Here is a 144,179-nt window from a genome sequence, read left to right on the forward strand (position 1 = left end):
TGGTACAATTCAACACCCCAAAAGCAAATAATCCAATTAAATATGGGCAGAAGACATGAAGAAGAGATATTTCTTCAAAGAAGACATGCAGATGGCCAACAGCCACATGAAAAGATGCTCAATATCATTCATCATCAAGGAAATACCAATAAAACTCAAAAAACTCAAAAAACCAATGAGATATCACCTCACACCTGTCAGAATGGCTAAAACAAAAAACACAAGAATCAGCAAATGTTGGTGATGATGTGGACAAAAAGGGACCCTTTTCCACTGGTTGGAATGCAAACTGGTGCAGCTACTGTGGAAACAGTATGAGGTTTCTCAAAAAGTTAAAAATAGAACTACCCTATAATGTAGTAATTGCACTACGGGGTATTTACCCCAAAAAATACAAAAATACTAATCCTAAGGGATACATGTACCGTTTTTATTTATTATTTATTGCAGCATTATTTACAAAATCTAAATTATGAAAGCAGCCCAAGTGTCCATTGATAGATGAATGTATAAAGAAAAAGTATGTACAATGTATATACAATGGAATATTTTTTGTCCATAAAAAAAGAATGAAATCTTGCTATTTCCAATGACATGGATGGGGCTAGAGAGTATAATGCTAAGTAAAATAAGTCAGTTGGAGAAAGACAAATGCCATATTACTTCACTCATTGTAGAATTTAAGAAACAAGACAGATGAGCAAAGGAAAGGAGAGAGAGAGAGAAGCCCAGAGAAACTATAGAGACCAAACTGTTACCAGAAAGAAGGGAGTGGATGGATGAAACTGGTGATGGGGATTAAGGAGTATACTTGTGATGAGCACTAGAAGATTATGGAAATGTTGAATCACTACCTTGCCACTTGAAATCAATATAACACTGTATGTTAACCATACTGGGATTAAAATAAAATAAAATAAAATAAAATAAAATAAAATTAAAAAATTAAAATAAAATAAAATAAAGTAAAAGGATCTTGTTTTTGTTTTTTTTTTTTAAATCCATTCAGCCACTGTTTGGAGAATTTAGTTCATTTACATTAAAAGGAATTATCAGTAAGTATGGACTTGTTACTTTGTTAATAGTTTTCTGGATGTTTTATGATTCTTTTGTTTCTTTCTGATTTGATAATTTTCTGTATTGTTACGCCTAGATTCCTTTATATTTATCTTTTGTGTTTCTACCCTAGGATTTTGCTTTGTAGTTACCATAAAGATTATATAAAACAGCATATGTAATAAAAGCTTATTTTAGGTTGATAACGATTTCAGTTTGAATACATTCTAAAGCTCTACATTTTTACTACAAACACATACTATGTTTTTGATGTCATAATTTACATCGTTTTATCTGTATATCCCTTCACAAGTTATTGTAATTATAGTTATTTTTACTACTTTTTATTTTAACCTTCATACTGGTTTATAAGTAATTAACCCACCATCTTTACAACATGAGATTATTCTGAATTTTGCTACATATTTACCTTTACCAGTAAAATATATACTTTTATATGTTTTCTTCTTTATTCATTAGTACCTTTTGTTTCAGCTTCAAGAAGCCCTTTCTTTAATCCTTATCTTGTAGGGTCCATCTAAAGGGGTGATGAACTCCTTTAGCTTTTACTTATCTGGAAAACTCTTCATCTCTCTTTCAATGTGAAGGACAACTTTGCTGAAATATTCTTACTTTTTGTATTTGTGTTTATCTTTCTTTCAGCATTGTGAATATATCATGCTACTCCCTTCCGGCCTGCAAAGATTTTGCAGAAAATCTTCTGATAGTCTTATGGAGGTTCTCTTGTATACAACAAGTTTTCTCTTGCTGCTTTTTTATTCTCTTTTTTCATTTTAGCTTCTGAAACTTTAATTATAATGTTTCTTGGTGGAGATCTATTTTGGTTTCATCTTCTTTGGGACTCTCTGGGATTCCTGGATCTAGATGTCTGTTTCTTTCCCCAAGATAGGAAGGGTTTCTTCCATAAAAATTTGGCCCCTTTCTCTCTATTTTCTCTTTCTGAGACACCTACAATGCAAGTGTTGGTCAGATTGATATTGTCATATAAGACCCTTTAGATATCTTTGCTCTTTTTCACAAGGTAGGGAGATTTTCAGCCATTATCTCTTCAAATAAATTTTCTGCCCCCTTCTCTCTTTCTTCTCTTTCTGGGACCCCTATAATGCCAATGTTGGTTTACTTGATATTGTCATATAAGTTCCTTTAAAGTATCTTCACTCTTTTGCATTCTTTTTTCTTTTTGCTGCTCCTATTAGGTGTGTTCTACTACACTGTCTTCAAGTTCACTGATGGTTTCTTTTGCTTTATCTATTCTGTTATTGAACTACTCAATTGCATTTTTTTTCAGTTTAGTTATTGTGTTTTTCAGCTCTGTGACTTCTATTTGGTATTTCCTTTTATTTTCCTTTTTAAAAAATGTTTATTTACTTTGAGAGAGAGAGAGAGAGAGAGAAGCAAAAAGAGAAGGAGACAGAGGATCCTAAGCAGGCCCTTTGCTGTCAGTACAGAGCCTGACATGGGGCTCAATCTTACAAACCATGAGATCATGACCTGAGCCAAAATCGAGTCAGACGCTTAACCAACTGAGCCACTCAGGCACCCCCTTCCTTTTATTTATATCTCTGTTGAAATTTTTACTTTGTTCACTCATTCTTCTCCTGAGCTTGGTGAGCATCTTTATAAATTTTATTTGAACTCTCTGTCAGGTAAATTATTTTATCTCTATTTCATTAAGATATGTTTCTGGAGTTTTATCTTTTTATTTGGGGGACATATTTCTCTGTTTCTTAATTTTCCTGGACTATGTTGTTTTTTGTCTATTATATGAAACAGCCCCTTCTCCTGGTATTGAAGGAGTGGTCTTGTGTAGGAGACTGATGTGACCATTAAACCTTGCCATAGCTTTGGTTATCACTCCAATTCTTGTTATTGTCCAAGAAGCCTACTTTATTTTTAGTAGCTCCCAGTAGTGAAGGTGTATCAAGACCTGTCATTGCCCCAAATGGGAAGATCTCAGCACCAGATGCAGGCTGACTAGGAGCAAGACACTCAGGCATCAGCTTTTAAAGTATGCAAATATACCTCTTTCAGGGGAAGACTGGTGATTGGAGTTTCTGATTGCTCACTCTGCACTGAGTCTTCTGGTGATAGCCTATTAGAAACTGTTTCTTTCTTTGCTACCATGCTATTAAACCTGTGAACACAAGCCCTGGCATTCACCAGAGTCAGGCTATCAAAGGATGTATCTTCTAGGTGGCCACCACAAAGGCCAGGGTGCCAGATGTGTACACAGGCTCCTTTTTTGGAGACACGAATAATCTCACATGAGACAGATGGAGAGTGCGAAGTTGGCACCTCCAGCCTCCTCACTCTCTGGAGATGATGGTAGTCAGCCCCTAGATATTGCTTAATTAGAAGCCTGTACTTCAGGCCACAGCTATGAAAAGAAGCTAATAGGCCTCTTTGACAGATTCTAGTGACCTAGAATAAGGCAGAGGAAGAACTCAAAGATAGTACACACCAGCTATGTCCCCAAAGAGCACCTTAGTAGGCTCCTAGTTGTGTACCAAACCAGAAGCCTGCCCCTCATTCTAAAGCTCCAGGGTAAGAAAATAGGCCACTTTCATAAAAACACTGGGGGCACGTTTCAGTCTGCCTTCTGCATTGTGCCCTGAGAGTGGTAGGATACTCAGAAATCTCTCTGCATTTGTTATAGTCTTAAGAGTCTCATGAATGCAAGCCCGACTAACCATCAGAGGTAGGTGATCAAAGGACATTGCCTGGGCAGCAACCATGAAAGCTTAAGTAGCACATGTATAAACTTGGGCACCAGATGTTTGTACATCTCCCTCCTGGGAGATATAAGATCTCTGGAGCATGGCAGAAAGAGAGTGACGATAGCAACCACCCTCTGAGAACTCTGGGGAAGATTAAAGTCAGCCCTTTGATGTGTGTTTAATTAGAAGCTTACCCCTCAGGCCACAGCTAAGGAGATAAGCTAATGTGGCTCTTTTAAATAATGGATGGGTGTCTTAGTCTGCTACCTCACTGTTCTGCCCTTAGGGATATTAAGACTCTTTCTCCATTTGTTACAGCCCTGTGGGACCCAGAGCATAGCTCTACTAGTTGCCAGAACCAGATAATCTAGAGGTGTCCCCAGGCTAGCAGCCACAAAAATTGTAAATGCAGACAAGAGTACAAGCTGCTTCCCAGGAGCTTCCAGTGAGCTGGAATGAGGCAGAGTGAGAGCACTAAAATGGCACCTGTCAGTCTCCATCTTTGGAGAATATTTCAGTAGGCCACTAGATAATGTGTTACATTAGATGCCTGTCTGCTCCTCAGGCATTCAATGCTCTAAGATAAGCAAGTAAACATTTTCCACAAAAGGTCTGGGAACTTTTCGGTCATCTAGCAGCCTCTGTGCTAACCCTAACCCTGGGGTGACGAGCCCATATGTTCGAGCCCATGAAGAACTGTTTCACAGTTCGCTATAGACTTGAGGGTCTCATGGACATAAGCCCCTTTGGCTTTCAAAGAGATGGTAAGGGGGCTCATCTCGCCAGTGCAGGTCTTAAATGTTGAAGCGCCAGAAGTGGGGTTTAAACACTTTGCTCCTCATGGCGAAGCTTAGGGTATTGATTTCACTTCTGATTGTGGATTACCACAGTGGGGACAGGGTTTATGGCGAGATTGTGTCTTAGCTTCTCCGGCTGACTTTGATGTGTTTTTTTTTTTTTTCCTCATTTGCTCAATTTGTAAGAGTTGCTCAGCTACTTTTGTTCCGTTTTTTTTTTTGTTTGTTTGTTTATGATTTTTTTTCTTAGAGGAAATTGTTCCAAATGTATATATAGATTTTATACGGCCATGGGAGGATATGAGGCCAAAATCTTTCTATGTTGTGACTTTGAACCAACCTCCATTCCTCACTTTTTCAAAAGGTTCACTCACATATTACTTTCATTTTTAAATTTTATTTTATTATTTTTTTAATATGAAATTTATTGTCAAATTGGTTTCCATACAACACCTAGTGCTCATCCCAACAGGTGCCCTCCTCAATGCCCATCACCCATTTTCCCCTCCCACCACCACCCCCCCATCAACCCTCAGTTTGTTCTCAGTTTTTAAGAGTCTCTTGTGGTTTGACTCCTTCCGTCTCTGCACTTGTTTTTTCCCCTTCTACTCCCCCATGGTCTTCTGTTAAGTTTCTCAGGATCCACAGAAGAGTGAAAACATATGGTATCCGTCTTTCTCTGTATGACTTATTTCACTTAGCATAACACTCTCCAGTGCCATCCACGTTGCTACGAAAGGCCATATTTCATTTTTTCTCATTGCCACGTAGTATTCCATTGGGTATATAAACCTCAACTTCTTTATCTATTCATCAGTTGATGGACATTTAGGCTCTTTCCATAATTTGGCTATTGTTGAAAGTGCTGCTATAAACATTGGGGTACAAGTGCCCCTATGCATCAGCACTCCTGTATCCCTTGGGTAAATTCCTAGCAGTGCTATTGCAGGGTCATAGTGTAGATCTAGTTTTAATTTTTTGAGAAACCTCCACATTGTTTTCCAGAGTGGCTGCACCAGTTTGCATTCCCACCAACAGTGCAAGAGGGTTCCCATTTCTCCACATCCTCGCCAGCATCTATAGTCTCCTGATTTGTTCATTTCAGCCATTCTGACTAGCGTGAGGTGGTATCTGAGTGTGGTTTTGATTTGTATTTCCCTGATGAGGAGTGACATTGAGCATCTTTTCATGTGCCTGTTGGCCATCCGGATGTCTTCTTTAGAGAAGTGTCTATTAATGTTTTCTGCCCATTTCTTCACTGAATTATTTGTTTTTCAGGTGTGGAGTTTGGTGAGCACTCTATAGATTTTGGATACTAGCCCTTTGTCTGATATGCCATTTGCAAATATCTCTTCCCATTCCGTTGGTTGCCTTTTAGTTTTGTTGTTTCTTTTGCAGTGAGGAAGCTTTTTGTCTTCGTGAGGTCCCAATAATTCATTTTTGCTTTAAATTCCCTTGCCTTTGGGGATGTGTCAAGTAAGAAATTGCTGGGGCTGAGATCAAACAGGATTTTTCCTGCTTTCTCCTCTATGGTTTTGATGGTTTCCTGTCTCACATTCAGGTCCTTTATCCATTTTGAGTTTAATTTTGTGAATAGTGTAAGAAAGTGGTCTAGTTTCATGCTTCTGCATGTTGCTGTCCAGTTATGTCCAATGCTATCCTGCTGATCCCTTAGATTCGACCCACATAGTCTAAATAACCCAAAAAGCTGCCAGAAGACTAGCAGAACAGACTCTCCAGAGCCAAGCATAGACAAGAGGCCCAAGGAAGAGGGTAGGAAGGGCGGAGAGGCAGTGTGTGCTACACAGACTATCAGGAGGAAGCTGGGGCAGAGGAGGGGCAGCCCACCAGGCAAGGCAGAGCCCCCAAAGTCTGGCTGGCAAAAGTGGAGGGGCCGGACTCCATGAGTTCTGAACAGCCAGCAGGACTTAACATCTGGAATTTTAAAGGTCAACAGCTCTGCTCTCAGAAAGCAGGGAGGGCAAGTGGATGCCAGGAGGGAGAGTTGTTGAGTCCCAGAAAGACAGAGATCAGTGGGGGAACAAAGGCACTGGCAAGCACCATTTCCCTCTACAATCCCCCAGCTGAAATTCCAAAAGGAACCAGTTCCAGTCACAGAACTTGCTTGCACCAACTTGCAAATGCCCAACGCTGTGCTTCTGTGGCTCCAATCCTCTGATAGGCCTGCCTCCCTCCTGGTGCTGCAGGGCCCCTCCTAGAGGGGACCATCAAGGGAAAGTGAGCTAAGCCTGCCCCTCCCACCCCTGTGCATCTTACGGATCCACCCAGCTAATATGCCAGATCCCATCAAAGCAGCACCACAAGCCTGGCAGTGTGCAAGTAGCCCAGACAGAGGCCACACCATACCATATTGAGTCCTGCCCCCAGGGGACAGGAAGATAAGATACACAACAGTCTGACTGTGGCCCCAGCTGTGGGCTGGGGGCAACATCAGGTCTGACTGCCGCCCTACCCACCAACACAAGTTACTCCAGACATCACAGGAGAAGTGCCCTGCAGTTCCACGCCACCCCAGAGACTACCCAAAATGATGAAACAGAAAAACTCTCCTCAAAAGAAACTCCAGGAAGTAGCGACAGCTAACGAATTGATCAAAACTAATTTAAGCAATATATGGAATGAGAATTTAGAATAATAGTCATAAAATTAATCGCTTGGCCTGAAAAAAGCATAGAGGACAGCAGAGAATCTACAGAGATCAAGGGACTAAGAAATAGTCATGAGGAGCTAAAAATGCTATAAATGAGGTGCAAAATAAAATGGAAGTGACCACAGCTTGGATTGAAGAGGCAGAGGAAAGAATAGGTGAATTAGAAGATAAAATTATGGAAAAAGATGAAGCTGAGAAAAAGAGAGATAAAAAAAAAATCCAGGAGTATGAGGGGAGAATTAGAGAACTAAGTGATGCAATTAAACGGAACAATATCTGTATCATAGGAATTCCAGAAGAGAAAGAGAGAGAGAAAGGGCCTGAAGGTGCACTTGCACAAATCATACTTGAGAACTTCCCTGATCTGGGGAAAGAAAAAAGCATTGTAATCCAAGAGGCACAGAGAACTCCCTTCAGATGTAACTTGAATCAATCTTCTGCATGACATATCATAGTGAAACTGGCAAAATACAAGGATAAAGAGAGAATTCTGAAAGCAGCTAGGGATAAACATGCTCTAACATATAAAGGGAGACCCATAAGACTAGTGGCAGACCTATCTATTGACTTGGCAGGCCAGAAAGTATGGCAGGAAATCATCAATGTGATGAACAGAAAAAATATGCAGCCGAGAATCCTTTATCCAGCAAGTCTGTCATTCAGAATAGAAGGAGAGATAAAGGTCTTCCCAAGTAAACAAAAACTGAAGAATTCATTACCACTAAACCAGCCCTACAAGAGATCCTAAGGGGGATTCTGTGAGTAAAATGTTGCAAGGACCACAAAGTACAAGAGACATCACTACAAGCATGAACCTATAGACATCACAATGAGTCTAAACCCATATCTTTCCATAATAATACTGAATGTAAATGGACTAAATGCTCGAACCAAAAGACATAGGGTACCAGAATGGATTAAAAAAAAAAAAACAAGACCCATCTAAATGAGTCTATAAGATACTCATTTTAGACCTGAGGACACCATCAGATTAAAAGTGAGAGGATGGAGAACTATCTATCATGTTACTGGAAGTCAAAAGAAAGCTGGAGTAGCCATACTTATATCAGACAAACTAGACTTTAAATTAAGGCTTTAACAAGAGATGAAGAAGGGCATTATATAATAATTACAGGGTCTATACATCAGGAAGAGCCAACAATTATAAATGTCTATGCGCCAAATACGGAAGCCCCAAAATATATAAGACAATCAATCACAAACAAGCAACCTTATTGATAATAATGTGGAAATTGCAGGCTTTAATACTCCACTTACAAGAATGGATAGATCATCTAGACACAGAGTCAATAACAAAAAAAGGGCCCAGAATGATACATTGGATCAGATGGACTTGACAGATATATTTAGAACTCTGCATCCCAACGCAACAGAATATACTTTCTTCTCAAGTGCACATGGAACATTCTCCAAGATAGATCACATGCTGGGTCACAAAACAGCCCTTCATAAGTATAAAAGAATTGAAATCATACCATGCACACTTTCAGACCACAATGCTATGAACCACAGGAAAAAGTCTGCAAAACCTCCAAAAGAATGGGGGTAAAAGAACACCCTACTAAGGAAAGAATTGGTCAACCAGGCAATTAGAGGAGAAACTAAAAAATATATGGAAACAAATCAAAATGAAAATACAACAATACCAACACTTTGGGATGCAGCGAAGGCAGTCCCGAGAGGAAAATACATTGCAATCCAGGCCTATCTCAAGAAACAAGAAAAATCCCAAATACAAAATCTAACAGCACACCTAAAGGAAGTAGAAGCAGAACAGCAAAGACACCCCAAACCCAGCAGAAGAAGAGAAATAATAAAGATCAGAGCAGAAATAAATAATATAGAATCTAAACAAACCATAGAGCAGATCAATGAAAACAAGAGTTGGTTTTTTGAAAAAATAAACAAAATTGATAAACCTCTAGCTAGGCTTCTCAAAAAGAAAAGGGAGATGACCCAAATAGATAAAATCATGAATGAAAATGGAATTATTACAACCAATCCCTCAGAAATACAAGCAATTATCAGCGAATACTATGAAAAATTATATGCCAAGAAACTGGACTACCTGGAAGAAATGGACAAATTCTCAAGCACCCACAACTTCCAAAACTCAAACAGGAAGAAACAGAAAACTTGAACAGACCCATAACCAGCGAAGAAATTGAATCAGTTATCCAAAACCTCCCAACAAATAAGAGTCCCGGACCAGATGGTTTCCCTGGGGAATTCTACCAGACATGTAAAGCAGAGATAATACCTATCCTTCTCAAGCTGTTCCAAAAAATATAAAGGGAAAGAAAACTTCCAGACTCATTCTCTGAAGCCAGCATTACTTTGATTCCTAAACCAGAAAGAGACCCAGCAAAAAGAGAGAACTACAGGCCAATATCCCTGATGAATATGGATGCAAAAATTCTCAATCAGATACTAGCAAATCAAATTCAACAGCATATAAAAAGAATTATTCACCATGACCAAGTGGGATTCATTCCTGGGATGCAGGTCTGGTTCAACATTCGCAAATCTATCAATGTGATACATCACATTAAGAAAAGAAAAGAACCATATGATCCTGTCAATCGAAGCAGAAAAAGCATTTGACAAAATTCAGCATCCTTTCTTAATGAAGACCCTCGAAAACTCAGGATAGAAGGAACATACTTAAACATCATAAAAGCCATTTATGTAAAACCCTCAGCTAATATCATCCTCAAGGGGAAAAACTGAGAGCTTTCCCCCCTGAGATCAGGAACATGACAGGGATGCCCACTCTCACTGCTGTTGGAAGTGCTAGCATCAGCAATCAGACAACAAAAGGAAATAAAGGCATCAAAATTGGCAAAGATGAAGTCAAATTTTCACTTTTTGTAGATGACATGATATTATACATGGAAAACCCGAAAGACTCCACCAAAAGTCTGCTAGAACTGATACATGAATTCAGCAAAGTTGCAGGATACAAAATCAATGTACAGAAATCAGTTGCATTCTTAAACACTAACAATGAAGCAACAGAAAGACAACTAAAGAAACTGATCCCATTCACAATTGCACCAAGAAGCATAAAATACCTAGGAATAAACCTAACCAAAGATGTAAAAGATCTGTATGTTGAAAACTATAGAAAGATTATGAAGGAAATTGAAGGAGACATAAAGAAATGAAAAAACATTCTGTGCTCATGGATTGGAAGAATAAATATTGTTAAAATGTCAATACTACCCAAAGCTATGTACACATTCAATGCAAACCCAATCAAAATTTTACCAGCATTCTCCTCGAAGGTAAAACAAGCAATCCTATACTTTGTGTGGAACCACAAAAGGCCCCGAATAGCCAAAGTAATATTGAAGAAGAAGACCAAAGCAGGAGGCATCACAATCCCAGATTTTAGCCTCTACTACAAAGCTGTCATCATCAAGAGCATGGTATTGGCACAAAAACAGACACATAGACCAGTGGAATAGAATAGAAACCCCAGAATTCGACCCACGAAAGTATGGCCAACTAATCTTTGACAAAGCAGGAAAGAATACCCAATGGATAAAAAGACAGTCTCTCTAACAAATGGTGCTGGGAGAACTGGACAGCAACATGCAGAAGAATGAAACTAGACCACTTTCTTACACCATTCACAAAAATAAACTCAGAATAGATAAAGGACCTGAATGTGAGACAGGAAACCATCAAAACTGTAGAGGAGAAAACAGGAAAAAACCTCTCTAACCTCAGCTGCAGCAATTTCTTACTTGACACATCCCCAAAGGCAAGGGAATTTAAAGCAAAAATGAATTATTGGGACCTCACGAAGACAAAAAGCTTCCTCACTGCAAAAGAAACAACAAAACTAAAAGGCAACCAACGGAATGGGAAGAGATATTTGCAAATGGCATATCAGACAAAGGGCTAGTATCCAAAATCTATAGAGTGCTCACCAAACTCCACACCTGAAAAACAAATAATTCAGTGAAGAAATGGGCAGAAAACATTAATAGACACTTCTCTAAAGAAGACATCCGGATGGCCAACAGGCACATGAAAAGATGCTCAATGTCACTCCTCATCAGGGAAATACAAATCAAAACCACACTCAGATACCACCTCACGCTAGTCAGAATGGCTGAAATGAACAAATCAGGAGACTATAGATGCTGGCGAGGATGTGGAGAAATGGGAACCCTCTTGCACTGTTGGTGGGAATGCAAACTGGTGCAGCCACTCTGGAAAACAATGTGGAGGTTTCTCAAAAAATTAAAACTAGATCTACACTATGACCCTGCAATAGCACTGCTAGGAATTTACCCAAGGGATACAGGAGTGCTGATGCATAGGGGCACTTGTACCCCAATGTTTATAGCAGCACTTTCAACAATAGCCAAATTATGGAAAGAGCCTAAATGTCCATCAACTGATGAATAGATAAAGAAGTTGAGGTTTATATACCCAATGGAATACTACGTGGCAATGAGAAAAAATGAAATATGGCCTTTCGTAGCAACGTGGATGGCACTGGAGAGTGTTATGCTAAGTGAAATAAGTCATACAGAGAAAGACGGATACCATATGTTTTCACTCTTCTGTGGATCCTGAGAAACTTAACAGAAGACCATGGGGGAGTAGAAGGGGAAAAAACAAGTGCAGAGACGGAAGGAGTCAAACCACAAGAGACTCTTAAAAACTGAGAACAAACTGAGGGTTGATGGGGGGGTGGTGGTGGGAGGGGAAAATGGGTGATGGGCATTGAGGAGGGCACCTGTTGGGATGAGCACTAGGTGTTGTATGGAAACCAATTTGACAATAAATTTCATATTTAAAAAAAGGCAATAAATGGATGCTCAGCATTACCTGAATAATTTCATTATGTAAGCGTCTTGTGCAGTTATTACACTTGGGTGGAAGGATTGAACAAGTTAACTTGTCTTCTGCTTTTACCTAAGCACTTCTACCATGCACATTCATTATCTGTTTACAATCTTGGAAACTGCCCGCTTGAACCCTTTCAGGATATTCAGATACAACCATCTTTTATTTGAAGACAAATAGCAAAGATGTGGATAAGTTTTCTATGGAGACTGAAAGGTATTAGCTGAGAGTGTGGATGTTTTGAGTTTAGGGTTTATGGGTTATGTTTACCAACAATGAACACTAGTATATCCGTGTGTGTATATGTGTGTGTGTGTGCGTGTGTGTGTATAGTGTCAGGTTTACATACATTTTATGTATATGTTTATGTATGTATATATACCATGTAGGATTATATATATATATATATATGCCCATGAAATTGATCCCTACTGCCTGGTGCTAAGTAAGTTTGGTTTTATGATCTTACCTATTTCACCTCATCAGCTCAGGGCAAAGGAAAGAGAAAGATTGGTTTGTTACCAAAATGTGAGGTTTAGCAAAGTAGGAATGTGAGGTTAAGGAAATAACAACTTCTTACAAGGAAGAAAGCATCTATTTGAGATAGCAGAACACAGTGTGAGGCCAGAAGTAGTGTGATAAACTGAAGAAAAAGAGAGACTAGGATGTCAGCAGGGAACCTTACTTCCTGTCTTTAGTTCTTTTTTTTTTTAAAAAGAACTTTTTTTAATGTTTATTTTTGAGAGAGGGAGACAGAGTGAAGTGGGGGAGTGGCAGAGAGAGAAGGAGAAGGGATCTGAAGCAGACTCCAGGCTCAGAACTCTGAGCCATCAGCACAGAGCCCCAAGAGTGCTAGAACTCACAAACCGGGAGATCATGACCTGAAGTGGTGGTCCCTTAGTCTGAGCCACTCACGTGTGTCCTCAGTTCTTGAATTTGGCTCAGAAAGAATTCACAGCCCAACTCTTCAGTAAGCAAGCATTTATTAGCAGCCATAGTGAAAGTGCACTGGAAAGGAAAGGAAGGTGGAGCAGTCTCTGAGAGGGGGAGGGGAAGAGGAGAGGGACAAAAAGAGGAAGAGGGACAAGAGAAAAGGGAGAGAGAGAAACCCATTGTGTAGGGTACTTCCACCTTTTTAGCTACAGTTTCTTCCTGGATCTTTGGTCCCACCCTTCCCTCCCCTCCCCCCCCCCCCCAACCCAGGTTTCAGCATTTAGTCTCTGAACATTTACGGTGTTTCCCATCAAACCTCCTGAAAATCCATGGGGTGGGGGCATGAAACCCCAATGTAATCGTTTTATAATGAAATTAAGGGTCCTTTGAGGACTCAAAGTCCGCAGTCCTCCTGAGGGTATAGGGAGTGTGCACGTGCTTTTCTTTCAGGAATTTCCCCAGCTATTTGTGCTCTGGAGATGGGTGGTGGACTCCAGCTTTTTTCAATATTTGGAAAAACCCCTTCCCTGCTCATGTCTGTCTGCCTACCCTATCAAGAAGACTGGAAATTCTTCCCTGAGGAGGGATCTAGGTGATGCAAAAACAAACACAAACAAACAAACAACCCCCCCCCCAAAAAAAAAAACCAAGAATTTTAAAGACTGAGGAAGAGCAAGCAAGTTTGGGAGATATGGTGAAAAAAATTACTGTGGCCAGAAAGCAGAATTTTAGAATCTTACACCTTAGAAATGAAATATATTTTATTGCAAATGAGGATATACAATTTGATAGATGAAACAGTAGGGGTATGATGCCTGGCATTAAAAGGGTCATTGTCTTGGATGGAGATGTCATCAAGGGTAAAGTCTGGGAAGCAAAAGAGAAGGCTGAATTTCCTGCTGAAATAAATTAAGTAGGCAAAAAGGAAGTTAGCAGTGAAAAAGAAAGAATAGTCTCTGCAAATTATGGATAATAACAAGTAGGAAAGACGTTGTTGGGAAACAGCTGGAAGCAACAGGCTAGTTGTAAATTAAGAAAACTACGTAAAAGTTCAGATGAACATTAGTGGAGTGGATTTTAAAAGGATTTTTTTTTTCTTCTGATGTATTTGGGTGGCAGTAGCGAGAGTAGAAAGGCGTTTTAAAAGCAAGGAGTAAAGACAGGGGAAAAACAAGTGCAATTATGCAATTAAGAAAGTAATATGAAAGGGAAAGAATCAGTTGCAAAGCTCCTGGACGTCAATCGAAGTTCCGGTTGGTTACTGGTAGAGGCAGAGCCATGAAAGATCCACCAATATAGTCAAGAGTAGATTGCAGTAAAATACAGCCTTATTCAAAAATGTAGACACCGCAGGGGGCACCTGGGTGGCTCAGTCGGTTAAGAGTCCGACTTCAACTCAGGTCACGATCTCCCGTTCCGTGAGTTCGAGCCCCGCGTCGGGCTCTGGGCTGATGGCTCGGAGCCTGGAGCCTGCTTCGGATTCTGTGTCTCCCTCTCTCTCTGCCCCTCCCCCGTTCATGCTCTGTCTCTCTCTGTCTCAAAAATAAATAAACGTTAAAAAAAAAAATGTAGACACCGCAGGCACCGCCACCTCTGGAGAAGTTAACCCACCGGGGAATGCAGCTTGCAGGACATCTGTGGTGTTCTCTTTTCAGTTCCAGATAAATTTGCTATAAAAGGGAGAGTTTAACGACTCTTGTAGCCTGGATCTGGATTGTGGATAGATCCAGCTGTGAGAACTAAAAAAAAAAATGTTTTAATGTTTATTAATATTTGAGAGAGAGAGAGAGCGCACGCAGGGGAGGGGCAGAGAGAGGGAGACACAGAATCCGAAGCAGGCTCCAGGCTCTGGGCCGTCAGTATAGAGCCCGATGCGGGGCTGGAACCCATGAACCACCAGATCATGACCTAAGCTGAAGCCCCAGGCTTAACCTACTGAGCCACCCAGGAGGTCCTGAGCCGTGAGAATTTTAAATACAGCTATGTCTCCCATCCAAGAGGGAGCCTGGTTGCCCACCCCAAAAGCTGAAAGAAGGGCCATGGCAACCACACAGGTGTGTCTGCGTTGGTGAAATTAATTTAGACGCTCCGCTACCTGTACTTCTAACCCCCTACCTACTCTGCCTCCTGGGGGTCTTCTCCAGGCTCTGCTGTGGAGAAAAGGGCAGGGGCGGAGAGGGGAGCTCCACGTTAGCGTGCTTTGGAATTGGCGGCTCAAACACGGAATGCGGAGCCTCAGAGTTTCAGATTCTGTAGGGCTGAAATGGTACAGAACATCTGCATGTAGACCAGTTTTACCTAGGCCACGTGGGCCAGTGCCGCGGGCCGAGTTAAGTTACCAGCTTGAGGGTGGGTACGGTAAAGGAAAACGGTCCACCTCCCCCAAGATGTAGGTTGGCCTTGCTAAGAAGCTTTCCTTACTGGGGTAAGAGGATATTCCTTATCCGTGTCCTCAGCACCCAGGAACAGGGCAACTGCGGTTTGTGAACACGTGCTGAAGCAGCACAGAGAGAGGAGTGGTGGTCGGCTTGCAGAGGAGGGAAGCTCCTCCCCCAGCCCGGACACTCGGGGACGGTAGGAGGCGGGTGGGGAATGAATCCCCGCTGCTGCCGAGAGTTCGCCACTCGCTGGGTTGCTCGGGCTCCCAGACCCCGGAGGTAGCTCAGCGTGGGGCTGCGGAAAGGGAGAGTCTGTGCGCCTGTGCGGATCTCACACTCAGTAGAGAGGCGGAGAGGCAGGTCTCGGGAGAGATCCCTGGAAGTTAGCCCCACAAGTCTGCGGAGGTGGGGTGGATGGAAAGCTCCCTGCACTCCGCAGAGGGGGTGCCCAGAAACTGTTAGCTGTCACAACTGATGGAGTCCCAGGGGCGTCTGGGTGCCTCAGCTGGTTAAGCTGAGACTCTTCATTTAGGCTCAGGTCATGATCTCCTGGTTTTGTGAGTTCGTGCCACGCATGGAGCTCCCAGCTGACACTGCGCAGCCTGCTTGGGATTCTCTCTCCCCCTCTTTCACGGCCTCTCCCCTGCTCACGCTGTCTCTGTCTCTCTCAAAAATAAATAAACTTAAAACAAACAAACAAAACTGTTGGAGTCTCTGAAAGCCAGAGCCAGCCTCCGGGACTCCGAGGACCAGAGGGACGGAGAGGGCCAGCTGAACTCACAGCAGCTTCAGAGTTCCGCCCCGCGGTTCCTGCGCTTCGGACCCACAGGCGCCAGGCGCGTGGACGTGGAGGGGTCTGCTAGCCAGCGGGTCGGCTCAGGGGTCTGGGGTGGGGGCGGATCAGCGGAAGGGAGAGAGGATAAGCTACCCGGGGAGGGAAAGGGGCTACAAGGGGAGTGGCGCGCTTGGAGGCTTGGGGGCAGTTCTGCCGCTGGGAGCGGGTTGTGTGGAAAGGTCTGTCAGGGGCTGGGTTGAGAACAGGTCGGCGATGGGGAGACCTGCAGGGGCGGGGTGGTCCCCAGGGTTGGGGGAGGGCTCGTGTGCGGTGGGGGCGGGGCACCGGAAGGTGGGAGGTAGTCCAAGGTCCTGGCTGCCCGGGGGACGGAGCGCGGTGCCGGCTAGTTCCCGCTGTCCCCCGCCTGGCGGCTGCTGCCCAGCCACCTCTGCGAAGTTGGCGTTGGAACCCCTCGGCGCCGGGTAAGGTGGGTTCCGGCCCGGGTGACTGCCGAAGCACTCACGCCCGCAACAGCCCCGGGACCTCTCCGCACCTCCAGCGCTGTGGCCTCTTGACCAGCACTGGGTCCGCCGGGCAGCCCTGGCCCCTCGGGTATTCTCATTTTCTTGAATTTTTCTCTAGGACCTTTATTCAGGTTCCCTCGAAGTTCTCCGTCCTTTCTGTCTTCCCCCCGGAAATCTCTGAGCGTCCTTTGATCTCTTTCGGTCTCCCGGGACTCTTCACGCCCACAGTGAGGAGACGAGTGGTGTCCAGAGGGTCGTGCGCGCATTTCTTCCCCGGTCTGTCTTCTCTAATCCCTGAGCCCCATTCTACTTTCCATCCGATTTCCCTACAGAGAACAGTTGCGTTCTACCTTCTCGACTCTGCCTAACGGAACACTCATGAAGCCCCATGGCAAAGCTTATGAAGTTTATGGAGGCAACGAAGATGTTTTACTGATTCTGGCAACTGCTGCATTTGTTCAGAAAACATTTGTTGAGCACTTGTAATTCAGGCGCTGCTCTGAGGAGTGAGGACACAGCCATGCCCCATGCAGAGTGCTTCCAGGCTTAGAAGCTGTGCGCCCCCCACCTCCACCCTGGCTTTGCTAGGCCGCCCTGGTTCTGCCTACCTCGGACTCATAGAACTTTTAATATCTGAAGGAAAGAGTAATTGTCCCAGGGTGAGCAGTGTAAAGAAGACCAAGGGCCACACAAAGATGAGTGTGTTCTGGGAGCTAATACGATGGTGTCCTGCAGTAGCAGAGAAGTAGAAAATTGGGTTGGGGATAGAAATTGGGACCCCGCTACAGAGGAAGTCCTACATTCCAGACTAGTTCTCTGCTAAGCAGCACATTATTAGGGTTCATCCCTTAACAATAGAAGGTCTCTGGAAAATTTCCCAGAGATTATCCTCTATTTTGTGAAACTTACTCGACTGAGGCTTGCTCTTCTTTAAAATGTAACTGGTGTCAGAAAACCCAGTTATTATCAAGATGCTCTTGGTGCTGCTGCCCTCCCTCCAGTCAGTAGACATGGCCTTAAGGTGCTGTCTGTTGTTAGTCCAAGTGGTGCAGAAGCCAAGATACAGCTATGCAGAATTCTGCCTTCCAGTCAGGCCACTTCTATCTTCCTCACCATCCTCCTTGGCCAAGACCTCACTCAGCTCTGCCTCCTTCTCTGCCTCCAGGGTGTCTGACTTCTGTTCTGTCTTCTCTGTTTAGCATGCTGACCTTCTTGTTGAGACCTGTGGGCATTCTGTGCCTGTCTTCAGGGTTATTGGTAATGGCTCAATTTGGAGGAGACCTCTCACCCAGGTATGTTTGAGAGGGAAGGGGTGGGAAGTTTCTCTTTGCACTGGAAGTGTGCTTAGGCCCCTGAAGGAAAGACCTTCTGATTTGCCCAAAATGTGTGCCACATGGGGAACATCTTTAGGACTTCATGCACCTCCTTTGTCCTTGCAGGATGAATCAAGCTTACCTGACTCCCTTCCACATAAAGAATCGCAATGTGGGTCTGAAAGTTGAAGGTTCAAGCTTCACACTAGATGGCTCTCCTTTCCTGATCATAGCAGGCACTATTCACTATTTCCGGGTGCCCAGGGAGTACTGGAGGGACCGCTTGCTGAAGCTGAAGGCCTGTGGCTTCAACACTCTTACCACGTGAGTGCTAGCTCCTAAGTAATTATTTCATGAATTTATAGTTTGAATTTCTAGCTCTGAGACTTTATTAGACCAGTCTAAGGGTTGACCCTTTTAGTACCTTCTTCATTGTTCTTAGGATGTCTGAGTCTCCACTTGATAACCTCTAGAATATCCTATTGATAGAGCCTGCTCTGATTGCTCTGAAAGAGTTCCTTCTAAACAGGGTCCTTGTGGCCTGCATGCAAGAGTCTAACTTTCAGAGGCAGTGGTCAGTACAGGTGGCTGTGGGTCAGTGGTCCCTAACTACTGAATAAGTTCAGTACAGCAGGCCTCTCTCCTCCTTGGATATCCTCACTTGCCATACGAGTCATAGCCCCAGTGATGATTCCTAGGATAGAATACTGTTCCAGAAAATGTGTTTCAAGTTGGGTTTCATTGAGAACCAGGCTTGGCAAGTAATGTAATTATCCTCATCCTAAAAGCTGAAATTAACAAAAATTAGTAATTTCTTTCTAGGCTTCTAAGCTTGGAAAGTGCTTATCCATTACTGTTTGGATATCAGTTTTAGTTTTGTTCTCTTTTTCAATGGTTTGGTGTTTAAAATATAGGTTTAGAAGAAAAAATATTTAATTGGAATTTGACGTGGTGAGTGACATGAGTAATGCTTTAAAGTATTTACCCTCTAAACTGTCATAATGTTGGGGCACCTGGGTGGCGCAGTCGGTTAAGCATCCGACTTCAGCCAGGTCACGATCTCGCGGTCCGTGAGTTCGAGCCCCGCGTCAGGCTCTGGGCTGATGGCTCGGAGCCTGGAGCCTGTTTCCGATTCTGTGTCTCTCTCTCTCTCTGCCCCTCCCCTGTTCATACTCTGTCTCTCTCTGTCCCAAAAATAAATAAAAAACGTTGAAAAAAAAATTTTAAACTGTCATAATGCCTTTTACACACCACATTATTTTCCCTCTTTCTTCCTAATTAATTTGTTCCTTTGAATAGCAGTGAACTTACAAAAATAAGTAAGTAAGCAGTTGCTTACAAAAGTAAAAAGTGCCACTATTATTTCATAAGCTATAAGATATTCTAAGTCTCTCAAAGAGGAAGAGAACATTATCTCAGAATCAAAGCAGGCTTATACATTGGATGCATTAGAATATAAAGACTGAATTGTCTTAAGGTTTTTTTTTTTGTTTTTGTTTTTGTTTTTGTTTTCTAGAAAGAGAGAGAGAGAGAAATTAAGCAGGCTCCATGCCCATCCCAGAACTGTGAGATCATGACCTCAGTTGAAATCGAGAGTCGGACATTTAACTGACTGAGTCACCTAGGCTCAATCTTTTTAAAAAAGTTATTAAAAACGAATCAGCCAGTCTTGCAGGAACAAACCTAGAGTCTGACAAAATCAGATTTGCTGACGTTCAAGGAGGGAGTGTGTTCCAGAAGAATGGTGGAATGCCAGTCTCAACAAAGGGGAAGAGAGAAGAGACTTTGCAAGGTTAGGCTCCAGGTGAAGGACTCTGAAGGGAGTCTGAGAAAAGCAGGGACAACTTCTGGATTTGTTATTGTGTCTGATGCAAGATTAGAGGAAGTGGGTTAGTCAAGGTTGGGTGCTGGCATGAGGTGAGGGTAGTTTAATATTTTTTTTCATGTTTATTTATTTTTGAAAGAGAGAGAAAGAGAGAGCATGAGCAGGGGAGGGGCAGAGAAAGAGGGAAGCACAGAATCTGAAGCAAGCTCCAGGCTCTGAGCTGTCAGCACAGAGCCTGACGTGGGGCTCAATCCCATGAACCATGAAATCATGACCTTGGCTGAAATCAGGTGCTTAATTGACCCAGCCACCTAGGCACTGTGGTGAGGGGAGTTTAGCAATTAGGCCTCCCTAGAAGTAGATGGGTAGAGCAGAGAAGCTCTGGGGGTGTGTTTGGTGAGAAAGCAATAATCATTCAAAGAGGTGACATTTTACAACTGCTACACTGTTTTGGGAGCAACACTGTTTCTTATTAACTTTTCAGGGGGCTTTAATCTGTGTCTGCCTTCCAGTCTGAAAATTGCAGGGCTGGTTTTTCTTTTTCAATTAAGCTGATTTCCATTCTTAAAATCTTAAACACGTTTTCAGTCTTTAAACATTTTTACTATGGATTCACAAAAACTTCGGTATCAGATCTTGACCAATGTTTGAGAATGCAATGATGGGTTTTAGTTCCTGGCTACCACTGGTCACATTGTATTATCTATTCATTCTTGCACTATCACAACACTTAATAATTTTATCTTTCTGTTTTAGTTGTGTTTGTTCCCCCTTTTTCCAAATATGATAGTGGGTTTCTATCTGTTTTAGTATCTGATAAAACAGTATATTCTGTTCTAGTATTTGCTAGGCTAGGTTGCTTTCTCAGCCTTTTATTGCCTGCCTTAAGGAATTATTTACTTTGCTATTTCTAAAAAATATTGTCTTCTTTTGGGATGCTGGAGTATCTATTTCCTTTCTTCTGTTAGCTTGAGAGGTATTTACTCTTTTACTGGATGCTCAAGAATTTATAACATTCATCCTTGATTTATCAACTAATACTCTCATGCTTTTACCCACTCTATAATACGAAGACATTAGAATGCTTAATGTGTATGTTATTGTTATGTATTTTAATTCTAAATAACTGAAGACTATTATTGCTGTTCTGGAATCTTCCTGCACGAAGAACACATTTTTGAATTTTCTGTAGTGTAAATTTGCTGGTGACAAAGTTCTCAGTTTTTGTTTATCTGAAAATTTCTTCATTTTCTTTTCGTTTGTGAGGAGTATTTTCACTACTATAAAATTCTAGGTTGGCAGATGTTTTAGCATTTTGAAGGTAATGCTGCTGCCTCTGGCCTTCATTATCCCTGTTGTAAAGTCAGTTGTCCATTTAACTGAAACTCTTTAGAGGGCCATGTGTCCTTTTCTGTAGTTACTTTGAGGACTTGAAAAATTTCCTTTTTCTCCCCAAATTTTGTCTATTGTCTTTTGTGTATTTTCCAAATAGACATTATTTTTTAGAGGAGTTTTAGGTTCACAGCAAAATTGAGCAGAGAGTATAGAGAGTTTTACCTCAGGGGAGGGGAGAGGTAACTACCAATGGGAAGGTTGAGTTAATTACCAATGGCCATAATTTAATCAATTATACCTATATAATGAGGCCTCCATAAAATGCTAACTGAAGGGATTTGGCGAGCTTCCAAGTTGATGAACACATTCAAGTGCTGGGAGAGTGGTGTGCTCAGGGAAGCCATGGAAGCTCCCTGTATTTTCCCTATACTTGTCCTATGCATCTTTTCTATCTAGCTGTTCCTGAGTTTTATCCTTTATAATAAACTGGTAAAGCTAAGTGTTTCCCAGAGTTTTGTGAGCAGTTTTAACAAATTATCAAACATGAAGAGGGGGTCATGGGAACCCCTGAATTGTAGCTGGTTGATCAGAAATAAAGATGACAACATGGAACTGGTATCTGAAATGGAGGAGTGAGGGAGCCATCATGTAGGAATGAGCCCTTAACCTGTGGGGCCTGTGCTAACTCTGGGCAATTAGTGTCAGAATTGAGTTAAATTGTAGGACACTCGGTTGGTATCTGCTGGAAATTGGAGAATTGCCTGGAGTGGAAAAACCTACATATCTGGTTTGTATGAATAAAGGGAGATAAGTTTTTCTTGAAGCTGGCAATTCTTTTCTTGCAGCACTTGAAAAATATTGTGCTACTTCCTGCTGGTCTCTATAGAGTAGGGTGTACTCCATGCCTCATAATTGACTGTAATTCCCAGTGGGGTTCCTCTATAAATAATACATCATTTCTCTCTGGCTGCTCTCAAGATTTTTCCTTTTTTTTTTTTTTTTTTTTAGTGTTTCAATGAAAAAAGACTTTAATTTTTAGAGTACATAGTTTTAGGTTTATAACAAAATTGAGAGGAAGGCATGGAGCCCCCACCCCTGCCAGAGCCTCCCTCACTATCAACATCCTCCATCAGAGTGGTATATATAGATCTACACTAACACACCATTAATCACCCCAAGTCCATAGTTTATGTTACAGTTCACTCTTGGTGTTATATATTGCATGCATTTGGACAAATGTATAATGACACATATCCACCATTAATAGTATCACAGAAAATAGTTTCAATGTCCTAAAAATCCTCTGTGTTCCTTCCTTCTCCGCTAACTCCTGGCCACCAATGATTCTTTTACTATCTCCATGGTTTTGCCTTTTCCAGAATGTCACATAATTGGCATCATGCGCTATGTGGCCTTTTCAGATTGGCTTCTTTCATTTAGTAATATGCATTTAACTTTCCTCTATGTATTTTCATGGTTTAATAGTTTACTTTTCAAAAAAAATGTTTATTTTTGAGAGAGTGAGACAGAGCGTGAGCAGGGAAGGGGCAGAGAGAGGGAGACACAGAATCTGAAGCAGGCTCCAGGCTCTGAGCTGTCAGTACAGAGCCCAACACGAGGCTCGAACTGATGAATCATGAGATCATGACCTGACATTTAATGGACTGAGCCACCCAGGTGCCCCGATAGTTTACTTTTTTTCTGTGCTAAATGATTTTCTGTTGTATGGATGCACCATGCTCACTTACCCATTTACCTACTGAAGGACATCTTGGTTGCTTCTAAGTTTGGGCAATTATAGCTGATATACACATCTGTGTGCAGGTTTTAGTGTGACCATGTGTTCAACTCATTTGGGTAAATACTGAAGATCACATGGTAAGGATATGCTTAGTTTTGTAGGAAATTGCCAAACTCTTCCAAAGTGGCTGTATCATTTTGCATTCCTACTAGCAATGAATGACATTCCTGTTGCCTCATAGCCTTGTTAGCATTTGCTATTGTCAGTATTCTAGGATTTGGGCATTCTAATAGGTGTGTGGTGGTATCTCATTCTTGTTTTAATTTGCAATACCCTAATGACATATCATGTTGAGCATCTTTTCATATGGTTATTTGCCATTTGTATAGGCTTTTGAAATGTCTGTTCAGATCTTTTGCCCATTTTAAATTACATTGTTTTTCTCTTATTGTTGAGTTTTAAAAATTTTTGTATATTTTGGATCATGGTCCTTTATGAGATATACCTTTTGTAAGGATTTCTCCCAGTTTGTGGCTTGTCTTTTCATTCTCTTGATAGTGTCTTTTGCAGGGCATATCTTTTTAATTTTAATGAAGTTCAACTTAATTATGACATGCAATGTGCCTTTAGTGTTGTATCTAAAAAGTCATTGCCAAACCCTAGCTTATCTAGATTTTCTATGTTATCTTCTAGGAAGTTTGTAGTTTTATACTTTACATTTATAAATCTATGATCCATTTGCGTTCATTTTTGTGAAGGGTATACAATGTCTGCATCATCTTTTTTGTGCATGTTTCTCCAGCACCATTTTTTAAAAAGACTATTTTTTTTCTTTACTGTAGAGTTTTTGCTCCTTTGTCAAAAATAAGTGGACTGTATTTGTGTGGGTCTATTTCTACTCTCACTATTCTGTTTCCTTGATCTATTTGTTTTTTCTTTCAACAGTGCCACAGTGTCTTGATTACTGTAGCTTCATGATGAGTTTTGAAGTTGGATAGTGTTATTCATCAATTGTTCATTGCTGTTAAATAAGAAAAAGATTGACTTTTGTATATTAACCTTGCTTTCCGCAACCCTGCTATTGATTGTTTGGTAGTTCCAGGAGGTTTTTTGTTTGTTTGTTTGTTTGTTGTTGTTTTTCTGTCAATTCTTTTGAATTTTCTAATAGACAAATTATATCATCAGTGAGCAAAGAAAATTTTATGTCTTTGTTCCCAATCTTTATACCTTTTATTTCATTTCTTGTCATATTGCATCAACTAGGCTTTTTAGTACAATGTTGAAAAGAGTGGCAAGAAGGGACAACTTGCTTTGTCCCTAATCTTAGCAGGGAAGCTTCTGGCATTAGCTGCAAGTTTTTTATAGATGTTCTTTATTAAGTTGAGGCAGTTCTCTCTTCCTAGTTTACTGAGAGTTTTTGTCATGATTGGGTGCTAGATTTTCTCAAATGCTTTTTATGCATCTATTGATAAAATTATGAACTTATTTTTCCTCTTTAGCCTGTTGATGTGATGTATTATATTAATAATTATTCAGGTCTGACTGAATAGACAAAATTGACTGGATGAGTCCTATCCCATTAGGGAGGGCAATTTGTGTTACTCAGTCTGTCAGTTCAAATGTTAATCTCATCCAGAAACACTCTCAACTGCTGTTTGACCAAGTGCCAGAGCACCTGATTGCCCAGTCAAGTTGATGTATAGAATTAACCATTACATCAGTTGTCTCTCACTCTACCTTTTGGGGCAGCAGTTTTTCCTGTGACTTCACTTCTTTGATGGATAAGAAGAGTTGTTGCTTTTTAACAACTTTCAGCTTTTCAGCTTTATTCTTGTGAAGATAGGAGTGACAACTTCCATGCTTTTTACTTCTTGGATCAGAGAGTGGAAGTCCTAATGATGCCTTCTGTTAATGAAAAACTTGCTCACTTTTTCTTGTTTTCCTCATTAGGAGGTTTGGCCCAAATTGCCTACTACTCTGCTGGTAGTAAATATTCTCAATTATTTTTTCCCCCTTTTGATTTTAGTCTTATTTTAAAGTAATATTTTATTAAAATTTAACATGTATATAGTATATAAGGGTTTAGCTCAATGAATTTTGATAAAGTGAACATACTCCTATAACCAACCCCCAAAACTCTGTAGTACACCAACATCTCAGAAGCTCTCCTGTCCCTTGTACAGTCATTACTTCCCTCCAAAAGATAACTACTACTCATGATTTTAACACGTAGATTACCTTGGCCTGTTTTTGAATTTTGCATAAATGGAATCATACAATATGTACTCTGTTGTGTCTGATATTTTTTGTTCAAGATTTTCTTTATGATATTCATCCTTATTACCAGATATTTTAGCTTGTTCATTCTCATAACTATATGGAATTCTATTGGTAATCATACCAAAATATATTTGTCTTATGGGTAGACATTTAGGATATTTTTGGCTTTAGCCATTAGAAATAGTGGGGCTATGAACAATCTTGCACTTGCCTTTTGTTGAGAATATGTAAACATTTCTGTTGAGTATACATCTAGGAATGAAGATGATGGACAATGAGGTAGGTGTATGTTTAGTTTTAGTGAATAATGTCAGCTTGCTTTCACAGATTCCAAAGACTTTACAAAGTCAGTGGTATTCTATAAATACACATTGTTTTGCTACCATCTGCACTATCAATACTCAAAACTTTTTCATCATTCCATACTATTCTGTTAAAAAACAACTCCCCATTCTTTTCTCCTTTCATTCTCTGATAACCACTGTTCTTTCTTTCTCTGTGAATTTGACATTTTTAGGTACCTCATATACATAGAATCATATATTTGTTATTTTATATCTAGCTTATTTCACTTAGCATAATGTGCAGAATTCATTTATGTTGCAGCATGTATCAGATTTCATTTCTTTCTAAGGTTGAATAGTATTCCATTTTATGTATATGCTATATTTTGTTTATCCATTCATCCATTAGGCACTTGGGTTGTTTCTGCCTTTGGGCTATTGTGAACAATGCTGCTATGAACATTGGTGTATAAATATCTATTTGTGTTCTTCACTTCAGTTCTTTTGTATATGTACCCAGAAGTGAAATTGCTGGTTCAAATTGTAATGCTTTTGTTTTTTACAGGAGCGGCACTGTTTTACATTCCTACCAGCAAAGCATAAGCATTCCATCCTAATGATGGTATCTCATTGTGACTTGGATTGCATTTCCCTAATGGTTAGCAGTGCTAAGCATCTCTTCATGTATTTACTGACCATTTATATATCTTTTTTGAAGAAATATCTATTAAACTACTTATCCTTTGCACATTTTTCAATTGGGTAGTTTCTTTTTTTATTGTTGATTTGTAGGAATTCTTCATGTATTCTGAATATTAATACATCATTGGATATGTGATTGCAAATATTTTCTTTTATTCTGTGAATTATGCTTTGTTGAAAGTGTCCTTTGATGAACAAAAGTTTTAAAATTTCATGAAATTCACTTTGTCTATTTTTCCTTTTCTTGCTGTACCTTTGTTGTCCTATCCAAGAAATTATTGCTATATCCAATGTCATGAAGCTTTCCCCCAACATTTTTTTCTAAGAGTTTTATAGTTTTAGTTCCTAGAATGTGAGCTTTGTGACAGCAGGAATTTTCTTATCTGTTTTGATGATCTTTGGTGCTTATAATAGTACCTGGAACATAGTAAGTGCTCAAAAATTTATGAATGACTTCTATTTTTTTCAGTTTTTTTATATTAAGTTCATAAAATGAATTTACTTTGATTTGACATGGATTACACAGCATGGTATCTTGGAATTTGACTTTTATAATTGAGAAAATAATTTACTAAAAACGTCATTTTTGATGACGGTGTTGGTACAAGGGTTTGTATCTTTAGAGTTATTGTGGTTTTCTTCCATATTTTCTAATTTATTCAAATTTTCTACTTTTATTCAAATAGGTAATTTCTATTTCTCAACAAAGTTTTGCACCAACTAGAGAGTTCTACATTTATTTGTATACAATTTTGGCATTATATTGTATAAGCTTTTTAACATCCTTTACCATATTATTTCTATTTCTTTTTAATTTCCAATTTCCCATGCAGTATTTTCCTGCTTTTTAAAGTTCTATTTATTTAATTATTTGTGTGTGTGTGTGTGTGTGTGTGTGTGTGAGAGAGAGAGAGAGAGAGCAAGTGAATGAGCAGGGAAGGAGCAGAGAGAAAGGGAGAGAGAGAATTCCAAGCATGTTCCCCACTGTCAGCCCCAATGTGGGACTCAAACCCATGAATAGTGATATCATGACCTGAGGTGAAATCAAGAGTTGGATGTTCACCAACTGAACCACCCAGGTGCCCCTCCTGTTTTTTAAATCTTTTTCTTTTCTTTTTTTTTTTTTGGCTTGCTGAGGTATAATTGACTAATTAAATTATAATTGATTTATTTTTTTATTATTTTTTTTTTTTTGCAGAGCATAGTGAACTTTAATGTCTTCCATTTGGTGTGGGGACGTTACATTCCCCACTTTTGGAGATGGCCCTTAGGTTGTCTGGCCCTTTGGTACAGAAAGGATTAGGTCCAATATCTTGTTGCCTTAAGACATTGATAGGCACATAAAATTGGTGGCTCAGACTCCTGTGGCCTGGGGTGGAGCAGGAGGTGGACAAGGAAGTGATTTGTAACAAATGAGTAGAACTTGGATGTGGGCTCAAGTTCTTGTTTACAGAGGTAGTTGGTCCTGGGAAGATGCTGGAGCAGCTGAAGTCACCTTTAGTGCTCAGGATGGTTGAATGCTGCTGTGGTGGCTCTCATCTGCCCAATTCACCAACTCATTGCTTTGGAACCTCAGCTGGATCTTTCTCAGGGTCCCTTCTACAGAGTGTCTGGTGTGGATGACACTCTTGCTGATGTGGACAATAAAGTCTCCACAGTGGTGCCAGGGGTGACCTCAGCTGAGTTGGTGTGGACCATATTGGGGTCTTCCCAGACCATGGCCTTGCAGGCCATGACCACTGTGGGGCCAGAGCTCCTGTAGCTGTTGAACAGTAGGTAGGAAGTTTTTCTCTGCAGGTTGTAGGCCATGGTAGTGCTCAGCAAAGATGCTGTCTGGCACCTGCAGCATCTTCATTTCCAGCCTGAAACCCTTCCTCTCAAAGTACTATATCCTTTCCCTGATAAGTTATCTCTGCACCTCATCTGGCTTCACTGTGACCAGTGTCCACTCTCAGATCCAAGAGGACCCTCCTGAACTGGGGTGCACAAGTAGGCTCAGGTGGGCAGGTAGGCCACACAGTTGCCCCACAGCAGGATGCCCCTGAAGAGTCCACCTAAGCCTCTTGGCCATTAACTGAGCACTGATAGCAGCACTCCTTCCCCTCCCCCAGAGGGAGTCACTGTAATGTATTTAAAATATATCATGTGATGATTTGATATATGTATACATTGTGAAAGGATTCCAACCTATAATCCAGTTAATTAACACATCCATCACCTCACATATTTATCTTTGTTTGTTTTGGTGAGAACAACTAAGTCCTACTCCCTTAACAAATTTTAGTTCTACAATACAGTATTATCAACTATGGTTACATTACATATAAGATCCACAGATTTTATTCATCTTATAATTGAAAATTTGTACCCTTTTACCAATCTCTTCCCCTTTCCCCCACCCCTCAGTCCCTGGAAGTCTCTATTGTGTTCTGTTTCTATGAGATCATTTTTTTAAATTTTATTTTAAGATCCCACATATAAGTGATACCATATGGTATTTCTCTTTTGCTGTCTGGTTTACTTCACCTAGCATAATGCCCTGCAAGTTCATTTATGTTGTCATAAATAACAGGATTTCCTTCTTTTTTAAAAAACTAAAAATTATTACTCTGTGTGTGTGTGTGTGTGTGTGTGTGTGTGTGTGTATCACATTTTCTCAATCCACTTATTTGTCATTGGACACTTAGGTTGTTCCCATACTTTGGTTATTGTGAATAATGCTGCTATAAGCATGAGAGTACAAGTATTTCTTTGAGATAATGATTTCATTTCCTTTGGATGTATACCCAGAAATAGGATTGCTGCATCATATGATAATTCTATTTTTAATTTCTTGAGGAAAGTCCATATTGTATTCCATAGTGGCTGAACCAATTTATATTTCCACTAACAGTGCAACAAGTATACCTTTTTATCCATATCCTTACCAACCTTTGTGATATATTGTCTTTTTGATATTAGACACCCTAACGGCTGTGAGGTGATACCTCATTGTGGTTTTGATTTGCATTTTTCTGATGATTAGGAATGTTGAGTACCCTTTCATGTACCTGTTTATACAGGTTCTTTGCCTGTTTTTAAATTGGGTTGTCTTTTGCTATTTAGTTGTATGGTTTCCTTGTATACTTTGGATGTTAACCCCTAATCAAATTTTCAAATTTTATTAGATTTTCAGGTTTGCAAATATTTTCTGCCATTCAATCAAGGTTGCCTTCTCATTTTGCTGCTGGTTTCCCTGGCTATGCAGAAGTCTTTTAGTCTGAAGTAGTCCCACTTGTTTATTTTTGCTTTTGTAGCCTTTGTTTTTGGTGTCAAATTCAAAAAATCATTGCCAAGGCTGATGTCAAGGACTTTACCCTTGTTTTTTCCTAGGACTTCTGTTGTTTCACATCTTAACATTTATGTCTTTAATCCATTTTGAGTGATTTTTGTGTGGTGTAAGAGAGCTAGTTCTTTCATTTGTATATGGCTGTCTTGCTTTCCCAACACCATTTATTGCAGAGACTACCCTATCTCCATTGTATATTCTTAACTGTTTTGTCTTAAGTTAATTGACCATATGGGCATGGGCTTATTTCTGGTCTTTCTATACTGTTCCATTGACCTATATGTCTATTTTTGTGCTAATTCTACACTATTGTGATACTGTGTAATATAGTTTGACATCAGGAATTGTGATACCTCCAGCTTTGTTCTTTTTCAAGATTAATTTGGCTATTCAGTCTTTTGTAGTTTCATACAAATTTTAGGATTTTTTTATTTTTGTGAAAAATGCCATTTTAATGTTTGTAGAGATTGAATTGAATCTGTAGATTGCTTTGGGTGGTATGGCATTTTAACGATATTAATTCTTCCAATCCTAGAGTATGGAATATCTTTCCATTTATTTATGTTGTTTAACTTCTACATGTTTGTGAATTTTACAGTTTTTTCTTATAATTGATTTCTAGTTTCATACCATTGTGGTCAGAAAAGATGATTGATAGGATTTCATTCTTAAAATTTTTTTAAATTTGTTTCATGGCTTTGCATATGATCTATTTTGGAGAATGTTCCATGTGCACCTGACAAGAATGTGTGTTCTGTTGCTGTTGGATGGAATGTTCTCCATATGTCTAATAGGCTCATCTGGTTTAATATATAGTTAAATTACAGTGTTTCCATATTGGTTTTATATATGGATGATCCATCCATTGTTGAAAGTGTGGTATGGAATTAAGTTAGTTTTTAAAGATCCTGGATTTTTTCCCAAAGTTTTTATGTAAAGTTCTGTATTTAAATTCTTAAATTAAATTCATGATTTGCTTCCTTTCTTTTCTGCAAATATAAAGCTATTAGTATAGAATCTTACAGTGGTATGCTTCCATTTCACTTTCCTCAACTTTTGTGCTGTATTGTGTCATGTACTTTGTGTTTTATAAGATATAAAATTCATAATACATTGCTATTTTCTGCTTTGAACATCTACTTATATTTGAAAGAAATTTATAGTGATAAAATACCTTTTTCATTTATGCACATATTTACCATTTTTGGTGCTCTTCATTCCTTTGTATAGATTACAATTTCCACATTGTATTATTTCCTTCTGCAGAAGAACTTCCTTTGGAATTTCTTATAGTACAAGTCTGTTGGTAGTGAATTCTCTTAGCTTTTGTTTTTTGAAAAGTTGGTTTTTTCCATCTTCTATTTTGAGGGATAAATTCACTGAGTATAGAATTCTAGGTTGACAAGATTTATTTTTGTTTTTGTTTTTAATTTAAGTACTTCAAAAAAATGCTTCTTCATTGTCTCCTGACTTGCACATTATCTGATGACAAATCTGTTGTATTTCTCATCTTTTTCCCCCTCCTTTGGCTGATTTTAAGATTTCCTCTCTTCCACTGGTTTTCAGCAATTTGATTCTGATGTGCTATTGGTGTAGATCTACTTAAAAATTCTGCTGTGGTTCACTGAAATTCTTAGAACTGTAGGTTTATAGTTTTCATCAAATTTTGTAAAATTGTGGCTCTATTCCTGCTAATATTTTTGCCTGCCCCCCCTTTTTTCCCCAGGACTCTAATTCCATATATGTTAGACTTCTTGGTAAGAAACCACATATCCCTGATGCTGTGTTCATTTTTATTTTTAGTCTTCTTTTTTTCTATTTTCCATTTTGGATAGTTTCTTTGATCTGACCATTTATTCTATTGTATCTACTCTGCTGTTTGTCTCAGCCAGTACTTTTCATTTCCTGCTGTTGATAGTATCCAGAATATTTTTTTATTCCAGATACTGTATTTTTAAATTTTTAGAAGTTCCATTTGGGTCTTTTTTATATCTTCCATTTTTTTCCTCATCATGGTTATGCATTCCTTTTACCTATTAAAGATATGGTAAATATTTGTTATACCTTATAAGTATTTTTTTCTGCTAGTTTTATCCTATATGCCATTTCTGTGTTTGTTTCTATTTCTAGATATTTTTTTCTGGTTTCTGTCACATTCTCCTGTTTTGTTTTGTTTGTTTGTTTGTTTTTGCATGCCTAATAATTTTCTTAATGGATCCTGGGTATTATGAATCTTGTATTGTTGCTTGCTGGCTTTTATTTTATTCATTTAAAGAAAACTATACTCCAGTTCTATAAACTTTTCAGCTCTTTCTGGTTTCTGTTTTATGGCTAGTGATTTTCTTTTTTTGCCATTATAGATATGGATTTAAATTTTTATATGTTTTCATTAGTATTTTTTAAAATTTGTGGTTGCACCCCAGATGACATTACATACAAATCTGTCTTACCTGAAGTTCAGAATCAAGGAGCAATATTGGCTGCTTAGATCTGCAGTGGTATTTAAAGGAGGAAATTTTGAAGTTAATACAAAGTGCATTCACACAGAGGATTGGCTGTTGAAATCTTCAATTTCCTTCACAGTAGAGATAGCTCAGCTGCTATATTAAAACTGGAGGAATCAGTATGGAATAAGGGCAAATAAGGTAAAAGATTTTTATATTTCTTTTTTTTTTCCATTGCAGGCATATTCCCTGGAACCTTCATGAGCCAAGAAAGGGCTGGTTTTATTTTACTGCAAACCTGGATTTCATGTATGTCTTAATGTGGAGGCCCTATCTATGGCCTAAAGATAGGGGTTTGACTCTACGGGATCAGATGAACAAAACCACCTTATTTTCTGTTTGGAGAATCATCAGGAAGCTCTGATAATTTTGTTCCCTGGTTTGAAACCCTCTAGAGCAGTGAATCTATTAACTTGCAGTAGAGCTTAGACCTTAATATCTGTGGTGCATTTTACTTACAGTGTGATTTAGAAGGTCCACATCTTGAGTGCTGTAGTTTTAATCTATCATGAAGAACCTGCTTTCTCAGTTATTAGAGGATATTTCTGGGCTATAGTTTACAGTGTTTCTAAGATATGACACAGCAGAGTACAGTCTCCAGCTTAAAATGGTGTTTTCACTTTATGATGGTGTGAAAGTGACATGCATTTAGTAGAAACTGTACTTCAGATTTTGAATTTTGATCTTTTCCCAGGCTAGCATTATGTTGTACTATACACTCTTATGATGCTGGATAGCAGTATCCATCTCACCCTCCCAGTCAGCCTTGCAGTCATGAGGGCAAACAGCTGATATGCAACCATTCTGTACCCATACAACCATTCTGTTTTTCATTTTCAATATAGCATTCAATAAATTACATGAGATATTCAATATTTTATTATAAAATAGGCTCTATGTTAGGTGATTTTGCCCATCTGTAGGCTAATGTAAGTGTTCTGAGCACATTTTAGAGTATGTTAAGCTAAACTGCCATGTTCAGTACATCATATGTATTAAATGCATTTTTGACATAATATTTTTAACTTATGATGGATTTATTGGGATGTAACTCTATCTTAAGTTGAGAAGGTCTATAATTGTTTGTTAAAACATACGTGTTTACTATCTGCTATAGTTAAGACATTGTCTTTGGTGCAGGAGATATACAGATAATACACTTTGTGCTGTCAAGACTAAGGATTGTCTATAAGGAAAGAGACAAATAATATACTAAGAACACACAACCCAAACTAGGGGAACAGATCAGGGAAGACAACAGTGAAGTTATAGCTGAAATAAATTAAAATGTTGAGCAGAAGTTTGCTAGAGAGGGCTGAATGGTATTTCAGGTAGAGGGTCCCATGAAGGCAAAGTTAGAAATGTGAGAACATTTTACATTAACTAAGGTGATGTTAGCTTCTGTAGCAAGTCTCAACATCTTTATCAATAAAGGTTTATTTTCATTTAAGTAAAATCTAAAGTCACTATTCCTGGTAAGCATTATGTCTCTTTCAAGAAATAATTGAGAGATTCAGGGTCTTTCTGTCTTGTGACTTCACCATCTTCATCACATAGCTTCCAGACTGCTACTCTTGTCTGCATCAAGCCAGCAAGTGGAAGAAAGAGCATGGAGAATCTTTTTAGGAAATTAGAATGCATCCCTCCTGTTCATCCTGTTGGCTTGAAGTTAGTCACATACGAATACTTCAGTGCATGGGAGGCTAGGAGATGTAGTCGATCTGTGAGCCCAGGAAGAAAAGGGAATGGCTTTGGTGATTAACTGATTATATTTTCTGGAAATTGCAAACAATATGTCTGGTTGTCCTACTAATTTAAGTAGAAAAAGTGCCAAAAAACAAAGCTGGAGATATAGTAGACCACATCTTGCCTTTATATTTACCATGTTGCAGAATTTGGAATCTTTTCTGAAGGCATTGGGAGTCATTTGAAGAATTTTAATTTAGGAAATTTGTGTGTTTAGAACGATTGTGCCAGAAGCATTTTAAAGAGGCAGAATAATATTGTAGTTGATATTTCATTTCTGGAAGCTCTCTGCCTGATTGTACTTTTAGCTCAAAATGTCACATGTAGGAAGCTTTGACTCATTTGAGCTTTTATTTTCCTATCTGTAAAATGGAGATGATATTGATACCTAGTTCACAGAATCGTCAAATAAAATAATAGTCCTAAAGAATTGATGGGGCGCCTGGGTGGCGCAGTCGGTTAAGCGTCCGACTTCAGCCAGGTCACGATCTCGCGGTCTGTGAGTTCGAGCCCCGCGTCGGGCTCTGGGCTGATGGCTCAGAGCCTGGAGCCTGTTTCCGATTCTGTGTCTCCCTCTCTCTCTGACCCTCCCCCGTTCATGCTCTGTCTCTCTCTGTCCCCCAAAAAATAAATAAACATTGAAAAAAAAATTAAAAAGAATTGAGCTGTATGCGGGATGGTGATATGAGGTAAAAATTAACTCCTACTTTTGTTGTTGATGATTATGGACATAACTGAAAAAGCCTGGAAGAAGGTAAGAAAAAGGAAGGAAAGCAGTCAGAAAACCATTGTAATAATGCACATGTGAAATGATGAGTTATTTAACAAATGTGGTAGCACTAGAAATTAAGAAGAGTTTCATGTTTGAAAACATTAAGTAGGAGGAATAAACAGGATTTGGTGACTAAAAGTAGGATACGAGGAAGAAGGCAGAGCAAGATTTGTAGGAGTCTGCCTTAGATGGCTTTCTTTTCTGGTGGTGAGAGATACATGGGGAGGAGTGGGTTCAGGAGGGAAGGTGGGTGTCTGGTTTAGGATTTTTGGACTTTCACTTCCTGTCCTGCTTTCTAGCACCTTGAATGAGCCCCTTTCCTGTCAAGTGTAGGGCTCCATGTCCCTTTGGTTCATGTCACCTACAAAGACTTTTGTAGACCAGGCTGGGAGTTCCTCCCATTCTGACCTCAAGCAGAGACCTCAGAGAGCAAAATAGCAGTGATTCCAGGCCTCAGCCTAAATAATAAATTATCTTTATTGCTTCACTTCCCAGGGCTTTTATATCCATTGCTTCAGAGGTGGGGCTGTGGGTCATTCTGTGTCCAGGCCCCTATATTGGTAGCGACTTAGACCTTGGAGGCTTGCCTAGGTAAGTAGTAGTCTGAGGCCCCTGGCCATGACTCCATGTGGGGCCCTACCACATGCAAATGGAAGTTAGAGCAAAGGGTTTGGCTGTTTTTCAGTGTACATTTTTAAACTACACTATTCTTTTCCATTTAGTAACATAGAAAATGAACTTCAATATACTGGGATTTACATAGTATGTATTTGTTTTATATAAATCTCCATCTCATTTCTGCAGTGTAAATAAGATAGAGCATGTTTTTTTATTTTAGTAAAAAGTAATGGCTACCACTTAAGTAATACCTTTTTAAGTTCTAGTTTTTGTGATGGCTGTACAAATGGTAATAAATTGAGTTGATTATCTCTTTTTAAAGAGAGGTTTTCCCTTTTGCTAGCTTCCAATTGTTTTCTAACTGTGGTAAAATACACATAGCATAAAATTTACCATTTGAAAGTACACAGTTTTGTGGCAATTAAGTACATGAAAAATGTTGAACAATCATCACCACTTTCTAGTTCTAGACTTTTTTGTCACCCAAAGGGTGTATATTTCATATAAGTGGAATTATACAATATGTGACCTTTTGTAACTGACTTCTTTGCTTAGCATAATGTTTCCAAAGTTCATCCATGTTGTAGCATGTACAGGTCTTCATTCCTTTTTTATGGCCAAATAATGTTCCACCAAAGAGCATTTTTTAAAAACTTTGAAACTGCTTTATAAAAATCTCACTCCTGACTAGGAGTTGGCAAACCTTTTCTGTAAAAGGCAAGATAATAAATAGTTTCAGCTTTAAGGGCCACATACACTGTTGTGACTATTCAGTCCTGGTGTTGTAGCAGGAGCACAGCTGTGACAATAAATAAACAAATGGGTGTGGTGTGTTCCAATAAAACTTTATTTACAGAAGCAGACAATGGGTCTAATTTATCCTGTGGGCTGCAGCTTGATGACTCTGGTCTGGATCATTTCATCATTACACAGCTCTTATGTGTATTTTTGAGAAAAGAGGTGGCTAAAGTGCTGAGCTATTTATAACTGGAACATAGATTGCTTTTTCTTAAATATGGATTAAGATCTCAAAATATACTGTTCCAGTGTGACTGTCCATGTTTTCCAGCCAAATGCTTGAACACTTCTTACTGCTATTTGCTACCTCAAGAATTATTCCCATGTTTTTAATTCTAGCTGGTTACTCCAGGATCCAAAAATGAAGCTGAGAACAACTTACAAGGGCTTCACTAAAGCAATGAACCACTATTTTGATGAGCTTATTCCCAAGATAGTACCACTCCAGGTAAAACCCAATTCTCCATTCCTATGACCAAGGGAAGTAATTACCTGAATTGATTTCCTAGATAGGGCTAGCCTATTTTCTATCACGCAGAAACAGGGGTGTATATAGCAGCTCCTTCTAATTCCTTATTTAAGAAATATTAGATTTTTATTAACCTGATTTTATGCATATTTCCTATCTACTGCCCCGCCGGAAGCCTTGTCCCTGGCAGTGCACTTGATATTGCACTCTGTATACTTTTGTTTTCTCTTCTCCTTTATATCTTTGCCCTTAGTCACCATAAATAGGAAATTAATGATAATCCTCAAAATGTCTTAATTTAGCTGCTAAAATAGCTACTTATCAGTACTTCACACATAATAATAGATTAGATGGGTGATCTTAGGTCAGTGATTTTGTAGAAGTTGTAATTTATTTGTTTTTTAATATCCCTCCACCAAAATAAAACGATGGTTCCAAACATACTCATTGGTTAGTGCTACTATTTTTCTAAAATGGTTGGAAAATATAAAAAGGACTGTATACTAGGTAGAAGATGAATAGGGGGAAGGAACAAAAGTATAACATTTACTAAGTATCAAGCTTTCTGTGAGGTAATCAACATTTACCTAGCATGTTTCATTCTCATGGTAATCATTTGAAGGAGATAGTATTGTAGATTGAATTGAGGCAATGGCAAACATGTTCATGTCTAGGAGAGGGCTTCACAGAGTGTGAATTTGAATTTACTATGGACAGAATTGGTTCCTAACATTGTCAGTATCTCAGAGCTAATCATACTCAGAGAAGCCAACCACTACATGACTGAAGAGTGTGAATCAGTGTGTCATTTGGGGAGAGTAGAGATAATTTTCTACAATGATTAGAGTCATGCTGTACAGTATGGTAGCCATAGCCATATGTAGCTATTTAAACTTAATTAAAATAAAATAAAATAAAATAAAAATTTATTTCCTCATTTACACACATTTTTAGTGCTCAGGAGCCATGTCTGGATGGTTGCTACCATATTAGACAGTGCAGATACAGAGCATTTTCATGGGCATGCTGGGCAGCATTGAATTAGAGTACTCAGCCCACCCCAAATCAGACTTCTCAGTCTTGAACCTCTTGGAAAACTAACTTAGTAATCAGAACCTTGCTTAATGAGCACAAAATGAGGGCCTGAGGAGGTTGGGAGGTCTTTGAAAACATTTTATCATGGCCTTATCACTTGTACCTGAATAGCCTTCTTTTAGAACTGTCAATCCAGTTCAGGGTCTCTTACGGATCCCAGGTACTGTCAACTTCTGGATCTTCCCTCTTCCTTATCTATTCTCTAATCTGTGAGATTCATAATTGGATGGATGGGAAAGGGGAAGACAGAATCATATTTTGAAAATATTTTTCAACGTTTGTCAGCAGAGGATAAGATTTAAAGGTTTGGGAAACATTCTTTTGGGCCTTGTGTCCTCTTTTTTCCCAATATCAGTATACAATGCAGTTATTTCTTGATTGCTAAAAAAATCTTCCATTTCAACTCTACACCCAGCTGCTCCTGGGCCATGATGATCACAGGTTTTAATGAGCAAACACTTCAGTGGCCCTTATACATAGTCCTGGGTGTTGCCCAGATTCCTATTTGCATGGTTTGTATGACTTCTTAGAAGTCAACACTATTTGTTTCTGCATGCTGGGAGAAGTACTTCATGGTTGCCCATGTATTTACAAGAGTAGGTTGAGGAGATGCAGATGTCAGCACTATGAAGCTTGACTAGGGTGTGGCAAGTGGAAGATATGGAGAGGAAATACATTGGCTGGACTGGAGAGGACTATAAAGATAAAGGATGACTGAGCATGTTACCATCAACAAACAGGAGTCAGTAGGGATGGGAAATGTGAAGACGTTTGTAAGAGAGCATAATTAGGGGAGAAGAAGGGGATGTGATCCAGCACAAGAGTTGGGATTAATAGAGAACCATGAGAAACAACATTTAAAAGGTGAGTAGGGCAAGAGGATCTCACAAAACAGACTGAAGAGTAGTGACCAGAAGGCAGGCCAACAACTAGGAGAGAGCAACAAAAGACCACAGAAGAGAGGGTTTCAAGAAGGAGAAGGTAGCCAAGATGTCAAATATTGCTGAGAATGATAGTAAATTAGGATTAAAATTTATTGTTTGAACTTAGCAAAGAGAAGATAATGTTAATGGAAAGGTGGAATATAAAGAGTGGAAGTGAGTAAAAGAGTAAATGAAAGGATAAAAAGTCAAGAGTGAGTGCAGAAATATTTCAGGCTTTGTCCATGAAGGGGAAGAGGACAAGATAGTGGGAACTGAAGGGGGAGGTGGTCCAGGAAAGTTATTTTAAATGAGGAATTTGAGTCAAGTTAATGATGACGTGCAGGGTTTAGTAAAGAAGGAGGTGAAGATACAGAAGACAGAAAAGTACTCCAGAAAAAGCGAAGTTCCTGAGAAGTGGGAAGGAGGTAAGACAACCTTTATATGGGATGAGAGACCCTTGACTCATTAATTGTTGCTAAGGTAGAAAGGATGGAAGTAGAGGTGTGAAGCATCACACTTAATGCATTGAATTAGGAGAGAAATGGGGTAGGAGTCTGTTAACAGGGCATACTAGAAAAGGTAGGATTTTAAGAGCAGCTGACCTCCTAGAGGGGACTACTGACTTTGGAGTGAGAGAAATTGCCTGAACTATAGTGTAACTTCGAATTGAGTTTAGGAATAGGTTATTTTTATGACACTCTAAATATGTGTGTGCAACAGCAAATTGAGAAAATCCAGCCTTTCCCCACCAATAGCTTCACTTGCAAACTCTTGTCTCCTTGACCCTCAGTACGGAAAGGGAGGCCCCATCATTGCTGTGCAGGTTGAGAATGAATATGGTTCATATCATCGGGATAAAAGATACATGTCCTATATTAAAAAGGTAGGTGCTGTTTTAATTTTCCTCCATATTTACATACTTCTTTTCTCACTTTGTTAGTTTGTGGAGCAAACATATCCTGAGTAGCTATAGTTTGCATGATATGAAGATGAATAAGGTCCAGTTTGATTTTTCCATGCATTTATATCCTAGAGAGGGGACAAGAAACTACCTACACAACTCTTTTGTAAAGTAAAGAGTGATGTTAAAATATTTTTCTTTTCTGTGAACATCACAGCTGTCTTTTGGTTAGTGTTTGTATAATACATACTTTTCTATCCTTTTACTTTCAGTTATTCTGGATATGTTTAAGATACAGCATGATATAATTATAATTTATTTTTGTTAGCCCATTTTGAAAATTATTTCTCTTAAATGAGGTATTTGGCCTGTTTACATTTAATACAATTAATGACAGTTGCATTTAAATCTATCATCCTGTTACTTTCTATTTGTCCTACCTGTTCTATGGTCTTTTTTCTCTTCTTTTTTTTTTCTTCTTTTGTATTGACTAAGTATTTTTTATTTTTCCATTTTCTTCTGTATTAACTGGTTAAAATTTTCTCACTTTTCTTTTCATATTGACCATAGCGACTATAGTATTCATACTGAATTTTTTTTTATTTTTTTAACGTTTATTTATTTTTGAGACAGAAAGAGACAGAGCACGAACGGGGTAGGGTCAGAGAGAGGGAGACACAGAATCTGAAACAGGCTCCAGGCTCTGAGCTGTCAGCATAGAGCCCGATGCGGGGCTCAAACTCACCGACCGCGAAATCATGACCTGAGCCGAAGTCGGCCACTTAACTGACTGAGCCACCCAGGGGCCCCTCATACTGAATTATTAATGTCTAATATAAATTAGTATGCTTGCCAATTCCAAGGCAAAGAAAGCACCCGAGAACAGTTTAATTGCATTTCTTTCCTCAGTACTATTATTATTTCTCTTAATTCTCTATATATTTTATACCCTCAAGATATTATTATTTTTATTATTGTATGGAGTCAATTAGATTTACTCACATAATTTACTTTTTGTGTCCTTTCTCTCCTCTCTGCATCTCTGAGCTTTGTCTCTGTTACATTTCCTCTGCCTAAAGAATATCTATTTGTATTTTCTTTACTGCAGGTATGCTGTTAACAAATTCTTTCACTTTTTGCTTCTTTGAAAATGTGCTTAGCTCACCCTCATTTTGAAGGATATTTTTACTGTATGTAGAATTCTAGATTGACAATTTATTTTCTTTGGTGATTCCCTGGTGTACATTGTTTCTATTAAAAAGTCAATTATTTTTTTTTTATTTTTTTTCAACGTTTTTTATTTATTTTTGGGACAGAGAGAGACAGAGCATGAACGGGGGAGGGGCAGAGAGAGAGGGAGACACAGAATCGGAAACAGGCTCCAGGCTCTGAGCCATCAGCCCAGAGCCTGACGTGGGGCTCGAACTCACGGACCGCGAGATCGTGAAAAAGTCAATTATTGATAAAGTTATTGTTCCTTTGAAGGTAAAATGTCTTTTTCTTCTGGCTTCTTTGAAGATTTACTTTTTGGTTTTCATCAACTTTACTGAGATTTGGCTAAGTGTGGTTTTCTTTCTACTTTTATTCTGCTTATATGTGTTTGCAATCTTCAATATGTGGCTTGAAGTCTTTAATCAGTTTCGGAAAATCTTCAGCAACTGTCAACTCCATTTTCTCTCTCCTCTCCTCTAGGACTTCTGTTGTACAAAATTATATATTTTCACAATATTCCACATAGCTGTTTTGTTCTTTTTTGAATAGTTTTTTTTTCTAAGATGTCTTGTAATTTATAAATTTTCTCTTCAGCTTTGTCTACTTTGATGTTAAACCTAGTTTTTCATTTCAAAAATAGTGATTTTTTTAGTTCTAGAATTTTCATTTGATTTTTTTCTATAGTTGGCTTCATTTGGCCCAAATTATCCATTTTTAAAAAATTCCTTGAACATATTAATTATAGTTATTTCAAAGTATATGTTTAAGGGACCTAATATCTAGTTCCCTATGTATTTATTCTGTTGTCTTTTTGGCTCATGGTTTTAAGTAAAATAATATCCTGTGGTACACCTAATTATTTTTCAATCAAATTTATTTATGAAAACATGACTGAAATCATTTGAAGCTATTGGTAATCTTTCAGATGGAATTACTTTTGCTTCCAGAAGGTAACTGAAATGATTTGGAGCTGAGCTTCAATTCTTATGAGAGCAAGTCTAATTCTTGTTGAGCTTCTCTTCTAGGGTATAGCCCTTTGGGTCCCAGCTGAAAACCTAGAATTGTCATGGACCCTCTTCCACCTTGGCAGTCTATGAACTACAATTTATTTCCCCACATCTCATAAATTGCTGGGAAATCTCAATTTTTTAAACTCTCAATTGATGTTTTGGAAATTAGACAATGTCTCAAGGAAAAATACAGAAGACATGCTAGCTTCACCTCTCTAAGCTCCCTGACTTTCTGGAAACTTGACTCCCCAAGTCTTGCTTTGGTATATACCTAGTATCTTCAAATAAGTTAAAAAAATTTCGTTCCAGTTTATCTAGTTGTTATTAGCAGGATGGTTAGTCTGAAACAAAGTTGCTCACCATCCCTAGAAGTGGAATCTGTTGCTGTCTCTATGAGCAGTGGTCCATGAGTCTTGGTTAACACCTTTTTTCATTATCAAGAGTTCTAGTTTAAATGAGAAGCTATGTGGTTACCTACCAATAAGCTATATTGCTCACTGGAGCTAGAGCTTTGAAATGTTGCATCTAATAAGACCTATGGTAGTGGAAGTTTTACTGTAATTCGTATATGACATGGTGTTTCTTCTCACTCATTATATTCACCTCTCAGCCTTTCCAGTTTTTCAGAAGAGTTTGGTAGAAACAAACATCTTCTGATAGCCAACAAGTAGCCTTAGAATAATTGCAGGAATAGTTCCACCTTCAGGATATTGTGATCCACAGGCCCAAGAAGGCATACTTTTGGCTTTTCTTGGAACTTATGGCCATAGTCTCAGTATTTTACCTTTCAGGTAGATAAGTTTATTAGCCTCTTCTCTCTCTCTTTGATTTAGAATCTCCTAGATTTATTTCTAGTTGAAGTAGAGATATTAAAGTCTCACAAGGCAAAAAGTGTGACCACAGATTGACTAAACCAGAATTTACCTGAGTTTGCCATTGCCCAAAGGAAAACCAGCATTTGTGTGTGTGTTCCCTAATCTGTACTGTGAGTTGGGTACACAGTGTGTGGTTAATTTGAGCACATGTGTGGAGGAGGTGCTCTCTGATGCACTAGACAAAATGCAGGATTCATGTCCTTAAGGGAAGACACTGTATTAAGGTGAATGCAAACAGTCCCACTGCGTCTTCCTTTAGGTCTGACATTTTTTCTTTTTTTAGGTCTAACATTTTAATTGTCAGTTTGGCCTTCCTGAGTGTGGCTGAGGCAGGAATGATGTTTTTTTTCTAATCTAATAACTTACAAGTAGTTGGATGAGGGAATTAGACTTTTCCTCCATTCCTCAGCTTCATTCTAGTATTTTTATTGCCATCATTTTTTTTTCTAGAGAGAAGTGATCCCATGGGACCAGGGACAGTTCATTTACCTTACCAAATTTCTCCATAGGCCCTGGTCACAAGAGGGATCAAGGTGCTGCTTATGACTGCTGATGATGGAAAAGAACTGAAAAGAGGCCACTTAAAACATGGTACTTTTTCTCTTTACCCTTTTTGTAGTAGTGAAGTCTGAAACAGAACAAGAGTCCTTCTGGTGCTTTATTTCTCCCATTTCCCATGGATGAGGCCCCATAGATTTTAGGGAAAAGTGGTGGGGCTGAGTTAGGGAACCAGTCCTCACCTTGTTACTGTACCAGCCATTACCCCCAGAACACAACAATGCAGGACACTTCCTCCATCCTCTTCAGTCCCTGGTGACAAGATGGGGCTTGGCTGGGACCAGAGTAAAGACTATCTTCATTGTTGTGAAATGGCTATGACTGAACAACATGAAGGAGAGGCAGTGTCAGAGAAATGGTATTGTCATGGACTGAGCCCCAGGAGCACAGGGGGTAGAAAAGTTTGGAGAATAGACACAGTAGGGAAACATGGAATAGAATTATAAGGAGGAAGTACGGATTAATACTTAAGAAAATGGAAAAAGGCTATGTGCAGACAAGTAGAGCCAGAGAACAGTGCTATTTGGAGTTCTTTCACCCAGCAGCCTCTCAGGCCTATTCTCCTCTGCCAGCCTCCCCACTGTCTTTTGGCATCCTGCATCTTGTAGGAGAGGCAGGATAGTGTTCTGAATTAGAAGTCAGGAGATCTATAGTCAAGTTTAGGTCTTAGGTTATTCACCTCTCTGGGCTCAGTTTCATTTATTCACCAGCATAATGTAGTTTATTTTAACTGCCCTTATTGTCTGGGTAATTTATTGTAAATGCTAAATGAAGGGATGTATGTGAAAGCACTTTGTATGGAGCAGGTATAGACCCACATGCAGGATCATATCTTTGTTATTAACCACAATCCATAAAGTGTTCATGAGAACTACTTGTGAGGTGTATGTGCAAGAGTGTCGAGTCTCAGCTCTTCATTGTGTATCTGAGAGCCCATTCTCCCCTCTGTCCTACAGTGCTTGTAGCAGGACTTATGCATAGTGTCTCCTTTTCCTCCACAGTACTTTCCACTCTCCACATGAAAAATATAAAGAAAGAAACTTATGATACATTCTTTTCAATTCAGGTAAGGATATTTCAGAGATGGAGATATTTTGATCTTGTTCATGCTAGGACCTGATAGACCACTTCTCAATAGTAATTAGTTCAGTTAAAACTTGGATCCTTTATGCCCTTGAAATGCCTTCTCCAGGTAGTTTGGGGTATAAATAAATTAAATTCAAATGCTTACAATGCCTGGCCCTTAGCCCCTTAGAAGGATACAGGATGAGAAACATAACATACTAGCAGGGCAGCATCAGTGGGAATCTCCACAGAAGTCCAAGGGCTGTACCCCCACCCCAAGCAACAGCTCTGGTTTCAAGGAATGGGAGCCATTCTGGCAAAGAATCCTCAGTCTCAGGAGAAGAACCAACCACTATCCCTTTTCATAGCTCTATAGGCATAAATTTTGGGTTGCAAGCACACAAGAATCTATGGCTTCATTAGGAATTTATACATCATTCATAGTTTTCCAATTCAGATACTATTTGCTAATCAGAGGGCATTTTAACCATACCAATCTACCTGATAACATAGATAACATCCTGCCTTTATGAGGTTTCCAGGTAGACCTAAAGTCACCTTGCATGAGCAAAGAGAAAAATTTTATTAACCCTTTACTCATGCCCCATTAATCTTTACTTATGATCCAGTGAGAAAGATAAGATATGTAAATAACACAAGATAGGAAGTGCTAGTTGCAATAAAACTATTATTGAGTAACTGGAGATCAGAGGGTGGCATAGATATCTGCCACCGGCTAGATCCATGGTTACATGTTTCCTTTTGCATTGGATTGAGATATGTAGTATTAGGAGCACAAGAAGCATCTATTAATTACCATCACTATAAAACAATGCCTGAAATTCCTGTTTCTGCTCTCATACACTCCTAGAGTCTGAGATAGCACTAAGATTTAGGGAAGAGTACAAAGGAATGTGTATCCAGCATAATGACTGGGCCAACATCAGGAAATGGTGCAAGTAGCTCAGAGATGTTGGGGTGAGTGCATTCCAAAAGAATATGAAGAGGGAGTATAATTCCCAGGACAAAGTAAACACTCAAATAGATGCTAACATCATGATATGATGAGGAAGAATTGGCAGGGGGAAATCAATAAAACCGACGAAATCAGGAGTCAATGTGATATGCTATCTATTATTAGCAAAGTCCTGAAAATGAATGACCTCATTTTGTTTATTCATGGAGTAGTCAGTGAATGTTTTTAGCACCTACTGTGTGCCAGTTAAGTACTTTTCAAGGCATTGTATATAAAGCAGTGAATGAAGTCTATAAAAGCAGAATTTTTGGAGTTTATATTTTAGTGGTAAGATACGTAGACAACAAACAAAGGCAGATATAGAGTATGAAGTACTAACAAGAGCTAGAAAGACATTAGATGATATTTATATACACAGCTTTTAGTTTGTATAATCTTCCCCTTTTTTCATGTTTATTTCTTAAATCACCATGTACAAAACTATTAGTCTTATTCCCACTTCGGAGATGAGGAAACCATGACTTAGAAAGGGGAAATTACTAATTTGAGATAACACGTGGACGATCAGATCATGCAATTGAATAATCCAGGCTTAATTAAACTCAAACCTTCTGCCTCCAAGTACCATGCTCTTTTTACTGTCTTATATCATCCACCATCTAAACTCCTTCTCTGGTGAGAAAATGCTTTGATATAGTAGTGGAGCAATCACAGGAATTAAATAGTGAAAATGAGTACCAGTAGCTTTAGAAAGCTCATTGTAATTTGTCTCTACTGCATTTCTTATGTGAGAAAGTGAACATGCGAGAAACACAATTCTTAGGGACAGATGTTGTAACTGAATATGGGAAGAAAGCAGAGATTTTGAGCCTCTATTTTGTTTTTGTGTTCTCTATCAAACATATTTCTTTCCAAACTGGACAAGATAGAGCCTACATAGATTGGGGGAGGGGGGGAGCTAACACTTGAACTGGAAGAGAAGTTAAATGTTTCAAATTTAGATCAGAACGAGCACATTATTTTGAGTGGGTACCTTGTGCCAGGTCCAGTGCTAGGCTGTAGGTATATACTAGTGATCTATATATAGTATAGGCTCTAGGTATATACAGTGATCTAACAGATACCGTCTTTGCCTTTGTGGAGGCTATATCCAGGTTTGTTCACTGAATATGGGGGCTCCGTTGTTGGTTTTGTTCTGTCTGATCCTCTCCTGAGGGAAAATACAGAAGCTGTGCTTGTCAAGATTCCAAATAAGATAGCTAGAAAGGAGTGCTCACCCACCAAATGAGGGAATCTGCTGTGTCACAATAGGCTGAAGTCAATACACAGTAATTACAAAGTCTCTGCATTAAAATTAAAAACAAAACAGGAACAAAACTGAAATACCAAAATGCAGATAGGAAGAAATCCATCCTGATAGCAGTCTATATGAAAGAGATTTAGGATGCTATTGATGGCAGCCTTCACTTAAGTCATATCAGTAACATATACTGCCAATAGTTTTGAAAACTTGGGTTTTATTACTCTGACAGACATTACCACACTTCTCCTTACTGGTAGGAGCACATTTGAAGTATTTGCTTTTGTTTTTCTGCTCAGGCCATTGTGTCTTCCACTTAACAAAGTGGAATGCTTCCAGGAAATATAATTTAGAATTTTTCTAAAAATAAATGAGGGGCACCTGGGAGGCTCAGTCAGTTGATTTTAGCTCAGGTCATGGTCCCAAGGTTGTGGGATCAGGCCTTGCTTCAGTCCATGCTGAATGTGGAACCTGTCTAAGATTCTGTCTCTCTCCCTATTTGCCCCTCTCCCAGGCTCATGTGCTCTCTCTCTCTCTCAAATAAAAAATAAAATAAAGACAAAAACAAATGAAAGGAACTGGGAATTTAGTTTGGAGTTGACCAAGATGGTGATACAGGAGACTCCTGAGCTTCCTTGCTCCCACAGATGCCCCAAATATACAGACACATGTGAACACTTCCCTCTGAAAGAGGTCCAGAGACTAGCTGAGTGGCTCTAGAGATTGTGAGAATGAGCAAATAACCACATCAAAATGGGTAGGAAAGTCTGAGACACATTGTCACCATAAACCCCACCCCCTGGTACAATGTCACAATCAAGATAGAACCTTCAACTCCTAGCTACTCCCTGAAGAGTGAAGAGTTTGGATTCCACATCTAGTGCTCCAACTTTTAAGACTTTCACTGGAGGTATGGGCCTCCAAACACCTAGCTCTGAAAGCTATGTCCATGAGACCTACAAGACTATGAAAAAAAGAAACAACTGCAGTAGCACAGAAGGACAGACAAAATCCCAGTCTGTCCCTGAAAAGATTTATCTACATACTTTAAAAGTTGCTGCCTGTGGGCCAGGCTTCTAATTTATCAGGCAACTAGAGGCTGGCTGCAGTCTTCCCGGTTCTGGGAAACTGATGGTCACTTCTCATACTTTCTTTCAGTTCACTCCAATAATAAAACCAAGTCCCCAGTATCTCCCTAGAAGGAACTTATGCATACATTTAGTGCCTAGCTTTTGCAGTAGCCAGCCAAGGAACAGGCTACTGGATCATCTGGTTCTAATAGCCAAAAGGGCCTGCATTTACAAGTACCACAGGACCATAGCAAACAAAGAGTCCTTAACAAGCACAGAAGCACCTCCTTCCCCAACTATAAATCTGGACCCAGTACAGGGGAAGCAAGCTAAAATTCCCATCTCCCAGTTTCTCCCCGGATGGGGCTTAACAACATATTTTCCTTGCTGGTGGCTGAGAGTCCAACCTCTAATCAGCTTGCATTTGATTGCTGACTGTGACTCTTTCCTCTGGGACACTGTCAGTTCTTGGCACACACTCGACTACTGTGAGCCACTAAAAACAAAGAAGATAGCTTAGGCAATCACAAAAGTTTGAGAGACAGGTACATGGGCCAGGCTGATCAACAAGGTTCATCTCTTATATGAGATCATTCTATCAAGATGGGGAGAAATGGCTGTTTTATCTAATGCACAGAAATTAGCAGAGAATCAAAGACAATGAAACAAACAAACAAACAAACAAAAAAAACAGGAATAAGTTCCAAACAAAAGAAGAAGAAATTCCAGAAGCAAATCTTAATGAAATGTAAATAAGTGATTTGCCTTATAGAGAGTTCAAAAATAATCATCATAGAGATAGTTATTGAGGTCAGGAGTGTAATACATATGCAAAGTGAGAATTTCAAAAAAGAGATAGAAAATATTTAAAAAAGGCCAAACAAATCATAGAGCTGAAGGATAAAATAATTGAACTGAAAAATCCAATAGAGGGGCTCAACAACAGACTTGATGTAGTGGAAAAAATGGATCTGCAGATTCAAAGACAGGGCAGTGGAATTCATCCAGTCTTAAGAGAAAAAGAGAAAAGAATGAAAAACGTGTGAGGATAGCTTAAGGGATTTATGGGACAACATATGGGACACATTAAACAGAACAATACACACATTATAGAGATCCTGGAAGGAGAAGAGAGAGAGAAGGGATTAGAAGGCTTAATCAAAGAAATAATGGCTAAAAACTTACCAAGGGAATGAAACAGACATTCAGATCCAGGAAGCCCAGAGAGTGCCATATAAAATGAATCCAAAGAGACTCATACTGGGACACATATAACTAATTTGTTAAAAGTTAAAGACAAGGAGAAAATCTTAGAAGAGCAAGAGAAAAGCAACTTGTTACATAGAAGGAAAGCCCCATAAGGCTATCACAGATTTTCAGCAGAAATCTTGCATGCCAGAGGGAGTGGGATGATATAGTCAAAGTGCTAAAAGAAAAGAACTGCCAACCTAGGATAACCTACCCTGTGAAGGTGTCCTTCAGAATTGAAGGAGAGGTGGAGTTTGCCAGACAGACAAAGCTACATGAATTCATCACAACAAACTAGCATCACAAAAAATGTTAAAAGAAATTCTTAAGCTGAAAAGAAATAGAAACTAATTAGTAACAGGAAAAGCTAGTTTGTAACAGGAAGACATGAAAATATAAAGTTCCCTGGTAAAGGTAAATGTATGGTTAAATTTAGAATAATATTGTGACAGGTAAATCACTTTTAACTCTAGTATGAAGGTTAAAAGACAAAAGGATTAAAAATAATTCTAACTACAATAATTTTTTAATGACACACAAGGTAAAAAGATGTAAATTGTGATATCAAAAATATGTACGGAGAGAATTAAAAATGTAGAGCTTTAATACATGCTTGAAGTTAACCTGTGTTAGTAGAATAGACTGCTATCAATATGAGATGTTTTATATAAATCTCATAATAGCCACAAAACAAAATCCTGCAGTAGATATACAAAAGATAAAGAGACAGGAATTAAAGCATACCAGTACAGAAAAATCATCAAACCACAAAAGAACAGATCAAAAGAGGAAGAAAAGAACAAAGGAATTACAAAACCATAAAAGAATTAACATAATACCTATCAATAATTATTATAATGTAAATGGACTAAATCCTCTAATAAAAAGAGATAGAGTGGCTGAATGGATTAAAAAAATAAGACTCAAGTATCTGTTGGCTACAAGAGACACACAGCTTTGAGGACACAGACTGAAATTGAAGGGATGGAAAAAAGATATTCCATGCAAATAGAAGCCAAAACAAAGTAGAGAGTAGCTGTATTTATATCAGACAAAACAGACTGAGACAAACTCTGTATCAACAGTCAAAGAAAGTCTTTAAATGATGATAAAGGGGTCAATTCATAAAGAATTGAGCAATGTATATCAAATGTGTATATAATAATTGTAAATATTATGCACCCAATGTAGAAGCACCTAAACACATAAAGGAAATGTTAATAGATCTGAATGGAGACATAGTGATACAATAAATGCAGGGGACTTAATACCTCAATTCCATCTAGACAGATAATATCACCCAGGCAGATAATAAAGAAGGAAACATAGGACTTAAATTATACATTAGTCCAGATGGACCTAAAGAATATTTACAAAAATTCTAACCAGCAGCAACAGAATGTACATTCTTCTCAAGTACACATGGAACATTCTCTAGAATAGACCATATGTTAGGCCACACAACATGTCTTAAAAAATTTAAGAAGATTGAAATCGTATTTTCTGACCACAGTGGTATGAAACTAGAAATCAATTACAAGGAAAAAACTGGAAAATTCATAAATTTTTGGAGATTAAACAGCATGATCCTGAACAATCAATTGGTCAAATAAATAAAAAAAGAAATTTAAAAAATCATGAGGCAAATGAAAATGGAAACGCATCTCAAACTTATGAGACACAGCAAAAGCAGGTGTAAGAGGGAAGTTTATAGTTATAAATGCATACATTGATAAAGAAAAGATCTCAAACCAACAACCTAACTTTACACCTCAAGGAACTAGAAAAAGAACAAACTAAGCTCCAAGTATTAGAAATAAGGAAATAACAAAGATCAGAGCAGAAATAAATGAAATCAAAACTAGAAAGATAATAGAAAAGATTGATGAAACCAAGTTTTTTTAAGAAGATGAAACTGATAAATATTTAACTATACTAAGAAAAAAGGAGAGATAAGACTCAGTAAATAAAATTTTAAGTGGAAGAGTAGAATTACAACTGATACCACAGAAATATAAAGGATCATAGTTTCTACTAGTATGAACAATTATATACCAACAAATTAGACCACCTGGAAGAAATAGATAAATTCCTGGAAGCATACAGACTACAGATAATGAATCATGAAGAAGTAGAAAATTTGAACAGACCAACCAAATATGAGTAAGAAGATTGAATCAGTAATCAAAGACCTCCCAACAAAGGAAAGTCCAAGACCAGATAGCTTCACTGGTTATTTCTATCAAACATTTAAAGTAAAACTAGCACCAATCCTTCTCAAATTCTTCTAAAACAAAGAAGGGAGGAAACACTTCCAAACTAATTTTATGAGGCCAGCATTACTCTGATACCAAAGCTAGACAAGGACATTATAAGAAAAGAAAATTATAGCCCCAGTATAGATTCATGAACCCTTAATAAAATATTAGCAAACCAAATTCAGCAATACATTAAAAGGATGATACACCATGATCAAGTGAAATTTACTCTGGGGATACTAGGTGTTGGGAAAACTGGATATACACATGCAAAAGAATGAAACCAAATTCTATCTTATGTCATAGACAAATATCAACCCCAAATGGATTAAAGACTTGGACATAAGATTTGAAACCTTAAAACTCCTAGAAGAAAGTATACATGTAAACTCCTTGATATTGATCTTGGTGATAGGGTTGTGCATTTGACATTAAAAGCAGAAATAAACACCTGGGACTATATCAGACTAAAAGGTTTCTGCACAGCAAAGGAAACCATTAATAAAAGTAAAAGGCAACCTATGGAATGGACGACAATATTTATAAACCACATATCTGATAATTGCTTAATATCCAAAATGTACAAAATCTTGTACAATGCAATAGTAAAACAAACAACAACAACAAAACCCCCAAATAACCCAATTGAAAAATGGCCAAAGGACTTGCATAGGTATTTTTCCAAAGAAGACGTACAGATGTCCAACAGATACATTAAAAGCTGGTCAATATACCTAATCATCAGGGAAAGGCAAATCAAAATACAATAAGATATCACCTCACTCCTGTATAGCTGTCAATTATCAAAAAGATGGAAGATAACAAATACTGGAGAAGAGGTGGAGAAAAAGGAACCCTTGTATACTGTTGGTAGAGATGTAAACTGGTCCAGCCACTATAGAAAATAGTATAGAGGTTCATAAAAAAATTAAAAATAGAACTGCCATATGATCTAGAAGTCTTATTTCTGGGTATATACTCAAAGGAAATGAAATAGTTATCCTGAAGAGATATCTGTATTCCTATGTTCATAGCAGCATTATTTACATAGCCAATATGGAAACAGCCTGTGTGTGATAATAGATGAATAAAGAAAGTGTGATTGTTTTATATGTACATAAATACTGTATATGTACTTAAATAATGTATATGTATATAAATGTGATTTTTTAAATATGTATATGTAATATTCCATGGTGCGGGTGTGGAATATTACATGGGCATAAAAAATAATGAAATCTTGCCATTTGCAACAACATGGATAGATCTAGAGTGTATAATGCTAAGTGAAATAAGTCAGAGAAAGACAAATACCATATGATGTCACCCATGTGGAATTTAATAAATAAAACAAATGAGCAAACAAAGAAAAAAAGAGAGACAAAACAAAACAGACTCTTAAATACAGAGAACAAACTGGTAGTTCCTAGAGGGGAGGTTGGTGGGGGGATGGGTGAAATAGGTGAAAGGAATCAGGCTTACATGATGAGCACTGAGTAATGTATAGGATTGATGATCCTGAAATGTACACCTGAAACTAATATAACACTGTATGTTAATGATACCTGAATAAAAACAAAACACAATTCTGGGATTTGGAAATTCTTACTTAATTGGATTCAACATTTTTAGCAGTCATTTGTTGAACGTTTTTAGTGCTTCCCCTGGGTCAGGTGCTTCTTTACTAGACCTCTAATCTGGTCACTTAAGGGAATGAAGAGATTCCATTGTTCCAGAAAAGGAAATGTGGCAATGGCAGTTGATTTTACCAAAGCTCGAAGAAGTCCATTGAAACCCCAAGCGGAGTAACAAGACCAGGGAAATTATCTGAGAGTGGAGAGTAGAACTCAGTTTGTGGGCAGTTAGAGGATGCTCTGGATTGTAAAGGGGGGTTGTGAGAACTGAAAATTACAGTTCCCTTCTAAGCAATACACGGATTTTAAATTGCAACAAAATTTACTAAATTGACACTTCAGTTTTCTCAGGGTCGTACCCCCATACTGATGATGGTGTATACAGCAAGCTCTTTGGATGGATGGGGAGCTGTCCACAATACTTTGGACTCACATAGTGAGTATTCCTTAGGTCCTTTCTCAGGAGAATAGATGATACAGATGACACTGGCCTGTTTTTTTTTTTTTTTCCTTCTGGTTAGAGTACTTGAGATTTAGGGGACAAGGCTGCTAGGTCTTATAGCTTTAAAAGTATCAATGTGATTAAGTAATCACCTTAACAGATATCTCTGCAGGTCATTGTAACTGAAATTCAAATTAGCAGGATCAGATTTTATTTTATCGAAGCTATTAAAGTAATCATAGTTCTGAGTTGTTCTGAGAGGGCAATTCAATTAGAGTGTATTGGGTGAATGTAGAATTTTCTCTGGTCCCACAGTATCTGCCATGTGCTTTCAGGAGAGTTGGCAAAGATCATTAAAATGTAGTTTATGGATAACAAGTTATGGAGAACAGGTAAATGTTCCCGTTACCATGATTTTAGATTATGCACTGTGAGAAGTCACTAAGTGCTTCAGCAACACTGAGCTGGACATATATTTACTTAAGACTATGATGAATAAACAAATGTTTAAAACATGCAGTTTGAACATCCCTCAAAGGGCTATTAATTCTTTCAAACTTTAATTTTCTCCCCCATTTCTCCTTTTCTTCCTACCTATGTGGCAGTGTTAATGAAAGAGATACGTGATATGTTCAACTACAGTTTCTCCCTCAACTTCTATATGTTCCATGGTGGCACCAACTTCGGCCTCATGGGTGGATCTGCAGTTTTGGACAATTACCTCCCTATGATCACAAGCTATGGCAAGTACTTGTCCCCCACAACTGTCTCCAACCTAGCCATCCCACCATTTGAGACTGGAGTTCCTAAGGTGGGTCTCTGGAAATAGTCACTGGGACTGTTCATCTGTTTTGCCTTTAACAAATGCTGGAGATTGAGGGTTTAATATTTATTCTTCTTGATGGTATTAGAATTTACCAACCCCTAGAATGTAGGCTGTCTGGGACTTTGCAGGCAGAGGCATTGGTTGTTTAATCTTGTCTATCCACTGTGCACCCTAATTTTTAGAAGTTCACTGCAAAACCAGTTACTTTGGATCTCTTGATAATACCAGGGAATTGATTAGTAGGTATTCCCCAGTCTATAACTCTACTGAGAGACCAAGTGAAAAGTCAAGAGTGAAAGAAAGGAAGAAGTTTAATTAGAAATTGAATAGAAGAAGCCAGTGGATTGGAGTAGTCTGGGCTCTTATCCAGGACTTACTAGATATCCAGGGAATGCCTTCAGTTGAAAGCCTTAGAGAGTATGGCAAATGTCTCCTGGTTTGGACTAATTGGGACATGATATTTTCTTGTCTAATGCCAAAAGTTTTTTCTTCCTTTTTTTAAAAAGTTTGTTTATTTATTTTGAGAGAGAGAGAGAGAGAGCGAGAGCGAGCTCACTGCCCCTCTGGGGAGGAACAGAAAAAGAGGGAGAAAGGGAGAGAGAGAGTATGTGTGTGAGTAGGGGAGGGCCTGAGAGAAAGGGAGAGGGAGAGAGAGAGAAAGAAGAAAGAGAGAGAATGAGAAGGGGAGGGAGGGAGAATCCTAAGCTGGCTCTGCACTGTCAGCACACAGCCTGACTCAGGGTTCGATCTCATAAACTGTGAGATCATGACCTGAGCCAAAACCAAAATTGGACACTTACTTGACTGAGCCACCCAAGCACCCCAAAAGTTTTTCCTGCCAAAACTTCTATATTAAGGATCCTTTTGCTCAGTGCTAATTTCTTATATCTTCCTTTGCTGAAGCTGGAGCTTTCCTGGGGAAAGTGACAAATTTCTTTATATTTTTCAGGGTATGGGGCACTGCTAACAGAGAATGGAGAATATACATCTGAGTACCTCGTATTTCAAGAGTTTTTTACCTCTTCTTTTGGTATCTAGCAACAACCTCAATCTGAAGGATAACTCAGCTTCTCAATTCGTCTCTGTCTTGTGAAGAGGAGATTGAGGGAATGGATAAAAATGTGTTTTTTGGGAGATGTCCACTTTATTTTATCATTAGGCACTGGGGATTCAAATATACACAAAATACAGGGCCCACCCTCTAGGTGCTCAACATCTAGGCCTATGTTTCTTAGTCTTGATTGTACATTGGAGTCCTCTGTGGAACTTGTAAATGCCAGAGGTGCCAGGCCCTTCTCAGAGCTGTTAGATAAGTATGTCTTTGTTGAAAAGAGGGGGGGGGAGGGGCAGAATCTGAGCATATTTATTTTCCCATTGGACTTTAGCAGATTCTGATGAGCATCCAAGGGTTTAGAGCTACTGGTCCAGCAGTGGGCTTGATGTACCACCTCCTTTTCCAGGACAGCAGGGCATCCTGCCTTAGAGCTGAAATAGATATGAAAGGAATCTCACTCAATTACTGCCTACCTCATGGTTCTTTCTGGAATTGGGAAGAACTGGGCCCTTCATTCTTGGTGGTTTGGGGATAGCAGGGTAAATGGTGCCCTTGAATGGGTTGGAGGAGGATCTCAGAATGGCCCAATCTCCTATTTTTCATTGCAGGGGTTCTCATGCCTCAGCGACCAGATTTAATACCTAAGGCAATATATAAGTCACTGCTAACACCATACTACATTTCACTGTGGGATGTCATACCCTACCTAAAGGAGGTAAGCTTTTTCTGGGTGTAAAAGCATGGGATAGCCTTTGGACAGAAGAGAGAGGAGGGAAAGGCTTAGCTCAAAGAATAGGAAGTAAATTACTAGGGAACCCAAAACAATCCTTAGCCATTTTAATTCCTTCTCCTAATTTTACAGTTCAGAATAATAAACCTAGAATAATAATTCGGGAACATACAGAAAATTTAAATTTGAAGAAACAGTATAAACATTACAGGATATTAGGAAATGTCCTTTCAATAGTGTAGCCAAGAAGAGATCCCTGCCTTCTGAAGATGGTTGCAATAAAGGCACACTGATTGAATCTAAGGCAATGATTTTTAAACTTTTGGTTTAGTAGGGGGACTCCTTCAAACTCACTGCAATATTCAGTACATAAGGCATGTACTGGTTAAATCAAGGATGGTAATTCTAAGGCTCTGTACTTACATCCTATGAGTCAGCCATCCTTTCCCTAGGATGGCACATATTAGGATGGCCCATGTGCCACTTCTGACTTACCTGTAGGGTTTGAAGGAGCACAGTTTGAAAACTGTTGGTCTAGAGGAAAACCTGCAGAGTTATTCGCATAATACTTAGTAAACATTGGTGTTTGGAGAATTGTATTGTCAAGGTGTTGTTTTGGGGAACTTCCAGTCTAATAGGGAGGAAAGGTGAGTACAGTAGCAATTAGGGAGTCATGGGTCCTACAGTAGAGGAATGAAGGCAGCACAGCATTGTCAAGGGAACACAGTGTTGTGTTAAAGAGTCTAAGCTCTGGAGTCAGACTAGGTTTGAATCTTTGCTCCAATATTTACCTTGGCGTGCTCATTTAACCTCATTCTAAGTTTCCTTATCTGGAAAATGAGACTAATAATTGCACTGACCTCACAGGAGTGTGGTGTGGATTAAGCCACTAATATCTGAACCTGGCACACAGTAAGTGCTGTGTGTGCGCTAGCTGCTGTATTATTATTTAGAGATATGGCCAGCATGCTGGACAATCACAGGACCCAAGATTATATCCCAGTTGAGGTGATTTTGAGATCCAAAGGATGATTAGGGGCTTAATGTGAGGAACAATAGAGTAGAATAGAGGAAGGAAAGGAATTTGAGGCATAGTGGACACCATTTGCAAAGACATGGAAGGAACTGCATGCTTGGGGAACTGCAAATAGGACTGGAATGAAAAGTATTTGTGGGACAGCACCAAGTAAGGAACCAGGTAGCATATGTTGGAGGGCCTTTGTGTTTTGTTTTAACCATTTTCTTATGGAATTTTGAAGATATGAACAAATGGCAGAAAAAAAAGTAATGAACTTCTATGTGCTCAACACCCAGCCTCAACTTTATTAATATATGTTTCATGTAATATTGTTAAATGAAATTAATATTGTTTCATTTATACACTTGTCCCCTTCTACTCTTTTTAACATTTTTGAGAGAGAGAGAGAGAGTATGTGTGTGAAAGGGGGAGAGGGGCAGAGAGAGAGAGAGAGAAAAAGAGAGAGAGAGAGAGAGAGAGAGAGAGAGAGAGAATCCCAAGCAGGCTCCACATTGAGCTCAGAGCCCGATGTAGGACTTGATCCCACGAAACTGGGATCATGGACCAGAGCTGAAATCAAGAGGCAGATGCTCAACTGACTGAGCCACCAGGCCCCCCAAGATTATATAATTTCAGCTACAAATAATTCAATATGTATCTGAAAAGATAAGAACTCTTTCAGTGATTTACTAGGAAATATTTTTTAATAGTTTTTTTTTAATTTTGTTTATTTATTTATTTTGAGAGAGAGAGAGGAGGGGCAGAGAGAGAGAGAGGGAGAGAGAGAATGACAAGCAGGCTCTGTGGTGTCAGCACAGAGCCCTACTCCGGGCTTGATATCACCAACTGTGAGATCATGACCTGAGCTGAAATCAAGAGTTGGAAGCTTAACCTACTGAGCCACCCCTGTGCGTCTCCTGGAAAATATCTAGTAATAGGCTCTCTAGAAGAAAAAACTCTGATTAGTAGTGTTTGCCAATTCCTGTTGTCTAAGTACTCCCACTATAGCTAATTTTAAGCCTCTAGCATGACAACACTGAATACAGAGGTAAAATACAGGGTTGGGAAGAGATGTGCACAATTGGCCCTCATGAGCTGGTCCAGACTGGCTTATAGCAGAGCACTGCTGAAAATCATAAAATATCCAGGGTTCAGATTTCCTCAATTATCTCAAAATTTTTTTAGCATTTAGTTGTTAATATCAGGTCCAATTGAGGTCAGTTACACATTGCATTTAGTTGATAGTCTCTTAAATCTCTTTTAATCTAAAGTTGTTTTTTCCATCTGTTTATTGCATTTATTTGTTGAAGAAGCTGTAGAATTCCCCACTTTCTGGATTTTGTTGATTAGGTCCCCATGTATCTGAGAACATATCTTTATATTCTCTACATTTTCTGTAAACTGATTTAGATGCTTGATGAGATTTAAGTTAGGTGCTTTTTAAAAAATGTTTATTTTTGAGAGGGGGTGGAGGGGCAGAGAGAGAGGGAGATACAGAATCCAAAGCAGGTTCCAGGCTCTGAGCTGTCAGCACAGAGCCCGACATGGAGCTCAAACCCACAAACTGAGAGATCATGACCTGAGCTGAAATCGGATGCTTAACTGATGAGCCACCCAGGTGCCCCTAGCTTAGGTGCTTTTTAAAATATTGTTTGCAAGTATACTTCATAGGTGGTGCTGTTATATTTTTTATGCATCATATTCCAGGCACATAATGGCTGGTCATTTCTGTGTTCATAATTGATCAGTGGGGTTCAGGAGTAGTTAGCCCAGTCTATCCATTGTCAATGTTCCCATCAGCCTTTTTACCTAATGGTTTTAGCAGTCATTAACAATTATTACCTACATCCAATATTTCATTAAGGCTTTTAAAATAGTATAATTCTGGGGCGCCTGGGTGGCTCAGTCGGTTAAGCGTCCGACTTCAGCTCAGGTCACGATCTCGCAGTCCGTGAGTTCGAGCCCCGTGTCGGGCTCTGTGCTGACAGCTCAGAGCCTGGAGCCTGTTTCGGATTCTGTGTCTCCCTCTCTCTCTGCCCCTCCCCCGTTCATGCTCTCTCTCTGTCTCAAAAATAAATAAACGTTTAAAAAAAATAATATAATTCTAATTCTATCATTCCTTCTGCATGTATACACATGAAGTCTTCTACGTAGAAGAACTTCCCTTCACTAATTTTCCTGTCACCTTGATGTACAGTTTGTAAAGAAAAGTTAGGACAGAAATTCAAATATTTTCTTTTATCAGAAACTGAATTTATTCCTGGATATCCTCCAAAGGTGACCAATGGCGTGTTTTGCTGTTATTGTCTTTGATTATAACTCACAATTAAAAATATTATTTTTAATTGAAGTATAGTTGACATGTAATATTATGTTAGTTTCAGGTGTACAAGATAGTGATTTGAAAATTATGTACATTACAAAATGCTCGGCACAATGAATACAGTTACTGTCACCGTACAAAGTTATTATAGTATTACTGACTATATTCCCTATGCTGTACTTTTTAACCCCCGTGATTTATTTATTTTATACTTGGAATTTTTACCTCTTAATGTCCTTCATCTATTTTCTTCAGTCTTGCCACACCCTCCCATCTGGCAATCATCAGTTTGTTCTCTGTATTTATGAGTCTCTCTGTTTGTTTGCCTTGTTTTTCAGATTCCAGATATAAATGAAATCACATGGTATTTGTCTTTGTCTGACTTATTTCAGTTAATATAATACTCTCTAGGTCCATCCATGTTGCTGTGAATGGCAAGACTTTATTTTTTATGGCTTTATTTAAAAGTAAATATTTATTACTTCTTTGGCCATTCATCTATCAGTGAACATTTAGGTTGCTTCCATATCTTAACTACTGTAAATAATGTTGCAATAAACATAAGGGTACATATATCTTTTCAAAATAGTGTTTTTTATGGCTTTATTTAAAAGTAAATATTTGTTACTTCTTTGGCCATTCATCTATCAGTGAACATTTAGGTTGCTTCCATATCTTAACTATTGTAAATAATGTTGCAATAAACATAAGGGTACATATATCTTTTCAAATAGTGTTTTTGTTTCCTTCAGGTAAATGTCCAGTGGTGGAATTATTGAGTCATATGGTGTTTCTATTTTCAAATTTTGAGGAATCTCCATAACTGTTTTCCACAGTGGCTACACCAAATTCCCACCAACAGTGCATGAAAGTTACTTTTTCTCCACATCTTTGACAACACTTGCTATTTTTTATCTTTTTGATATTAGCCATTCTGACTGGTGTGAGGTGACATTTCATTGTGGTTTTGATTTGCATTTCCCTGGTGATTAGTGACATTTAGAACTTTTTAATGTGTGTATTGACCATTGGTATTTCTTTTTTGGAAAAAATGTCTATTTAGGTCCTCCGCCTATTTTTTTTTTTTTGATTATTTGTTTTTTATGGTATGAGTTCTTTATGTGTTTTGGATACTAACCCTTTATTGGATATATAATTTGCAAATACTTTCTCCAAATCAGTAGGTTGCCTTCTCATTTTGTTGATGGTTTCCTTTGCTGTGCAGAAGCTTTTAGTTTGATGTAGTCCCAATTGTTTATTTTTGCTTTTGTTTCCCTTGCCTGGGGAAACAGATCCAAAGAAAGATTGCTAAGGGTTATGTCCAAGGGTTTATGGCCTGTGTTTTCTTTTAGGAGTGTTACAGTTTGAGGTCTCACATTGAGGTCTTTTTTTTAAATTTTTTTTTCAACATTTATTTATTTTTGGGACAGAGAGAGACAGAGCATGAACGGGGGAGGGGCAGAGAGAGAGGGAGACACAGAATCGGAAACAGGCTCCAGGCTCTGAGCCATCAGCCCAGAGCCTGACGCGGGGCTCGAACTCACGGACTGTGAGATCGTGACCTGGCTGAAGTCGGACGCTTAACCGACTGCGCCACCCAGGCGCCCCTTGAGGTCTTTAATCAATCAATTTTAAGTTTATTTTTGTGTTAAACATGGTCCAGTTTCATTCTTTTTGTGTGTAGCTATCCTCCCCAACACCATTTATTTTTTTTAATGTAATTAATTAATTAATTAACATTCAAGTTAGCATATACTGCAATAATGATTTCAGGAGTAGATTCCAGTGATTCATCCCGTATGTGTAACACCCAGTACTCATCCAAACAAGTGTCTTCCTTAATGCCCCTTACCCATTTAGTCCCCCCCCCCCAATACCTCCAGCAACCCTCAGTTTGCTCTCTGTATTTAAAAGTCTCTTATGTTTTGTCCCCTTCCTTGTTTTTATATTATTTTTGCTTCCCTTCCCTTATGTTCATCTGTTTTGGATCTTAAATTCCACATATGAGTCAATTTATATGATATTTGTCTTTCTCTGACTGACTAATTTCACTTAGCATAATACCCTCTAGTTCCAGCCACAATGAGAAATACTCCATTGTGTATATATACACCACATTTTCTTTATCTTTCCATACTTTGGCTATTGTTGATAGCACTGCTATAAGCATTGAGGTGCATGTGCCCCTTTGAAACAGCACACCTGTACCCTTGGATAAATACCTAGTAACCTCATCACCATTTATTGAAGAGACTCTTCCCCATTGTATTATTGCCTCCTTTGTAATAGATTAATTGTCTTATTGTGGGCAAGGTTGGCTCTCTTCTCCTCAGGCCAGAAGTTGCTTTGGAGGGACACTGGTGTAGGCCAGAGCTGCCCAGAAAGTATGTAGTGGGGCAGTTGTCACTCTGAGGGGACTCTGGTCCCAACTGAGGCTGTGCTTTGGGACCTGCTTTGGAAGGGTGCCTGCCAAAGCTGGTCTGTAGGAGAAATCCAGGGTGGATCAAAAGGTGCTAGTAAGGTAGATGGATAATGTCAGAACTGGCTTGCTTAGAAGGACCAGGAAAATGGCTCCTATCAGTGCTTCTGTTCTGGGAGAAATCACCTACAGATCTCTGACCCTCCTGAGGCACATGCCCTAAAATCAAACAATAAATCTCCTTTTGCATAACCCAGCTGCTTTTCAAACTGCTGCCTCTGTGCTGAGTCTTGGACCAAGTGATACATCATTCTAGCTCTTTAATGGCAGACACTTTGTTTCCTATAGCCCTGTGATTCTCCTGCAGTTAGGCCCTGTGTGACTTTCAAAGCAGATGTCTTCCTGGTATAGGTCTCCAGGACTAAAGGTGCCTGATGTAGGGCTTGATCCCCTCATCCCTCAGGGATGAGGAGTAATACTGTAATACTCCTGTAATTGCCTGTAATACTCCCCCTGCTTATGAGATGGTGTGCCAGGGGTTTGGTTCCGTTGCATCTTGGCCTCCTCTTTATGTTTCTAGCTATGGAACATCAGTTTTGCCAGTCTTTTGTTTTCAGAATGAGCTGTACAATGTTCACCTGTAGCCTTGATGTATCTGTGGGAGGAGATGAGGTCAGAATCTTTCTCTGCCATCACGTTTCCAAGATCCTCCTGAAAACTTGCCCTTCTCTCTTTTTTTTTTAATGCATTTAACATATTTCTACCTCATTGCAGTCATTCCTTTTTTCCCCCCAATGGAAAGATCATTTAATGTTTTGACCCCAATCCATGGATAGATATAAGCAAGTTACAATATTCCCTAAGGCTTAAGATAACAATGTTACCCTTGAATTACATAATTTTTATAGCTAGTTTTTGACTATGGGTAATTTATGGATTCTGAATATTATAACCAGAGCCTAGCCTAAAAATCATATGGTATTGCAAAAAAAGATGCATATTGGGTTGATCTGCAATCATTAGAAAGTTAAGGGGTGTTTTCTTTCATTAGCATTGTTGCGAGTAGTTTCTTCTTCCACTGGTATTGCTAAAAATTGCTGTTTAAAATTTTCTATGCACCACTAATTTAAGACAACTATGCTAGATTAAGTTGTTTCATACTAGTTCATTTAGGGTTTCCATTTGCACTCCTCAAAGGTTTTATGTATTTCTCAAATGCTTCATGACTCATTAATTTATCCAGTTCTGAAGGATTATTGAGTGTTACCTTGATCACTACATAACCATCTTTGAAATAAGATTTGTTGACAAATCCTGGATTTTCTGCAAGACTTCATCAATTTCAGTTACTTCTCCTGTTAGAGGAGAATAGAGTTCACTAGCAGTTTTCACACTTTCCAAAGCACCAAACTTCTCTTGTTTGTTCAATTTTGTCCCAACTCAGACACACTACAGTAAACAACATCTCCTAAAGCTTCCTGTACAAAATTGCTGATTCTCACTGTTCCAATACCATTTTCTGTTGTTATCCATTCACATTTCTGTGAATTTACTCTTAGAGAGCAGAGCGGGTGCCTGCACTCAGCCCCTGGCCCATGGCAGGCAGGGTATGGCAGGTACAGAGAGGGTTTCCAGGCTGCAGGCCGCATGCTCTGTACCGCTCCTAGTGCCCTGTGCCTGCAGTCATTCCTTTTGATACTCAAATTGTCCCATCTCCTTTAGGCTGGCTCCTTTGCCCTCTTGACAGGAGTCCAATAGCTTTTGATATCTTCTTTGCATTTTGGTCCCCCAGGATGTTTCAGGCTGTGTGGCTCCACAGACTTGAGTATTTCTCCAAGGCAGTCTGAAGGGCCATGTTTTTATACTGAGAAACTTGAACATTTCCCTGAAAGTTGTAGGAAGCTATTTTATTTTATTAAAAAACTTCTAATGTTAATTTATTTTTGAGAGAAAGAGAGAGAGAGAGAGAGAGAGAGAGAGAGAGCAAGCGAGCATGAGCTGGGGAGGGGCAGAGAGAGAGAAAGGGAGAAACAGAATCTAAAACAGGCTTCAGGCTCTGAGCTGTCAGCACAGAGCCCAAAGCGGGGCTCAAACTTGGGAAGGGAGAGATCATAACCTGAACCAAAGTCAGGCACTCAACCAACTGAGCCACCCAGGTACCCCTGTAGGAAGCTATTTTAAAACTTGGTAATTTGATGACCAGCTTTGCATTTCAGAATGATATCTTTGGTAGCTCTATGCGGGAGGGAGTAGACTGAGGCCCTGTCAGAACACTGAAATTGAGTAGAAATCTACAAAAGTGGAGTTTAGATAATGGGAGTGAAGGATTAGATATTTTGAGTCAGACTCTAAAAGAGGTGATGACTCGTTGATGGGAGATATTGGAGAGGAAGAAGAGGGGGAGACATTGTTCATGCTTTTTACCTTCTTGACTGGGTGGTTGGTGTTGCTCTTTTGGGAAAGGAAAAAGAGTAGGATGGGTCAGTGTGGTGAATACAGTTTGGGAGATACTGTGTTAGAATCATCTAAGCATTTTCAGATGAGGAAGTCCAGGGGTGCCTGGATGGCTCAGTTGGTAAAGCATGTGACTCAATCTTGGGGTTATGGGTTCGGGCACCATTTTGGATATATAGATTACATTAAAAAATCATTCACTTAAAAAAAAATTTCCAGATAGAGAAATCCAACAGATGTGGGGGTTAATAGACATTAAGTGCTTTAGGTCAGTGTTAGATAAGCAGATTCATGAATAGAATAGTCATAGTCAGGCCATGGGTTAGGATAATTTCTCTTAAGTAGGCTTCACGCCCAGTGTTGGAGCCCAATGTGGGGTTTGAATACACCTGAGATCAAGACCTGAGCTGAGGTCAAGAGCCAGAGGCTTAACCAAGGGAGCCACACAGGCGCCCCAGGATGATTTATCTTAGTGTATGAAGGTACAAGAGGAGAAGGCCAAGGGTAGACAGAATCTGGACCTGGAATGGAGTTCCTGAAATCTGGAGTCTAGTCCAGACTCTATTATGAATTGTTGAGCAAGTTCAACAGATCAGTCTCTTTCCTTGATTTCAGCTTTTCCATCTGAAAAATAAGAATACATTACTGTCTAGCACATGCAGAAATATATGATGCTGGTTTGGAAAACAAAAAGGCATTTATATGTGACACTTAAGCATGATTATCATTACATATTCCTTTGTTATACTCCTGTCCTTGAGACTCTTGGGGCGATTCCTTTGGAAAAGTGGGCTTTGGGTTCAGGTTTCTGAAATTTTTCTCTCCAACCTGATCATGTAGCCTGGTTTTTGTTCCTGTTTCTGCCACAGGCCATCAGCTCTGTCAAGCCCATTTGCATGGAGAAGCTGTCTGTGAACCAGGGGAATGGTCAGTCCTCTGGGTACATACTTTATGAGGTTATGATCTCCACTGGTGGCCTCCTTACCACAAAGAATCATGTTCAAGACCGAGGTCAGGTAGGGGCCAGTGGATGGGTCCCCCAGTGACATTTCTCTGCTGGTAAAATCCAGCGGTGTGGCTAAAGTGAATTTCTAAATGATAGTCAAATATTTTTGACCTTCAAAAAATCATCACTATTTCTTAACCTCTGTCACTTCAGTGAAATGTTTGATATGTAAGCTACCGCTGTCATAGGTCTAAGATATGTAAACATTCCCAGGGTGGGAGTACTCATTGAACCCTTATAGGAGTTGATGGGATTCTTTTTTTTTTTTTTTTTTTTTTCTGAAATTTATTGACAAATTGGTTTCCATACAACACCCAGTGCTCATCCCAAAAGGTGCCCTCCTCAATACCCATCACCCACCCTCTCCTCCCTCCCACCCCCCATCAACCCTCAGTTTGTTCTCAGTTTTTAACAGTCTCTTATGCTTTGGCTCTCTCCCTTTCTAACCTCTCTTTTTTTTTTTTTTTCCTTCCCCTCCCCCATGGGTTCCTGTTAAGTTTCTCAGGATCCACATAAGAGTGAGACCATATGGTATCTGTCTTTCTCTGTATGGCTTATTTCACTTAGCATCACACTCTCCAGTTCCATCCACGTTGCTACAAAAGGCCATATTTCATTTTTTCTCATTGCCATGTAATATTCCATTGTGTATATAAACCACAATTTCTTTATCCATTCATCGGTTGATGGACATTTAGGCTCTTTCCATAATTTGGCTATTGTTGAGAGTGCTGCTATGAACATTGGGGTACAAGTGGCCCTATGCATCAGTGCTCCTGTATCCCTTGGATAAATTCCTAGCAGTGCTATTGCTGGGTCATAGGGTAGGTCTATTTTTAATTTTCTGAGGAACCTCCACACTGCTTTCCAGAGCGGCTGCACCAATTTGCATTCCCACCAACAGTGCAAGAGGGTTCCCGTTTCTCCACATCCTCTCCAGCATCTATAGTCTCCTGATTTGTTCATTTTGGCCACTCTGACTGGCGTGAGGTGATACCTGAGTGTGGTTTTGATTTGTATTTCCCTGATAAGGAGCGACGCTGAACATCTTTTCATGTGCCTGTTGGCCATCCGGATGTCTTCTTTAGAGAAGTGTCTATTCATGTTTTCTGCCCATTTCTTCACTGGGTTATTTGTTTTTCGGGTGTGGAGTTTGGTGAGCTCTTTATAGATTTTGGATACTAGCCCTTTGTCCGATATGTCATTTGCGAATATCTTTTCCCATTCCGTTGGTTGCCTTTTAGTTTTGTTGGTTGTTTCCTTTGCTGTGCAGAAGCTTTTTATCTTCATAAGGTCCCAGTAATTCACTTTTGCTTTTAATTCCCTTGCCTTTGGGGATGTGTCGAGTAAGAGATTGCTACGGCTGAGGTCAGAGAGGTCTTTTCCTGCTTTCTCCTCTAAGGTTTTGATGGTTTCCTGTCTCACATTTAGGTCCTTTATCCATTTTGAGTTTATTTTTGTGAATGGTGTGAGAAAGTGGTCTAGTTTCAACCTTCTGCATGTTGCTGTCCAGTTCTCCCAGCACCATTTGTTAAAGAGGCTGTCTTTTTTCCATTGGATGTTCTTTCCTGCTTTGTCAAAAATGAGTTGGCCATACGTTTGTGGGTCTAGTTCTGGGGTTTCTATTCTATTCCATTGGTCTATGTGTCTGTTTTGGTGCCAATACCATGCTGTCTTGATGATGACAGCTTTGTAGTAGAGGCTAAAGTCTGGGATTGTGATGCCTCCTGCTTTGGTCTTCTTCTTCAAAATTCCTTTGGCTATTCGGGGCCTTTTGTGGTTCCATATGAATTTTAGGATTGCTTGTTCTAGTTTCGAGAAGAATGCTGGTGCAATTTTGATTGGGATTGCATTGAATGTGTAGATAGCTTTGGGTAGTATTGACATTTTGACAATATTTATTTTTCCAATCCATGAGCAGGGAATGTCTTTCCATTTCTTTAAATCTTCTTCAGTTTCCTTCAGAAGCTTTCTATAGTTTTCAGCATACAGATCCTTTACATCTTTGGTTAGATTTATTCCTAGGTATTTTATGCTTCTTGGTGCAATTGTGAATGGGATCAGTTTCTTTATTTGTCTTTCTGTTGCTTCATTGTTAGTGTATAAGAATGCAACTGATTTCTGTACATTGATTTTGTAGCCTGCAACTTTGCTGAATTCCTGTATCAGTTCTAGCAGACTTTTGGTGGAGTCTATCGGATTTTCCATGTATAATATCATGTCATCTGCAAAAAGCGAAAGCTTGACTTCATCTTTGCCAATTTTGATGCCTTTGATTTCCTTTTGTTGTCTGATTGCTGATGCTAGAACTTCCAGCACTATGTTAAACAGCAGCGGTGAGAGTGGGCATCCTTGTCGTGTTCCTGATCTCAGGGAGAAAGCTTTCAGTTTTTCCCCGTTGAGGATGATGTTAGCTGTGGGCTTTTCATAAATGGCTTTTATGATCTTTAAGTATGTTCCTTCTATCCCGACTTTCTCAAGGGTTTTTATTAAGAAAGGGTGCTGGATTTTGTCGAAGGCCTTTTCTGCATCGATTGACAGGATCATATGGTTCTTCTCTCTTTTTTTGTTAATGTGATGTATCACGTTGATTGATTTGCGAATGTTGAACCAGCCCTGCATCCCAGGAATGAATCCCACTTGATCATGGTGAATAATTCTTTTTATATGCCGTTGAATTCGATTTGCTAGTATCTTATTGAGAATTTTTGCATCCATATTCATCAGGGATATTGGCCTGTAGTTCTCTTTTTTTACTGGGTCTCTGTCTGGTTTAGGAATCAAAGTAATACTGGCTTCATAGAATGAGTCTGGAAGTTTTCCTTCCCTTTCTATTTCTTGGAATAGCTTGAGAAGGATAGGTATTATCTCTGCTTTAAACGTCTGGTAGAACTCCCCTGGGAAGCCATCTGGTCCTGGACTCTTATTTGTTGGGAGATTTTTGATAACCGATTCAATTTCTTCGCTGGTTATGGGTCTGTTCAAGCTTTCTATTTCCTCCTGATTGAGTTTTGGAAGCGTGTGGGTGTTCAGGAATTCGTCCATTTCTTCCAGGTTGTCCAATTTGTTGGCATATAAGTTTTCATAGTATTCCCTGATAATTGTTTGTATCTCTGAGGGATTGGTTGTAATAATTCCATTTTCATTCATGATTTTATCTATTTGGGTCATCTCCCTTTTCTTTTTGAGAAGCCTGGCTAGAGGTTTGTCAATTTTGTTTATTTTTTCAAAAAACCAACTCTTGGTTTCGTTGATCTGCTCTACAGTTTTTTTAGTTTCTATATTGTTTATTTCTGCTCTGATCTTTATTATTTCTCTTCTTCTGCTGGGCTTAGGCTGCCTTTGCTGTTCTGCTTCTAGTTCCTTTAGGTGTGCTGTTAGATTTTGTATTTGGGATTTTTCTTGTTTCTTGAGATAGGCCTGGATTGCAATGTATTTTCCTCTCAGGACTGCCTTTGCTGCGTCCCAAAGCGTTTGGATTGTTGTATTTTCATTTTCGTTTGTTTCCATATATTTTTTAATTTCTTCTCTAATTGCCTGGTTGACCCACTCATTCGTTAGTAAGGTGTTCTTTAACCTCCATGCTTTTGGAGGTTTTCCAGACTTTTTCCTGTGGTTGATTTCAAGCTTCATGGCATTGTGGTCTGAAAGTAAGCATGGTATAATTTCAATTCTTGTAAACTTATGAAGGGCTGTTTTGTGACCCAGTATATGATCTATCTTGGAGAATGTTCCATGTGCACTCGAGAAGAAAGTATATTCTGTTGCTTTGGGATGCAGAGTTCTAAATATATCTGTCAAGTCCATCTCATCCAATGTCTCATTCAGGGCCCTTGTTTCTTTATTGACCGTGTGTCTAGTTGATCTATCCATTTCTGTAAGTGGTGTGTTAAAGTCCCCTGCAATTACCACATTCTTATCAATAAGGTTGCTTATGTTTATGAGTAATTGTTTTATATATTTGGGGGCTCCGGTATTCGGTGCATAGACATTGATAATTGTTAGCTCTTCCTGATGGATAGACCCTGTAACTATTATATAATGTCCTTCTTCATCTCTTGTTACAGCCTTTAATTTAAAGTCTAGTTTGTCTGATATAAGTATGGCTACTCCAGCTTTCTTTTGGCTTCCAGTCGCATGATAAATAGTTCTCCATCCCCTCACTCTCAATCTAAAGGTGTCCTCAGGTCTAAAATGAGTCTCTTGTAGACAGCAAATAGATGGGTCTTGTTTTTTTATCCATTCTGATACCCTATGTCTTTTGGTTGGCGCATTTAATCCATTTACATTCAGTGTTATTATAGAAAGATACGGGTTTAGAGTCATTGTGATGTCTGTATGTTTTATGCTTGTAGTGATGTCTCTGGGACTTTGTCTCACAGGGTCCCCCTTAGGATCTCTTGTAGGGCTGGTTTAGTGGTGACAAATTCCTTCAGTTTTTGTTTGTTTGGGAAGACCTTTATCTCTCCTTCTATTCTAAATGACAGACTTGCTGGATAAAGGATTCTCGGCTGCATATTTTTTCTGTCTAGCACCCTGAAAATCTCGTGCCAATTCTTTCTGGCCTGCCAAGTTTCAAAAGAGAGATCAGTCACGAGTCTTATAGGTCTCCCTTTATATGTGAGGGCACGTTTACCCCTTGCTGCTTTCAGAATTTTCTCTTTATCCTTGTATTTTGCCAGTTTCACTATGATATGTCGTGCAGAAGATCGATTCAAGTTACGTCTGAAGGGAGTTCTCTGTGCCTCTTGGATTTCAATGCCTTTTTCCTTCCCCAGTTCAGGGAAGTTCTCAGCTATGATTTCTTCAAGTACCCCTTCAGCACCTTTCCCTCTCTCTTCCTCGTCTGGGATACCAATTATGCGTATATTATTTCTTTTTAGTGTATCACTTAATTCTCTAATTTTCCCCTCATACTCCTGGATTTTTTTATCTCTCTTTTTCTCAGCTTCCTCTTTTTCCATAACTTTATCTTCTAGTTCACCTATTCCCTCCTCTGCCTCTTCAAGCCGAGCTGTGGTGGTTTCCATTTTGTTATGCATTTCGTTTAAAGCGTTTTTCAGCTCCTCGTGACTGTTCCTTAGTCCCTTGATCTCTGTAGCAAGAGATTCTCTGCTGTCCTGTATACTGTTTTCAAGCCCAGCGATTAATTTTATGACTATTATTCTAAATTCACTTTCTGTTATATTATTTAAATCCTTTTTGATCAGCTCATTAGCTGTTGTTATTTCCTGGAGATTCTTCTGAGGGGAGTTCTTCCGCTTGGTCATTTTGGATATTCCCTGGCGTGGTCAGGACCTGCAGGGCACTTCCCCTGTGCTGTGGTATATACCTGGAGTTGGTGGGCGGGGCCGCAGTCAGACCTGATGTCTGCCCCCAGCCCACCGCTGGGGCCACAGTCAGACTGGTGTGTGCCTTCTCTTCCCCTCTCCTAGGGGCGGGATTCACTGTGGGGTGGTGTGGCTCGTCTGGGCTACTTGCACCCTGCCAGGCTTGTGATGCTGGGGATCTGGCGTTTTAGCTGGGGTGGGTAGGCAAGGTGCTCGGGGGCAGGAGGGGCAGGCTTAGATCGCTTCTCCTTAGGTGATCCGCTTCAGGAGGGGCCCTGTGGCAGCGGGAGGGAGTCAGATCCGCTGCCGGAGGTTTGGCTCCGCAGAAGCGCAGAGTTGGGTGTTTGCGCGGAGCGAGCAAGTTCCCTGGCAGGAACCGGTTCCCTTTGGGATTTCGGCTGGGGGATGGGCGGGGGAAATGGTGCTGGCGAGCGCCTTTGTTCCCCACCAAACTGAGCTCTGTCGTCAGGGGGCTCAGCAGCTCTCCCTCCCTTTGTCCTCCAGCCTTCCCGCTTTCCGAGCAGAGCTGTTAATTTCTGACCTCCCAGACGCTAAGTCGCGCTTGCTGTCGGAACACAGTCCGCCCGGCCCCTCCGCTTTTGCAAGCCCGACTCGGGGGCTCTGCTTGGCCGGCGAGCCGCCCCTCCGCCCCGGCTCCCTCCCGCCAGTCCGTGGAGCGCGCACCGCCTCGCCGCCCTTCCTACCCTCTTCTGTGGGCCTCTCGTCTGCGTTTGGCTCCGGCGACTCTGTTCTGCTAATCCTCTGGCGGTTTTCTGGGTTATTTAGGCAGGTGTAGATGGAATCTAAGTGATCAGCAGGACGTGCGGTGAGCCCAGCGTCCTCCTAAGCCGCCATCTTGCCGCAACTCCGATGGGATTCTTTAAGGAGACTTGGGAGGAGCTTCAGAAGTCCCAGTTCTTATTGTACAGCAATCCCTACATTTAAATAACACATTAAAATTGGCTCTTCTCATTTAATTCACAAAACACTCATCTAAGATATTTCTTACAAATGACACGTCAGAGAAGTTTAATGGTTGTTGACTAGAAAACAGCAGAGCTTAGTGGAAAGGCTTCAACATTGCACTCCAAGTTAAGAGCTGGTGGAGTTTCCTCAGGTCTTGGTGAAATTCTCCTTCTCTTACCACCTCTGTGCCATTTGTGTCATCTTTTTCCAAAGGTGCTGGTCCTCCTGAAGGTGACACCCTTCCCTCCTTCACCTGAGCTGCAGACCCAGATTCCCTGTTTGCTGAACATTTTTCTTCACTTAGATATTATGTGTCATTGACTTTTCAAACTCCTCACGTCCAGCACCAGATTCATTACCCTCCTCATCCTGTGCTCCTTACATCAGTCCACAGACTTGTAGCCTCCCAAACTGAAAATGCTGCTTCCTTCATTCTCTCTTTATACCTTGTTCTCACTTGGCTCCTGCATGGTGCAGTATTACTCAGTGGGTCTTTCTTTCTTTCTTTCTTTCTTCTTTTTCTTTCCTTCTTTCTTCCTTCCTTCTTTCCTTCCTTCCAAGTTTATTTATTTATTTTGGGTGGGGGAAGGACAGAGAGTGAGGGAGACAGGATCCCAAGCAGGCTCTGCAGAGCCCTACTTGGGGCTTGAACTCAAGCACTGCAAGATCATGACCTGAGCCAAAAATCAGGAGTTGGATGCTTAACCGCCTGAGCCACCCAGGCAGCCCTCAGTGGGTCTTCTTTCAAACTCCATGCTGATATTGCCTTAGAAGCACCCTTGTATCTTTCCTATACTACCGTTAGAGCCTCATAACTCTATTTCAGATAGCTCACTTTTCCCCTCTTCCTTGCTAAATCCCTCCCTCACAGTGCCACCCATTTCCTTCCCAAGGTAAAATCCTCAGCATTCCACCTGTCCCGCCTACAGTCTTCCATTGATTTTCCCAGTCACTTGCCCATATGTTTGTAAATAGCCTGTACTCTGCTGGGGGTCAGGACTTGTTACTGCCTCCTCTGTGCATCTGTGGCATTCTGTTCTCAGCTTCATGTTAGCTATTGTGAAGTGTTCTAATCATTTCTTTGTGTCACTCTCCAAGTTTCTCAGTGGCTGGGGTTCTGTTTTAAGCTTGGTGACTCCTTGCCCAAGTTATTCAATAAATACTTACAGAGTATATACACCTTGTAATTAGACTCTAAATAGCTTAAAGAGTGAATTCTGTGTTCTATATAGTATTAACATTTGTGTTTTTAATATTTGTGGATTCTAATTTTTATAGTTTCCTAGTCCAATTTCATTTGAAAATTATAACCTAACTCAAATAATCTCAGAGGAAAATTATGTATCCTTCTGTGGTCCTGCATGGCTAGAGCAGATTCTTGAGGGTGACTTCATCTGAATCTGAAGCAGTATAACAGGTAATAGAAAAGAAATGGAGTATGGAAACCAATTTGACAATAAATTTCATATATTAAAAAAAAAAAGAAATGGATGTACATCCAGATCATTCTTAAAATGAGAAATAGTGGTGGCAGAAGCCTTTCCAGATTAGGATCTGGGGAAACCTGGAAGATTGGATTTATTATGAGAATGAACCATGCAGGCCAGACAGGTGGATGCCTGCTGTACTTGTAGCCCCTGCCTCCCCTTAGGCCACCATTTCTTTTACTTTTTTTTAAGAGAGAGAAAGGGTGCTAGCCATAGAGAGGGAGAGAGACACAGAAAGAGAGAATCCCAAGCAGACTGTGTGGATCCATCCAGGTGACCCTGACCACCATTTCTTTCACAATATCCATTAATTCTATACCTTCCTTTTCTCCTCATTCCTTGAAGGTCTTTTGAGTTTCATTATTTCCCTCCTTACCCTGTAGTATAGCCAGGGCCTATATTTGGCACCAGGACATTTTTCTTTGGACTTTTCCTTATATATCTCGTGGCTCTATTGCTTTGAATATGTTTTAGGTTTGTGAACTTGTAGTCACCTTGTAATATTATGGGAGACAAAGTTAATCATTCCCCTAGAACTTGCCTTCTTTGCTTTTCCAAGGATCATTTTGTCCCTTTTCTTATGAGGACCTAATAGTGCTCTTCTCTTTATTTGGCAGGTGTTTTTGAATGAGAATTATCTAGGGGTCCTGGACCATTTCACTAACCAGCTGACTATTCCCACCAAAATGGTATATAATCCAATGTTAATATAATCCATGGACTAATAGTTCAATGCCTGCCCAGGCCACAGGCTCATTGTAAGCATGACCTGGCCCAGTGATAGCCTGTTTTCTCTTCCACTTTGGAATGTTCCTTGCATAAGAACTCACCAAGGATGAGGGAGAGTTGTATGTGTTTCTAAATTATGGGTATACATGCTTTGGGTGAACAGAACTTCACCACATTGGATATTTGCTGCTCAAAAAAACTCTAGGTTTGTTGCCAGCCTCAAGAGTCTCTTGTAAAATATCCAAGTGACTATTTTCTGAAAGGTTTGCTATGGGGTTGGGGGTGAGAGTGGGGGAATATGAAGAGCAGGAGCCCAAAGGTTTGCCTCTAGAGCTGGATGTCTGCATGTTTCTGAGGTCTGCTGTCTGTCTGTCACCCTGCATATGACCTCATCTGAGTTTCAGAGGATTCTTAAGAGATCTACAGAAGAGTGCTTGAGTGGTACCCATTCTAACTGGTCTGTCTTGGACAGGACTACAAGGATATCCCAACACTGAGGATCCTGGTGGAGAATCAAGGCCGCCTTGCCTATGGGCAGGACATCAATAAGGAGAGAAAAGGTGGGCCCCCTTCCTTCCAAGGGTGGAGAAGGTTGAGACCTTAAGGCACTGAATTCCTGTCATTCTGAGGATAGTCATGACCAAGTGCTTGGTTTGGAAGACAGCAGGATTTCTCAGCCAATGAGACAGTCATGTGTAGAAACAATGATGAAGTCTTGCTTTGCTAGGAGAGGATGATGGTGCTTTCCCTTAAGTGTGTTCTCTCATTACCAAGCCAGAGGAAGTCTTTCCTCTTCCAGAAGGGTTTTAAGGAAAGCTGTAAAAAATATGATTAGAATCACTCACTGGGACCTTTGATTTTTTTCCTTCCCTAGAGCTCAGTGTCTGCATGCTGGCCTCCCCCTGGGATCCTGGACGCAGAGTCACACACACCTTCCTTCCCCTGCTCCAAGTGCTTTAAAGTACTTGGGAGTTAAAGGCAGCCTGAACTGCTGTGCTGGCCAGACCTGGCAGGAAGTGCAGTGACTTTGCACTGTTAATAGGGAGATACAGGTACACCTTAAGAGGTATACGTGTGTAACTTAAGGAAGAATTTATGTAGGATTTTGCAGAAATCTTCCATATGATGAGGCCATGAAAGCATTCTCCTTCAGGCAGAGCCCTAGTCACAGCCTATTCACATCTCTGTGTTCACATCCCTGCTAGTCTTGTGTTCCCTTTATTCCCCTCCTACAGGATTAATTGGGGATATATATCTGAATAATTCTCCATTAAGAAGATTTAAAATCTACAGCCTGGATATGAAAACTAAATTTCTAAAAAGGTGGGTGCCAGACCATTGACTCAAGGTGATTAATCAAAGTTGTTTCCCATTTAGAGATGGAAAGAAGCTCTCTGAGCTTCTAGACTAACCTTCTTGGTTTTCAGATAAGAGAAGGCAAGATCCAGAGTGTTGAAGGAAATGACCCCAAGTTTCACAGTTGTCTGGGGCAGAGTGGTGACCATCCCCTCATTCACCTAACTCCTGGTCGGGTGGGTTTTTTCCTCCATCATGCCCCCTGAGAGGCATATGATTGTGCTATAAAGGGGATTCCAGGCTCAGGTAGAAAGGAGCCTTACCTCAAAAGTCACAACTGACATAAAGAAGGGCATGACCTTTCCACTGGTGTTTGACTCTCTCTTAGGGACCTTCCTAACATTTGGAAACCAGTCTCATTCAAACCTCAGGGCCCTGCCTTCTTCCTTGGTATCCTGAGAATGGGTAATTACCCCAAAGACACCTTCATAAAAATGGAGGTTAGTGATATTTCTCCCCTGCCTATGTTCTCCTACCCCCATCCCAAAGGAACATTTGAGAAAAAAGCTCCTTGGTGCGTGGACCCTGCTCTGTGAAAGGAAATGTAAGCTCTCTGGGACCTCAGCTACTCCATAGCCAGCTGGAGGCTGCCCCGCCCTGGTGTTGATGAGGGTGAGAGGTGGATACTTAACACATGTGACGGAGACATAAGTAGTGTGTTCTAGTGGGAACAGTTGTAGAATCCACTGCATGAAGAATTTGGTGAGCATGATCCACCTGTCCCCAGACATAATCCAAGATGTTGAGTCCCTCAGCCCCTTCAGAACACACATCCAGTCTGTGGTGGGGATATTGAGATTCTAATGCACATTTACTGCCATCCTAAAATTCTACAACTCAAACTATGCTTTGGGCCCAGCATGTTTTGATGAATATCTGATGGTAAATGGAAATACCCTTTCTGCCTTTGGGCAGATATAGGGAGATGAGTTAGAAATAAATGCCTTCCTTCTTGAGGCTAGGTGTTGAGCCAACCCAGTCCAAGAGAAATATCATAGAACTGTCCGGGTAATCTTCTATATAAGGCCATGTGTGGTAATCCATTCTTTCTGAGTGTGTCTGTGACTAGGATCAGGTGTGTTTATGGTGTGTGTGTGTGTGTGTGTGTGTGTGTGCCTTCACCCTTGTGTCTTTACATTTAGAACTCAGATCTCGAATCCTCCATTCCAATCTTTTTCAGGGTTGGACGAAAGGTGTAATATTCATCAATGGACGAAATCTGGGGCGCTACTGGAATATAGGTCCCCAGGAGGCCCTTTACCTTCCAGGACCCTGGCTTCATCCTGGATCAAATGAGGTAAGCTCCCCCACTATACTCCCTCATCCCAGTCCATGTCATTTGCCTTTGCCTGAAAAGAGTCATAACTTGACTCTTATAGCCACCAAACCTCCTTCCTCTTGACAGATCATTGTGTTTGAAGAATTTAGACCTGGCCAGGAGATCCGGTTCACAAACATATCTCATCTAGGTATGGTATTCTGGAGGGTAAATTTGCAGCATCTGAGATCATCCTTCTGGATCTTTCTAGCTGAGCTAGAGATAAAGAAGGCAGAATTTACTATCTTCCAGGAACCTGAACTCTTCCTCATTGCCTTTGCATGATAGACAGCTTTTCTCTTATACCTGGCATAGTCTGCCATCACTTCCTGTTTCCAAATTCCTGACTAGCTGACTCCTCTAACAGTCTTAACCCAACTCCCTGGGCCTCCCTTTCTTCTACACATTTCCACAGTGGTTTCTGGATACCTGCCTCATAGTAAACCAAGGTCCCAATGTTTTCTATTTCTTGCCTTTTCTGAAATATGTTTTCTATTACTCTCTCTTATGCTACCATGTTTGGTCATTCCAAGGCACTTTTCATAGTACTGCTTCTCAGGTTGCCACAGGGAGGGAACACACAGCCCAGTCACCACGACTAAGAAGGCTGCAGACCCTCTGTGCTTGCCCATAGTGGATGATTGGTGCCTGTGTGCCCAGCCTCCCTGATCCTTTTGTTGACAGCAGGGTCCTGATGTTCTTTTGGAGAATCATCCATGCTCCCTTCATTAGAGTCTTTGTGGGACTGATAATCAACCTGCCCTTCTTCCCCACCTGCAACTGTCCTTCCCTGCCAAGGGTGGGCATATGATATACAGGAGACCAATCAGATTTTCTTTTCCAGGATATTGAATCTTGAGTGGTGTGACATAAAGTAGGAAATTGTGATGAGTCCCATCCCCGGGGATGTGAGTAACCTACCCATCCTGACACCTTGGTTGCTGGAACTAACCTGTCTTCTCAACTTATCCCAATTTCTGCTTTGGGCCCACCATCCACTTCCTAACTTGCCAGTACATTTATTTTTTGGCATAGGTTAGGTAACCTTTTTCTGATGCTTATAACAAAATAAACCTACTCAGTGCACACTCTGTCATATTGCTTCAATAAAGGTTGTTCAACCACCAAATAAAATGCTAAAAAAATGAGAATATGGTCAGAATACTTGACCTCACAACTGTAAATCTGAAGCAAAAGTGATCTTTCAAGGAGATTAAATAAATGTAAATGTTAATACAGGAAATGATAGGCAGTTCATATACACTCTGCATTTGCAATGTTTATATAAAAAAGGTACTTTCCTTTTACCCTATGGTGCTTGTTCCATATCACACCACTGGCTTTTTCATACTCAGGGGAAAGGCCTCCTTCTTTGACACATATGACAACCAACTACCTGGTCCACTGCTTCCTTATCACCTTATTATTCTTTACCCACCTCCTGGCTACCACCTTTGGTACCTGATTTGCAGTTCTTGATTCTGGGATCACCCAGTCCTCTGTGTGCTGTAACCCTTCTGAGGCACAGCAAAGGCACAGGGAACCATTTAGGTGTCAGTGGTAAATCAACTTTGTGGCACAGCCTGGGCAGGCAGAAGGGAGTTCTGTTGAGCTTCACTTTCTAAAGCCATGCAAATTCCAGCATGGTATAAACCAGCCCTGGGGTTAGTTGACAGGCTTTTTGGGAGCTTGGGAGAGTGGGTCACCACAGAGGTGAGCTGGCACTGCATCAAGGCTGCTGAGAAGACTTCCAACCCAAGACCAAAAGGAATCATAACCGGACTTCAGACCAGTTGTACAAGGAGCTGCATTCCTCCAAGAGTAAAGATCCTGAGTCCCTTCTGCATGTGCAAATGCCAGGAGAGCAGCAGCACCCAGGTGGACCAGGACTTCCACAGCCCAAAGAGGTTGAAGAGCATGAATTCCCTGCTTGGCCCTTCCTTCGCTGTTCCGCCACACTGCCCCGTCTCTCAGTCCAAGCTGCCAAGGAGGAAACAGCAAGCTGGAATCAGGGATCCTTTCCTCTATCTCTTGCTTCCCCTCCCACCATCACCCAGAGCTGGAAAGCATCAGTGGTCCCATATCGAAGCCTCTGACTTCCATAGAGCATAAGCCTTAGTGTGGGCATCAACTGGAGGACTTGTTAAAACACAGATTGCTGGGCTCCATCCCCAGAATTTTTGGTTCAGTAAGTCTGGGGTGGGGCCTAAGGATATGCATTTCTGCCAAGTTCCCAGGTGATATCAATATTACTGGTCTGAGGACCACATTTTGAGCTCTTTTATCATAGAGCAGGATGGATCTCAACCTGTCTCAACACTATTATTCTGTTGGGCCAGATAATTCTGTGTGGTGGGGGCTGCCTGTGCATTGTAGGATGCTAAACAGTATCCCTGGTCTTTATGCACTAGATGCCTGTAACACAACCCCCCAATTATGACAACCAAAACATGTCCAGATACTGCCCAGTCTCCTCTGGGAGCAAAATCCCTCCAGGTGAGAAACACTGCCATAGATCAAACCTGGTTCTCCTAGTCAGAAGTTATGTTTTCCCTACATTACAGGAAAGCACTAGGAATTGGGGCCTTGGGGATCAACCCTTTATAAATAAAAGGCAAAGGTGACAGAATTTGGGAAATCCTCTCTTAAGACAGTAGTCCTATCAATGACTCTGTTTTTCTTCTGTATAATCCTAGTTCTGAATGACAGAAACAGCTTATTCTTTCTTTTTTGCACTGTTTTTGAAAGAAATTCCAATATTCTCACAGATAAATGGATTCCTAGAGTAAATTTCAGTTAAAGTCCTATATAGACTAGGGTGAAAAGAAAATCATGTTAAACTTTTACAGATATTACTCTATAAACATATAAACACAATATGGTGCGATGCTGTAAAAGGTACAGCTCATTACAGTTTCCTGGCCTTCATGATTCCTTAGTGTTCCAGGTAATGTAGAGAACACTCAGGCCAGTCAAATACTCTCACCTAATCCATGATATCCTAGTTGAAGTAGCTTTAAGGCAATTTAATGTCTTGTTTTTCCCCTGATAATCATATGTTAGTGCCTCGGGTGAAATACTAGGTTAACTATAGCCTAAATATAATTTCTCCACTCAAGTGAGTTGCAGTGTGAATATTTGTCCTTCTTTAACTGTTTTGTCTTTAGGGTCAATCTGTGTTAAGTATAGAGATACTCAAGCAAAATTTAATCAGATTGAATATTTTCACCTAGATTCTGCCAAAAAGGTCAACAGGGGCCCTGTTTTACAGGGGCAGGCTGAAGAGGTTGGGGCTTACAGAGAAGTCTGTTCTCTCCTGTATTACACAGAGGCATTTGCACAACAGCAGTATTTCTGTCCATAAGTTTTCTACCCTTCTAACCATAGGAACACAAATCTGGGAAGGAAGTGGAGAACGTGAAACCATTCTGTAATCTACTAAAAGCTTAGCTGGTTTTCTCCCTTTAATTTTTTTTTTAATGCAACCTAAATTTGTACAGAATATGCAAGATTTGCTCACTTTTGACAAATGCATGGAAGGAAAGTTAAACAGCATGGGGGTCTGGAAGGTCTTTATGTTTGTTATCCTCTGTAACTTGATATTCCTCAGGGGATACTTGCTCTCCATTGCCATGTCAGTGTAACACTATCGACGTCCAGCCGATAACTGATTCACCATCCCTGGCTTACTAACATTTAGATGAGCAAATGTCTCACTAGTTTTGAATGACCAGAAAAAAATCCTAATTGGCAGTCCTCCATTTCTGAAGAGACTACAAAACCAACCCAACAGAGAACCTTATATTCTGGAGAAAGGAGTGGTAGAGTCCTTTGTTACCTAACCATCAGAGCATCATCCTCTGAAATCACTTTAGTAGCTCTTGCCCTGGACTAGGTGACACACCTTCCATGACTGTGCAGTACAGACCAGAAGAGAGGCTCCTCTGGGAGATGGGACAGACAACAGTACTGCCAGGAGCTGGGGTGCACTCTCTGCTTGATTCCATCACTTGCAGTAAGAATCCTTCCAGCAAAAGCAGGGCATTTTCTCTTGTTATTTTGCTTAGTGAAACCCATGAAAAGGAAAAGTGAACCCACATCATCTGGAAGGAAGAGATTATGTCAGATAACAGATCCAATAGCCAAACAGTTAAGAATGGGGCCTGCTTGTATAAGGTAGTGGTTCTTCATTCTTGGTGTGTATCAGGTCACCTGGAGAGCTAATAAAAAATATGATCCAGGCTTACTGAAGTAGCATGGGGCCTACATGTCCTAGTCTTACCAAGTTCCCCAGGTGATGCTGATAAACACCAAAACTAGAGAACATTGCTCAAGGGCACTAAATTTGGCTGCACATTGGAATCATCTGGGGGAAATTTGTAAAAATAATATATTTATGTTCCATCTCCATAGGGTTTGATTTGATAGGTATGGAGTACAGTGTAGATATCAAGATTTTTAAAACTAGTTATTAATTAATTTAAAAACAATATAAATAAACTCACTGTCTTATGAAAACAAATTTTAAAAGTATACTTTAAAAAATTCAGTGAGAAGTATTTCATTGTTTTACATTTTGTCAAGTGTCTTTAGGCAAAATAGATGATAGCTGAATTCTCATAACTGTTTCTACATTCCTTCTGTTGTGATATGTTGTTTTGGCTGAAGCATATGAAGAAACTCCAGCCTAGCATAGATGTGTAACTGGAAAAAGGAGTATTTTAATAGCCTGAACAGATAATTATTATGGATATTATTCTATGGTATTACACCAAAATTTTACAAGAAGTACTTTCTTAAAGATTAGTAGAAATGTGGAATCTAAAATCATATAAACTTCTTTAACTCAGTTATGTTAAGATCCATTGGTCTAGCTTAACATGGATCTTTTATTCAAGCATGTTCTTGTAATATCATGCATTGGTTCACTATGATAATATTCAAAATATTGACACATTTCATCATCCAATATGAAAAAATTCAGTCATTAATATCACCACCAGTATCATAGGAAAAATCTTTCAAGATTTGAGGAGCTATCAAGCTACTGATGATGGATACAAATCTTCCAAAATACTAATTTTTATTTTTATTCATTTATTATTATTTTAAATGTTTATTCATTCTTGAGAGACACACTGAGCATGAGTGGGGGAGGGGCAGAGAGAGAGAAGGAGACACAGAATCAGAAGCAGGCTCCAGAGTCTGAGCTGTCAGCACAGAGCCCCCGCGAGGCTTGAACCCATGAACCATGAGATTATGACCTGAGCTAAAGTCAGATGTTCAACCACCCAGGTGCCCCCAAAATACTAATTTTTAATTGAAAGTTTGAGGTTTTTTCATTAGCAACAAGTATTGTCAGTTATCATCCTTCAAGTGATAGGCTCACTTTGTTCTCTTTTTCTTTTTTTAAAAGACAATTTTATTGAGATATAATTCACATTACATAAAATTAATACTTTTAAAGTGTAAAATATAGTGGGTTTTAGTACATTCAGAGTTGTGCAATGATCACCACCATCTAACTCTAGAACGTTTTTATAGCCCTCACACCTGTTAGCACTAACTCCTCATTTCCTCCTCCTCTCAGCCCTGGGCAACCTCTAGTTGACTTTCTGTCCCCATGGATTTGCCTATTCTGGGCATTTCATAAATAGAATGCTACAATGTATGGTCTTTTGTGACTGGCCTTTTTTCATTTACTATGTTTTCAAGGTTCATCCATGTTGTAGCACGTATCAGAATTTTTTTTTTCATTTCTTTGGCTGAAGAATATTCCATTGTGTGGATAGACCACATTTTGTTTATCTTTTCATCATTGGTGGACGTCTGAGTTGTTTCCACTCTTAGTATATTATGAATAGTGCTGCTCTGAACATTCATGTGCAACCTTTTGTTTGGACATGAGTTTTAATTTCTCCTGGGAATTCTCCTAAGAGTGGCACTGTTGGATCATATGGTAACTGTATGTTTAACATCTTGAGGAACTGCCAAACTCATTTCAAAGTAGCTGTATCATTTTACAATCCCACCAGTTATATGAGGGTCCCCAAATCTCAACATCCTCACTGACATTGTTAACTATCATTTTGGTTTTAGTTATCCTTTGTTTTTGTGAAGTGGGTACTTCACCATGGTTTTGATTTGCACTTCCCTAATGATAATATGATATTATGATAATGAATGATAATGTGGAGCATCTTCCATGAATTTTTTGGCCATTTGTTTACCTGCTTTGGAGGAATGTTTATTAAAATCTTTTGACACACGCTTTATCATTTTTAAAATTTAGGTCATTTTTTAATTGTTGAGTTTGCATATTTTACATACAAGGTTCTTACCAGATAATATGATTTGTGAATATCTCCTCTCATTCTGGGGTTTCTTTTCATTTTATGTGTAGTGTAGTCTGAAGCACCACAGTTTTTAATTTTAATGAAGCCCAACACATCTATTTATTTCTTTTGTTGCTCATGCTTGATGTCATTTATATCTAAGAAACCATTGCTTAACTCAAGGTTATAAAGAAGTTAATTATATGTGTTCTAGGAGCCTTATAGTTTTAACTCTTACATTTAGGTCTATGATGTATTTTGAGTTAATTTTGAGGGTCCAACTTTATTCTTTTGCAAAAGGATATCCATGTGTCTCCTCACCATTTGTTGAAATGACTATTTTTCCCCCATTGAATTGTCTTGGAACATTTGCCAAAAATTAATTGGCCATAAATATGTGGGTTTATTTTTGGACTATCAGTTCTGTTCCATTCACTTTTATGTCTATCTTTAGGCTTACCACACTGTCCTGATCACTGTAGCTTCATGTTAAGTTTTAAAATCAGGAAATGTGACTCTCCTGATTTTGTTCTTTTCCAAAGTTGTTTTGGATATTCTGGTGGACACAGAGGTTTTTAAAAGCTTTCCAGACGATTCCATTTTGCAGCTAGGTTTGAAAATCACTGCTTCTAATGGACACAAATTGTTTGGGTATCCTTGCCACCTTCCTAACCTCTCATCACTTGTAAGTTTGACAATTGTCTCTTAAATGTTTTATCTGCAAATTCTGATGGTTTCTATTTACTTTTCAACATCTTAATCTTATTTTCCTTTTCTTTGTATTAGTGAATTAGCTATAATGACAGCAAAATTGTCTATTCAATAGTCTTTCCCCTTTCTTCCTTGCTAATAACTGTGATTTTGTTGGAAGGCAATGTGCCCCAGGTCATCAGATTTAAATCTCATCAGGTCAACAATCAATATTATCTACACATATCCAACCAAATGTCTTATTCAATGATACAAGCGGAGAAATATCCACATTAAATTCTGGGGAAACACAGGAGCTCCCAGGAGCTCCCCTATCACCATTTGTCAACATTTTAGTGGCAGTCCTAGCCAACAAGACAACAAAAATGATACATGGAAAAAAGAGGTGAGGAGTTGTGGCAAGATGGCGGCTTAGGAGGACGCTGGGCTCACCGCACGTCCTACTGATCACTTAGATTCCATCTACACCTGCCTAAATAATCCAGAAAACCGCCAGAGGATTAGCAGAACGGAGTCGCCGGAGCCAAACGCAGACGAGAGGCCCACGGAAGAGGGTAGAAAGGGCGGCGAGGCGGTGCGCGCTCCACGGACTGGCGGGAGGGAGCCGGGGCGGAGGGGTGGCTCGCCGGCCAAGCAGAGCCCCCGAGTCTGGCTTGCAAAAGTGGAGGGGCCTGACGGACTGTGTTCCCACAACAAGCGCGACTTAGCTTGTTGTCTGGGAGGTCATACGTTAACAGCTCTGCTCGGAAAGCGGGAAGGCTGGAGGACAAAGGGAGGGAGAGCTGCTGAGCCCCCTGACGACAGAGCTCAGTTTGGTGGGGAACAAAGGCGCTCGCCAGCGCCATCTCCCCCGCCCATCCCCCAGCCAAAATCCCAAAGGGAACCGGTTCCTGCCAGGGAACTTGCTCGCTCCGCGCAAACACCCAACTCTGCGCTTCTGCGGAGCCAAACCTCCAGGCAGCGGATCTGACTCCCTCCCGCTGCCACAGGGCCCCTCCTGAAGTGGATCACCTAAGGAGAAGCGATCTAAGCCTGCCCCTCCTGCCCCCGAGCACCTTGCATACCCACCCCAGCTAATACACCAGATCCCCAGCATCACAAGCCTGGCAGGGTGCAAGTAGCCCAGACGAGCCACACCACCCCACAGTGAATCCCACCCCTAGGAGAGGGGAAGAGAAGGCACACACCAGTCTGACTGTGGCCCCAGCGGTGGGCTGGGGGCAGACATCAGGTCTGATTGCGGCCCCGCCCACCAACTCCAGTTATACACCACAGCACAGGGGAAGTGCCCTGCAGGTCCTCACCACGCCAGGGACTATCCAAAATGACCAAGCGGAAGAATTCCCCTCAGAAGAATCTCCAGGAAATAACAACAGCTAATGAGCTGATCAAAAAGGACTTAAATAACATAACAGAAAGTGAATTTAGAATAATAGTCATAAAATTAATCGCTGGGCTTGAAAACAGTATACAGGACAGCAGAGAATCTCTTGCTACAGAGATCAAGGGACTAAGGAACAGTCACGAGGAGCTGAAAAACGCTTTAAACGAAATACATAACAAAATGGAAACCACCACAGCTCGGCTTGAAGAGGCAGAGGAGAGAATAGGTGAACTAGAAGATAAAGTTATGGAAAAAGAGGAAGCTGAGAAAAAGAGAGATAAAAAAATCCAGGAGTATGAGGGGAAAATTAGAGAACTAAGTGATACACTAAAAAGAAATAATATACGCATAATTGGTATCCCAGAAGAGGAAGAGAGAGGGAAAGGGGCTGAAGGGGTACTTGAAGAAATAATAGCTGAGAACTTCCCTGAACTGGGGAAGGAAAAAGGCATTGAAATCCAAGAGGCACAGAGAACTCCCTTCAGACATAACTTGAATCGATCTTCTGCACGACATATCATAGTGAAACTGGCAAAATACAAGGATAAAGAGAAAATTCTGAAAGCAGCAAGGGGTAAACATGCCCTCACATATAAAGGGAGACCTATAAGACTCGTGACTGATCTCTCTTTTGAAACTTGGCAGGCCAGAAAGAATTGGCACGAGATTTTCAGGGTGCTAGACAGAAAAAATATGCAGCCAAGAATCCTCTATCCAGCAAGTCTGTCATTTAGAATAAAAGGAGAGATAAAGGTCTTCCCAAACAAACAAAAACTGAAGGAATTTGTCACCACTAAACCAGCCCTACAAGAGATCCTAAGGGGGACCCTGTGAGACAAAGTCCCAGAGACATCACTACAAGCATAAAACATACAGACATCACAATGACTCTAACCCCGTATCTTTCTATAGTAACACTGAATGTAAATGGATTAAATGCGCCAACCAAAAGACATAGGGTATCAGAATGGATAAAAAAACAAGACCCATCTATTTGCTGTCTACAAGAGACTCATTTTAGACCTGAGGACACCTTTAGATTGAGAGTGAGGGGATGGAAAACTATTTATCATGCGACTGGAAGCCAAAAGAAAGCTGGAGTAGCCATACTTATATCAGACAAACTAGACTTTAAATTAAAGGCTGTAACAAGAGATGAAGAAGGACATTATATAATAGTTACAGGGTCTATCCATCAGGAAGAGCTAACAATTATAAATGTCTATGCACCGAATACCGGAGCCCCCAAATATATAAAACAATTACTCATAAACACAAGCAACCTTATTGATAAGAATGTGGTAATTGCAGGGGACTTTAACACTCCACTTACAGAAATGTATAGATCATCTAGACACACGGTCAATAAAGAAACAAGGGCCCTGAATGAGACATTGGATCAGATGGACTTGACAGATATATTTAGAACTCTGCATCCCAAAGCAACAGAATATACTTTCTTCTCGAGTGCACATGGAACATTCTCCAAGATAGATCATATACTGGGTCACAAAACAGCCCTTCATAAGTTTACAAGAATTGAAATTATACCATGCTTACTTTCAGACCACAATGCTATGAAGCTTGAAATCAACCACAGGAAAAAGTCTGGAAAACCTCCAAAAACATGGAGGTTAAAGAACACCCTACTAACGAATGAGTGGGTCAACCAGACAATTAGAGAAGAAATTAAAAAATATATGGAAAAAAACAAAAATGAAAATACAACAATCCAAACGCTTTGGGACGCAGCAAAGGCAGTCCTGAGAGGAAAATACATTGCAATCCAGGCCTATCTCAAGAAACAAGAAAAATCCCAAATACAAAATCTAACAGCACACCTAAAGGAACTAGAAGCAGAACAGCAAAGGCAGCCTAAGCCCAGCAGAAGAAGAGAAATAATAAAGATCAGAGCAGAAATAATATAGAATCTAAAAAATCTGTAGAGCAGATCAACGAAACCAAGAGTTGGTTTTTTGAAAAAATAAACAAAATTGACAAACCTCTAGCCAGGCTTCTCAAAAAGAAAAGGGAGATGACCCAAATAGATAAAATCATGAATGAAAATGGAATTATTACAACCAATCCCTCAGAGATACAAACAATTATCAGGGAATACTATGAAAAACTATATGCCAACAAATTGGACAACCTGGAAGAAATGGACAAATTCCTGAACACCCACACGCTTCCAAAACTCAATCAGGAGGAAATAGAAAGCTTGAACAGACCCATAACCAGCGAAGAAATTGAATCGGTTATCAAAAATCTCCCAACAAATAAGAGTCCAGGACCAGATGGCTTCCCAGGGGAGTTCTACCAGACGTTTAAAGCAGAGATAATACCTATCCTTCTCAAGCTATTCCAAGAAATAGAAAGGGAAGGAAAACTGCCAGACTCATTCTATGAAGCCAGTATTACTTTGATTCCTAAACCAGACAGAGACCCAGTAAAAAAAGAGAACTACAGGCCAATATCCCTGATGAATATGGATGCAAAAATTCTCAATAAGATACTAGCAAACCGAATTCAACAGCATATAAAAAGAATTATTCACCATGATCAAGTGGGATTCATTCCTGGGATGCAGGGCTGGTTCAACATTCGCAAATTAATCAACGTGACACATCACATTAACAAAAAAAAAAGAGAAGAAACATATGATCCTGTCAATCGATGCAGAAAAGGCCTTCGACAAAATCCAGCACCCTTTCTTAATAAAAACCCTTGAGAAAGTTGGGATAGAAGGAACATACTTAAGGATCATAAAAGCCATTTATGAAAAGCCCACAGCTAACATCATCCTCAACGGGGAAAAACTGAGAGCTTTTTCCCTGAGATCAGGAACACGACAAGGATGCCCACTCTCACCGCTGCTGTTTAACATAGTGCTGGAAGTTCTAGCATCAGCAATCAGACAACAAAAGGAAATCAAAGGCATCAAAATTGGCAAAGATGAAGTCAAGCTTTCGCTTTTTGCAGATGACATGATATTATACATGGAAAATCCGATAGAATCCACCAAAAGTCTGCTAGAACTGATACAGGAATTCAGCAAAGTTGCAGGATACAAAATCAATGTACAGAAATCAGTTGCATTCTTATACACTAACAATGAAGCAACAGAAAGACAAATAAAGAAACTGATCCCATTCACAATTGCACCAAGAAGCATAAAATACCTAGGAATAAATCTAACCAAAGATGTAAAGGATCTGTATGCTGAAAACTATAGAAAGCTTATGAAGGAAATTGAAGAAGATTTAAAGAAATGGAAAGACATTCCCTGCTCATGGATTGGAAAAATAAATATTGTCAAAATGTCAATACTACCCAAAGCTATCTACACATTCAATGCAATCCCAATCAAAATTGCACCAGCATTCTTCTCGAAACTAGAACAAGCAATCCTAAAATTCATATGGAACCACAAAAGGCCCCGAATAGCCAAAGGAATTTTGAAGAAGAAGACCAAAGCAGGAGGCATCACAATCCCAGACTTTAGCCTGTACTACAAAGCTGTCATCATCAAGACAGCATGGTATTGGCACCAAAACAGACACATAGACCAATGGAATAGAATAGAAACCCCAGAACTAGACCCACAAACGTATGGCCAACTCATCTTTGACAAAGCAGGAAAGAACATCCAATGGAAAAAAGACAGCCTCTTTAACAAATGGTGCTGGGAGAACTGGACAGCAACATGCAGAAGGTTGAAACTAGACCACTTTCTCACACCATTCACAAAAATAAACTCAAAATGGATAAAGGACCTAAATGTGAGACAGGAAACCATCAAAACCTTAGAGGAGAAAGCAGGAAAAGACCTCTCTGACCTCAGCCGTAGCAATCTCTTACTCAACACATCCCCAAAGGCAAGGGAATTAAAAGCAAAAGTGAATTACTGGGACCTTATGAAGATAAAAAGCTTCTGCACAGCAAAGGAAACAACCAACAAAACTAAAAGGCAACCAACGGAATGGGAAAAGATATTCGCAAATGACATATCAGACAAAGGGCTAGTATCCAAAATCTATAAAGAACTCACCAAACTCCACACCCAAAAAACAAATAACCCAGTGAAGAAATGGGCAGAAAACATGAATAGACACTTCTCTCAAGAAGACATCCGGATGGCCAACAGGCACATGAAAAGATGTTCAGCGTCGCTCCTTATCAGGGAAATACAAATCAAAACCACACTCAGGTATCACCTCACGCCAGTCAGAGTGGCCAAAATGAACAAATCAGGAGACTATAGATGCTGGAGAGGATGTGGAGAAACGGGAACCCTCTTGCACTGTTGGTGGGAATGCAAATTGGTGCAGCCGCTCTGGAAAGCAGTGTGGAGGTTCCTCAAAAAATTAAAAATAGACCTACCCTATGACCCAGCAATAGCACTGCTAGGAATTTATCCAAGGGATACAGGAGCACTGATGCATAGGGCCACTTGTACCCCAATGTTCATAGCAGCACTTTCAACAATAGCCAAATTATGGAAGGAGCCTAAATGTCCATCAACTGATGAATGGATAAAGAAATTGTGGTTTATATACACAATGGAATATTACGTGGCAATGAGAAAAAATGAAATATGGCCTTTTGTAGCAACGTGGATGGAACTGGAGAGTGTGATGCTAAGTGAAATAAGCCATACAGAGAAAGACAGATACCATATGGTTTCACTCTTATGTGGATCTGAGAAACTGAACAGGAACCCATGGGGGAGGGGAAGGAAAAAAAAAAAAGAGGTTAGAATGGGAGAGAGCCAAGGCATAAGAGACTGTTAAAAACTGAGAACAAACTGAGGGTTGATGGGGGGTGGGAGGGAGGAGAGGGTGGGTGATGGGTATTGAGGAGGGCACCTTTTGGGATGAGCACGAGGTGTTTTATGGAAACCAATTTGTCAATAAATTTCATAAAAAAAAGAGTTGAAATACAAAATACAGAATTTTAATTGTGAACAACATGATCGTCTTCATACAAATCTCAAGAGAATTCATTGACAACCTGTTAGAAATTAGAAAGTTACTAGATTCAAGGTTGAAATATAAGAATTAATCAAGAGACTACACGCCAGCAAGCACCAATTATAGCATGTCATAGGAAAAATATATTGTTCATAACAATAGATACTGTAAACTTTCTGAGAGTAAGCCTAACAAAAGGTACAAGACCATTATGGAGAAAAATGTAAACTTTAATTAAAATACATAAAAGAAGACTTTAATATATGGAAAGATATACCCTGTTTATGGATAGAAAGACTTAATATTATTGAAATTTAATTAAGGTATACTTTAATGTAATTCCAACCAAAATCCCAATAATTCATGGCATTTATCAAAGTAATTCTAAAATTCATGCAGTCCAATAAGAAAGCAAGATTCACTCTGGCACTTATTAAAATGTCTGACAATAATTACAAAAATTTAAACAGTGTTCCTTATGTGCTAGGCACTGTTCTGATAGTTTTATATTTACTACATTAACTAATACGATCAGTCCTCATAAATGGGCCTGTGTTGTAAGCATGTTAATTGTTAACAAAAGTCATGTCCACCAGCTTTGAGTGAGGACTAGAGCAAGAAAGGCTGTCATACAAATGCAGGGCACCTGGTGGGTCAATCTCCATCTCAAAAGCAGCTCTTGACTCAGTGCAACCCTGGGACATCAAGGGACCACCACATTAAACTGCTGTTGTAAAATGCTACATTTGAAACTTTTCTCCTAAATTAATACCTGAGAAACAGGGTCCCATAATTTTATTAACTCCAGAGTTTCAAAAAGGTGGCAATAAACTGACTGGAGCAGTAAGGGAAAGAAAACAAATCCAGTGCAAGTGCCCCCACTCTGCCCCACTCCATTCTTAAATCCTGATGCCTGCCTCTCTGTCACTGGGCTCCTGTTTTCTTCTACACCAGGTCAGCTAACTTGGCAATTATAGGGCTTGTGCACACCTAGTTATAGCCTCTGTACATGTTTGGGGTTGGGCTGGGAGACTTGCTAGTATAGATCCTGTCAGGAAACAAGTCAGGAACTGCTATATTTTTCTCTATTTTAGTATTTTTTTTTAAATAAGAAGATGCACAAAAAGTAGAATTTCTTATTTCAAAGCTTAATGCATATGAAAAAGACATTGCAGTAATGATTCTGTATACAAGTAAGAAAAACAAAGTATTAGGAGAGAGGAGAGTGTGGGGTTATTGCAATTCCAAAATAAATAATTAACTGTACTTAGCTCTTAGTAGACACGTAATAAGTTTTTCCTATTGCTATCCAAGACATAACATCAGAGACTCCCAGGAAAGGGGAGGAAAAGAACACCTCACAGACATGCTGATGTCTGTGAAAATTTATACTAGAGTTGTAATTTTTGTTATGCTAAGGAGAAATTTTACTTACAAAGAATCCTAGAGAGACAGCACATACTGAAAAGCCCCAAATCCCACAAACACAAGAGAGTTGTCACTCAGCTTATACTCCTATTTAGATTGAAATTTCGGGTGTTCCATTACTTCAAAAAGCTGCCCTACAAAGGGCATCAAGGAACTCCCAGCATAATTTAAAATGTAGAAAGTGAAAGGAAAGAGAACCTTTTTTCACTAGTTCAGATTTTGAGTGAACTTTATTTATTTTGGTCTTAAAATGGAAATGCATCCATTTTGCTTTAAGAACTCTGAACACAGAGGCATTGAATCCTATAATGAGAGCTTATAAACCTGGAACAAATTCTACCCAAGAATTAAAGAATCAGAATCAGGATCATGCAAAACTGGTCTGAGCAGACTCACACAGACTTGCTTCCCAGCATGCCCCGTACCCTCCTCCAATGCACTCTGGGCCTTAAACCTGCTTTATCCTGACCTAATGATGGACATCCATTGCTTGACATTTCTCAGAATAATTAGAGAAAAGAAAAGGAAGCTGCATTGTAGATAAGTACAAATCAGTAAGATAAATGAATGGAGTCTCTTTCAGAATTACCTGTTCAGAGCAGTGGCCACTGATGGAATGGGGAGATAAAGATAAGCTTTCTATTTCTGGTCTTACGAAAGCATACTTAATTACAGCATTCCACAAACATTGCATGACATCCAAGCACAGCTGATTAAGAAAGGATCGGCATTGAATTAGGACAAAATCCAAGACCCAATTTCCTAAAGGGCTCATCTTAGGAAAAATCTGTGGGCTTCAGACTGGAGAGACATTCTACAGCCAATCCAAGATAAAAAGCCAGTCATTTAGCCACTAACTACAGAGAAAAAAGCCCAGCACTTGGTTGGACTCTGAAAATTGTAGACAGTACCTCTCACACAAGGGATTTTTGCTGACGCAATTATCCTTAGTCACTAGACAGATGGTCAAATTTCCTGGGACCTCCTACAGCCTTGGAAGTAGTCTAGGAGAGAGTAAATCCATCATTTCCACAGAATGTCCTACTTCTCTGACCCTACAGGATTACTAGTATTTGTGGCCACCTCAGAGCCAGTTGAAACCTTTGGCAATAAGGCTCTACTGACATTATCAGTCTCTGTGCTTTTGGGCTTGAGGACTTCTTTTTTCTGAGAAGTAGTGGAAGAGAGGTTGCCTCATAAAACAGTCATAACTATCTGATCCATCATTTTCATCTTGAAAATGGTCCTCTCCATCACAATCCCAGACTTTAGCCTCTACTACAAAGCTGTAATCATCAAGATAGTATGGTATCAGCACAAAAACAGACACATAGGCCAATGGAATAGAATAGAGAACCCAGAATTGGACCCACAAATGTATGGCCAACTAATCTTTGACAAAGCAGGAAAGAATATCCAATGGAAAAAAGACAGTCTCTTTAACAAATGGTGCTGGGAGAACTGGACAGCAACATGCAGAAGAATGAAACTAGACCACTTTCTTACACCATACCCAAAAATAAACTCAAAATGGATGAAAGACCTAAATATGAGACAGGAAACCATTAAAACCTTAGGGAAGAAACCAGGCAACAATCCCTTTGACCTCAGCCACAGTAATTTCTTGCTCACCACATCTCCAAAGGCAAGGGAATTAAAAGCAAAAATGAACTATTGGTATATCATCAAGATGAAAATCTTCCGCACTGCAAAGGAAGCAATCAACAAAATTAAAAGGCAACCAAAGGAATGGGAAAAGATATTTGCAAATGACATATTGGATAAAGGGTTAGCATCCAAAATCTATGAAGAACTTACCAAACTCAACACCCAAAAAACAAATAATCCAGTGAAGAAATGGGCAGAAGACATCAATAGACTTTTTTCCAAAGAAGACATCCAGGTGGCCAACAGACACATGAAAAGATACTCAACATCACTCACCATCAGGAAAATACAAATCAAAACTACAATGAGATATCAACTCACACCAGAGTGGCTAACATGAACAATTCAGGAAACAACAGATGCTGGTGAGGATGTGGCGAAATGGGAACCTTCTTGCACTGCTGGTGGGAATGCAAACTGGTGCAGCCACTCTGGAAAACAATGTGGAGGTTCCTCAAAAAACAAAAAGTAGAACTACCCTATGACCCAGCAATAGCACTACTAGGAATTTGTCCAAAGGATACAGGAGTGCTGAGTCATAGAAGCACATGTCCCCAATGTTTATAGCAGCACTTTCAACAATAGGCAAATTATGGAGAGAGCCCAAATGTCCATCAACTGATGAATTGATAAAAAATATGTGGTTTAAGTATACAATGGAATACTACTTAGCAGTGAGAAAAAATGAAATCCTTCCATTTGCATAACGTGGATGGAGCTGGAGGGTATTATGCTAAGTGAAATAAGTCAGTCAGAGAAGGACAGATATCATATGTTTTCACTCATATGTGAATTTGAGAAACTTAACAGGAGACCATGGGGGAAGAGAAGGGGAAAAATAGTTACAAACAGAGAGGGAGGGAGGCAAACCATAAGAGACTCTTAAAAACGGAGAACAAACTGAGGGTTGATGGGGGGGGGGGACTAGAGAGAGGGGAAAATGGGTGATGGGCATTAAGGAGAGCACTTGTTGGGATGAGCACTGAGTAAGCAATGAATCACATGAATCTACCCCCAAGACCAAGAGCACATTATGTACGCTGTATGGTAGCCAACTCGATAATAAATTATATTTTAAAAAATCTTCCAATGGAAGATCCCACAGTCTACACAAAGAGAATCAAATTCCTCATTGATCATGACCCCCCACGCCCACAGAAACACACAATGACCCCATCTACATTTCCAGTTATTTCCCACTACTTCTCTGCACATACTAAAATTGGATTTTTCACTGTTCCCTAAATCATAGCTCCATTCATGGTGTTCTTTCCAGTAAAAATCCACCTTAACCAAAAAAAAAAAAAAAAAAAAAAAAAGGAAAAGAAGAAATCTGTCCTCTCATAACTAAATTTCCATCTTGTAAAACAAACAAAAAACAACAACAACAAAAAAACAAACTCCAAGAAGCTCCAGTATGGTATGAAATTGATATGTCCTATTATTAGCTACACTTGCCTCCAAAGACAAACATCACCTTCATATGCAGGCAGTCTTTTCCTTACCCCAACTTAACTTTGCCTATTATATTACTGGATTGGGGTCTTATCTATAAGATTTAATACATGAAAAGACAAATTCACTCACAGGTGAAGTAGTTTGCCCTAAAATGGAAATATCCAATAGAATTTGAAGCTGTCTAACATAGAGGTGATAAATTGCCAATAGCCTCACATAATTGAATTATTTCACAGTAGGTTTAACTTCAAAGGGGTTCATGGCTAAAGAGCAATGTCTGGAATACCTTTACATAGACCAATGGACCAACAATAATGTCCTGACTGTAATCTAGGACTGGATTATGACAGACCTCTATATGGAAACAGATACGATTTACTAGATACTCAGTCTTTATGTTACATGTGCATATAACAATGCAAATATGCATGAAGCAACACCATCTAAAGAAAGTTATCTGGACTGCGATCCCCCCAAAACAGTTCTTTTAACATGTATGGGAACTACCATTCTCTCCATGGAAGCAGTTCACCTGGCTCTTGTCAGTCATTTATGTGTTGTGCACAACCATACCACTCTATCTTTGGCTCAGCTCCCAGGTATCCAAAACTCAGGGGCTGGGGAAGTAGGAGAATTTGAAGAGTAACAGAATATTTCTCTCCTTTTTTAATGATTAAGTACCCACCTCTTCTATGTTTTCTCTTTTGTGCCTGTTCAATCTCAGCAGGCAAGTGGACATAGATCATATTGTGCTTTCTTTTTTTTTTCTTATGCAAGAGTCACATCTGTATTCACAAAGTCACAGGCAGTGGCCAAGGGGGACATGGATGCCTGGGTTTTATGCGGGTTTAATTAATTAATTCAATAATTAATTTAAATATGAAATTTGTTGCCAAATTGGTTTCTTTTTTGTTTGTTTTTTGTTTCTTGTTTTTTCTGTTTTAATATGAAATTTATTGTCAAATTGGTTTCCATACAACACCCAGTGCTCATCCCAACAGGTGCCCTCCTCAATACCCATCACCCACCCACCCCTCCCTCCCACCCCCCATCAACCCTCAGTTTGTTCTCAGTTATTAAGAGTCTCTTATGCTTTGGCTCTCTCCCTCTCTAACCTCTTTTTTTTCTTCCCCTCCCCCATGGACTTCTGTTAAGTTTCTCGGGATCCACATAAGAGTGAAAACATATGGTATCTGTCTTTCCCTGTATGCCTTATTTCACTTAGCATAACACTCTCCAGTCCCATCCACGTTGCTACAAAAGGCCATGTTTCATTCTTTCTCATTGCCACGTAGTATTCCATTGTGAATATAAACCACAATTTCTTTACCATTCATCAGTTGATGGACATTAGGCTCTTTCCATAATTTGGCTATTGTTGACAGTGCTGCTATAAACATTGGGGTACGAGTGCCCTATGGATCAGCACTCCTGAATCCCTTGGGTACATTCCTAGCAGTGCTATTGCTGGGTCATAAGGTAGGTCTATTTTTAATTTTTTGAGGAACCTCCACACTGTTTTCCAGAGCAGCTGCACCCGTTTGCATTCCCACCAACAGTGCAAGAGGGTTCCCATTTCTCCACATCCTTGCCAACATCTATAGTCTCCTGATTTGTTCATTTTAGCCACTCTGACTGGCATGAGGTGGTATCTGAGTGTGGTTTTGATTTGTATTTCCCTGATGATGAGTGACGTTGAGCATCTTTTCATGTGCCTGTTGGCATTCTGGATGTCTTCTTTAGAGAAGTGTCTATTCATGTTTTCTGCCCATTTCTCCACTGGATTCTTTGTTTTTCGGGTGTGGAGTTTGGTGAGTTCTTCATAGATTTTGGATACTATCCCTTTGTCTGATATGTCATTTGCAAATATCTTTTCCCATTCCGTTGGTTGCCTTTTAGTTTTGTTGATTGTTTCCTTTGCAATGCAGAAGGTTTTTATCTTCATGAGGTCCCAAAAGTTCATTGTTGCTTTTAATTCCCTTGCCTTTGGGGATGTGCCAAGTAAGAAATTGCTATGGCTGAGGTCAGAGAGGTCTTTTCCTGCTTTCTCCTCTAGGGTTTTGATGGTTTCCTGTCTCACATTCAGGGCCTTTTTCCATTTTGAGTTTATTTTTGTTAATGGTGTAAGAAAGTGGTTTAGTTTCATCCTTCTACATGTTGCTGTCCATTTCTCCCAGCACCATTTGTTAAAGAGACTGTCTTTTTTCCATTGCATATTCTTTCTTGCTTTGTCAAAGATTAGTTGGCCATACGTTTGTGGGTCTAGTTCTGGGGTTTCTATTCTATTCCATTGGCCTATGTGTCTGTTTTTGTGCCAATACCATGCTGTCTTGATTACAGCTTTGTAGTAGAGGCTAAAGTCTGGGATTGTGATGCCTCCTGCTTTGGTCTTCTTCTTCAAAATTACTTTGGCTATTCAGGGCCTTTTGTGATTCCATACAAATTTTAGGATTGCTTGTTCTAGTTTTTTTTTTTTTAATTTTTTTTTCAACGTTTATTTATTTTTGGGACAGAGAGAGACAGAGCATGAACGGGGGAGGGGCAGAGAGAGAGGGAGACACAGAATCGGAAACAGGCTCCAGGCTATCAGCCCAGAGCCCGACGCGGGGCTCGAACCCACGGACTGCGAGATCGTGACCTGGCTGAAGTCGGACGCTTAACCGACTGCGCCACCCAGGCGCCCCAAGTTTTGAGAAGAATGCTGGTGCAGTTGTGATTGGGTTGGCATTGAATGTGTAGATAGTTTTGGGTAGTATTGACATTTTAAAAATATTTATTCTTCCAATCCATGAGCATGCAATGTTTTTCCATTTCTTTATGTCTTCTTCAATTTCCTTCATAAGCTTTCTATAGTTTTCAGCATACAGCTCTTTTACATCTTTGGTTAGGTTTATTCCTAGGTATTTTCTGATTCTTGGTGCAATTGTTAATGGGATCAGTTACTTTAGTTGTCTTTCTGTTGCTTCATTGTTAGTGTATAAGAATGCAACTGATTTCTGTACATTGATTTTGTATCCTGCAACTTTGCTGAATTCCTGTATCAGTTCTAGCAGACTTTTGGTGGAGTCTATCGGGTTTTCCATGTAGAGTATCATGTCATCGGCAAAAAGTGAAAATTTGACTTCATCTTTGCCAATTTTGATGCCTTTGATTTCCTTTTGTTGTCTGATTGCTGATGCTAGCACTACCAACACTATGTTAAACAACAGGGGTGAGAGTGGCCATCCCTGTTGTGTTCCTGCACTCAGGGAGTTCTCAGTTTTTCCACATTGAGGATGATATTAGCTGTGGGCTTTACATAAATGGCTTTTATGATGTTTAAGTATGTTCCTTCTGTCCTGACTTTCTCGAGGGTCTTTATTAAGAAAGGATGCTGAATTTTGTCAAATGTTATTTCTGCATCGATTGACAGGATCATATGGTTCTTTTCTTTTCTTTTATTAATGTGATGTATCACATTGATTGATTTGTGAATGTTGAACCAGCCCTGCTTCCCAGGAATGAATCCCACTTAATCATGGTGTATAATCCTTTTTATATGCTATTGAATTCGATTTGCTAGTATCTAGTTTAGAATTTTTGCATCCATATTCATCAGGGATATTGGCCTATGGTTCTCTTTTTTTGATGGGTCTCTGTCTGGTTTAGGAATCAAAGTAATTCTGGCTTCAGAGAATGAGTCTGGAAGTTTTCCTTCCCTTTTATTTTTTGGAACAGCTTGAGAAGGATAGGCATTATCTCTGCTTTAAATATCTTGTATAATTCCCCAGGGAAACCATCTGGTCCCGAACTCTTATTTATTGGGAGATTTTTGATAACTGATTCAATTTCTTCACTGGTTATGGGTCTGTTCAAGTTTTCTGTTTATTCCTGTTTGAGTTTTGGAAATTGTGGGTGCTTAGGAATTTGTCCATTTCTTCCAGGTAGTCCAGTTTTTTGGCATGTAATTTTTCATAATATTCCTTGATAATTGGTTGTATTTCTGAGTGATTGGTTGTAATAATTCCATTTTCATTCATGATTTTATCTATTTGGGTCCTCTCCCTTTTCTTTTTGAGAAGCCTGGCTAGAGGTTTATCAATTTTGTTTATTTTTTCAAAAAACCAACTCTTGGTTTCATTGATCTGCTCTACAGGTTTTTTTAGAGTCTGTATGGTTTATTTCTGCTCTGATCTTTATTATTTCTCTTCTTCTGCTGGATTTAAGCTGTCTTTGCTGTTCTGCTTCTATTTCCTTTAGGTGGGCTGTTAAAATTTGTATTCGTGATTTTTCTTGTTTCTTGAGATAGGTCTGGATTGCAATGTATTTTCCTCTCAGGACTGCCTTCGCTGCATCCCACAGCGTTTGGATTGTTGTATTTTCATTTTCATTTGTTTCCATATATTTTTTAATTTCTTCTTTATTGCCTTGTTGGCCCATTCATTCTTTAGTAGGGTATTATTTAATCTCCATGCTTTTGGAGGTTTTCCAGACTTTTTTCTGTGGTTGATTTCAACCTTTATAGCATTGTGGTCTGAAAGTGTGCATGGTATGATCTCAATTCTTTTATACTTATGAAGGGCTGTTTTGTGACCCAGCATGTGGTCTATCTTGGAGAAGGTTCCATGTGCACTCGAGAAGAAACTATATTCAGTTGCTTTGGGATGCAGAGTTCTAAATATACCTGTCAAGTCCATCTGATCCAATGTATCATTCAGGGCCCTTGTTTCTTTATTGATGCTGTGTCTAGATGATCTATCCATTGTTGTAAGTGGAGTATTAAAGTCCCCTGAAATTACCACATTCTTATCAATAAGGTTGCTTATGTTTGTTATTGTTTTATATATTTGGGGGTCCCATATTCGGTGCATAGACATTTATAATTGTTAGCTCTTCCTGATGGATAGACCCTGTAATTATTATATAATGCCCTTCTTCATCTCTTGTTAACAGCCTTTAGTAAAGTCTAGTTTGTCTGATATGAGTATGGCTACTCCAGCTTTCTTTTGACTTCCAGTAGCATGATAAATAGTTCTCCATCCCCTTACTTTTAATCTGAAAGTGTCCTCAGGTCTAAAATGAGTCTCCTGTAGATAGCAAATAGATGGGTCTTGTTTGTTTTTTTTTTCCTTTCTGATACCCTATGTCTTTTGGTTGGTGCATTTAGTCCATTTCCATTGTGTTATTATAGAAAGATACGGGTTTAGAGTCATTGTGATGTCTGTAGGTTTCATGCTTGTAGTGATGTCTCCGTTACTTTGTCTCACAGGATCCCCCTTAGGATCTCTTGTAGGGTTGGTTTAATAGTGATGAATTCCTTTAGTTTTTGTTTGTTTGGGGAGACCTTTATCTCTCCTTCTATTCTAAATGACAGAGTTCCTGGATAAAGGATTCTCGGCTGCATATTTTTTTCTGTTCATCACATTGAAGATTTCCTGCCATTCCTTTCTGGCCTGCGAAGTTTCAACAGATAGATCCGTCACTAGTCTTATCAGTCTCCCTTTATATGTTAGAGTGTGTTTATCCCTAGCTGCTTCCAGAATTTTCTCTTTATCCTTGTATTTTGCCAGTTTCACTATGATATGTCGTGCAGAAGATTGATTCAAGTTATGTCTGAAGGGAGTTCTCTGTGCCTCTTGGATTTCAATGCCTTTTTCCTTCCCCAGATCAGGGAAGTTCTCAGCTATGATTTGTTGAAGTACACCTTCAGCCCCTTTCTCTCTCTCTTCCTCCTCTGGAGTCCCTATTATATGGGTATTATTACGTTTCATTTCATCACTTAGTTCTCTAATTCTCCCCTCATACTCCTGGATTTTTTTATCTCTCTTTTTCTCAGCTTCCTCTTTTTCCATAATTTTGTCTTCTAATTCACCTATTCTTTCCTCTGCCTCTTCAATCCAAGCTGTGGTCGCCTCCATTTTATTTTGCACCTCATTTATAGCATTTTTTTTATCTCCTTCTGACTGTTTCTTAGTCCCTTGATCTCTGTAGCAATAGATTCTCTGCTCTCTATACTTTTTTCAAGCCCAGCGATTAATTTTATGACTATTATTTTAAATTCATTTTCTGCTATATTGCTTAAATCGTTTTTGATAGGTTTGTTAGCTATTGCTACTTCCTGGAGTTTCTTTTGAGGAAAATTCTTCCGTTTTGTCATTTTGGATAGTCCCTGGAGTAGCGTGGAACTGCAGGGCTCTTCCCCTGTGCTTTCTGGAGTAACTTGTGTTGGTGGGCGGCGCTGCAGTCAGACCTGATGTCTGCCCCCAGCCCACTGCTGGGGCCACAGTCAGACTGGTGTGTACCTTATCTTCCCCTCTCCCAGGGGCAGGACTCACTGTGAAGTGGTGTGGCCCCTGTCTAGGCCACTTGCCCACTGCAAGGCTTGTGGTGCTGCTTCTATGGGAGTTGGCGAATTAGCCAGGATGCACCCTCAAGGTGCACAGGGGCGGGAGCGGCAGGCTCAGCTCTCTTTGCCTTCGGTGATCTGCTGCAGGAGGGGCCCTGCAGCACCAGGAGCGAGGCCGACCCATTGGAAGGATGGATCATAGAAGCACAGTGTTGGGTGTTTGCATGGTGCATGCAAGTTCCCTGATGGGAACTGGTTCCCTTTGGGATTTTGGCAGGGGATGGCACTGGCCAGCACCTTTTTTCCCGCCGAGCTGAGCTGTGTCCTCCAGGGCTCAAGAACTCTCCCTCCCATTGTCCTCTAGCCCTCCTGCTCTCTGAGCAGAGCTGTTGACTTATAACATTCCAGATGTTAAGTCCTGCTGGCTGTCAGAACACACTCCATTGGCCCCTCTGCTTTTGCAAATCAGACTTGGGGGCTCTGCCTTGCTGGGCGGGCTACCCCTCCACCACCCTGGCTCCCTCCCGCCAGTCCATGTAGTGTGCACTGCCTCTCTGCCCTCCCTACCCTCTTCCGTGGGCCTCTTGTCTACACTTGGCTCCAGAGAGTCCGTTTTGCTAGTCTTATGGCGGTGTTCTGGCTATGCTTTCTTTGACTTCAGTGGATGGCCTGACAGTTCACATTGGCCAGAACCAAGACCTACCTAGAAAAACTTGAACTTGGGCATTGACTACCTAGGTTGTCCTATGGCTGCCATCTTTGGCTTCTTTGGTCACATGTAATAAAAGCATGGAAACTGTGGAATTCATTTCTCTGGGGGAAAAGACTGGCTGATTTCCAAGAGGGGATGATAAACTTCAGTCAGTTAGGCAGATGTAGGTCAGAACTTGAAAGGTGGGATGGAACAAAAGTGGAGTGAAAAACTTTCTTTTCCTACTATAGAAATGGAACTAATAGCCCCAAATAACCATAACTACTGTTATAGGCAGTAATTCATTATGCAAACATTTCATGGTACTGGATATGTCATTTTCATCTGTCCCAGACCATGCGTTGTTATGGATGTCTCATTCTAAGACACAGTTATGGAAACCACTATGCTGTGCTCAGTGAGAACTAGTAGAGATAATTATATTTAATGCTCCCTAAAGGACATGGCAGTGAAGTTATAGGTGATAAATATGAATGGCTCTGGAGTTTTCTGTTCTCCTAACATCTAGTTAGCTGAGCAGAAAGCTGGCTTACTAGGTCTGAGTTAGGTCAACAGAAAGCTGATAGGAGCTGATTATCAGCCTAAGATTTTTCTTTTTAATGTCACTTCTTCAACCAGAGAACCTCCATTATTATATACACATGTGTATGTTTCCTGCCTTCTTGACCTATAAATGTGTAGGTCATTATAGGTTAGGCCTATGATGCATACTGATCAGTTGGCTTAAGCACTGGGATGATAAGAGTTGAGGAAAGGGAGAAATTGTACAAATTCTACTACTTTGCCAGTTGTGTTTGTCCCCAGTAATGCTTAATGTGTATATGTATTGTGTGGCAGTAATGGTGTGTGTTTGGAATTCCTTTGTACAACATTTCTGAATATCCATGCTTCCACTCTTACTGATGTACAAAACTTAAGTTTTGCTGTGGAATCTATGCCTTAGACAAGGATAGCCCCAACTTCTGGCAGAAATAAATTCTCATTGATCTAAGCCAATTATGGTAATCCTATTGTGTTTATCAGTGATTGGTTTGGAGGTGGGCCTATGCTCTTATAATGAACCATGAGACATAAGTGAAGTCTGCTGAAAACTTTCTTACTTTTAAAACAAGACACACAGACTCAGAGTTAAGATGGTGGAGGAGTATGGGAATTCTGAGCTTGTCGCCTCTCTGAAACACAGCTAGATCAGCACCAAACTATTTTGAACACCTAGGAAGCTGATCTGAGGATTAATGCAACAATATGCATAACTTGAGTCACAGAACTTGGCAGATATGTAGTGCGGAGAAGTGAACTGGGGGAGGAAAAGCTGTAGAGGGTAGGGAGTTATTTTGGTGCAGAGAGGACAGAGAGAGAAAGAGAAATGGGGAGAGTGCAGCACATTGGGATTTTGCAAGAAAAGCACTTGCCTTGAAAGTGGAGAGAAAGAGAAAGAAACAGAAACACTTGCAGGGGACTGAACAAGAAATCTGTTCCCCAAAACCATTGAGAAGGAGAAAGGAGGCTTCAAAACCATCAGGATTATATAAACAGTAGAGTGCAGGGTTTGAAGATTTGGAGTTCAGTGCCTGGCAATGCTCTGGTGAGGAAGTAGGGTGAATACCCAGGAGAAGTCAGTGTGGTCTAAGGGATCCATGTGCCACACAGGAAGAAGTGGTTACCCTGCTTGGAGCTCATTTAGTAAAGGCCATGTGGCCTCCCTGCAGGCAAAGGTCCCAGCATACCCTGGAAAGTAGCACCTTTGCTGGTATTGAACAAAGGCATCAGAGTGCAGTGAAACGTGGTGCGGTTTGTGTGTTGTGATTTGCCATAATCTCTGAACTTTTGCCACTGTGGAATCGCACATTTTCTGTCACATGCTGGCCTGATATTGCTCAGCGAGACCTTCCCCCACAAGCTTGGAATGGGTGTAAGCTGTGGGGTCTCTCAAGTATGAGGTTTTGAAACACAGCCCCATCTGATATAAAATACTGGAGAGAGGTTTCACCTGGCAGGTGGACAGCTTGGAAACCAACAGGGTAGAGGTGGGGAGTGGACAGAGGCCTGAGAGAAAGGAAGAGTGCTTTATCTCAGATTGGTGAGAGCACAAAGATCCTGTACCAGAGACTAGGGAGCTCGGTGAAGCCATTTTCACCTCTACCCGGCACATGGATTCACCCCAGTAAGCTAAGCAGTACCACCTAGTGGAGAATTGAGCCATTACACCAACCCCTGTCAACTGCACACAACCGAGAAGACAAGCACAAATCCTTCCACCTACTGGACTACAGTGTGGTTCAAAGTTTCAGTTCTAGGGGAAACTGGATATAACTTGATTCGGGTTTTGTTCTGTTTGCTGGCTCCTTTATTTATTTTTGTTTTCTTTACTTCTGTTTTTACTTAGATTGTTTTCTTTTTTCTTTCTTTTCTTTCTCTTTCTTGGATAAAGAAAGTAAATTCTTTTTTATTTTTAAATTTTATTTATTGTATTTTTAAAATTTTATTCTATTTTATTTTCTTAATTTTATTTTATTCTATTTTATTATATACATTTTTAAAATGTTTATTTATTTTTGAAAGAGAGAGAGACAGAGTGTGAGTGGGGGAAGGACGGAGAAAGAGGGAGACACAGAATCTGAAGCAGGCTCTAGGTTCTGTGCTGTCAGCACAGAGCCCAATGCAAGGATCAAACTCACAAACTGTGAGATCATGAACTGAGCCGAAGTTGGCCATTTAACTTCCACTGAGCCACCCAGGTGCCCCTGTACATTTTTTTTTAGTTTTTAAATTTTCTTAATTTTTTTTCTTTACTTTCCCTTTTTCTATCAGGCGTCTTTAAACAACAAGCCAAAACACACCTAGGATCCTTTATTTGATTTTTTCATTTTGTCTTTAATTTTTTAATTTTAATTTTATTATTTTTTCTTCCTCCAAAATGACAAGACGAAAGAATTCCACCCCAAAAGAAAGATGAAGAAGAAATGAAATCTAGAATTTAATCAACACAGATATAAGTAAGATGTCTGAACTAGAATTTAAAAACATGATTAAAAGATTACTAGCTGTGGTTGAAAAAAGCAGAGAGGACACCAGAGAATCCATTTCTGATGATATAAAAGAACTAAAATCTAGTCAGGCCAAAATTTAGAATGCTATAACCAAGTTGCAATCTTGAATGGATTCCATGGTGGCAAGGATGGACAAAGCAGAGCAGCGAATCACAGATATAAAAGATAAAATTATGGAGAATATTGAAGCAGAAATAAAGAGGGAAACAAAGGCAAAAGGTCACAACACAAGACTTACAGAACTCAGTGGCTTACTAAAAGGGAATAACATCTGAATCATAGGAGTCCCAGAAGATGAAGGGAGAGAAAAAAGGGCAGGTTTGTGTGAGCAAATTATAGTGGAAAACTTTCCTAATCTGGGGAAGGACACAGACATCAAATCCAAGAAGCACAAAGAACTCCCATTACATTCAGCAAAAAATGACCATCACCATGGCATCATAGTCAAATTCACAAAATACACAAAGAAAGAATTATGAAAGCAGCAAGGGGAAAAAATTCCTTATCCAAAAGGGAAGACAGATCAGGATCACAGAAGACCTATGCAAAGAAACATGCTGAATAAAAAAAAAATGCAGTGAAGAATTATTTATCCAGCAAGACTGTCATTCACAATAGGAGAGATAATTTTGAAGACAAACAAAAGGAGCTCATGACCACTAAACCAGCCCTGCACGAAATATTTATCTATCTATTTATTTCTTTATTTATTTATTAAATTTACATCCAAATTAGCATGTAGTGCAAAAATGATTTCAGGAGTAGATTCCTTAATGCCCCTTACCCATTTAGCCCATCCCAACTCCCACACCCCATCCAGTAACCCTCTATTTGTTCTCCATATTTATGAGTCTCTTATGCTTTGCCCCCCTCCCTGTTTTTATATTATTTTGTTTCCCTTCCCTTCCCTTATGTTCATGTGTTTTGCCTCTTAAAGTCCTCATGTGAGTGAAGTCATATGATATTTCTCTTTTTCTAACTGACTAATTTGTCTTTCTCTGACTAATTTGTCTTTCTCTAACTGACTATGTTTCGCCTCGCATACTACCCTCTAGTTCATCCACGTAGTTGCAAATGGCAAGATCTCATTCTTTTTGATTGCAGAGTAATACTCCATTGTATATATATACCACTTCTTTATCCATTCATCCATCGATGGACATTTGGGCTCTTTCCATACTTTGGCTATTGTTGATTGTGATGTTATAATCATTGGGGTGCATGTGTCCCTTCGAAACAGCACACCTGTATCCCTTAGATAAATACCTAGTAATGCAATTGCTGGGTGGTAGTTCTTATTCAGTTTTTTGAGGAACCTCCATACTGTTTTCCAGAGTGGCTGCACCAGCTTGCATTCTGAAAAACAATGCAAAAGAGATCCTCTTTCTCTGCATCCTCGCTAACATCTGTTGTTGCCAGAGTTGTTAATGTTAGCCATTCTGACAGGTGTGAGGTGGTAACTCATTGTGGTTTTGATTCGTATTTCCCTGATGATGACTGATGTTGAGAATTTTTTCATGTGTCGGTTGGCCATCTGGATGTCTTTTTTGGAGAAATGTCTGTTCATGTCTTTTGCCCATTTCTTCACTGGATTATTTGCTTTTTGGGTGTTGAGTTTGATAGCTTCTTTATAGACTTTGGATACTAAACCTTTATCTGATATGTCATTTGCAAATATCTTCTCCCATTCTGTTGGTTGCCTTTTAGTTTTGCTGATTGTTTCCTTTGCTGTGCAGAAGACTTTTATTTTGATGTGGTCCCAGTAGTTCAGTTTTGCTTTTGTTTCCCTTGCCTCTGCAAACATGTCGAGTAAGAAGTTGCTGCGGCTGAGATCAGAGAGGTTTTTGCCTGCTTTCCCTTTGAAGATTTTGATGACTTCCTATCTTACATTTAGGTCTTTCATCCATTTTGAGTTTATTTTCATGTGTAGTGTAAGAAAGTAGTCCAGGTTCATTCTTCTGCATGTCGCTTTCTGGGTTTCCCAGCACCAATTGCTCAAGAGACTGTCTTGATTCCATTGGATATTTCTTTCTTGCTTTGTCAAAGATTAGTTGGCCATACATTTGTGGGTCCATTTCTGGGTTCTCTATTCTGTTCCATTGATCTGAGTGTCTGTACTTGTGCCAGTACCGTACTGTCTTAATGATTACAACTTTGTAGTATAGCTGGAAGTCTAGGATTACGATGCCTCCTGCTTTGGTTTTCTTTTTCAAGATTGCTTTGGCTATTCGGGGTCTTTTCTGGTTTCATACAAATTTGAGGATTGTTTGTTCTCTGTGAAGAATGCTGGTGTTACGTTGATAGGGATTGCATTGAATATGTAGATTTCTGTGGGTAGTATCGACATTTTAACAATATTTGTTCTTCCTATCCAGGTGCATGGAATGTTTTTCCATTTTTTTTGTGTCTTCTTCAATTTCTTTCATAAACTTTCTATAGTTTTCAGTGTATAGATTTTTCATCTCTTTGGTTACATTTATTCCTATGTATCTTATGGCTTTTGGTGCAACTGTAAATGGGATCGATTCCTTGATTTCTTTGAGTTGCTTCATTGTTGGTGTATAGGAATGCAACCAATTTCTGTGTATTGAGTTTATATCCTGCAACTTTGCAGGAATGCATGAATCAGTTCTAGCAGTTTTTTGGTAGAATCTTTTGGGTTTTCTGTATAGAATATCATGTCATCTGGGAAGAGTGAAAGTTTGACTTCCTCCTGGCTAATATGGATGCCTTTTATTTATTTGTGTTGTTTGATTGCAGAGAATAAGACCTCCAATACTATGTTGAATAACAATGGTAAGAGTGGACATCCCTGTCTTGTTCCTGACCATAGGGGGAAAGCTCTCAGTTTTCCCCATTGAGGATGATATTAACGTTGGGTTGTTCATACATGGCTTTTATGATATCGAGGTATGCTCCTTCTATCCCTACTTTCTTGAGGGATGCTCAAGAAAGGATGCTTTATTTGTCACATGCTTTCTCTGCATCTATTGAGAGGATCGTATGGTTCTTGTCCTTTCTTTTATTGATGTGATGAATCACGTTAATGGTTTTGCAGATATTGAAGCATCCCTGCATCCCAGGCATAAATCCCACTTGGTTGTGGTGAGTAATTTTTTTAATATATTGTTGGAGCTTGTTGGCTAATATCTTGTTGAGGATTTTTGCATCCATGTTCATTAGGAAAATTGGTCTATAGTTCTCCTTTATAGTGGGGTCTCTGGTTTTGGAATCAAGGTAATGCTGGCTTCATTGAAAGAGTTTGGAAGTTTTCCTTCCATTTATATTTTTTGGAACAGTTTCAAGAGAATAGGTGTTAACTCTTCCTTAAATGTTTGGTAGCATCCCCCTGGAAAGCCATCTGGCCCTGGACTCTTATTTTTAGGAGATTTTTGATTATTAATTCGATTTACTCACTGGTTATGAGTCTGTTCAAATTTTCTATTTCTTCCTGTTTCAGTTTTGGTAGTGTATATGTTTCTAAGAATTTGTCCATTTCTTCCAGATTGCCCATTATATTGGCATAAAATTGCTTATAATATTCTCTTATTACTGTTTTTATTTCTTTTGTGTTGCTTGTGATCCCTACTTTTTCATTGTTGATTTTATTTATTTGGGTCCTTTCCTTTTTCTTCTTGATCAAACTGGCTAGTAGTTTATCAATTTTGTTAATTATTTCAATAATCAGCTACTGGTTTCATTGATCTTTCTACTGGTTTTTTTTTTTTTTTTTTTTTTTTTGGTTTTGATAGCATTAAGTTCTGCTCTAATCTTTATTGTTTTCTGTGTTCTGCTGGTTTTGGGTTTTATTTGCTGTTCTTTTTCCAGCTCCTTAAGGCATGAGGTTAGGTTGTGTGTCTGAGATTGTTCTTTCTTCTTTAGGAAGGCCTGGATTGCTATATACTTTCCTCTTATGACCGCCTTTGCTGCATCCCAGAGCTTTTGGGTTGTGGTGTTATCATTTTCATTGGCTTCCATATACTTTTTAATTTCCTCTGTAACTGCTTGGTTAGCCCATTCATGCTTTAGTAAGATGTTCTTCAGTCTCCAAGTATTTGTTACCTTTCCAATTTTTTTCTTGTGGTTGAATTCAAGTTTCATAGCATTGCGGTCTGAAAATATGCACGGTATGATCTCGATTTTTTGTACTTGCTGAGGGCTGATTTGTGTCCCAGTATGTGGTCTATTCTGGAGAACGTTCCATGTGCACTGAAGAAGAATGTATATTCTGCTGTTTTAGGATGAAATGTTCTGAATATATATGTTAAATCCAACTAGTCCAGTGTGTCATTCAAAGCCCTTGTCTCCTTGTTGATTTTTTGATTAGATGGTCTGTCCATTGTTGTAAGTGGGGTGTTGAAATCCCCTACTATTATGGTATTATTATCAATGAGTTCCTTTATGTTTGTGATTAATTGATTTATATATTTGGGTGTTGCCACATTTGGCACATAAATATTTACAATTGTTAGGTCTTCTTGGTGGATATATCCCTTAATTATGATATAATGCCCTTCTTCATCTCTTGATAGAGTTTTTATTTAAAGTCTAGATTGTCTGATATAAATATGGCTACTCTGGCTTTCTTTTGTTGACCATTAGCATGATAGATGGTTCTCCATCCCCTTACTTTCAATCTGAAGGTGTCTTTAGGTCTAAAGTGTGTCTCTTGTAAACAGCATATAGATGGATCTTGTTTGTGTATCCATTCTGTTACCCTATGTCTTTTGATTGGAGCATTGAGCCCATTGACACTTAGAGTGAGTACTGAAAGATATGAATTTATTACCATTATGTTGCTTGTAGAGTTGGAGTTTCTGGTGGTGTTCTCTGGTCCTTGCTAGTCTTTGTTGCTTTTGGTATTTATTTATTTATTTATTTATACAACTTTTCTCCCCTCAGAGAGTCCGTCTTAACATTTCTTGTAGGGATGGTTTAGTGGTTACAAACTCCTTTAATTTTTGTTTGAGAAACGTTTAATCTCTCCTTCTGTTTTGAATGACAGCCTTGCTGGATAAAGAAATCTTGGCTGCACATTTTTCTCATTCAGCACATTGAATATATCCTGCTACTCCTTTCTGGCCTGCCAAGTTTCTGTGGATAGATCTGCTGCAAACCTGATCTGTCTTCCCTTATAGGTTAAGGACTGTTTTCCCTTGTTGTTTTCATGATTCTTTCCATGCCTGAGTATTTTGTGAATTTGACTATGATATGCCTTGTTGGTCGGTTTTTGTTGAATCAAATGGGGATCCTCTGTGATTCCTGGATTTTGATGTCTATGTCTTTCCCCAGATTAGGAAAGTTTTCTGCTATGATTTGTTCACATAACCCTTCTACCCCTATTTCTCTCTCTTCTTCCTCTGGGACCCTTATGATTCTGATGTTGTTCCTTTTAATGAGTCACTGACTTCTCTCATTGTTCATGCTCTTTTGCCTTAATCTCCCTCTTTTTTTCTGCTTCGTTATTCTCTATAAGTTTGTCCTTTATATTGCTGATTCTCTGTTCTGCCTCATCCATCCTTGCTGCTGCTGCATCCATCCGTGATTACAGCTCAGTTATAGCTATAGTTATAGTTTTAATTTCATTCTGGCTATTTTTTACTTCTTTTATCCCTGCAGAAAGGGATTCTAATCTATTTTTGACTCCAGCTAGTATTATTATTATCCTGATTTTAAATTCTGGTTCAGACATCTTGCTTGTATCTGTGTTGGTTAAATCCCTGACTGTCGTTTCCTCATGCTCTGTCTTTTGGGATAAATTCCTTCGTTTTGTCATTTTAAAGGGAGAAAAGGAATTAATGAGGTAGAAAAATTGAAATTAAAAAATTAAAATTAACAAAATATTAAAATTAAACACACACACACACACACACACAAATTGAATAGATGATGCTAGATCTTAGGTGTGTTTTGGTCTGGGTATTGAAACTGGTTTGACAGATTAGATAAAAAAAAGGGGGTGGAGAAAAAAAGGAAATTGTTTGAGAATTTGAAAAAACAAACACACTGATAAAGTGAGATGATGGGGGTAAAATAAAATTTGAAAAAAATATACATGAAAGTAAAGATTGGAGTAGAAAAAAATTAAAGAAAAATATTAATAAAAACTAAAAATAAAAGTGAATTTGTTCTTTTTCTGTATTTAAGAAAAAAGAAAAGTAATGAAAAAGAAAAAGTTAAACAAAAGAAAAAAGAAATAGTTGGAAAATTTGAAAAAATAAAATAATGGAAGGAAAATAGAATTTGAAAACATTTACATAAAATCAAAAAATATAGTAATAAAAATTAAATAAAAATATTTTAATAGAAATTGAAAGTAAAAATGAAGTTTTTCTCTTTCTGCATTCAAAATAAAAAGAAAAAAAGAGAAAAAAGAAAAAGAAAAAAGGAAATTGAAAATTTGAAAAGGTGAGTACACTGAGGTAGATTAGGATAAAATGATGGAAGTAAAGTAGAATTTTAAAAAAATTATACAAAATTTAAAAATATAGTAATAAACATTAAAGAAAGATAATTTTAATAAAAATTCAAAATAAAACCAATTGTTTCTCTTTCTGTATTCAAGAAAAAGAAAATAATTTTAAAATAGAAAAGGAAAAAAAAGAAAGAAAATTGAATAGATGAGCCTGCTCAGAGATTGAAGTAGGACTGAAATTGCTTCGTTTTCCCCTAGAAGTCAGTCTATGTAGCTCTTTATAATGTATAAATTAAGCCAGTGGTGAGACGTGTGTTCTTGAAGAGTGAAGTTGGACCAGTTGGGTGGGGCTCAGTGTAACTGCTCCGCTCTCCACTAGATGGCACTGCTAGCCTACTGGGGTGGATTGTTGCAGTGCTCACAAGTACCTCTGTGCATGCGTGGTGGCAGTGAAATTGGCACCACCCAGCTACCCAGTTTGTTCTCCCAGATTAGCAATTGCACACCTGTCCTCTGTCTTCAGCTCTCATCCACTCTCTGCTTTTTCACTCTCCATGACCAGGCCCCAGGCATTACCTGTTTCCTGAGTTTTGTAACAGATGCGGCTGTTTTCCCCGACCCCTTACTTCTGAAGGACTGTGGCTTTGACCCATTCTGGCCCTCTGTGGGAAGATGTCACTGAGAAATGGCCAAATGCCAGCTGCACCCAGGAACACTTGCTGTACCCTGCTGCTGCCAGTGCCCCAGGACTGCGGCCAGGTACCAGCCTGCCCCAGAAAAAGTTCATGAGATAGTGTAGCAGCAGCGTTTCAGAGATTATGGAAAATTACAACACACATCTGGCATCAGGCTGCACCCTTAAAGACCTTGCCCCAGCCTCAGCGAATGTGGCTGCTTTCTGGGGTCTGGCGGGACCAGGTGGCTTCACCAGTCTCTACAAAATGCCCTTTCAACAGTGGAACCACTTTCCCCATGTGGCTGAGAACCTCCTGGACCCCACTCTGTTCCTGGAGATTCGCCCTTCCCACCAGAACACCGCCAGGTATTGAGCTGTGGAGTTGCAGCCTTTGTGCTCCCCTTATTAGAGTCTTAATGGAATTTAAACCCTCTCCTTTCTCCTTTCTCGATTTTAGTTTAGTCCCTGTGGCTGTTTACAATATTCCACTTTCTCTTCAGCTGTTTTTGTGGAGGGGTGCTTTTCCCGTATTGTCCACTTTTCCCCATCTCCATCCTATCTGCCCGCAAAAGTGGTTCCCTACCTTTCGTGTCTTGTCGCTCCCCAAGTTCAGCTCTCTGTGCCATGTACCTGCTGAATTCTGTGGTTCAGGTTATGCAGATTGTTGTGTTAATCCTCCAATCAGTTTTCTAGGTGTGCAGGATGGTTTAGTGTTGGTCTGGCTGTATTTCATCAATATGAGACACAAAAAAGCTTCCATGCTGTTCTGCTATCTTTGCTTCCCTGGCCCAAAAACAACCTTATTGATAAGAATGTGGTGATTGCAGGGGATTTTAATACCCAACTTACAACAATGGATAAATCATCTAGACACAGCATCAGTAAAGAAACAAGGGCCCAGAATGATACATTGGATCAGATGGACTTGACAGATATATTTAGAACTCTGCATCCCAAAGCAACAGAATATACTTTCTTCTCGAGTGCACATGGAACATTCTCCAAGATAGGTCACATAGTGGGTCACAAAACAGCCCTTCATAAGTATAAAAGAATTGAGATCATACCATGCACACTTTCAGACCACAATGCTATGAAGCTTGAAATCAACCACAGGAAAAAGTCTGGAAAACCTCCAAAAGCATGGAGGTTAAAGAACACCCTACTAACGAATGAGTGGGTCAACCAGGCAATTAGAGAAGAAATTAAAAAATATATGGAAACAAATGAAAATGAAAATACAGCAATATAAACGCGTTGGGATGCAGGGAAGGCAGTCCTGAGAGGAAAATACATTGCAATCCAAGCCTATCTCAAGAAACAAAAAAAATCACAAATACAAAATCTAACAGTACACCTTAAGGAACAAGATGCAGAACAACAAAGAAATCCCATACCCAGCAGAAGAAGAGAAATAATAAAGATCAGAGCGGAAATCAACCATACAGAATCTAAAAAATCTGTAGAGCAGATCAATGAAACCAAGAGTTGGTTTTTTGAAAAAATAAACATAATTGACAAACCTCTAGCCAGGCTTCTCAAAAAGAAAAGGGAGATGACCCAAATAGATAAAATCATGAATGAAAATGGAATTATTACAACCAATCCCTCAGAAATACAACCAATTATCAAGGAATACTATGAAAAGTTATATGCCAAGAAACTGGACTACCTGGAAGAAATGGACAAATTACCAAGCACCCACACACTTCCAAAACTCAAACAGGAAGAAGTAGAAAACTTGAACAGACCCATAACCAGCGAAGAAATTTAGTCAGTTATCAACAATCTCCCAGTAAATAAGAGTCCAAGACCAGATGGTTTCCCTGGGGAATTATACAAGATATTTAAAGCAGAGATAATACCTATCCTTCTCAAGCTGTTCCAAAAAATAGAAAGGGAAGGAAAACTTCCAGACTCATTCTCTGAAGCCAGAATTACTTTGATTCCTAAACCAGACAGAGACCCAGCAAAAAAAGAGAACTACAGGCCAATATCCCTGATGAATATGGATGTAAAAATTCTCAACAAGATACTAGCAAATCTAATTCAACAGCATATAAAAAGAATGATTCACCATGACCAAGTGGCACTCGTTCCTGGGCTACAGGGCTAGTTCAACATTCTCAAATCAATGTGATACATCACATTAATAAAAGAAAAGAAAAGAACCATATGATCCTGTCAATCAATGCAGAAAAAGCATTTGACAAAATTCAGCATCCTTTCTTAATAAAGACCCTTGAGAGAGTCGGATAGAGGAACATACTTAAACATTAAAAAGCCATTTATGAAAAGCCTACAGCTAATATCATCCTCAATGGGGATACACTGAGAGCTTTCCCCCTGAGATCAGGAACATGACAGGGATGGCCACTCTCACCCCTGTTGTTTAATATGGTGTTTGAAGTGCTAGCATTAGCAATCAGATGACAAAAGGAAATCAAAGGCATCAAAATTGGCAAAGATGAAGTTAAGCTTTCACTTTTTGCAGATGACATGATATTATACATGGAAAACTCGAGAGATTCCACCAAAGTTTGCTAGAACTGATACATGACTTCAGCAAAGTCGCAGGATACAAAATTAATGTACAGAAATCAGGTGCATTTTTATACACCCATAATGAAGCAACAGAAAGACAAATAAAGAAACTGATCCCATTCACAACTGCACCAAGAATCATAAAATATCTAGGAATAAACCTAACCAAAGATGTAAAAGATCTGTATGCTGAAAACTATAGAAATCTTATGAAGGAATTTGAAGAAGAGACAAAGAAATGGAAAAACATTCCGTGCTCATGGATTGGAAGAATAAATATTGTTAAAGTGCCAGTACTACCCAAAGCTATCTACACATTCAATGCAATCCCAATCAAAATTGCACCAGCATTCTCTTTGAAGCCAGAACAAGCAATCCTAATATTATATGGAACCACAAAAGGCCCCGAATAGCCAACGTAATATTGAAGAAGAAGACCAACGCGGGAGGCATCACAATCCCAGACTTTAGTCTCTACTACAAAGCTGTAATCATAAAGGCAGCATGGTATTGGCACAAAAACAGACACATCAACCAATGGAATCGAATAGAGAGACTCCACAATTGGACCCACAAATGTATGACCAACTAATCTTTGACAAAGCAGGAAAGAATATCCAATGAAAAAATGTCTCTTTAACAAATGATGCTAGGAGAATTGGACAGCAACATGCAGAAGGATGAACCTAGACCACTTTCTTACACCATTCACATAAACAAACTCAAAATGGATAAAGGACCTGAATGTGAGACAGGAAACCATCAAAACCCTAGAGAAGAAAGCAGGAAAAAACTTCTCTGACCTCAGCCGCAGCACTTTCTTACTTGACACATCCCCAAAGGCAAGGGAATTAAAAGCAACAATGAACTTTTGGGACCTCATGAAGATAAAAAGCTTCCTCACTGCAAAGGAAACAATCAACAAAACTAAAAGGCAACCAACGGAATGGGAAAAGATATTTGCAAATGACATATCAGACAAAGAGCTAGTATCCAAAATCTATAAAGAACTCACCAAACTCCACACCTGAAAAACAAATAATCCAGTGAAGAAATGGGCAGAAAACATGAATAGACACTTCTCTAAAGAAGACATCCGGATGGCCAACAGGCACATGAAAAGATGCTCAACGTCACTCATCATCAGGGAAATACAAATCAAAACCACACTCAGATACCACCTCATGCCAGTCAGAGTGGCTAAAATGAACAAATCAGGTGACTATTGATGCTGGCGAGGGTGTGGAGAAATGGGAACCCTCTTGCACTGTTGGTGGGAATGCAAACTGGTGCAGCCACTCTGGAAAACAATGTGGAGGTTTCTCAAAAAATTAAAACTAGATCTACACTATGACCCTGCAATAGCACTGCTAGGAATTTACCCAAGGGATACTGGAGTGCTGATGCATAGGAGCATTTGTACTCCAATGTTTATAGCAGCACTTTCAACAATAGCCAAATTATGGAAAGAGCCTAAATGTCCATCAACTGATGAATGGTAAAGAAATTGTGGTTTATATACACAATGGAATACTACGTGGCAACGAGAAAGAATGAAATATGGCCTTTTGTAGCAACGTGGATGGTACTAGAGAGTGTTATGCTAAGTGAAGTAAGTCATACAGAGAAAGACAGATACCATATGTTTTCACTCTTATGTGGATCCTAAGAAACTTAACAGAAGACCATGGGGGAGGCGGAGGGGGAAAAGTTAGAGAGGGAGGGAGCCAAACCGTAAGAGACTGTTAAAAACTGAGAATAAACTGAGGGTTGGGGAGTGGGAGGGAGGGGATGGTAATGGGCATTGAGGAGGGCACCTGTTGGGATGAGCACTGGTTGTTGTATGGAAACCAATTTGACAATAAATTTCATATTAAAAAATAATAAAATATAAAATAAAATAAATAAAATACAGTAAAGTAAGATAGACACAAATAGGTATCAATGCTAATGTTTTGAGTCTGCACTAGGTACCTTTCAGCACCATGTTACTAGGAGGCCAGCATAAGAGCAATTTGGTTTCAGAGGGCTTCAGAGAAGATGAATATACCCTTGAAATAACTGATCCTAGAATCATTCTCATCCACATTTCTTCTTTAGAGAAATAGCAAAATATTATTGTAAGGAACCTGAATAAAAACTTTCTGTACTGATTCGTACCTTTATCATGTTAAAGAATTTACACACTATTTCTAGTTTTCTGAAAGTATTAACTTTTTTGAAAGTATTATTATTAATTGTTTGTGTATTGACTGATTTTCTGCATGTATTGAGGTGATTAGATGACATTTATCCTTTGATTTTTTTTAAAGATTATTTATTTATTTTGAGAGAGAGAGAGAGACAGAGAATCCCAAGCAGGCTGCATGCCACCAGAGCAGAGCCCAATACATGGCTCAATCCCACAAACTGTGAGATCATGACTTGAGCCAAAATCAAGAGTTGGAGGCTTAACTGACTGAACAACCCAGGCACCTCTCTTTTTATCTGTTAATGTGGTTAATCACATAGATTTTTGCCCATGCTGCAAATGAACAGTTACTTTGCTCAGATAAACCCTACTTACTATGTTTTAGCTTGGATTTGCTATATGTACTTAGAATTTTTGCATCTGTATTTATTAGCCATTTAGTATTATTTCATTTCATTATTATTATTTTATTATTATTCAGTATTATTTCATGGTATCATTTACTATGATTTTCTTTCTTTTCTTACATTCCCTTTGTTTGGTTGATTTGCCACACAAAATGGACTTGGTATATTTCTACCTTCTTCTATTGTCTGGAACCACTTGTATGAGATACAGGTAATTTATTTTGTAAACATCTGTAACCCTGTTTGGGCTCATAGTCTTGCAGCCTCAGAAACAGAAATTGGTTCACAGGGCATTTATCAGGAGTGCTTGGGATCAATACCTGCCCTCACTCATGCATAGGCAGTAGTGGAAAACTGCAAGACATCTGTCCTCCCAGAACATAGATAAAAACAGGGAATATTTGCTTCCTGTGTGTGGTCTGGCTCCAAAAATCTCCAAATGTTGATGTGTAGCACACCCAATTTCATTCAGTTATAAATACTTAAAAATATGTATTCTGATTAGTTTTTTAATGCATGGATTATTTTAAGGTATGATTTTCATTTCTAAATGCATGGTTTTTAAATATATTTTTAAAATATAAATAAAAGTTTATTGTACAAAATTAAAGTCTTCAAAGTATTCAAAGTATTTCAAAGTTCATTAAGGCTAAAAAAACTAGGTATTTTTTTAATATCATCCACACAAATTCACTTTCACTCCCCTTCAACTATTAAAATGGCCTGACCAAATGTCATCGAAACAAACACTATAAATTCCACCAAATCCTTTAAAGACAACTATCCAATAGGTTATATCTTGGCATAGGTAATCTTCACGGCATGGGATGGTATTTTTAAATGCCTGAAAGACAGGGAAGTTTCAGCTTTTCTATTGTTTTCAAATCATCAAAAGCGTGTCATGCCTCCCAGGTACCAAACAATATCTATGACATGGCCAGGTTGAAAAAACAGGGCATATAGGAATCTCTTCAATTCTTTTTTAATCTTGTCGTTGATATTGTTGATATAAACTGTATGATTTGGTCTGACATCCATGTTTTGGGTTAAACTGTTCAAATAACCTGAGGCCTACACTGGGTTTGGTTTTTAATCTTTTTTTTTTTTAATTTTATTTATTTATTTTTTTTGAGAGAGAGAACATGAGCAAGGGAGGGGCAGAGAGAGGGGGATAGAGGACCAGAAGTGGGCTCTGCACTGACAGCAGTGAGCCCAGGGTGAGGCCTGAGCTCAAGAACCTTGAGATAATGACGTGAGTCAAAGTCAGATATTCAACTGAGCCACCCAGGTGCCCTGCTTTTTTAATGGTTTTGATGGTGATTTCCAATTCAGTGTTTGTGTGTGGAAAATACTTCTCATAAAATGTCAGTTAGTTAAAATTTTCTAACACTTCTTTGGAATCTAACATATATTCAAATGTGGAAAATAATTTGTATGTGTTTGTTGTACTTTTAAGAGACTCTATAATAATCTATTGGCTTAAGTTTAGTAAAAATGTTATTCAATGTATTTATTTTTGGTCTTCTTGAGAGTGTTTTCAGAGAAGTATATATATTAAAGTCCCCTGTATAACACTGAAGTTGTCAATTTATCTTTGTAGTTATGTTACTTTATACTTTATGTATTTTGAGATTACATTGTTAAATTTACACATAATCAGGATCATTAGATTTTATTTGCAGATTTCTTTTCCTCATTTAACTACTCTTATTCCTTAATGTTATTAAATCCTTTTATCTTAAACCCTATTGTGTCACTTATTAAGCGTTACTATACCCACTATTTTGGGGATTTTATCTATAGCTATAACTATTTATTTATATATTTTTTCCTGAGATCAGTGAATTATGTCTGCTCTAACCTTAAATTTTTGTTCCCCTTTGCATAGCTTAACACCCTTACATCCAAGTCCCATACATGATCCCCAGACCCCTGTTTAAACAAATTGGTTTCATTTGTTTTCAGTCCAAACAAAATCCTAACACTCTTTATAGACCATTCCCTCTTGGACCAGGCCTTGTATTCTGCTAGTGGGCCATGGTGAAATGGGGGATGGCTGGCTTAAGGGAAGGTTGGAGGGATTTGTTCTCAGCCCCATCTGTGTCTGCTGGTACATGACCGAGTCCACTCTCACTGCACCAGTCTTCAACAAATTCTTTCTGATTTTCTTCCCTTTCCCTGAGTTGGACATTCAAAGCTTTTATGTTGTCTTTTCTCCACTTTTCTTGAGCAGTGTACACACCCTACCTACTACACAGTTTTTGTAACCACCATTGTTGCCATGGGAACCAGTGCCCAGCCTCTTGATCTCCTAGTGCCTGTCTTCCACCTGCACTCCACCCATGCCTGTCATGGTGACAATTTGCATAATCATGCCACCCACCAACTCCACCAAGAAGGTTATCTTTGTGTTTACTAAACGTCTTTGTAATTAGTCCCCAAACCTCATTTTAAAGATCTATTTTCTGGGGCCACTTCTTGTATCAATTACTCTACCAGTTAGGTTTTCAGCAGGGAAGAGGAGGTACACTCAGAAGGGGTAACTGAGGTAACGGGTGAAGTTAAAGAAAACCAGTGAGGGATAATGAAGCACTTTGGGGCTTGCCATCAGCAGGAAATAGGAAAACCACTTCCACACCTACACCTGAGGACCAAAGGGAGTGAACTACTACTAGAGCTGGCAAAATATGCAGTTGGGTCAAATCACTCTCTCTGTAGTCTGACCCTGCGCCTCCTGTAATTCCTGGATTTGACCATGCTAAACTTGGGGCTCCCACAGATTTCTCCCTTCTTTTGTGAGGTTAGGCCCTCACCATGGCCCTTCTAAGTGGTTATGCTCTTTTATAGAATCCCATTTGTTTTTGTTTCCATGATATTCCTATTTTTTTAAACTCTGAGCTTTTTCCCCCTTGATTTTGAGTTTAGTTACTGTACAGTTATTGAAAATAACATCTGTCTTCTCATTCATTTCCACTGTTGACCCTAGGAGGAAGAGTGCAGGAAATGTCCATATAGCTAGTTTGAAACTAGAACTCTATGTACGTTCCAATAATAATGTCAAAATTTTCAAGTTTACAATCTCTTATCCATAATTTTGCCATTCAAAAAATTATGTAAAACTTTTTTTTTCACTAACCAATTTGGCAGCAAATCTTGACTCAATGTGAGTTAATATGACAAAATTTACAAAATTAATTAACAAAACCTTTTATGAATTGACCTGACACTTTTTAATCGTCTTTATTTATCCTCCTTAATATGAATGTTCAGATGTTTCACTGGAGAAATATTAATATATTTTATACAACTGATATAGATTTATTCTGTTAAAATACTCTTTTTCTATGATTTCATCTTGGTGCAGGTGGGGGAGTTGAGCTGGTACTGTTGGTACTTTGTGGATTCAGCTCCAGGCTCTCCCACTTTGGGCAAGTTATTCATGCAAAGCCTTCATTCTTCAGATAGAAAATGGTGGCCATATTTTCACTGGTATCAGTTGGTTACTGTGAAGCAAAAGTGAGATAACAGCACATTTTGTCTATTATTTAGCACAATGCCTGAAGCACAGTGAGCTCTCGAAATTTAGAAGCTATTATTGTTATAATGATCTTGTTCATTTTAGCAAGCAACTCATACATGAATGGGACTGTACTGTGCATACTGTTCTGTAATTTGCTTTTTAAACTAAACACTATGTTGTCAACGTGTTTCCATGTCATTAATTTGATCTTTGTGTTTTAATGGTTTTATAGGGCAATCTCTACTTCCCCCTACAATGCATTCTGTCTGCTACCACCTAAAAGTGCTTGCTGAAATATGAATTTGAGCACATGTATCTCTGTTACAAACCTTAACTGACTCCTCTTTCCCTAAAGTGTCAAGTCTAAACTCCTAGCATAGTCTGAACACTGCTTCTGTAGCCTCAGTTTCCAGGCCCATCACCTTTTACGTTCTGCTTTAGGAGTTCTGCTGTATTTCTCTACTTCTGATGTGTTATGGCCTAAAAGTCCTTCCACATTTATACACCTGGAGAATTTCTCACCCTTCAAGAGCCTATTCAGGTGAATAAACCCTTTCCTGACAGAATGAATCCCTTTCTCCTTGTAATGCCTTATTCAGGGCTCTCTCCATTGTGGTGCTTAACTTATGGCCTTGACACTTGAACTTCTCTTTACATGATTACCACCTCCTCAAGTCTAAAATGGCCTGAGAATAGGAAACATATGATTGGTCTTTGAGTCTAGCACACAGTATCACCCAGGAGACACACACACATATTTTTGAACAAATTTTAAAAAAATGATTATTTCTATACTTTGCACATACTTCTCTAATTCTATATTTCAGAAAGTAAGGTGATATTTTTGGAAACATATCTATTTCCTCTGGTTAAAGGTACTCTGTGGAGGATTATGCCAGATCTCATTTGTTACTGCTTCCTCATTGTCTTGTACACTACCTGACACAACAATAGTGGGAAAGTGGGAAATAGTACTAAATTTAACCATGAGAAGACACATCTCAGAGAATTAAGTAAATTATCTGAAGTCATGCATTTAGCCAGTTGAGGAGCTGAGGTTAAAGTTCTGGTCTTCACATTCTGGGGATATACTTTTTCTTCTCTTTGAAAATATCCTTTCTTTAGTTCCCATCTCCTTGCTGACCAGTTGATGTGCTTCTCCTATACCCACTAGAGGTATTCAGTTCTTTAGGGATCCTCATGTAGCTTTTAGTATCAAAGAGGACTTTGTTTCTCTTTAGTCAACATAAATTTGTCTATCAGGTTGCTTGCAGGGGTTCATTTTTTGTAGTAGTCACATCAAGGAGCTTTGGTAACATCTCTGTACTCATTCAGTAAGTAGACAAAGAACATAATCTAAAGTCTTATACTGGGTTTATTCTCACCAGAGAGTCTGACTTCCACATGGTCAGGACTGCTGTGCAGGTTGCCAGATTGATTGTAAAGAAAACAGTAGGGAATATGAGTCTTCTTTAGTTTTCTTTTTCTTTGTTTTCTCTGGATATATTTAAAGTAGGGGGGCCTGGAATTAAGGGATGGCCAGGGGAGAGTCTCCTCCATATTCATTTGCTTCCTTTCTATAAGCCAGGAACCTTGCACCTGGGCTCTCTTTATCACAATCCCTGAGCATTTTCTATTCCCGCTCACTCTTTATTTTACAGCCCACACACTTCCAGCATCCTTTAGATTTAGTCTCTGTTATCTATCCCCACCTCACCTCACTGAAACCTGAGATCAGTTTTACTTGTCTATATCCCCATATCCTGATTTATTTTGCCCCTTGGCTGTATCATACATCACTTTCTTTTTTAACCAAAGGGAACTTTCTAGACCCCGTCCTAGAGCTGTTCTACTTGAAAGGCCTCTTGGCAGAAAGTCAGACTTCTCTTTTTCATTTATCAGTGTTTTTAGGATCAATTATTTGGGTTCTTCCATGGATCAGAGTGATTTGTCTCTAGCTGGAACAGTTTCCAATCTACCATGGATTAAGACTCTTTCTTAGAGTTACTTCATCAAGAACAGCCATTGGATATTTTCTTGACTTTGGGTATCCCTTTCCTATATTATTGGAAAGCCGGTTTGTGGATCATACTTAAAACATAACCATTCAGCTTTTCAGTAACAGCCTCTGTTCCTGAAACCTGTTCCCACCCTGGCCACAAACTCTCTGATGGGTTTCCCTAGGCTACACTCTCCACTTCTGATAATATGGATGTCAGTCCCATTTGTGGGGAGAGCTGCAGGTGTGTACTGGTTCCTACTGAGTTAAGTTTGGATTTTAAAAAGCACTAACTTCAGATCACAGAATTAGCTATAGAGATATGTGAAATTAGAGTTATTTGTTTTATAGATATTTTTATTAATTTCACCCTCCCTCATAAAATTAGAGTGCACATTTATTTTGGTGTTGAAAGATTGCTGCAAAGCCAAGACAACATTGGCAACTCAGTTCTAATAACATTCGTATTAAGTCATGCATGTTTTTTTTCCCCAGTAGAAGTGTAGTTGGCATAATTTGACTAAAGCAGTTTCACAAAGACCAATGACATGCTGTCTTTTTATCTCAAAGGATGGCCAGTCATGTCCTCTCTTCCTCCTGCTACCAAAACTCATTCCCAAGCCTCCAGAGGCTTTCCTCCTTCTGAGCCTGTACTCCACACCTCAGGCTAGCATTTCTTTCATATTAGGAAGATCCAAACCTCCTCCTGTAGCTGCCTAAATTATTTATGTAATCAACAAGCACTTACTGAGGGTTTGCTATATGCCAGGAAGTTTTTAGGTGTTAAGATCCAACAGTGAACTGGACACTCACAGTCTCTGCCTTCATAGAGCAGACATTTGTGGTGTTAAAAATGATACAACAGGCCCCAAATGGAGTCACTTGTGCTAAGCCCATGTCACCAAACTAAAACTTAATACCCAACCTAATTGTAGTTTCAACCTCTCGCAGGAAGGTAATCTTACACCAGTAAATCTGGAATTTCCTGGTCAACACTACTGAATTAATTCAGTTGAAAAACCGCTTCCATTCCCAAAACAAAGATGAGATACTCTGCTCTTTCCTTGTCCCTGCCCCTTTATGTCTATAAAAGTTTCCTGTTGTGTTCAGCACTTTGCATTCCTTTTCATTTGCTAGATGAGATGCTGCCTGATTCATGAAAAAAGCCAATGAAATCTTGAAATTTATTCAGTTGAATTTTGCTTTTTGAGATAGATAGCATGGCTTTATTGAAATGTTTTAGTAGAACGTTGGAAGATCCTAGAATCCTATATTCTCACCAATGTGAGCGCTGTAAATGACATATTCCTGAATTTAGTTGGCATGATATCGAACCAAGGAAAGTTTTAATATGATTATCTAGTGGTACTAGTAAACTAATATAATTTAAGTTGGAGGCTAAATAATTTGGGCATATTATGCTTATTTATGTTTCTCTGGCTTCCCTTTATGTCTGGACATACTCCAAGTCTATCTCCATTCAGCTGAGTTGGAAAGGGCCAATATATTTAGTGGTCTCACTTAAAAGTCCTCACACCACCAGTAGCAAGGAATATGAAAGTTCTGGCATTAAGACACAGTCAATGTATGCCACACAATTCCTCTACCAGGCTACAATGTCATTCTTTCTCAAAAACCATTTTAAGATACAGTAGAATGCTAGTTTCTATAACAACTAAAATGATATTTTTAAACTTCAATCCAAACTCTGCATATGATAAAATTTGAAGTTTTAAAAATTGCTGTTCAAGTTTGTTAATGACATAAATAGATTTGGTTTTCTACCCACAGAATTTAGATCAGAGAATTTATTCTCTACCAATTTTAAGATTCAATAGAAAGGAGAGATTGTTGTTTGTTATCAATCCTCCATTTTGGGGGTTGAAGAAATCAGTTGGTTGTCAACAAATGTGCATACAATAAAATTCACAGAGTCCATGCTTGACTTAGACCAAATGCAATGACTTTCCTCACTTAAAAGAATGTTATCCAGAGCCATCTTAAGAATAATGAATACTCATTGAATTTCTCCTCCATGGTTGCTTTTGGGCCACTTTTTGAACTTATCTTATTAAAGCAACTATTGTTTACTTATTTGTACTTTTTTCACAGTCCTCTCCTACCCACACTTTTCATGTAACATTTTTAGTTAAAATAATCAGTTGCCTTGAGACTTGCTACTTCGGATTAAAAAAGGCAAAAGAACACAATCAAAATAAATGTTCAAATATGTATTCAGTGGCACTCATAAAAATTCACCTTTTTATTTATGTTAAAAGCAAAAAATGATCAGACTGGTAAATTTGAGGAGATTTATGGGAGCCTTTATTTTGATGAAAATCCAAACCATAAAATTATTAGAGAAATGCAAAGTAAAAGAGAAAGCTAAAAATATGTAAAGTAGCAAGATCATAGGACTTGGGCTACATCTAAAGAACTGTCCATCTGGAAAGAACAGAGAGGAGGATTAGTGGGATGGTGACCTCAGAGACACTGTCTAAATAAAATATTTGGTTAAATGTAGTTTTGGATTTTAAGACATAACATTTCAGGTAAGTGATAGGTAACCAAACCTAAGTTTGTCTGTCTGATGTGCAGCAAAGCCGATCACTGAGAGATGGAATATGCAGCAAGGAAAGGGTTTATGCTAGAGGCAGCCAAATGAAGAGACATGAGACTAATCCACATCTGCTCCTCAACTTAGGTTAGAACAAGTTTTTAATAATCGTAGGGGTTGGGGGGGTGCCCGGATGGCTCAGTTTAAGCATCTGACTCTTGATTTTGACTGATGGTTGTGAGATTGAGCATCACCTTGGGCTCCACGCTCAATGTGAAGCCTTCTTGGGATTCTCTCTCTCTGCCCTTCCTCCCCTCTCAAAATAAATAAGTAAACATTTAAACAAAAATAACCATAAGGGTTGGGATTACATACATATTGATGAAAGGGTGGAGAAATTTATGATTATCCATGAGGAAAGATGCAGCATGTGCATTGAACAAAGACATATGTAACATACTGTGTGTTCACTATGGGGTGAAGACCTAGAATTTACATGAGGCAAATTTGGTCCCTGACATCATAATGGCATCTTTCAGACACAAAGAGGAACTATGTGCAAGTTCCCAGATCCAGTATAAAGAGAATGGAATCCTGGGCTCCTTATCTCCAGTAGGGAGTGCAGGGCTTTCCTTGTTCACAGGCTAGAACCATATCAGTGACCTTGATTTGTCTCAGCCCAAGCATCTGTGGAGACAGCTAGTGCATTAGTTGGTGGGCTAATTTTAACATGCCCTACTTCATAAACCATGACATTGGGTGTTAAAAGATAAATTGAGTCATAATAAAACTTTTAAAGTTTATTTGAGCAAAAATAAATTCAAATTGGGCAGTATTCAATCTTGCAGAGAAAAAGAAGCTCTGGGGAGCCATACAAAATGGAAGACTTTTAATAGCTTGAAAGGAGAGGGTTTAAGGAAGTTATACTGGCAAAAGAGTGGCTTGTTTTGTGTAAACGTACTTTCCTTTAGGGGTTTGCAGTGGGTGTATCAGGCAGATTACATCACTAGTGTTGATTAGATGATTCCTAATTGACTGCTTTAAGATTCCATTTCTGGGAGAGCTGAACCTGTAAGTAAGTCTTGGTTTGGGAGCATAAAGCTTAGCTTAAGTGACTCCATTTGAGGTCTGTTTTCTTGTTGGATATCTTTTAGTTTCAAAGAACATGTAAATGTGCATTTTTCTCTTTCATTTCCTTGTCAGTTTAAGATTATTTCCAAGAGGATGAGGGGAGAACCACAGGCTTTGCTTTACCACTTAAACAATGGAAATTCTCCTTATTTTATTTGTTAATCCAATCTTTGCAATAGCTCTTTTCTTTTAGCATTTAAATTGACTTAAGGATTTGTCAAGTTCTTGGGGTGCCAGGGTGGCTTATTTAAGTGTCTGACTCTTGATTTTGGCTCAGGTCATCTCATGGTCGTGGGATCAAGCCCCATGTTGGGCTCTGCACTGAGCATGGAGCCTGCTTGGAATTCTCTTTCTCCCTCTCTCTACCTTTCCCCCGCTTCTCAAAATAAATAAATAAACATTAACAAAAAAGATTCAGCAAGTTCTTGGGAAAGACCATGAGAAACCTCTTTCTGAACAATTTCATGTATAAAAATGAGTATCTTTTTAATGTTATCAGATAGAAATGTTATCAGATAGGATATCAAGATTTGATTTTTAACTGCAATAGGTTTTATTTTGAGTGAATTCTTCATTTAAGGAACTCAGATTCTGGAAGGGGGGCAGGATAAAAAGCATATTTAAAACAGGCTTTCTGCTTTCAAAGGGTTTATAATTTAATGGGGAAGTTATAAGACATTCAGCTACAATGTTAGCTCATGATTTATACAAGTTAGAGGGAGAAAGCATTTCAGACTGGAAGGATTTGAAACAACAGGATTCATGAAGGAGGTGTAGATTTAAGTTGGGTCTACAAATAAATAGAAGGTCTGAAGTGAATGAGAAAAGTGGATCCCAGCCAAAATAGGGGCGGGAGAAGAGTCAAAATGTGTGTTTGGGGAGGTTCCTTATTTTCCAGCTTAAGGTGGTCTGGGGGAGTATGGTGAAGAAAGTCAAATAAAATTGAAAAGGTATGCTGAGCTTGAATTTAGAGGGTCATAAATGCCAGGTTAAGAAGTTTGAAATTTTACTTGATCAGCAAAATACACAAGATGTTTTTAAACAGTAGATATATTGAGGGTAATACATTCATAGGAGAATTTGAAGGGGCAGTAACTAACACAACCAGAAGGTGATGGTAGTAGTCAAATGTGTAGTAATTGGAGTCTGAACATGACTGCAGGTGAGAATGGGCAGATGCGAGGGACCAGAGGGCTGTACTTAAAATGTCTTCCAGTGTGACTATCTCTGGGATTTCATATGCTAAGAGATCTTACACAGTCTTACACAGGATTAAGGGACTCACTGGATGTCATTTCTTTCATGGCTTCCCTCCTCTTTCAAGACATTTGGTGAAATTGTAGCATTAAAAAGTTATTTATTTAAATTCATGTTAGTTAACATACAGTGTAGTATTGGCTTTAGGAGTAGAACCCAGTGATTCATCACTTACATATAACACCCAGTGCTCATCACAACAAGTGCCCTCCTTAGTACCTATCATCAATTCAGCACATCCCCCCACCCAGCTCCCCTCCAGCAACCCTCAGTTTGTTCTCTGTATTTAAGAGTCTCTTATGGTTTGCCTCCCTCTCTGTTTTTATCTCATTCTTCCCTCCTTTCCCCTATGTTCATCTGTTTTTTTAAATTCCACATATGAGTGAAATCATATGATACTGCCTTTCTCTGACTGATCTCAATTTGTTCCAAAAAATAGAAATGGAAGGAAAGATTCCAAATGCATTCTATGAAGCCAGAATTACTTTGATTCCAAAACCAGACAAAGACCCCAATAAAAAGGACAACTACAAGCCAATTACCCCGATGAGCATGGTTGTAAAAAATCTCAACAAGATACTAGTAAATCCAATTCGACAGTACATTAAAAGAATTATTCACTACGATAAAGTGGGGTTTACTCCTGGGATGGAGAGCTGGTTCAATATTCAGAAATCAATTAACATGATGCAGCACATTAATAAAAGAAAGGGTAAGAACCATATGATCCTTTCAATAGATACAGAAAAAGAAAGCATTTGACAAAATACACATACTTTCTTGATAAAAACCCTCAAGAAAGTAGGGATAGAAGGAACATACCTCAACATCCTAAAGGCCATATATGAAAGGCCCACAGCTAATATCATTCTCAATGGGGAAAAACTGAGAGCTTTCCCCCTGAGCTCAGGAACACGACAGGGCTGTCCACTCTCACCACTGTTGTTCAACATACTTGAAGTCCTAGCCTCAGCAATCAGACAACAAAAAGAAATAAAAGGCATCCAAATTGGCAAAAAAGAAGTCAAACACTCACTCTTCACAGATAACATGATATTTTAGATGGAAAACCTGAAAGACTCCACCAAAAAATGCTAGAACTGCTACATTAATTCAGTATGGTTGCAGGATATAAAATCAACATACAGGAATAAATTGCATTTCTATACACCAATAATGAAGCAACAGAAAGAAAAATCAAGGAATTGATCCCATTTACAATTGTACCAAAAGCCATAAGATACCTAGGAATAAACTTAACCAAAGAGGTAAAGCATCTGTATGCTGAAAACTATGGAAAGCTTATGAAAGAAATTGAAGAAGACACAAAGAAATGGAAAAACATCTCATGCTCATGGATTGTAAGAACAAATGTTAAAATGTTGATACTACCCAAAGCAATCTACACATTCAATGAAATCCCTACCATAATAGCACCAGCATTCTTCACAGAGCTAGAAAAAGCAGTTCTAAAATTTGTAGGGAACCAGAAAAGACCTTGAATAGCCAAAGCAATCCTGAAAAAGAAAACCAAAGTTGGAGGCATCACAATTCCGGACATCAAGCTGTATTACAAAGCTGTTATCATCAAGACAGTATGGTACTGGCACAAAAACAGATACATAGATCAATGAAACAGAATAGAGAACCCAGAAATGGACCCACAAGTATATGGGCAACTAATCTTTGACAAAGCAGGAAAGAGTATCCAATGGAAAAAAGACAGTCTCTTCAGCAAATGGTGCTGGTAAAGTTGGGCAGCAGTATGCAGAAGAATGAATCTGGACCACTTTCTTATGCCTTACACAAAAATAAATTCAAAATGGATGAAAGGCCTAAATGTGAGACAGGAATCCATCAAAATTCTAGAAGAGAAAATAAGAAGCTACCTCTTTGACCTTGGCTGCAGAAACTTCTTACTAGACATGTCTCTGGAGGCAAAGGAAATAAAAACAGAAATGAACTATTGGGACCTCACCAAGATAAAAAGCTTCTGCACAGTGAAGGAAACAATCAACAAACTAAAAGGCAACCAACAGAATGAAAGAAGATATTTGCAAATGACACATCAAATACAGGGCTGGTATCCAAAATTGATAAAGAACTTATCAAACTCAACACCCCAAAATCAAATAGTCCAGTGAATAAATGAGCAGAAGACATGAATAGACATTTTTTCCAAAGACAACATCTAGATGGCTAACAGACAGGTGAAAAGATGCTCAACATCTCTCATTATCAGGGAAATACAATTCACAACCATAATGAAATACCACCTCACACCTGTCAGGATGGCAAAAATTAACAACACAGGAAACAAGAGATGTTGGCGAGGATGTGGAGAAAGGAGAACACTTTTGCACTGCTGGTGGGAATGCAAACTGGTGCAGCCCCTCTGGAAATCAATATGGAGATTCCTCAAAAAGGTAAAAATAGGATTACGCTATGACTCAGCAATTGCACTACTAGGTATTTATCCAAAGGATACAAAAATGTTGACTCAAAGGGGTACATGCATCCCAATGTTTATTTATAGCAATGCTATCAACAATAGTAAAATTATGGAAAAAGCCCAAATGCTCATCAACTGATTAATGGATAAAGATGTGGTGTGTGTGTGTGTGTGTGTGTGTGTGTGTGATGGAATATTACTTGGTGATAGAAAAGAATGAAATCTTACCATTTACAACAATGTGGTTGGAACCAGAGTGTATTATGCTTAGAAAAATGAGTCAGAGAAATTGTAGCATTATTAAATGGCAATTTCTCACAAATACTTTCAATATCATTTTCTGAAAAAGTTCCAAATGGTGTCTACAGCTGACAAGGATGTGACGCTTACTGCAGAACACCAGAAAGATTTGAGCTATTGTCTGTCATTTTCCAGTTATGCACAGAAACAAAAAATAAAATGCTGGTCAACAAACTTTTACTGAAGGATGTCTTCAAGTGACTGGAACCATACTGAGTTCTGGGGGCACACACGACCAGAAGACAAACTTTACTCTCCCAGGAGCTCATTGTTCTAGGAGGGTGGATGGACACAAACACACAGTTCCAATGTAATGGCAGAAACAAAGATAGAAATGTATTGGGTGATACAAGAAATGTTTCCAATAACTAGATAGTGACTCGAATTGGATTTTTTAAAAATTTCTCTTCAGCTCTTCGAATTGAATTCTATTTTAGTATGACTAAATTGGGTAACATCAGATTGCTTTAATAATAAAACATGAGATTTTTCAAGCCTTCTCTTACTCTAATAAAGCTTTCCATGTTCACCATAATTTATTTTGTAGATCTGTTAGTTTAAAAGCATTTTATGATCCGTTTTACTAGTCACATAGTTACACTTTCATTTTAAATACATTCATGTTTTTCCTAAAGCACTTTACTGTGGTTTATGTCACTTGGTTTGTACAAGGCAGTGCTTTGTTTGTGGGTGTCAGTTCATAGATAGCAGCTGAGCCAAATCCAGCTGAACGGCATTGAATTGTGGGCACTAGTGCAGCCTGAGACCAAACTTCACTACTAATAAGGCCATTCAGATCCCAGCTGTCACCAGCCTGTTGTGTGACTTTATACAAGTCACTGAAACCTCTGTGCCCCAGCGTCCTCATTTGATAAAGCAGGGATCATGATGGTACTTGCTTTATGAGAGTGTGAGAGTTAAGATACAATAAATGTGAAGTACTTAGAATAGTGTCTGGCACATGTGAGTACTTGGTAAATGCTAGCTCTTGCTAACAGAGAAAAAAATGTGATGAAAATGAATCACTTTCAGACAAAGCTTTTAGTATTCTTACAGATAATTCCCAGTGGATCTGATTATCGTCTTCAAGGAGAGCAGCCTGCTGAAGAGGTACTCCATCAGGGACACAGTAATTCTTCCTGCATTCTTCTATTGTTTAAAGACCTGGCACTTTTCCGTACTTGAACCTGCACTGGAGCAGGGCATGAAGCCCTTTGCATCTCTGCCTGACCACAATGACTGACTTCAAGTCAGAGGGGAAAGTACTCTTGATAGAACCTTTTAACCAAGGATTCTTACCTAGAGCTTTTCATGATTTTCCATTCCTTAACTAATAAATGCATCTAGCAGATTTAGTAAAAGACACATTTGTGTGACACTAAATCAGAGGCAGCAGTCAAGATAGGCTGCCTGCCACTGGAAACCTTGTTTGGAGAATCCTGAATCTGATTATTAGCCCACTGAGGGACAGTGCTAGAGTTGTCTACTGCATTTCCCCTTTCTAGGAGCTACCCTGTGTGATGGCAGCATATCCATTTATTTATATCTAAATTTGTTGGAGTGGTTATCAATTTACTTGAAGCTTGAATGTCTATAAGGAGAAAATTTAAAACTAAGGTCTTAATATTCTCACTAGTAAAAATATGTCTGTCATCTATCCCTCTGTCTGTCTTTCTCTATTAACTACATATCATCCATCATAGGTGATATTAATTACTGGGGAACTCCTGAGTCCATTTGAATCCAAAAGCTCAAATGAGTGCTTTTGACTTCCTATAATAAACACCATAAAACTTAAGTAAGCAAATAGTTTTCTAAAACAAGCATGGTTTATAAGGAAAAGTGGCTAAATTTTGACTTTTACAAATTTTGCTGCTTTTCATTAACTATCAGTAAACCTAGTGTCTTAGTCTGCTCAGGCTGTCTTAACAAAATACCATATACCAGGTGGTTTAAGCAATAGACACATTTCTTATAGTTCTGGAGGCTGTAATGCAAGATTAGGATGCCAGTATGGTCAGGTCTGATGAAAATTCTCCTCCTGGATCTCAGAGAGCCACCTTCTTGATGTATCCTCCTATGGCCAATACATAGCAAGCTCTGTGGTCTCTTCTTGTAGGGGCAATAATCTCATCATGAGGTCCTCACCCTCATGACCTCATCTAAACCTAATTACCTTCCAAAGACCCCACCTACATAATACCATCACTTTGGAGGTTAGAACGTTAATATATGAATTTGGAGAGGACAAAATTCAGCACCAAGGAGGATAGACAACAGATTTTGAATGATTTAGTCTTTTTTTTTTAATATATGAAATTTATTGTCAAATTGGTTTCCATACAACACCTCGTGCTCATCCCAAAAGGTGCCCTCCTCAATACCCATCACCCACCCTCTCCTCCCTCCCACCCCCCATCAACCCTCAGTTTGTTCTCAGTTTTTAACAGTCTCTTATGCTTTGGCTCTCTCCCACTCTAACCTCTTTTTTTCTTTTCTCCTTCCCCTCCCCCATGGGTTCCTGTTAAGTTTCTCAGGATCCACATAAGAGTGAAACCATATGGTATCTGTCTTTCTCTGTATGGCTTATTTCACTTAGCATCACACTCTCCAGTTCCATCCACGTTGCTACAAAAGGCCATATTTCATTCTTTCTCATTGCCACGTAGTATTCCATTGTGTATATAAACCACAATTTCTTTATCCATTCATCAGTTGATGGACATTTAGGCTCTTTCCATAATTTGGCTATTGTTGAGAGGGCTGATATAAACATTGGGGTACAAGTGCCCCTATGCATCAGTACTCCTGTATCCCTTGGATAAATTCCTAGCAGTGCTATTGCTGGGTCATAGGGCAGGTCTATTTTTAATTTTCTGAGGAACCTCCACACTGCTTTCCAGAGCGGCTGCACCAATTTGCATTCCCACCAACAGTGCAAGAGGGTTCCCGTTTCTCCACATCCTCGCCAGCATCTATAGTCTCCTGATTTGTTCATTTTGGCCACTCTGACTGGTGTGAGGTGATACCTGAGTGTGGTTTTGATTTGTATTTCCCTGATAAGGAGCGACGCTGAACATCTTTTCATGTGCCTGTTGGCCATCCGGATGTCTTCTTGAGAGAAGTGTCTATTCATGTTTTCTGCCCATTTCTTCACTGGGTTATTTGTTTTTCGATTGTGGAGTTTGGTGAGCTCTTTATACATTTTGGATATTAGCCCTTTGTCTGATATGTCATTTGCAAATATCTTTTCCCATTCCGTTGGTTGCCTTTTAGTTTTGTTGGTTGTTTCCTTTGCTGTGCAGAAGCTTTTTATCTTCACGAGGTCCCAGAAATTCACTTTTGCTTTTAATTCCCTTGCCTTTGGGGATGTGTCGAGTAAGAGATTGCTACGGCTGAGGTCAAAGAGGTCTTTTCCTGCTTTCTCCTCTAAGGTTTTGATGGTATCCTGTCTCACATTCAGGTCCTTTATCCATTTTGAGTTTATTTTTGTGAATGGTGTGAGAAAGTGGTCTAGTTTCAACCTTCTGCATGTTGCTGTCCAGTTCTCCCAGCACCATTTGTTAAAGAGACTGTCTTTTCTCCATTGGATGTTCTTTCCTGCTTTGTCAAAGATGAGTTGGCCATACGTTTGTGGGTCTAGTTCTGGGGTTTCTATTCTATTCCATTGGTCTATGTGTCTATTTTTGTGCCAATACCATGCTGTCTTGATGATTACAGCTTTGTAGTAGAGGCTAAAGTCTGGGATTGTGATGCCTCCTGCTTTGGTCTTCTTCTTCAAAATTCCTTTGGCTATTCGGGGCCTTTTGTGGTTCCATATGAATTTTAGGATTGCTTGTTCTAGTTTCGAGAAGAATGCTGGTGCAATGTTGATTGGGATTGCATTGAATGTGTAGATAGCTTTGGGTAGTATTGACATTTTGACAATATTTATTCTTCCAATCCATGAGCAGGGAATGTCTTTCCATTTCTTTATATCTTCTTCAACTACCTTCATAAGCTTTCTATAGTTTTCAGCATACAGAACTTTTACATCTTTGGTTAGATTTATTCCCAGGTATTTTATGCTTCTTGGTGCAATTGTGAATGGGATCAGTTTCTTTATTTGTCTTTCTGTTGCTTCATTGTTAGTGTATAAGAATGCAACTGATTTCTGTACATTGATTTTGTATCCTGCAACTTTGCTAAATTCATGTATCAGTTCTAGCAGACTTTTGGTGGAGTCTATCGGATTTTCCATGTATAATATCATGTCATCTGCAAAAAGCGAAAACTTGACTTCATCTTTGCCAATTTTGATGTTTTTGATTTCCTTTTGTTGTCTGATTGCTGATGCTAGAACTTCCAGCACTATGTTAAACAACAGCGGTGAGAGTGGACATCCCTGTCATGTTCCTGATCTCAGGGAAAAAGCTCTCAGTTTTTCCCCGTTGAGGATGATGTTAGCTGTGGGCTTTTCATAAATGGCTTTTATGAGCTTTAAGTATGTTCCTTCTATCCCGACTTTCTCAAGGGTTTTTATTAAGAAAGGGTGCTGGATTTTGTCAAAGGCCTTTTCTGCATCGATTGACAGGATTATATGGTTCCCCTCTTTTTTTTTTTATTAATGTGATGTATCACCTTGATTGATTTGCGAATGTTGAACCAGCCCTGCATCCCAGGAATGAATCCCACTTGGTCATGGTGAATAATTCTTTTTATATGCCGTTGAATTCGATTTGCTAGTATCTTATTGAGAATTTTTGCATCCATATTCATCAGGGATATTGGCCTGTAGTTCTCTTTTTTTTACTGGGTCTCTGTCTGGTTTAGGAATCAAAGTAATACTGCCTTCATAGAATGAGTCTGGCAGTTTTCCTTCCCTTTCTATTTCTTGGAATAGCTTGAGAAGGATAGGTATTATCTCTGCTTTAAACGTCTGGTAGAACTCCCCTGGGAAGCCATCTGGTCCTGGACTCTTATTTGTTGGGAGATTTTTGATAACCGATTCAATTTCTTCGCTGGTTATGGGTCTGTTCAAGCTTTCTATTTCCTCCTGATTGAGTTTTGGAAGAGTGTGGGTGTTCAGGAATTTGTCCATTTCTTCCAGGTTGTCCAATTTGTAGGCATATAGTTTTTCATAGTATTCCCTGATAATTGTTTGTATCTCTGAGGGATTGGTTGTAATAATTCCATTTTCATTCATGATTTTATCTATTTGGGTCATCTCCCTTTTCTTTTTGAGAAGCCTGGCTAGAGGTTTGTCAATTTTGTTTATTTTTTCAAAAAACCAACTCTTGGTTTCGTTGATCTGCTCTACAGATTTTTTAGATTCTATATTGTTTATTTCTGCTCTGATCTTTATTATTTCTCTTCTTCTGCTGGGTTTAGGCTGCCTTTGCTGTTCTGCTTCCAGTTCCTTTAGGTGTGCTGTTAGATTTTGTATTTGGGATTTTTCTTGTTTCTTGAGATAGGCCTGGATTGCAATGTATTTTCCTCTCAGGACTGCCTTCGCTGCATCCCAAAGCGTCTGGATTGTTGTATTTTCATTTTCGTTTGTTTCCATATATTTTTTAATTTCTTCTCTAATTGCCTGGTTGACCCACTCATTCGTTAGTAGGGTGTTCTTTAACCTCCATGCTTTTGGAGGTTTTCCAGACTTTTTTCTGTGGTTGATTTCAAGCTTCATAGCATTGTGGTCTGAAAGTATGCATGGTATAATTTCAATTCTTGTGAACTTATGAAGGGCTGTTTTGTGACCCAGTATATGATCTACCTTGGAGAATTTTCCATGTGCACTTGAGAAGAAAGCATATTCTGTTGCTTTGGGATGCAGAGTTCTAGATATATTTGTCAAGTCCATCTGATCCAATGTCTCATTCAGGGCCCTTGTTTCTTTATTGACCATGTGTCTAGATGATCTATCCATTTCTGTAAGTGGAGTGTTAAAGTCCCCTGCAATTACCACATTCTTATCAATAAGGTTGCTTGTGTTTATGAGTAATTGTTTTATATATTTGGGGCCTCCGGTATTCGGCGCATAGACATTTATAATTGTTAGCTCTTCCTGATGGATAGACCCTGTAATTATTATATAATGCCCTTCTTCATCTCTTGTTACCGCCTTTCATTTAAAGTCTAGTTTGTCTGATATAAGTATGGCTACTCCAGCCATACTTTTGGCTTCCAGTGGCATGATAAATAGTTCTCCATCCCCTCACTCTCAATCTAAAGGTGTCCTCAGATCTAAAATGAGTCTCTTGTAGACAGCAAATAGATGCGTCTTGTTTTTTTATCCATTCTGATACCCTATGTCTTTTGGTTGGCGCATTTAATCCATTTACATTCAGTGTTATTATAGAAAGATTCGGGGTTAGAGTCATTGTGATGTCTGTATGTTTTATGCTTGTAGTGATGTCTCTGGTACTTTGTCTCACAGGATCCCCCTTAGGATCTCTTGTAGGGCTGGTTTAGTGGTGACAAATTCCTTCAGTTTTTGTTTGTTTGGGAAGACCTTTATTTCTCCTTCTATTCTAAATGACAGACTTGCTGGATAAAGGATTCTCGGCTGCATATTTTTTCTGTTTAGCACACTGAAGATCTCGTGCCAATCCTTTCTGGCCTGCCAAGTTTCAAAAGAGAGATCAGTCACGAGTCTTATAGGTCTCCCTTTATATGTGAGGGCACGTTTATCCCTTGCAGCTTTCAGAAATTTTCTCTTTATCCTTGTATTTTGTCTGTTTCACTATGATATGTTGTGCAGAAGATCGATTCAAGTTACGTCTGAAGGGAGTTCTCTGTGCCTCTTGGATTTCAATGCCTTTTTCCTTCCCCAGTTCAGGGAAGTTCTCAGCTATTATTTCTTCAAGTACCCCTTCAGCACCTTTCCCTCTCTCTTCCTTCTCTGGCATACCAATTATGCATATATTATTTCTTTTTAGTGTATCACTTAGTTCTCTAATTTTCCCCTCATACTCCTGGATTTTTTTATCTCTCTTTTTCTCAGCTTCCTCTTTTTCCATAACTTTATCTTCTAGTTCACCTATTCTCTCCTCTGCCTCTTCAATCCGAGCCGTCGTGGTTTCTATTTTGTTTTGCATTTCCTTTAAAGCGTTTTTCAGCTCCTCCTGACTGTTCCTTAGTCCCTTGATCTCTGTAGCAAGAGATTCTCAGCTGTCCTCTATACTGTTTTCAAGCCCAGTGATTAATTTTATGACTATTATTCTAAATTCACTTTCTGTTATATTATTTAAATCCTTTTTGATCAGTTCATTAGCTGTTGTTATTTCCTGGAGATTCTTCTGAGGGGAATTCTTCTGCTTGGTCATTTTGGATAGTCCCTGGAGTGGTGAGGACCTGCAGGGCACTTCCCCTGTGCTGTGGTGTACAACTGGAGTTGGTGGGCGGGGCCGCAGTCAGACCTGATGTCTGCCCCCAGCCCACCACTAGGGCCACAGTCAGACTGGTGTGTGCCTTCTTTTCCTCTCTCCTAGGGGCGGGATTCACTGTGGGGTGGCGTGGCCCTTGGGCTACTTGCACCCTGCCAGGCTTGTGATGCTGGGGATCTGGTGTATTAGCTGGGGTGGGTAGGCAAGGTGCATGGGGGCAGGAGGGGCAGGCTTAACTCGCTTCTCCTTAGGTGATCCACTTCAGGAGGGGCCCTGTGGCAGCGGGAGTCAGATCTGCTGCCAGAGGTTTGGCTCCGCAGAAGCACAGAGTTGGGTGTTTGCACGGAGCGAGTAAGTTCCCTGGCAGGAACTGGTTCCCTTTGGGATTTTGGCTGGGGGATGGGCCAGGGAGATGGCGCTGGCGAGCGCCTTTGTTCCTTACCAAACTGAGCTCTGTCCTCTGGGGGCTCAGCAGCTCTCCCTCCCTTTGTCCTCCAGCCTTCCCACTTTCCGAGCAGAGCTGCTAACTTATGACCTCCCAGATGCTAAGTCGCGCTTGCTGTCGGAACACAGTCCTTCAGGCCCCTCCGCTTTTGCCAGCCAGACTCGGGGGCTCTGCTTGGCCAGCAGGCTGACCCTCTGCCCCGGCTCCCTCCCACCAGTCCGTGGGGCGCGCACTGCCTCACCGCCCTTCCTACCCTCTTCCGTGGCCTCTCGTCTGCACTTGGCTCCAGATACTCCATTCTGCTAATCCTCTGGCAGTTTTCTGGGTTATTTAGGCAAGTGTAGGTGGAATCTAAGTGATCAGCAGGACGCGCAGTGAGCCCAGCTTCCTCCTATGCCACCATCTTCCCAGTCTAGAAACTCCACACTGTTTTCTGAGTGACTACACCAGTTTGCATTCCCACCAACAGTGCAAGAGGGTTCCCATTTCTTCACATACTGGCCAGAATCTGTAGTTTCCTGATTTGTTCATTTTAGCCATTCTGACCAGTGTGAGGTGATATCTCAGTATGGTTTTGATTTGTATTTCTCTGATATTGAGTGACATTGAGCATCTTTTCACATGTCTGTTGGCCATCTGTATGTCTTCTTGGGAAGTGTCTATTGATATCTTCTGTCCATTTCTTCACTGGGTTATTTGTTTTTTGGTTGTTGAGTTTGTAAGTTTTTCATAGATTTTGGATACTAGCCCTTTATTCGATATGTCGTTTGCAAATATCTTTTCCCATTCCATCAGTTGCCTTTTATTTTTGTTGATTGTTTCCTTTGCAGTGTGGAAGATTTTTATCTTGATGAGGTCCTAATACTTCATTTTTGCTTTTAATTCCTTTGCCTTTGGAGATGTGTCAAGTAAGAAATTACTGCGGCTGAAGTCAAAGAGATTGTTGCCTGCTTTCTCCTCTAGGATTTTAATGGTTTCCTATCTCACATTTAGCTCTTTCATCCCTTTTGAGTTTATTTTGTGTATGGTGTAAGAAAGTGATCTATTTTCATTCTCCTGATGGTCACTCTCCAGTTCTCCCAGCACCATTTGCTAAAGTGACTGTCTTTTTTTCCATTGGATGCTATTTCCTGCTTTGTCAAAGGTTAGTTGGCCATATGTTTGTGGGTCCAATTCTTGGTTTTCCATTCTATTCCATTAGTCTATGTGTCTGGTTTTCTTGTTTTGTTTTTTTACCAATAACATACTGTCTTGATAATTACAGCTTTGTAGTAAAGGCTAACGTCTGGGATTGTGATGCCTCCCACTTTGGTTTTCTTTTTCTACATTACTTTGGCTATTTGAGGTATTTTTTGGTTCTGTAAATATTTCAGGACTGTTTGCTCAAATTTTGAGAAGAATGCTGGTGAAATTTTGATTGGGATTGCATTGAATGTGTAGATTGCTTTGGGCAGTAATGACATTTTAACAACATTTATTCTTCCAATCCATGAGCATGGAATGTTTTTCCATTTCTTTGTGTCTTCCTCAAATTTCCTTCATAAGCTTTCTATAGTTTTCAGCATACAGATATTTTACATCTTTGGCTAGGTTTATTCCTAGGTATTTTATGGTTCTTGGTACAATCGTAATTGGGATCAGTTTCTTTAAAAAACTTTTTTTTAATGTTTATTTTTGAGACAGAGAGAGACAGAGCAGGAATGGGGGAGGATCGGAGAGAGAGGGAGACACAGAATCTGAAACAGGCTCTAGGCTCTGAGCTGTCAGCACAGAGCCCGACGTGGGGCTCTAACTCACAAACTGTGAGATCATGACCTGAGCTGAAGTCGACGCTTAACCAACTGAGCCACCCAGGCACCCCGGGATCAGTTTCTTTATTTCTCTTTCTGTTGCTTTATTATTGGTGTATAAAAATGCAACTGATTTTTGTACATTGATTTTGTACCCTGAAACTTTACTGAGTTCATGTATCAGTTCTAGGAATCTTTTGTTGGAGTCTTTCAGGTTTTCAATGTAGAGTATCATGTCATCTGCAAAAAGTGAAAGTTTGACGTTTCTTTCCCAATTTTGATGCCTGTTATTTCATTTTGTTGTCTGATTGCTGAGGCTAGGACTTCCAAAACTATGTTTAACAACAGTGGTGAGAATGGACATCACTGTCATTTTCCTGATCTCAGAGGAAGCTCTCAGTTTTTCCACATTGAGGATGATATTAGCTGTAGGCTTTTCATATATGGCTTTAATAATGTTTAGGTATATTCCTTCTATCCAGACTTTTTTGACGGCTTTTATTAGGAAAAATGTTGTATTTTGTCAAATGCTTTTTCTGCATCTATTGACAGGATCATATGGTTCTTATCCTTCTTTTATTAATGTGATGTATCACATTGATTGATTTGAGAATATGGAACCAGTCCTGTAGCTCAGGAATGAAACCACTTGATCCACCCACTTGATCATGGTGAATAATTCTTTTTATACACTGTTGAATTTGAATTGCTAGACCTTGTTGAGAATTTTTGCATCTAAGTTCATCAGGGATATTGGCCTGTAGTTTTCCTTTTTTGTGGGATCTCTATCTGGTTTAGCAACAAAGGTAACACTGACTTCATAGAAGGAGACTGCAAGTTTTTCTTCCATTTCTATTTTTTGGAACAGCTTGAGAAAGATAGGTATTAAATCTGCTTTAAATGTTTGGTAGAATTACCCAGGGAAGCCATCTGGTCGAGGATTCTTATTTGTTGGGAGATTTTCTATTCAATTTTTTCACTAGTTATGGGTCTGTTCAAATTTTCTATTTCTTCCCACTTGGTAGTGTGTGGGTGTCTAGGAATTTGTCCATTTCTTCCAGGTTGTCCTGTTTGCTGGCAAATAATTTTTCATGGTATTCCATGATAATTATTTGTATTTCTGAGGGATTGGTTGTGATAAATTCATTTTCATTTTATTTTATCTATTTGGGTCTTCTCTCTTTTGTTTTTGAGAAGTCAGACTAGGGGGGTATTAATTTTATTTATTTTTTAAAAAAATCAACTCTGAGTTTCATTGATCTGTTTTACTGGTTTGTTTGTTTGTTTGTTTGTATTCTATATTGTTTATTTCTGCTCTGATCTTTATTTCTCTTCTTCTGCTGGTTTTGGGGTTTCTTTGTTGTTCTGCTTCTAGTTCCTTTAGGTGTGCTGTTAGATTTTGTATTTGGGATTTTTTAATTTATGGATTAATTTATGGATTGCAATGTATTTTCCTTTGAGGACTACTTTCCTGCATACCAAAGGGTTTGGGTTGTTGTGTTTTCATTTCATTAGTTTCCATATGTTTTTCAGTTTCTTCTTAAATGTCTGTTTGACTCATTTGTTCTTTAGTAGGATGTTCTTTAACCTCCATGCATTTGGAAGTTTTCCAAACTTTTTCCTGTGGTTGATTTCCAGTTTCATAGCATTGTGATCTGAAAATGTGCATGATATGATCTCAATTCTTTTACATTTATTGAGTGCTGTTTTGTGACCCATTACGTAATCTATCTTGGAGAATGTTCCACGTGCACTCAAGAAGAATGTATATTCTGCTGCTTTTGGATGAAAAGTTCTAAATATATCTGTTAAGTCCATCTGTTCCAGTGTATCATTCAGAGCCATTGTTTCTTTATTGATTTTATCTCTAGATGATTTGTCCATTGTTGTAAGGAGTATTAAAGTCCCTGCAATTACATTTTTACCAATAAGATTGCTTAGCTTTGTGATTAATTGTTTTATATATTTAGTTCCCCTGAATTTGGTGCATAATCATTTATAATTATTAGCTCTTCTTGATGGATAGATACTGTAATTATTACATAATACCCTTCTTCATATCTTGTTACAGTCTTCAGTTTAAAATCTAGTTTGTCTGATATATGTATGGCTACTCCAGATTTCTTTTGACTTCCAGTAGCATGATAGATGGTTCTCCATCCCTTCACTTTCAATCTGAAGGTGTTCTCAGGTCTAAAATGGGTCTCTTGTAGACAGCAAATAGATGGGTCTTGTTTTTTTTATCCATTCTGATACCCTGAATCTTTTGATTGGAGAATTTAGTCCATTTACATTCAGTGTTATTATTGAAAGATATGTGTTTAGAATCATTGTGTTACTTGTAGGTTTCATGCTTGTAATGATGTCTCTGGTCCTTTATAGTGTTTACAATACTCACAGATTCCCCCTTAGGTTCTCTTGTAGGGCTGGTTTAGTGGTGATAAATTCCTTCAATTTTTGTTTGTTTGGGAAAATCTTTACCTCTCCTTCTATTCTGAATGACAAGCTTGCTGTACAAAGGATTCTTGGCTGTCTATTTTTCTATTCATTACATTGAAAATGTCCTGCCACTCCTTTCTGGCCTGCCAAGTTTCAGTAGATAGGCCTGTTATTTCCCTTATGTGTCTACTCCTGTAGGTTAAGGCCCATTTATTTCTGGCTGCTTTCAGAATTCTCTCTTTATCTTTGTATTTTGCCAGTTTCACTATGATATGTCATGCAGAAGATCAATTCATGTTACATCTGAAGGGAGTCCTCTGTGCCTCTTGGATTTCAATGTCTGTTTCCTTCCCCAGATTGGGGAAGTTCTCAGCTATGATTTGTTCAAGCAAACCTTCAGCCCTTTTTTCTCTCTCTTCTACTTTTGTAACTCCTATGATATGGATATTGTTTCATTTCATTGAGTCACATAGTTCTCTAATTCTCCCCTTTGATCCAGAATTTTTTTCTCTCGTTTTCTTAGCTTCATCTTTTCCGTATTTTTATTTTCTACTTCCTATTCTCCCCTCTGCCTCTTCAATTCTGGCTCTCACCACCTCTAGTTTATTTTGCACCTCATTTATAGCATTTTTAATTCATCATTACTCTTTTTTAGCTCCTTGATCTCTGTAACAATAGATTCTCTGCTGTCTTCTATGCTTTTTTTCAAGTCCAGCAATTAACATTACGACTATTATTCTAAATTCTTGTTCAGTTATATTTTTATATGTTTTTATATAAAACATTTGCCATTTCTTCCTGGAATTTCTTTTGAGGAGAATTCTTCCATTTCATCATTTTGGCTAGCTTTCTGTCCCTTATGTGTTTGAAAGCTTGTTATGTGTCCTTCACCTGTGAGCACCACTATATTAAAGAGGGGTCATACACTGTCCTGGGTCTGGCCCTTTAGGAGGTTTTTGTTTTTTTGTTTTTTTTTGGAAAGTGTTACTTGTTCTCTGTTGTTATGAGTTCGGTTACTTTATCTCCCTACTCGATATTTTGAACCCTCTACTAGGTGTGCTTTCATTTGTTCCTTTAAGTAGCCCTGAAAAGGAAAACAAACAAACAAACCAACAAAAAAGAAACAGAAAACAAAAACACTCAAACACACACACACACAAAACCAGAAACACCAGCTACAAGTAAACAACAGGGTGGAGGTGGTGATGATGGAAGAGGCATTATCCTATAAAGAGAGAAATTACAGCATGGGGGGGGGGGAAGAATAAAAATTGACCAGAGAAACTATACAGCTTAATCCAGAGAGAGAGAAAGGAATATAAAAAGGTGGGGGAAAAGAAAAAGAAAGAAAGTTATCTAGACAGATAAACTATATGGCTTAATCCAGAGAGAAAGGAGGATAAAGAAGGAGGTGTGGAACATGCATCAAGAGAATGAATTAAATATGTCTGCTTAAACAAACTAACAACAAGAGTAACCAGACTAGAGGAGGGAAGAGATAAGAAGGAGAAAAGGAAGGAAGAATATATCTATATAATAACTGTCTGAGGATTAAATCAGTCAATGCAACAGCGCTGGTCTGGAGGACAGGCCATCTGGTTCATCAGCATCAATCCTGCTCTAGTAGATACACAGTTACCAGGTGAGGAGGGGCGTGTTTTGGTGTAGGTGGGTGCTGCCTCCACTGTGGGCCCTGTTGTCACTCCTTGTTGGTGATGGGGAGAAAAATGGCGACACCCCAGTCTCTCCTCCATGGACAAGGCATCCCAAACCACTTTGTTCCAGCTGTCTTCACTCTGCCACAGGTGCAAACAAGGCGGTTTGTCCTGCTCTGCTGACTCCCATGCCCTGGTGCTTGGCTGGGATTCAAACTCTTTCTCTTGCATGCGCCTGTACTGGGGAAGCACTGCCTTGCACTGCCCAATATGTGTTTCCTGGCTGGCAGGCATAGGCAGGCTTTGTCATGTCCCACAGCACCATAGGGAGGGAATCACTGTCTCCTACTGCAGACTACACCCCTGACCCAGTCACTGAGCAGGGCCTGGCTCCCCTCCTCCTCAGGTGCTCGATGCAGGCAGCTGGTCTCAGTCTGGAGAAAGCCCCTTAGTTAGAGATTGGCTCTTTCTCTGACCCTGTCCGTGGCTTTTCTCTTGTCCAGTTACAGTCCTATGTTTCCCCAGTATCTCTTTCTCTTCCTGTTGTCTCTCTGCAGAAGGGGATCCCTCCCCTCCTTTCATTTTATTTCTCCCAGTTCTCATTTTATCTCTCCCAGTTTGCAATAATGCCTGTCAGGTTGTCCCAGTGGGTCCCTGGAAGCGCTACTGTCTCTTTTCTTCCAAGACTCTCAGAGTTCAAAGTCCTTTAGTTTCAACACTGCTTTGTTTGTGAGATGAGAGAACTTTGGATCCCCCTATTTCTCTGCCATGTTGGCCCCTCTTCCAATGCTGAACAACTTCTTACAAATCTGCTAGGACGTGCTTTCAAGGCAAGGCGGCCATGGTCAGGTGCAGCTGCACCTGCAGCAGGGCACTCTGGGGGTCAGCTCACAGCTTGGGATCAGTCCTTTTTTTAAATTTTTTTAAAACGTT

General features: G+C 39.3%; 1 protein-coding gene and 1 pseudogene across 1 annotated transcript; one reads left to right on the forward strand and one right to left on the reverse strand.

The window, feature by feature from the left end:
* The first annotated feature begins 16,624 nt into the window (after positions 1-16,624).
* On the forward strand, positions 16,625-76,342 carry LOC125177294 (beta-galactosidase-1-like protein 2). The gene is made up of 20 exons (XM_047879462.1): positions 16,625-16,717; positions 17,959-18,051; positions 18,199-18,396; positions 32,252-32,320; positions 35,085-35,180; positions 36,345-36,453; positions 39,283-39,375; positions 43,000-43,081; positions 44,050-44,114; positions 52,951-53,035; positions 53,647-53,784; positions 54,817-54,897; positions 55,530-55,636; positions 64,735-64,881; positions 73,272-73,343; positions 73,856-73,943; positions 74,619-74,706; positions 75,068-75,179; positions 75,920-76,036; positions 76,145-76,342. The coding sequence occupies exons 2-20, from the start codon at positions 17,960-17,962 to the stop codon at positions 76,340-76,342; spliced, it is 2,037 nt and encodes a 678-aa protein (XP_047735418.1). The 5' UTR covers positions 16,625-16,717; position 17,959.
* Positions 27,744-28,310, reverse strand: LOC125176322 (nucleoside diphosphate kinase, mitochondrial-like; annotated as a pseudogene).
* Positions 76,343-144,179: the final 67,837 nt, after the last annotated feature.

Source organism: Prionailurus viverrinus, chromosome D1 (genome assembly GCF_022837055.1).
Source record: "Prionailurus viverrinus isolate Anna chromosome D1, UM_Priviv_1.0, whole genome shotgun sequence".
NCBI classification, from domain to species: Eukaryota; Metazoa; Chordata; class Mammalia; order Carnivora; family Felidae; genus Prionailurus; species Prionailurus viverrinus.

Bases quoted from the DNA above. Each gene is read 5' to 3' on its own strand.
- LOC125177294 (XM_047879462.1), top strand. From the start codon at position 17,960: ATGCTGACCTTCTTGTTGAGACCTGTGGGCATTCTGTGCCTGTCTTCA. The intron at 32,321-35,084 runs GTATGTCTTAAT...TTCACTTCCCAG, and splicing joins ACTGCAAACCTGGATTTCAT to GGCTTTTATATCCATTGCTT. The intron at 73,344-73,855 runs GTATATAATCCA...TGTCTTGGACAG, and splicing joins TGACTATTCCCACCAAAATG to GACTACAAGGATATCCCAAC.